Below are 109448 nucleotides of genomic sequence, written 5' to 3'. Positions count from 1 at the left end.
TCCCAGATTCAATCCTGGACACTACGTGCTCCCCATAGAGTACCCTGAGCACACTGGGTAAGGTCCCCAAACTAAAATACATATATGTAGATGTTTAGGAAATAACTCGCACTTCAGGGTTATTCCTTTGGCTTTGGAGCAACAGGTGTTCTAGTTAAGAATGGGAACTCGTGTGGTTGGCGAGGGGTGGGGAGGGATTGGTTGTGGTTGAGGACTAAAGTTGTTCTTGTATGAAGAGACCCAGCAATGCAAGGAGGGTGCTGATGATGATGCAGCTGTTTCAGCACTGGAGAGTGAGTCCTTCACTTGCATGTGACTGACCCAGGTTTGATCATCAGATTGCATGTGGTCCTCTGAGCACTGCTGGTTATAACCTGAAAAACAAAAGCCTTCCTCCAGAGCATTATGAACTAATAAGTAATTGAACAGTGAAAGCATCTTTTTTCTGCACTGTGATGTGCAATGCTGTGAATGATAAGAATTCATATAGCATTCTAACACCACCCACTATCAGAGTGGAAAGCATCTTTTAAACCATTTGTAGGGCCAAAGAGACAAAGCAGCTGAGTGTGTTTTATGTGCAAGAGGCCAGGGTTTGATCTTTTGTGCTTCTGGAATTAACTTCCATGCATAAACAAACTAGAAATTACTAGAGAACCAGAAGAGGTGACATGAATTTGTCTGTCTTAAAAATTGGGGGCAGGTTGGGGGTGGCCTGGACATGTGTTCTGCTCAGATCACTCCTGGCAGTGCTTGGATGGGTCTCTGTGGTGCTGGGGGGTCTAACGAGGGGTGACCATAAGAAAGGCAAGTGCCTTAATCCTAAACTATTTCTCTGGCCCCTGCCTTAAAAAAAGATCATGAGAAGCACAAAGTGAATCAGAAAGCCTGATACTCCATTACAAAATGCTTTCGTGTACCAGGGGGTGCCACCCAGTGTTCAGGGTGCAGGGGCCTACTGAGGGCTATTCCAACCAATGAGTCATAATTTCAGAGGCCAGAGCAATAGGACAGCAGGTAGGGTACCTGCCTTGCATGTGGCAACTCTAGTTTGCTCACTAGGACCCCATACGGTCCCCCAAGCCCACCTCTGAGCTCAGAACCAGGAATAAACCCTGAGCACCACTGGCTGTGGCTCCCCCTTGGGGGGAAAAAAAAACAGTCATAATTCAAAGCTTAGGCCTGTTAAACTTACTACTCAGGCTCAGCCCTGCTGGAATCACCAGTCAGTGCCCAGAACCATACAGGGTTATCACTGGACTGCTGACTTCTTCCCAATGGCAGGCCCATTTATAAATAATTCATCTATTCAGGCATCTTGACATGGCTTTCACAAATAATTTCCACCTTTATAGATGACAAGATAGAAGCTGGGCTTTTGTGATCTATGTAGTGACCAAAGTGCATTTTACACACAAAACACAATGGGACAGTGTACACATGGATTAGGCTAGAGTTACCTCTTCTTTCCCATGATTTCCAATTACAGTGCCTTCCTAGGAATCTCGGGTATTGGATAATTGTTAAGTAGTTTAGAAAGATAAATGTGCTACAATAATACTTTTGTTTTCTTGTAGCTAATTTTCATTCTGAGACTTTGTGGGCCTTTCCTTGGAAGTTATTTATTCCTTCAATTTGAAGCAAATCTCAAGGTATATTCTAGATCATTTTCGACTTCTATTATAACATGTAGGTCTTTGGGTACAAAGATCACAATCACAAACCACAAATCATCCTGTTATTCGTCGATTGCCTCGAGCAGGCCCCAGTAACGTCTCCTTCATCCTAGCCCTGAGATTATATTCAAGACTCTTTACGAGAATGAGACCCATCATTGTTACTGGTATTTGGCATATTGGGTACGCCAAGGGGAGTTTGCCAGACTCTGCCCTGTGGGCAGGCTACATTCGGTAACCTGCCAGTTTGTCCAAAGTAGGAATGAAATAATAAGATGTCATAATAAGATGTCGCGCGGCCGCAAATGCAGCTGCGCAGTTCCGGGATCTGGTTTTTATAGTCTCTGAGTCGGCCGCTGATGGGATTACACGGCGCCAGGGGGCCAGTTGGTGGGTGTGACCCCCGCCTACTGGAATTTGGAGGATCTGGGTGGAGGATGCTCGGCCCAAATCCGAGTAGGCTTGGAGATCTCGGCCCCGGAACCCGCGTGACTTTGTCCCTCTGCCAGTACCTTCATGTGTGCGGAGAGTGGTCTCAGCATGGTGGTGGCTGGTCCTGGAGGTCTTTGGCTGCCGGAGCCCTGGTCGGGGCGGGGAGGAAAGCTCAACCCGCTCCCCTCCAAGGGGTCCCGGCGAGCGAGGACAGTCAGGCGCAGGGGCAGAAGACTGACGGGTACAAAGATAGTATCTAATATACATGTATGTCTTTGTATTCAAAGTCTTACATGTTATATTAAAAAGAAGTAGAATCAGTGGTTTAAAAACAACGGTGTGATGAGATTGCGTTATAATAAGTCAATACTGGAATCAACATTAAGGATAACTCCTCGGTATTTGGTGGGGGTGGGTGCTGTACCTCGGGCCTCATTTGAGTGAAGCATGCAGTCTACCAGAATCTGTTCTGGGAGGGATTGCTGTTTCCCTTTAAGTAACTGCTGGTAGTTTATCATTAAAAGTATCACTGTTGCACTGTCGCACTGCCTCCTGTTGTTCATCGATTTGCTCAAGCGGGCACCAGTAACGTCTCCATTCTGAGATGTTACTGTTTTTGGCATTTTGAATATGCCACGAGGAGTTTTCCAGGCTCTGCCGTGTGGGCAGGATACTCTCAGTAGCTTGCCCAGCTCTCCAAGAGGGACAGATGAATCGTACGCGGGTCTGCCGCGTGCAAGGCAAACACCCTACCCACTGTGCTATCACTCCAGCCCATCATAAAAAGTAATTCCTTAATATTGTTGGTCTCATCTTCTGAAAAGTCTTAAAATGGTGGAATCTACCGCCTTAGCTGCATCTGCAGCAAAGAGCAGTTAGCAGTTTTGGCAGTTTTGATTCAGGGTAGGTTTGTGTCATGATACGATTCACATCAGGGTCTCAAAAATATTTGCTCAAACTAGATCTGTAGCACTGTCCTGTTGTTCATCACTCGAGTGGGCCCTGTAATGTATCCATTGTGAGACTTGTTGTTACTGTGTTTGGCGTATCGAATACATCACTGATAGCCAGGCTTTGCCATGTGGGTGAGATACTCTCAGTAGCTTGCCGGGCTCTCCGAGAGGGGTGGAGGAATCGAACCCTGCTCAGCCAGGCCAGCTGCGTGCAAGGCAAATGCCTTACCACTGTGCTATCGATCAATTAGCTCAATGCAATGAAATGCAAGCTGGATAGAAATCTATCAGGTCTGTGGAAAGTTACTACCATTTCCTTATCAAAGTCTTTTACATGTGAACAGCCCTTCAAACCCAATTTTGAAATTTACTCTTTCATTGGCTCTTAAAGGACTGTAAATGAATTAAGGGCCCCCATAATATCCTGGCATGACATAGATCAGCATCAGGTTGCAGATAGTGTCGGAGGTTCTCTTTCCATTCTCATTTTACATAATTGTTTGTGGGTTTCTGTTGGCTTTTTGGAGGGGAGGAGAGAGAAGGGGAGGGGAGTGGAGGGGAGGGGAGTGGAGGGGAGGGGAGGGGAGGGGAAGAGGAGGTTAGGGAGTTTGGAGGAGGGTGTGGTTTGGGGCCATACCTGCTATGCTCAGGGCTTACTCCAGGCTCTCCAGCTAGGGATCATGTCATCTGTGATGCTGGGGATTGAACCCAGGTCAGATGTGTACAAGGCAAGCACCTTACCTGCTGTACTATCTCCCCAACTATGTTCTTTATTAAAGATATCTTGGAACAGAGCCATAGTACAGCAGATAGGACACTTGTACACAGCTGACCTGGGTTTGATCCCTGGCACCCTATATGATTCCCCCAAGCTCACCAGGAGTGATCCCTGAGCACAGGCCAGGAGTAAGCCCTGAGCACCTCCGGTGTGGCCCAACCCCTGTCTCGCCCCCAAAGCCAACAGGCATTATTTTAAGTGTTTTATTTTCTGTTTTATGCCAAGTCCTCAACAACAGCAGCCCTTACAGCACAACGTGTCCCTGGCTCTGCTCAGGCATCACTCCTGGGGCCAGCAAATGTGTAAGACACTTCTCCAGTTCCAGCTGTTGGCTTTTTTTTTTTTTAATTTTTCAGAGAGAGTTCACACACAAATCCCAAGTCCACCCACTCCTCCTACCACCATTATTTTACTTCGGTTTGGTTTGGGGGCCACACCCAGCACTCAGGGCTGACTCCCATATCTGTGCTCAGGGATCCCTTCTGGTGGGCTCCAGGGACCTTCTGGGGTGCCGGGATCGAACCCAGGTCAACTGTGTGCAAGACATACGCCCTACCCGCTGTGCTCTCTCTCCTAAAGCTTTCTTAAAACAGAGACACACAGGCAGAGAGATTTTAAAGTCCATAGGTGCACTTCTGAGAATTTATTCACAAAATTAAAGTTCATGAAAAGAAATAGAGTTAACGTTAAAAATATTAGTCAAGATTAGGAGTGATAGGACAGCGGAGAGAGCGTTTGCTTTGCACGCGGCTGACCCGGGTTCAATTTCCAGCATCCCATATGGTCCCCCAAGTACCGCCAGGAGTAATTCCTGAGTGCAGAGCCAGGAGTAACCCCTGTGCATCGCTGGGTGTGACCCAAAAGCATATATATATATATATATATATATATATATATATATATATATATATAATAAATCAAGATTAGCATGAAACCAGAGATAGAGAAAAACTAGTGGTTCCTTGCAATAGCTGTTTTTCCCTGCATTGGGTTTTTATTTTGTAGCTGTTTCTGCTAATGGACCCAGAAACAAAACGCACCAACTCTTGAAAGGTCAATATCCTGGGCTTTGGGCGTTTCCAGAGCGGGGCGCCACGTCTCTCCCTGCAGGCGGGTGGCTGTCGCGCGGGTGTCACCTGGGAAAGGCGGCAGAGGACGGCGGAGCGCGGATCCCGCGGGACGGCAAAGACGAAGGACCCGTGGCTGGGGTCGACCGCCACCTGGTGGCCATTTACCCTCACTGCTGCCTGCCCCGGACTGCGCCCCCCTCCCCACCCCAGGGGCTAGAGGCTGCAAGAGCCAGACGGGGCCTCTTCCGGTGTCCCCCACAAGCGGCCACCATCATTATGCCCTGGGGAAACGCCACATCATGCCCTATATATAGGCTCCAAAGTCGGAATGTTGAAGAGGCCTTCTTCCTTCGGTCACCCTCCAGTTCTGGAATGATTTGGGTCTCACTGTGGTTTGGGTGGTCAGCACCTGGCTTCAATGCAAGGACCCGGGGTCAGTCCCAGACACACTGTGTCCACCCACGACAACAGACTTCCATCCCTGGCCTCCAGCATCCCCTCTCTCTCTCTCTTTCTCTCTCCCCCTCTCCCTCCATCTCCCCCCTACTCTTCTCCTCTCTCTCTCTCTCTCTCTCTCTCTCTCTCTCTCTCTCTCTCTCTCTCTCTCTCTCTCTCTCTCTCCCCGACAATGGAATTTCTTAAAACACACTCTGGTGTGCTTAGCTAATGAGTTAAAAAAAAATTGATACGATAGAGAAGGACCAGTATGACAGTAATACAGTAATAGCTTGGAATGATCATGCTGAACCAAGATCTGGTATTAAAAGTAGGTCAAGGGATATTCTTGATAACCTTTCAGTATCCATATTGCAAAAGTGGGCGGGTCAGTTTTGTTCTTTACAAACCTGAAGAGGGGACTGGAGAGAGTGTACAGGGGTTAAGGTGTGTGCAAGCCTCCCATGCCCAACATTCCTTCCTTATGGTTCCCAGGGCACCGCCAGGAGTGTTCCTGAGCACAGAGCCAGGAGTAACTCTGAGCAAGCCAGGTACTAAAAACTTATAAGTAAAAGTTCTCAAGAGGCTGGGGGAGGTGGCTGAAAGGGCTGGAGTATATGCTCTGCACGGGAAGCCTCAAGTTCAGCCCCAGTACTCCATGGTCCCCCAAAGCATCATGCCAGGAATAGCCTCCAAGCACCACTGGCTGTAGCCCTCAAACTGTCACTGTCACTGTCCTGTCCTCCCGTTGTTCATCGATTTGCTCGAGCGGGCCCAGTAATGTCTCCATTGTGAGATTTCTTGTTACTGTGTTTGGCATATTGAATAATCTTGGTAGCTGGCCAGGCTCTCCGAGAGGGGCGGAGGAATCGAACCCAGCTCGGCCGGGCTGGCTGCGTGCAAGGCAAACGCCCTACCGCTGTGCTATCACTCCAGCCCTGTGCTATCACTGCAGCCCTCAAACAATAATTAAAATTCTTTGACGCTTCCAATTGACAGGTTCCATGTTAGAGATTATTAAAACAAAGAAATGAGAAGTAAGCTCTCCAAAAAATTCTCCCCAAAACTTACTCCAAGAGGTCGTGGGCTCTGCAATAGATACTTCCAGAAGACTGCAGCTGGATTCAGCTCAGGACCGGTTCTACTGGGTGGGCTGGAGCAGGAAGGTGGGTATGAGTGCCCTGGAGTCCTGCCCATGACTGCTGGTAAAGCTGAATGTGGGACCACTGCCCAATGCCCCAGAGAGCCAAACATTGCCACCTGTCGCCCAACTTTTGCGTGAAAGAAAAGGCCATACTGCAGTTTGGAGTGCTCGGAGACAGGAGCAAAGTTTAATCCCCTGCCCCTTAAATTTCAAGAGAATTGGGATGAGATAGTACAGCAGGTAGGGCAGTTGCCTTGACCAGGGTTCCTTCTCGGCATCCCATATGGTCCCTTGAGCACCACCAGGGGCGATTCCTGAGTGCAGAGCCAGAAGTAACCCCTGAGCATCTCCAGGTGTAGCCCATAAAACAAACAAAGTTACGATCTGTCATCAGGTTATCTTGCTTTGGGGATGATGATGGTTTTTTTCTGGGCATTTCTTTCCCGTAACAGATCTTCTGCTCACCTTGCTACCCTGAAGGCAAAAGGCAAGCAGGAACAAGTAGATGTGTGCATTGTGTGTCTGCGTAAGAGCGAATTTCTGCTGGTTCTTGCTCTGCAAGTTCAGTTTTGACATGTTTTGTTTCTGCAGAACAGCAGTGAGAGTTTTGTTGTTTTTTGTTTTATTTTATTTTTGTTTTGTTTTGTTTTTTGCTTTATCTAACGCAGATTTTCATCATCAGTCTTCTGCTAAGGTCATCAGAGCCCCGGGCCTTGGGGTCAGTGTCACTGGAAGAGACAGAGGCAGCTTTAAATGGTCGGTAAGTTAAGCGTGCGTGTGCGTGCATGCATGCGTGTGTGTTGGTGTGTGCATGTGCATTTGTGTGCCTGTGCGTGTGTGCATGTATGTGTGCATGTGTGTGTCTGTGTGTCTGTGTGTGCGTGTATGAGACAGAGAGAGAGTGTCAGAAGTGGCTGGGACTTATGTATTGCATAGACTACACTGACAGACCTGTCCAGTGGCAGTCTCAGGAAACCAGGGACTCGCCTCTGCCCACTTGCTCTTTCTAGAACCATGGATTTATCAAGGATCAAGTGAGCGGGTCATGCCACAGAAGTCTCATGGCCGTGGGCATCAGCCCACACTACCGGTGGGTCCTGAGAGTGTGGATCCCCTCTCTCCAGGCTTCTGCCGGAGAATTCACCACAGACACTGCTCCCTCGGGCTTTCTTGTCTCTGGGCTGGTCACTAAGAAGTGGGACAGTGGAGGAAGGGAGGAAAAGTAGGTCATGGGGCTTGTCCGCTGGGGCCCTCCCCACCCACTGCCATAGCTTCCCTGGCTCTTCTGTCACTCCTGCCAGGGCTGCCCAGGGAGCCTTCCTCTGGCACCTAGTGGAGCCGGGCCATGTCACAGCATCCCCCGACCCAGCACACACTCCCACCCCCCCACACACACACACCATTCTAAACAGTCTCGCAAGGAAATCCCCCCCCCCCAACACAGTGTTCTTTTATTTTTTTAAGTGAAACATCATGAGGTACAGTTGTAGACTTACAAACTTTCGTGCTCGGGTTTCAGTTACACAATGATCTGAGTACCCATCCCTCCACCAGTGCACATTCTCCACCACCAATGATCCCAGTAGCCCTTCCGCCCCCCCACTCCTTCCTCCCCCCCCCCTCCTCTGTGGTAGTGCATCCCCTTTTGCTCTCTCTTTAGGGTGTTGTAGTTTGCAATAGAGGTGTTGAGTAGCCCTCGTGTTCAGTCTATTGTCTACTTTCAGCATGCATCTCGCATCCCAAGCGAGTCTCCAAACATCCTTTACTTGGTGTTTCCTTCTCTATCTGAGCTGCCTTTCCCCCCAGCATGTGCTGCTGCCTTCCAAGCCCTGGAGCAGACCTCCTGGTACTTATCTCAACTATTCTTGGGTGTTCGACTTCCGTTCTATTACTTTATATTCCCCAGATGAGTGCAGTCTTTCTATGTCTGTCCCTCTCTTTCTGGCTCATTTCACTTACTTTCTATGTAGAACCACTTGTATGTAAATTTCATGACTTCATCTTTTCTAACAGCTGCATAGTAATATTCCATTGCCAACACAGTGTTCTTACCACGGGTGTTCACAACCTGTCACGCCTGAGGACGGGCACCCCTCCAAGGACAAGCAGCAGAAAGCCACTGCTTTCAGACAACTTATAAATTATACACAACCTTATTATGTACATGTCAAACACAATTTGTAATTAGAAGTACTGGATTGTCCTATTAAAGGAACCAAAATATCCTGACCTGAAAGAGATGTGCCCCAATAAAGCATGAATTCAAGGTCAATGTCTGGATGAACATGAAAGCAAGTGGACACTCCCTCGGAGGGTTTGGGAGTGTGAGTAGATGGGGAGGGGAATGGAGGAGGGGGACTGAGTCAGGTTCCCCCCAGCCCCACCCTGGAGAAGCAACTCTGCTTCCTGAATCGGGCTCAGCAACGTTTGCCTGGCCGGGACTTTCTCACACGGTTGAGCAACCCTGACCCTGAGTCCAGCTTTTCCCTTTCACTTTTCTCTTCTCAGGAGGCCATTCTGTGACTGCTCATGACAGAGCCTCGAGCCCGGCCTCCGTGGTGCGGGGAGCTGCGCTAGCCCCCACTTGGTGGCCACCCGTCGAACAATTCGTTTTCACAGAACATCCACTTGCCAGAAGCAACAGCCAAGGGGACTCTGTAATCATGAATGAAGAGAAAAACACGTGCATGGGCCAAGGTGACAGCATGCGGGAGTCGTTGCTGATGGCTGAGATTTTGCGTTTCTCTCTTAGGGACTGTATATGCCCCCCAAACCACAGCAGCACACAGTCCTGCCTGGGAGATCCCACGCCAATGCCCATGACCCCACGTGGACCTGCCCTCCTGCTAACCCCCACTCCATGAGATTCCCCAGCCCAGCACATGTTCTGCCTCATGGCAAAGAGCGGTAAGCCCAATTCCTTCAGCTCCCGGGGGCGGCTGGGGGAATGGAGGACAGAGAGGAAAAGGTGGATTCTCAGAAGCATTCGTGTCTCCATCCAGTCTTGTCCGCTCGGAAATGTCAGCATCTAAGACCCCCAACGATTCTCTGTAGGTGTGGCTCTACCTCTTGGGACCAGCTAGGAAGTATACAGGGTCACACCCCAGTGTCTGTGCTTGAAACGCCTCCGTGTGGTTTTGTCTCCTGAAATAAGAAGTTTGAAGGGGAAAAAAAAATCCTGTTTTTCTTATTTTGCGGGAGTGGGTGTCTGGGCTGCACCTAGTGACACTTGGTAACTTTATGTTGGGGGAGCCATGTGATGCTGGGATGGGCCACTACCCCAACCCTGAAGATATTTTGACTGGCCTGGTCAGGTTAGTACTTTTTTTTTTTTTTTGCTTTTTGTGTCACATCTGGCGATGCACAGGGGTTACTCCTGGCTCTGCATTCAGGAATTACTCCTGACTGTGCTTGGGGGACCATATGGGATGCTGGGAATCGAACCAGGGTCGGCCGCGTCCAAGGCAAAGGCCCTTCCCACTGTGCTATCGCTCCAGCCCTCAGATTAGTACTCTTTGGGGAAACTCTGCTCAGTCTTCAGTTCTCTGCTTATTTACCTGTACCAGGAGAGGGCCTGGCAGAGGAGGGGATGGCGGGTTGCAGGGCTGGTCTCAGTTCAGTGCATTTCCACTTGGGACAGAGGCTGCATCTAACTCTTGACTATGTCCTTGAGAACTAGCCCATTTTGTTTGACCTGCCTAAACCCACAAGGATTCAGGGGGCCGTTGACCAATTTTTGGATATCAGACATACTTTTGTATGAACGATCGGTTTGAGGCTCTTCATGTTCCTAGAACAAACAGACGCCATTGGGCTACACTTGCACGCGACAGGGACATATGGAAACGTTACTAGCGCCCGCTCGAGCAAATCGACGATTAATAGGAAGTCAAGTGATCAAGTGAATTTTTGGGGTTTTGGCCACACCCGGCAATGTCCAGGGATTTCCCCTGATTCTGCCATCAGGAATTATGTCTGGCAGTGTTCAGGAGACCATATGGGATGCTAGGGATCAAACCAAGGTCAGTCGCGTGCAAAGCAAGTACTATCTCTCCAGCCCCTGAAAGGATATATTTCTAAACCTCTAGATTCAAATCAGAAAAGCCACAACTGGTAGGGTGATGTGTGTTTATCTATTTCAATGGGTTCCTTAACTACTGCTCTATACCCCAAATCCAGCTTCACACACAGGTCATAATTACTCTTGAGTACCACTCGAGCTGGGAAAGTGCCTCCCACTTATCCCCCACCCCATCATGTCAGAGGATCGTCCAAACCCACTGACTCGGTGATAATGACCACTTGGGGGAGAAACTGAGGTTCAAGAGATTAACAGTTCTCAATCACCCAACGAGGAATCAGCAGAGCGTATCTGACGGGAAGTCTCGTTCCAGAGAGCTTGCATTTTCAAACAGGGCACATACATCCCCAACACTGGCAGGGACGGTGTTTGCCATTGGTTGGCCGGTCACCATCAATTATGGGGCCAAACTAAACTTTGGGATTCCAGGCCAGGCCAGACCAAACAGACCAGTTCTCAGACTCTCACATCACCAGACTAGGCCTGCTGCGGGGAAAAAAAAAAATTAAACCAATAAAGAAAAAGCAAATCGTGCTCAAGGCACACACAGCCATGCTGACGGGCTTATCTCTGGAGGAAAGAGCGTCTACAAATACAGCATTCAGGTCCCACCGGTTTCCATCCCAGTCTCCCACACGCTTAAAGAAACGGACAATCACAGGATAGCCGGAACTGCTGTTTATTGTGGCTCACAAGGTGAACGGGTTTTGCAAGAGGTCCACAGTTTAACTGCCAAGAAACCATCGAGGTTTAGGAAACCGTCACAGTCAGACCTGGTGAGGGACCAACAGAGCCAGGAGCAGGTGCGGCCGCCGGGGAGGGGGGCCCAGGCCAGGGAGGTAGAGCAGCTTCGGGGAGAATGAGACCCTGCCTGGCAGGCTCGTTATAATACACTGTTGGTTAACGCCTGTGAATTGGCAGAGGTTGAGGCTGAAGTGTTTTTTGTTTTCACATTTGAACTTTGGTGGCCCTGGTCTGTCTATTTCACCATTTTTGGCAAAAATCTTTCTGAAATCTCCAATACTGTACAAAATCAAGACATACATTCATCAACCAGCACTTATTCTCTCTCTATATATATACCACATCGCCCAAATGGTAACACTGAGAACTAACCCTAACAATTTAAAAACTGGCATTTAAAAACTGAACCAAAAGGAAACAAACAAAAATCCTGTAAGTGCTGGTTACCGACCTCTGAACTTTTCTAAAGGCCAGCCCACATCCCTGGAGGAGTGGCCGGTCCTGGTGTTCCAAGGAACAGTGCCCAATGCGAGTCATGTGACTAGCCTCGAGACATACTGGCTGGGTTTGGGTTTGAGGGTCACACCAGCAGTGCCAGGGATAAGGATGGGGGGACCTCCCATATGCTTAGCCTGCGCCCATTTTGCCAGCCCTGGGAACCATCCCTGATGACACAGTGACGATTTCATACAAGGAAGGATGGCAGCTGGGACCTGGCCAGGGACCTTTGGGCCTGGTTCTCCCTGGAACTCAGGGGCTGTCACCTGCTTCCTAATAGAAGCCTGCCCTTTGTACACCCAAAACTCCACCTGGGAAGTGATCCCAAAACATGCAGTGACACATGTAGAAGCCGTTGGTGGAAATCCTTTCACTGGCGTTGCTTGCTGTCCTGCTTGTGGTAGGAAAAGGAAAGGCAAACCCCTCCCGTGGGCCTCACTCCCAGCAGCCCTCAGCCGCTAAGGACAGGGAGGTAGGAATAAAGTGAGGCTAAGGATGAAGACACACTTTCCCCCCCTTTATCCCACGGTAAGAGTTCCAACTCTGCCTCACTGTCACTGTCCTCCCGTTGTTCATCGATTTGCTCGAGCGGGCCCAGTAACGTCTCCATTGGAGACTTTGTTGTTACTGTGTCTGGCATATCGAATACATCACAGGTAGCTTGCCAGGCTCTGCCGTGCGGGCGAAATACTCTTGGTAGCTTGCCGGGCTCTCTGAGAGGGGTGGAGGAATCGAACTCGGGTCGTCCATGTTGGCTGTGTGTAAGGCAAACGCCCTACCGCTGTGCTATCGCTCCAGCCCCAGAGGGGAAAAAAGATGAACCCAAAGATGTGAACTCTCCACTGGCGTGAGATCTCACAGCTTCAGGTTGCTCCTCCGTTCTGTTCCCTGAACAGAAGGAATGAATGAATGAATCTACTTTCTGGACGCAGGTGGACCAGGCTGCAAGGGCTCGCTGTGGGGGGGACTTCCATGTGGATTCCTGCTCTGGAATGTGCTCCCTTCTGCACTGAAACCACCTGCTTGCACTATGCGTCACAGGAGAGATCTTTAATCAACGCCCGCTGCCGAGCAGACAGCCACCGTGGGAATGAGGTCAGGACTCCAGGCCAACGGCTGGGACACAAGGGACTCCGAGCAGGTCTGTGATTGTCACCAAGCCAAATCAAAGCGAGGACATTTGTTCAAGCGCCGAGGAAGGAGAGACGACCTGTTCTGGAAGTCCCAAGCCTGGGAAACCTGAGAAAATAACTTTCAAAGCGAGTCCGCCTAAGTAACTCATGACTAAAGGCGCTGCATTATTATGCAACGGGAGTGTCAGGGGAACTAACTTCCAACCTCATGACTCATGCCTCTGTATTACCCGCCTAACTGGATATTTTCCTCCTCTTGGAAGAAATGTGAACAGAAGGATATAAAAATCCCCGCCAGCCGAAACATGAAAACAGGCTGAGTTTGAAAGAAAGAGAGAGAGAGAGAGAGAGAGAGAGAGAAAGAAAGAAAGAAAGAAAGAAAGAAAGAAAGAAAGAAAGAAAGAAAGAAAGAAAGACAGACCTGCTGACTGTCAGCAGAGTCATTCTCCCAAGCCTTAAAAAGTTCCTCCACCTTTTGGAAACGGGTGTCCGGAGAGCAGCCCGCCAGAACCGAGTCCAGACTCGCGGACCCTACCCTGCAGGGCAGACCCTGGGGAAGAAGAGGCCGTAAAAGGAATCGCTCGGTCTACACCGCACTTATTTTGGCTTCTCCTTTGCCTTAAGAACAGAGTGAGTGCGTGTGTGCGTGTGTGCGTGTGTGTGCTGGGGGGAGGGGCTCCCAACTCGGCCCCCCTCCAGGTCAGCGGGTCCCTCCTGGTCCTCGTCCCCCACCCCTCACCTGGACGGCCAGCAGACCCCCGAACGGCTGAAGTCGGCCCACCAGTACCTGCTCCTGCGGCCTCCCGGGCGTGCCCGCGACCACACAGCTCTCTCAACCACACGCTTTTCACCGACTTTATTGGCCCCGGGGCGGCCCCCTGGCTGCCCACCCCGGCGCCCAGCGCGCCCTCCGAGCCCTCGGGAGTCTGCAGGAGCGCGGCGGCGGCCGGCGGGGCGGGTAGAATCACTTGCTCTTGGTCTTCTGGCTCTCGGTCTTCTTGGGCAGCAGCACGGCCTGGATGTTGGGCAGGACGCCGCCCTGCGCGATGGTCACTTTGCCCAGCAGCTTGTTGAGCTCCTCGTCGTTGCGGATGGCCAGCTGCAGGTGGCGCGGGATGATGCGCGTCTTCTTGTTGTCGCGCGCCGCGTTGCCCGCCAGCTCCAGGATCTCGGCCGTCAGGTACTCGAGCACGGCCGCCAGGTACACGGGGGCGCCGGCGCCCACCCGCTCCGCGTAGTTGCCCTTGCGGAGCAGCCGGTGCACGCGGCCCACGGGGAACTGCAGCCCGGCGCGCGACGAGCGCGACTTGGCCTTGGCGCGCACTTTGCCGCCCTGCTTGCCGCGGCCGGACATGCTGCTTCTCGGTCGCCTCGAAGTCCCAACGCCGGCGGGGCGGGGAGCGCAGCCACCAGCCGGCTCCCGGGACGCGAATGCCGCGGCTCACCCCGGAACTGCCTCGGCCCCGGCCGGCACTCGGCCGGACGAGACGGCGCCTTCCCATTGGGCGCCGCAACTCCCACCCGCGCCCGGGGACCAGTGACGGACAGGCGCTTCCGCCAATGAGCGCGCGCTGAAGGGGGAGGGCGCCCTCGGCTTCTCCGACTTGGGCCAATCCAAAGGGCGAAGCCGTGCGCTTCATTTGCATAGCCGCCCAGAAGGCCGGTGCAGACCCCGCCCGCGCGGTTGGCAGGGGTTTGGAACGGTTTCAGCGTCCGAAACTGACTCCCGGGGAGGGTTCGGAGAACTCGGGAGCTGCCGGCACTGGGGAGCACAAAAGTTCCGGAAGAAGAGCTCTTAGCTCCACAAATGCGAAGTGCATAAGCAAGAAATGTCCCAAGCCACCGAGATCGTGCGGTGCCACCCCCTAGGGTCTCTCATCGCACGTAATTCAGAATTCTAGCCTAGTAGGTTTCTGGAGCCCAGCTCCGGAGGAACACTGCTGGGGTGAAATCAGCCCCTCGCTGCCCAGCTCTGTCGGCCCCGTGCGGGGTCCGTTGCCCGTTCCTTTTAAGCAAAGTGCCTTGCCTTCTGCACGCTTTAGTTAACTCCTGAATGTGGGGGCCGGCTCTGCAACAGGCTTAATATGATTCATATGAGCGCTCCCGGAACGTTCTAGGCTGGACTCCCCAGACCCCTTAGAACACTAAAGACTTTATATATATATATATATATATATATATATATATAAAGGTGTTGGGAATACGCATGTAAAATCTTGCCTGCATTGCTTACGCGCTCAAGTAATCCTGACTCCTCGATTTTACCCAAGAATCAGTTTGCAAGCTAAAATACCGGTTTCGTTTATCTTACAGCTGTTCTGTTCGCTGTTGGGGGGGTTGGGAGGGTTCCTGCAGACACCGAGAATTGCGGCCTTCGACTTTCAAACTGGTCAGCTACAAGAAATTCTGCACCCCATCTGCCCCGCGCGCAGTTTGCTTCTCTCTCCGAAAGGAGTTGACGTCTTTGACAGTCTGCGCGCGCTCACGGCGACGGGGGCTTGGGTAAACTAGGGGCCCCTAAGTGCCACGGGAAGGCTTAAGAGAAAACATCCAGGGGGTTGCGAAGCCTGCAACTCCATGCATCTGGGCTCAGAGAGAGACCCGAGACGTGTTCGGGGTGTCCCTGGAGAACGTCGCCTGCGACGCGGTGGCATACAGGAGCGCGCCACCAGGCGCCAGGACCACCGAGCGCTCCTGCGGCTGGTCTCCTCTCCCTTTTTTAGGGACCTCCCTCCCGCCAAAAAATCAAGAAAAGACTTGTCAGTACTTGGCTAACTGGATGGGCTTTCGCGCTAAGCCCTCTGGCAGGAGCGTTTGCAAGAACGGGAGGTGCTGGGTGCTGGGCGTGGGGCGCGGGTCCCAGCGCCTCTTGCTGCGGACGGAACTGTTAAGCCTGGACGGGTCGCGCAGGGTCGCAGTGGCCTCACTTCTGTGTACATCTCGTACCGGCGGTAGACGACATGACTTCAGGTTTCGCTGGGACTAGGAGACATCATTCCCTTAAAGTTAATTTCTTGTGTTTTGGGTAACATGGCTACATACATGTGGAGTTAAAAGTCTTGATGTCCAAGACGTTGCGCCCCGTCACTTAAGGTTCCTAATTCACCTCTTCGTTCTGTGCCCCAACCCGCCCCCACCTTTGCTGATCTTTGTTATTCAAGGTCAAGAATTTGTCCTCGTTCCATACGATTTATTCTCTTGTATTTTCTTTCCCTGCCACAGATGGGTGAGATCATCCCCAGGATTTGTTCTACTCCTTCTGATATCACTGTGGTTTTTGGCCCCAACCAACTGTGTTCAAGGACTCACTCCTGGTTCTGTGCTCAGGGATCAAAGCCTGGTTAGAAGCAGGCAGGCAAGGCCAGATTCTTACCCATGGACTATTTCTCTGGTCCCTAACTTATTTGGCTTACCATGTTACCCCAGCCAGGGATCCAGCCAAGTTGCAAGGAGCTGGAAGATCAGCTTTCCTTATAATTGCATACAAAACTGCATATTTTTATTTATTTGTTTTTTTGGGCACACCAGGAGATGCTCAAGGGTTACTCCTGGCTCTGTACTCAGGAATTACTCCTGGCAATGCCACAGTTTCTGGCTCACCACTGCAAAAGTCTTGGAATTTCTTCAGAATGATAGAGGGGTTTCTTGTTGTGTAACTGAGTGGTTTGAGGAAAACCACTTGAGGGGAGGGAACTGTTTGTGGGGTGGAGGAGGACGAGGGCAGGGGGATATGACCTATTTCTAATCCCTCCCTGAAACTTCCTTGAGAGAGAGAGGATGGGGGTGGGGGGTCTCCGACAGAGGTTGAGTTCAAGGGTTAAAGTCCAATGAGTTTGTCATCTATGCCTCAGCGATGAGAAGGGGCTGGACACACCTGGTGCCTCCTTGCTGGTCCCCAAGAGCCACTGTGCTGGGACCTTCACCTCTGCGCCTCTTTATCAGTGCAGATTGGATCCTTTGTCCCATTTGTTCTGTCCATGACTGAAGGAGTGAGGACCCAGCTTATCTGAGTCCTGTGAGTTGTTCTAGCAGATGATGGGCGCCTGAGGGGGGGCACCTGGCACCCCTGACTTTGCTCCAGGAACCTGCCATCTGCAGCTGTTTGGTTAGAGCCCAGATGGCAGCTCCCCTAGAGGTGACTTCAGGAAGTTCCACTTGGCTGGAGGAAATGATGTCTGGGTGAGCATCAGAATCGCGGAATTCTTGTTGGTGTAATCATGGAATTCCATGGAATTCCTGTGCTTTATGTGCAGGAAAGCCATAGCATCCCCCTTCCCCTCAATACCTCTACCATGCACACACACACACACACACACACACACACACACACACACACAGTGGAACTGGTTTCAGGAAACCCAATGCAGGCCTGTTTATCTTTACTAAAAATCATGTCTTTTCCTGAAGCTACCTCCTTCGCACATTATGGATAGAGACCACCATGATTGATGTATCAGATATGAGATCAAATGGGCCAGTATTAAAGAACAGCTCAAGGTGATGAGTCAGAAAATAAAGTTTAACCCTCGATAGCCATAGACAGGAGAGAAAGAGAGAGAGAGAGAGAGAGAGAGAGAGAGAGAGAGAGAGAGAGAGAGAGAGAGAGAGAGAGAGAATTGGAGATTCTCCCGGCACTCAGAAAGGGAGGATCCTGGTTTATAGACCCACAGAGCTGTACATATTAGCTCCTACAGGACAAAGAAAAGCATTAAGATATATGAAAAGAAACCCAGTTTCCAGTGGCTGGTGTAAAGTGGAGACAGAAATTCTGAGACTGTCAAGTCTTGGAGCTATGAGTGCTGATGGGTAAGCTGTCTGTAACAGGGTCTGGACTGCTTTGTGCCCAAATGTCTCTGCAAGAGGCCTTTGCAGGGTGGTGGAGGGGGTGGATATCTAGCTCACAAAGCCTCTGTCTCATAGATCTGAACCCTTGTCTCCTGCCTGGATAGCTCCTCTCACACGCAGATGAATTCTAAGCCCTGTATGCAGAAGGAACACGTGTCAGTAAAGGTCTGTTTATTTTTCTCCTGTTAATCAGTCTTTTATTACAGTCTCTTGGCTAAGAACTCAGACAGCTAGAGGGACAATGACCCACCCCATTACAGCTGGGGGATCGTCCGTTTTTCTCACTTCTTCTCCTAGAAGCTTGTTAAACAAGCTGCCTTGTGCGCTGTGCAACCGTGTCTGTATAAATAAGCACCGTTGTGTGATAAGCTTTTTCTCTTCATCCTTTATACATGCCCTTTCCTATTTCTCTCCACATTTCCCCATTCTCCAAGTGGCTTTATTGGTTAAGGTGGTCGAATTTCTTTCCTTTGGTCGGGAAGAGGGACTCCCAAGTAGTGTCGAGATGGGCCCAGAGTCCATCCCCAGTGATTCCTGGCCTGTGAGGCCAATGTTAGGGGCTCGGGCCTGAGGAGGCAACGATATAATACACCAGCCCTGCAATGCTACCCAGGGGCAAAATGAAGATGCTCAGGGGGCTCCACCCAGCAGTGCTCGGGGGCCATGTGGTGCCAGGAGTGAGCGAAGGTTGGAGATGTAACCCCATACTATCTTCCTGCTTCTCATGTAGTCGATTTTTTTCTTTCCCTCTTTGGTTTTGGGGCCACCCCTGGTGGTGCTCAGGGACTATTCCTTGCCATGGGTTCTTCAGGATGCTTAGGGGGCCATATGTAGTGCTGGGGATTGAACTCAGGTTGGCTGCATGCCAGGCAAGCACCTTAGCTTGGACACTATCTCCTTGGCCCGAGGTGGTTGAATTTCTTGTCCTCCAGAGAACTTGGCCTCGTACCCACCTCCTTAATCCACAGCCCCTTTCTCAGTGAATACTCAGAATAGCATGAACTCTGCTTCTGAAATGTTCAAAGCCCATTCCAGTTGTAACCAGACCAAATAGCTCTCGTGGCATTTGGGACTTGGGCCCAGAGTTCTAGCCCTTTGTAAGATGGACATATTCAAGCTCTAAAAATAGGGTTGGAAAGAGTGCGCAAAATAGCAGAGGTTAAGACGACGGAGGAGGGGGAGGGGGAGGGGGAGGGGATGGCAGTCACCCGAGATGCCCAGTAGAGGGGGCTCGCTAATATCCTCCCCTATCTTCCAAGTCCCACCAAGATTCCCCGGCTCTTCTCTCAAGCCATCGCCCCTGTTTTTAATCTGTGTGTCGTCTGCCTCACTCATGTCTCATACGGGAATCACTCGGCAGCAGCAAGGCCAGTGCTGGCTGGGCAAAGTTGCGCTCTCTCCTCTGCTCACACCTCCATGCTTCCATCCTTGTTTAGGGATCACTCCTGGCGGTGCTCTCGTGGGGGACTATTTCTCACTGTGGGCTGTTATTTATTTATTGTTTCCTTCCTTTTCATTGTTGTGGTGGTGGTTGTTGTGATGGGGTGGGGTAGGGTGGGGTGGGGTGGGGGACTAAGGACGCCTGGTGGTGTGCCCACAGGGGCCACACTTGTCATTGGTACAGAGTGCCCCTGGGACCCCGCTCTGTGCATGCAGGTGGTCTCGGGATAGAATTCACAGCCTCGGGTATGCCAGGCAGGTCCTTCACCACAGAGCTATTCCCAGGCCCCAGTTGGGATATTTAGTTTGATTCCTTTCGAGATGGGGACCAGAAATTGAACCCAGGCCCTTATCATCTGAAGCCTGCACTTGACCACTGAGCTACTTCTCTGGCCCTTGCAGTGATTTTGAAAGTGTGTGTTGGAATAACTTTGCACTATAATGTTAAGCTCCAGGCATGCGTTGTTGAAAAACAGCATGTGTCTATACTGTACTCAAAGTCCTTTTGTACTCTCGGGGAGCAGGGAGGGAACCTTTTCAGATTTTCTTGTGCTTTTTCCCCTAGCCTTTCAAGAGCAGTTTTCTTGGTAATGTGCCTTCATTTAGGATTTCCAAAGTTGTTGGGCCACACACAGCCAGAATTACTCCTGACTCTGACTCTGTGCTCCTGGAATCATGCAGTGCCCAGAATCCAACTGGGGTCACAGCAAATAAGTGCCTCAGTGCTATCACTCAGCCTCCCAATGCCTCCCTCTCCCCTTTCCAAATGTATTGTAATAAAATCAGGTAACATCTAACTCTGGCCTAATCAATTCATTTTGGACACAAACAAGTGACCTTAGTGAGCCTACTCGGTTTTCCTACATAGCATCAGAATCTCTTGTGTTTGGGGTAGATTAAATGCTTCTGTGTTTTAGTTGCAGTCTCTCTGGGTTAAAGAACTTTCGGGAGGGATCACACCTGGTGATGCTCAGGGGATACTCCTGGCTCTGAGCTCAGAGGACTAGATGAAATGCTGGGGATTGAACCCACGTCCATCGAGTGCCAGGAGAATGCCCTACCCGCTGTACTATAGCCAGGCAAATTAAAAGGTCTTTGAAGAACCGGTATTTTGCATTTTCCCGGGGTTCAAGCAGACAAGAAACCGTGGATGCCGCAGGGCCGAGGGCGCCCCCCCGTGGTCAGACCCGGAGTAACAGCACCAGCGGCCCCTGGGCACCCCAGCTGGGTCTGGGGGAGCCTTTTACCTTCCTTTCTCCTATCTTGAGAGGTCTGTGTTCCCGGGAAGTGGGTGTCATAAATCTTCCAAGTCCAGTCTGCTATTATTTACTTTCCTCCCTGAACCTCCCTCCCCCTAATTATGCCTCTCTGCTAGTTGTTTTATGACATCGAAAGCCATCGTTTTTTGTTTGCAAGGTTCTGGGAAAGGCTGTTATCTGGAATGCTGCTTATCCTGGCGACTATTCTAATCAGCATTCCCAGAACTCCCCTTCCTCCCCCCTGCGTATCTGAAAGCAAAGCACCTGGCGGTTCCCCACTAACACCCACCCTCACCCTAACCACATGATTTTCTTTCATATTTGCAATTTCCAGAGCACACCAAAAACCTCGCTGTACTTCTGCCGTCAGGAGACATGGGAACTGAGTAAATGAACTGAATGTGAGGCTTGAGGCCAGCGGTGATTCGCTGTAGCAAATGTCACACCCCATGTCAGGGCCGTAAGCCCCGTTCTGAGACCTGGTGTTCCCATCCCCCTGACAGTCCTAAAAAGCACCGGAGAACGCCTCCTTCCTACTGCCATTACTCATGTGCCACCACCTTCCACCCTCCCCATCACCCCAGGGCCCTGCTTCTGTCAGAGCTGAACCCAGAGAAGCAGGAGAGACCAGAATCCAATCAACTCCCAAACACCAACCCTCATGCCCTCTTCGTCCTCCTTCTTCATTCATCCCAGACACTGGCCTGTAACCCCTGGAATCCCACTGGCCATGCTCAACAAAATGCTTCAGTATTGCTTAATGCATCATAAACAGGTCCCTCCACTGTCTTGCGATGATAGGAGTAAGAGGGGCTAACGTCTTTGAAATGGGATAATATCAGCTGGAGCGAAAGTACAGCAGGTAGGGTTCTTGCCTTACACATTGCTGACCCTCGTTTGATCCCTGACATCACATATGGCCCCCCTGAGTGCCGGAGTGATCCCTACACACAGAGCCAGGAAGGAGTAAGCCCTGAGCATTGCCGAGTGAGGCCCAAAAACTAAAGAGAAAAGAAAAGGGGGGGAAAAGAAATTGGGGGCCAGAGCAATAGTACAGGGAGTAAGGCGTTTGCCTTGCACGTGGCAGACCTGGGTTCGATATGTGGTATCCCATATGGTCTCCCAAGCACCACCAGGAGTAATTCCTGAGTGCAGAGCCAGGAGTAACCCCAGAGCATTACTGGGTGTGACCCAAAAAGAAAACAAGAATTCGGTAACGTCTTAGAAATTTGGCCATGTTTCCAAAACCCCATACTATGGTCTCTGTCTTAGACAATACATGTGAGTATTCTTTTTGTCTGTCTATATTCATATGTACAAACTCCCTATGCATGAACGACTTTGTAAGTTTAATTTTTTTTTTAACGTGGCTTCTGTTCCTTTTAGGCATGCCCCATCTGAACATGACTGGATCCATTTCTGTCAGCAGGACTGATAATTGCTAAACTCCTGCTTGTTCTTCCTCATGAGTGGAGGGACAACAGAAGCTGGTTTCCTTTTTAGCACGAGCCTAAAGTCTGTTCACTCTTAACAGCCAGTTGGTGACCTGGCCCACAGACACTCCTGAGATCCTTAGCTCTTTGGTCCAAAGACACTTTGTCCCTTCCCTCATATCTCTGAAGGGACAGCAGTGGAGAAGATCCGCCCTCTAATTCAGACACTCCCTTTCTGGATGCTTGTTAAAATCCCCTTCTCTCTCCCCCCGTATGTACACCTGACTGTGTCTTCCATTCCTTCAACGTGCTTCTTTAAACCTTTATGTCTTTGGTTCACTTTTTGTTGATGAGAGTATGTGGCACCAGGGGCAGTTTGTGGGCATGACTGCCAAGCTACTGATAAACTTGGGAGCTGGGGGGTTCATGTAACTTTTCTCGAGAAGCTGAACATTACTGGAGAAAATCTTAAAATAAGGTCATTCAGGGTCACAGCCAATTCTGTCACCAAAGTACATTATGTCACACTCACATAGAGCATAGCCTAGGCACATGTTTCTCATCATCATTGTCTCATGTCCCTGCCCTCCCCTCCCTCTCAGCCCTGGGATCTTATTTTATGTAGAAAATGCTCTTATTTTGTGGGGTCACGCCTGGCTGTGCTCAAGATTTACTCTTGGCTCTGTATCCAGGGATCACTCCTAGAGGGGCTTGGGGGACCATATATGGTACTAACCCATGTTAACTGCATATAAGACAAGTGCCCTACCCATTGTACCATCCCTGGCTCCCCCCAAAATACATGAACTCTATGCATTAAGTATCTTTAGCTCCAGTCCACACATCTAGAAATACACAACTGGCCTTTGAACAACATGAATTTTAATTGTGTAGGTTCACGTGTAGCCAGATATTCTTATAAACAGTCTCTAGAAATAGGGTATTCATACATACAGGGCACTATTCTAGATGTGTTTTCCTTATTATTTTGTAGAAATTGATGGATTCATTTTCATTTCTATACCATTTTATCTCTCTCTCCTCTGGTTTACTTAGTTGTAAGAGTGTAATGGATCATACAATGCAGAAAAAGTATGTTCATAGTTAATCTGATGGGTAAGACGCTCAGCACAAGCAGTCGTTGGATTTACCTCTACCCTCCACATTGCTTAAGCATCGCATCTATTATATACATAACCACATAAAGCACTTTGTTATTTTTATTTATTGGTGAAGGGGAAAAGGTAGGTCTCACCTGGCAGTATCCACAAGGGATATTCTTGGCTCAATCCAGAAGTGAGCCTCACAGTGCTTGGAGGACCATATACAGTGTTGCTGGTTGAACCTCATGCCAGACTAGTGCCTTAACCCCTGTACTCTCTCTCCAACCTGTAATTTTACTTTTGGGGGGGGGGCATACCTGACAGTGCTAAGGGGCTGCTCTTGGCTTGGTGTTCAGGGGGTTTCCTCAATGCAAAGCTGTGCTCTGGCCCTCTGAGCCATCTCCCTGCCTGCCCCTCAGCTGGTTACTTTTTATTTATTTATTTATTTATTTATTTATTTATTTTTGCTTTCTGGGTCACACCTGGTGATGCTCAGGGGTTATTCCTGGCTCTGCACACAAGAATCACTCCTGGCGGTGCTTGGGGGACCATATGGGATACTGGGGATTGAACCAAGGTTGGATGCATGCAAGGCACACGCTCTACCCGCTGTGCTATCACTCTGGCCCCTCAGCTGGTTACTTTCATTAAAAAAATTGTTCCTTTCCAAGTTTGCAATCCCTTTTTTTCTAAGAACCTTTCTTGGTTGTCCCCTCTTTCCTCTTTACAACTCATAACTAACTCCTTACTAATTTCTATCCTTAGGAGACTAACACCCAAGAATGGCCAAGATTAGTACCAGGAATTTTGCTCCATGGCTTGGAGGCCAGCCACACATGCTAGGGAAAAAGGCAGCTCAGACAGAGAAGGGAGCACCAAATAAAGCATGTTGGGAGGATCATCTTAGGATAGGAGAAGCATGCTGAAAGTAGACTATAGACCAAACATGATTGCCACTCAATGCCTCTTTTGCTATCCACAACACCCAAAAGGAGAGAGAGAACAAAGGGGAATTTCCTGCCACAGAGACAGGGTGGAATGGGGGGAATGGGAGGAATACTGGGATCCGTGGTGGTGGGAAATGGGCACTGGTGGAGGGATGGGTATTTGATCATTGTATAATTGAAACCCAAACACAAAATTTGTAAGTCTACAACTGTACCTCATGGTGTCTCACTACTAAAAATTAAAAAATAAATAAATAAAGCTCCTAGAAGAGAAAAGAGAAAGAAAGCGAGGGAAGACAGATACCTATTATAGAGGCAGAGGCAGGCTGGGGTGGGAGTGGAGGTGGGGTGACTTGGAAGGGTGGGAGAGAAACTCGGGACACCGGTGCTGGGAAATTACACTGGTGGAGGAGTAAGTGATGGAACACTGAAACACAATCATGAACAATTTTGTATTGCTCTATCTCATGGTGATTCAATTAAAAAAAACCCTCCTAGATGGGACTGAAAAGACAGTACAGTGGATTGGGTGCTTGATTTCTATGCAGCCAGCCTGATTTGATCCCCTGCATCACATACGGTCCCCTAAGCACACCAGGAGTGATCCCTGAGCACTGTCCAGGTTCTAGGTGTGGTCCACAAACACAATTTCTTCTAGAGGGACCAGAGAGATATTTATCAGGGTGGACCACACGCTTTGCATATAAGAGGCCTGGGTCGGTCCCTGGCATCACACAGTCCTTTGAGCACCAAGCTGGGAATAACCCCTGAGCATTGCTATGTGTGTCCACCCCTGCCCAGTTTTCCTCTATTTATCCCTTCCTTCCAATTCTGCTAACAGCATCGTCCAAAGAAAGACACCTTACCTTTTTATTGGGATGAGTGTGTTCCTTGGGTTCACACTGACGCTCAGAGGCTGCTTTTGCATTGCTTATGCAACCATGCATCATGCGAGGCAAGCACGTCACCTGCTGCTGCATCCCTCCAACCCCATGCCTCTAAGTTAAAAGCATGCATTTTGCCCCTCGTGATCATCAGGACACTGGTGGAAACATTGGCATGACTTGGTCACTCATATTGCTCCTCTGACTCAATTTCCAGGAGACCCCCCCATTTGGATCCAGGTTCTTTTGCCCAAATTGCATGGGCCTATTCTCTGCACAGTCTCCAAACCAGAATGTCAGGGCTGGAGAGATAGCACCGCGGGAAAAGCGTTTGCCTTGCACACAGCCGACCCGGGTTTGATTTCCAGCATCCCATATGGTCTCCCAAGTACCACCAGGAGCAATTCCTGAGTCCAAAGCCAGGAGTCCCTGTGCATTCACCAGGTGTAACCCAAAAAGAAAAAACAAACAAACAACCAAGAGTATCCCAAAATGGAAGTGACAGTCTTCTTCAAAGAACTCAAAGAACTCTAGAATGTATTGGCAAACGCATTTCCAGTTGAGTTATATAAATCAGGATTCTTATTGCTTCCGTTCCTTGGGCCCCAAATCCAATCAAGCATCAAGCCTTAACCATTTGACCTTTCGGTGCCTCTGGAGGCGTCCCCCCTGCCCTCATCCAGGTCTTCCTTGGACCACCTAACCTGTGCTTCACGCCCCCACTCTGCCCCTCTCCAGGTCAGCTCTAGGGATCCTTACAAAAATCATCTCACCGTGTCCCTTCCTGGCCTCTTACGGGGACATTCCAATTGCCGGTGACTTTGAGGAAAGTCCGTGTCCTACTCCTACTCCTTTAGCACCTTCTCATGCACTTGCCATGCTAGGCAGGCTCCCTCTATGTCCCACTTGCATCCCCCTGCCCCCTCCTGCCCACTCTTCATCCCCCAGGGCTCAGTGAAGACACATTCTCAAGCACGTGCCTCCATTTGCTGAAGCCAATGGTGGTTCACTGGCTGTGGGTGCCCCCAGGCCTTTGCAGTGTTCCTCATTATTGACTTCCGTGGGTCCTTATCATCGTTTCCTGCTCATCCGCCCCCTGGGAAGGTGCGCTCCGTGAGAAACTGAGTGTATGCAGATTAATTGTGGCTGTGTGCCAGAGCCTTGCCAATGCCCCACACGTGTCCAGCGCCCGTCAATAGCCACAGAACCTTGGTGGCAAGCTTCCTCATTCAAGACCAGGTCTCCATGGGCTGCAGCGGGCGAATCCATCCCCCCCACCCCTCACCCCCCGGCCTTCATCTTGCTCTTTGGCCTTTCCTTCCATTCGACAGAGCGTTCCATGTCTGCCCCATTCCCATCCTCTTCCCTTTTTCCTCCCCCTTTTTCCAGCCGTGTCACAAATTGACGTCGATTTGTGTTGGGTGAGGCCCAGGCAATCTCCCCGGTTTATAACTCTGACCTTTCTGCGAGCAAACACAGCAAATGAACTTTGCCTGGTCTCCTGCCATAAGGCAGGTGCTAATTGCTGCCGGGCAGGTTGTACTCTCTGCCCACATGACCGGGGCGGCATGAGCAGAGAGGAGTGTGGGGAACCCAGGACCTGGCAAGAGGGTGGCCAGTGCCTGCCTCCCCGGAAGCCCCGCAGAGAGCAGCAGAGCCCCAGAAGTATGGTGCGGAGGGCCGCGAGGCCATGAAGACACCACTGCTGGCCTGCGCTTTGTGGTCGCTGCTTCTGCGTCCAGGGCTGACGTTCTCCACGTCCAAGGTGACCCAGAACTGCGGCAATGGCAGCTACGAGATCACCGTCCTGATGATGAACAACTTGGCCTTCCCTACTTCTCTGGAATTCCTGAAAGAGAGAGTGGATGAGGGAGTGGAGCTGGTGCAGCAGCGTCTGCAGGAAGCTGGTAAGAGGCGAGGGCTGCCGCCTCCCTGCTCCCCTCAACGGAGCCTAGTAGGTCAGGAGGACCTTGGTCTCCTCACCCAGCCTTCACCGCGGGCCCATTTCACAGCCCCTTTCTCTGCCCAGGCCTCAGATCCTGGGGAGCCTTGGGATGTCGAGTGAACCCACGGCCCTGAGCTAACTCTGCATCTGCCTCAGTACTCCGGGCTGGGTCCACATCTCGGCCACGTGGCCCAGGTCCACATGAGGTCCCTTTGACCACCACATGAGGTGCAAACGAAAACACCCAAAGGCATGACTTGCTCTCAATCTGAGATTTCGTGGCATTTCCCAGGGAAAAGATGTGTGAAGAGGGACTGGAGAGATAGGACATAGGGGAGAGTAAGTACAGCGCTTGCCTTGCTCTCAGTGGACCTGGGTTCTACTCCCAGCATCCCATATGGGCCCCAAGTCTGCCCAGAGAGATTCCTGAGTACTGGACCAGGACTAAGCCCTGAGCACAGTCAGATGCATAAAGCGAGAATTATTCCAAGAAATCTTCCGCTGGGGTCTTTGTTTCCATCTCTAGTGATTGGTATAATGTAAAGTCACTAGAAATTCACAATCAAGTTCAGTGATGTAGCTCCTGGGTTTCTTCTGCTCAAGACTCTTGCTAGGGTCACTATAACGTAGCACAAGTATGTGCCCTTCAGTCTCACTTGCCAGTATCCTCAGTGACTTTCCAAAAACTGTCAGCTCTCCAGGACGATGCGGGAATGACTGTCCATGTCCTTTGATAATCTCCTATTGTCAACTCTCCCATTGATTTTAATTTCTCATGATTATTTAAAACAATAGTTCAGTAAATGTTTCCTTGTATCTAGGGCTTCTTCTTTTCTTTCAGTTCTTTGAGTCTAAGTTGCCAGAAGTGTAATTACTCCATCCATGACAATTTCATACATGTTAATGGTTATTTATGAGTCTCAGTAGGACTTGTCTTGATTTTCTATGTTTAAAATTCTATGGTAATAATTGCAGCAGGTATCCACCAGCACACATGAGTAACCACTTGTTCCTTCTGCCTCATACACTGCTTCTCCCCTGTGTGAACCAGGAGCTGGACGAAAGTAGGTGGGTTGATCTGTAGTTATGATGGAATAGGACATTGAATAAAACCCACTAATCCTCCAGGCTGTGGAGTAAAAAGCTCTTGGTTGGAGCTGGGATTTATTTATTTATTTTTTAAAAATTATTTAATGAATCACTGTGAGGTACAGTTACAGACTTAAACTTTCGTGGTTATGTTTCAGTCATACAATGATTGAGTACCCATCCCTCCATTCGTGTCCATTCTCCACCACAAATGTTCCCAGTATCCCTCCCGCCACCCCCATCCCATCCCCCCCTGCCTCTGTGGTAGGGACATTCCTTTTACTCTCTCTCTCCTTTTATCTAGGTTTTGGGTGTTAAGGCTTGCAATACAGGTACTAAGTGGTCATCGTGTTTGGTCCATAGTCTACTTTTAGCACACATTTTGCATCCTGAGCGAGCTCTCCAAGCATCATTTACTTGGTGGTCCCTTCTCCATCTGACCTGCCTTTCTCCCCAGCATGTGAGGCTGACTTCCAAGCTGTGGAGCGATCCTCTGGCCCTTATCTCTACTATCCTTGGGTGTTAGTCTCTCATTATGTTACTTTATATTCCACAAATTAGTGCAGTCATTCTATGTCTGTCCCTCTCGGACTCATTTCATTTAGCATGATACTCTCCATGTTGATCGACTTATATGCAAATTTCACGACGTCATCTTTTCTAACAGCTGCATAGTATTCCATTGTATAGATGTACCAGAGTTTTTTGACCAGTCATCTGTTCTCGGGCACTTGGGTTTTTTCCAGATTCTGGCTATTGTAAATAGTGCTGCAATAAACATACAAGCATGCACTCACTTTAGATTTGAAATCACACAGATCAATTTTCAACCTTTTATCCAACCACCTCTCACTAAGGACTTTGAGAAAATGAAGTTTTCCAAGTCTCAGTCCCCTCAATTCCCTACCCATAGAAGGTAGAACTTCAGAGATGGTGCGGATTAAGTGAAGGACTTGTAGAAGGACACACATACTGACTGAACCATGTCAAGAACTCAGTAAGTGACCATGGTTGTTGCTGCTGTCCTTGGGAAGAATATGACTGTTGTGATTTTTGCTGTGCAGTTGTTGCTGTTCAGAGATCAAGACATGAGGCATAAAAATGAGCCCTGTGGAAGGGAGAGAGCTCCAAGGGCTGGAGTGCATGCTTTGCATCCTGGAGTCCAGGACTGCCTGGCCCCCTGGGCACCACCAAGAGTGACACTCCGCTGGGAGTAGCCTCTGAGAATCACTGAGTGTGCCCCCCCAAAAAACAAAAATACAAAATATAGTCACGGTCATGGTCCTCCCATTGTTCATCGATTTGCTCGAGCGGGCCAAGTAACGTCTCCATCATGAGACTTATTGTTACTGTGTTTGGCACATTGAATACATCACGGGTAGCTTGCCAGGCTTTGCTGTGCGGGGGAGATACTCTCGGTAGCTTGTCGGGCTCTCCGAGAGGGGCAGAGGAATCGAACCTGGCTCGGCCAGGCCAGCTGCATGCAAGGCAAACACCCTACTGCTGTGCTATCACTCCAGTCCCACATAATATAGTATGTTGGTTAAAGTCTTGTCTTCTGAAAACATACAACCTCAATTTGATTCCTGCACCATCATTTACTTGTGGCTCTGAATGAGTCTTTTATTCAAAGTTTCACTCACCTCATTTATGAAATAGACATTAATGGGAGGGTGGATGATGAAGTAGTGAGTGGACAGTTTTGGAGGCATGAAAGAAAAAAAGAAGAGATGATACCCAGAGTTTTTCATTTGGGGATGCATTTTGTTAAATGGATGTTGATGTAAGTAAACACTAGAAAATAGACATATTGAGCATTATTATTTAGGGTAAAAAATCTAAGGCAATATACCTAAAAGTTAGTTGAAGAAAATTAATACAAATGGAAGAAGTCAGGGCCTTATAAAATGAGATTGTGTGGAAAATGAAGGGGAAAAAATGATTCCTTCAATCTTAGGATGTAAATTCCTTAATTACATGGTCAAGTTCCACACTTAGCCCTCCCCCCCCCAACACTCTTATATGCTATGGAGTTGTGGAGTTCTTCCCCTGGATTCCAACCCCTGCGTGTGAATTCACTGTGGTTCAGCTTTCATCCTTAGAGTCCAAAGAGGATTCTTGGATCACTATATATTCTAAGCATTTTCCCAGAACTGAGATCTTATATGGTTGTTAAATGGGGTTCTTGGAAGACTGAGAAATAGCATCGAGGTAACTGCTAATTTAAAATGTCAAACTTTGGGGGCCAGAGAGGTAGTACAAGGGTTAAGGTACTTCATTTGCATGTGGCCAATTCTGGTTCAATTCCTACCATCGCATTTGGTCCCATAAGCACAAACCCAGGAGTATCTCCTGAGCACCACCAAATGTGGTCCACCTCAGCCCCCAGTAAATAAAACCAAATACAAGGCCAGCTTTGGTTGGAATGCATCCCATTGTCTGAGAGGTGCTCAGTGTTTACTTGAGCAACTGCTTAGCATGTAAGATTTTGAAAGACAAAGGGAAGATGTCTCTTTTCACCAAATTAAGAAACAGAACAGTTCATATAGTCATGCAATTTGAGAGACAGGATTCCACAGTATGTTCTATAGACATGGTTTGGTTTTAAAACCTGTTGGTCGTCTGTTTTTTTTATTTTTTTGTATTTTTCTGCCGGGGGATTAAACCCATGGTCTCACATATAGGAGTCATGTGCTGACACTCACTCCTGGCCAGAAACCTGTTGCTCTTCTTAAGTGATTATGACTGTTTAAGAATTTGCAACGAATAGAATAGTTGGCCTTGCTTCTTGGTCCTGTTGTACAAGAAGAAGGCAAATTCAATTAAAAAAAAAAAAAGGTCCACAAGGGTATGGTGCCACCAGCAGGTCAATCTGTACCTGTGAGGCGAGTATATCAGCAGCATGATGGTGCCTTCAGACTTCCAGATACCCCAAAATTGCTGCTGTGCCTTTGGCCAGACCCCAAAAACTTGGGGCAAAGTTTACCAAGAAAGAAAACGGCCAAAAGTTAGGTATGTGGGAAACACACCCACAAACCACCTCTGGCTCAGCTACATACTTGGAGGCATGGCCTCTCTGGTTCTTGATTAAACTGCTTAATGGCCACGATCCCAGAGACTCAGAAACAAATCTCGAAACCCAGTGGCTTTTGGCAGAAATGCATCCGGTCCCTGTAGTAGGTTACCGGTGCGGGGCCAAACCAGGTGGGAATAGGTTTCTTGCCCTTGGCCTGTTCCCCCTGACGGCCTGGTGGCCGCCATCCTCCAGAGGCCACTGGACAGTCAGGTTTGGGCCCCTAGTGATGAGACTCGCAGGGCCTCACGGGATGGGGGTGGAGCCGGTCCTGTCCTCCCCACCCCAACGAGACCCCAAGTCATCGCCCACGAACAGCCTCACTGGCTCCTGATCAAGCTGCTTAACGGCCATGATCCCAGAGACTTAGAAACAAATCTCAAAACCCCATGGCTTTGTGTCCGGACCCCGCAGTAGGTTACTGTTGCTGGGCCACCCCAGGGGGGAAAGGGTGCTGTCCCTCTGCCTGCTCCCCCTTGGTGGCTCGATGGTCACCATCCTCCAGAGGCCATTGGACAGTCAGGCTTGGACCCGCAGTGATGAAACTTGTGCCTCACGGGATGGGGGTGGAGCTGGTCCTGTCCTCTCCGTCCCAATGAAAACCCAAGTCGTCGCCCACGAACAGCCTCTCTGGCTCCAAGCTGCTTAACAGCCATGATACTAGAGACTCAGAAACAAATCTCCAACCAGCGGCTTTTGGCAGAAATGGTTCCGGACCATGCAGTTGGTTACTGTCGCTGGGCCACCCCAGGGGAGAAAGGGTGTTGTCCCACCACCTGCTTCCCCCTGGTGGCTTGGTGGCTATCATCCTCCAGATGCCACTGGACAGTCAGGTTGGGCCTGCAATGACAAGACATATAGGGCCTCACGGGATGGGGGTGGAGCCAGTCCTGTCCTCCCCACTCCAACAAGACCCCAAGTCATCGCCCACGAATGGCCTTTCTGGCTCCTGATCAAGCTGCTTAACAGCCATGATCCCAGAGACTCAGGAACAAATCTCCGAACCCAGCAGGTTTTGGCAGAAATCCTTCCAGATTTAAGTGTTAAAATTTCAAAATTTCAAAATCGCACAGCCACTACTGCAGCCACGCAACATCATATGTTATTCATAACCAGCAATAGAAAACAAACAACAAAAAAGTCCATACTTTTAGTTTTCTATTTTAATTATTAAAGTGATTCCTGCATTTTAATGCATAGTTTTAAAAATAGTTGCTTGCAAATGTATTAATAAATATTCACTATTAGCATATTACATCTTCACATAATAATATATTCACATACTTACACCACTCACTATTTGGAAAATGCTTTACTGACTGCTTCAGCTGACTTATTTTGGGAAAACATATTGTTTTACAGTTGTGTTCCTTAGATCCTTAGTCATAAAAGGTTTCTAACATTGAGGACAAGGGTGTTTGCTCTTATTGTTGATAAAGAACGTGACTTGAGTTCTGAGTTCTGTATTCTTTTCCTTTTTTTTTTTTATTTTGCTCTTTGGGTCACACCTGGCTATGCACAGGGGTTACTCCTAGTTCTGCACTCAGGAATTACCCGTGGCAGTGCTCAGGGGACCATATGGGATGCTGGGAATCGAACCTGGCTCGACTGCGTGCAAGGCAAATTCCCTACATGCTGTGCTATTGCTCCAGCCCGGAGTTCTGTATTCTAGAATCAGCAGTCTTTGTTTCAAATCCCAGCGCCACCTCTTGCCATTTGTGTAACCTCAAGCAATTAACTTCCCTCTCTAACCCTCCATCTTCTCATTTTTGTTAGGAATATCTGACTGTATTTCACCTCTTAGATGTGTGGGGAGACTTAAGTAAAACAGTGCAGGCAAAAATCCACAGCTCTGAGCTAGACCTATAGCAGTGGAGACTCAGTTCCTCGGTAAGCAAGAGGCACCTCTGAGATGAAGGTGCTTGTCCAAGACCCTTGTCCCACAGTTGCTGAGTCCCATCTCCGAGACCTTTGCAGGGTTTAGCTGTGACTTTTGCTGTGCCCGCCACCCCACCCCATGGACTGCCTGGTACTAGGGTCTTTATGGGGGTCATCTTCAGTGTCTCTCATGGTGGCAGGAGTTAGCAGAACCCCTCAGAAGAGGTCTGGTGGGGGAAGCTGCCTTCTGCACTACTAGCGACAGCTGGGGTCAAGTCCCTGAGCTGTGTGTGTGTGCCTGTGTCCCTGTCTCCACATCCCCACTGCTGCTTTCCAATGCCTCGCCCAGTGCCCTTTTTCTCCGCCCGTGTACACTGTCCCCATTCTCTGGCCCAACAATATCTCACTTATCCCAATCTCCTGGCTTCCAAGGTTCTATATCCCATCATGGAGAATTAAATAAAATACATTGGCCTCTCCTACTTGTTGGGTTCTGCAAAAAGAAAAAAAAGAAAAAGAAAAAAGCCCTAAAAGCTACCTTTTTAGGCCAGAGAGACAGTTAGTAGGCTGAGCACATGCTTTGCATGTGGGGAGCCCGAATTTGATCCCCAGAACTACTTGTTCCCCCAAGCACCGCTTGAAGCATTTCCTGAGAATTGCCAACTATTGAGACAAAAGAGAGAGAGAGAGAGAGAGAGAGAGAGAGAGAGAGAGAGAGAGAGAGAGAGAGAGGAAATACGTGAGAGAGTAGGACAGGAAGTAGGAACTGGCATATTTCTCAGCCTAGAGATAAACACCCATTTTCCCAGAGGATTGGTCGGCAAATGGTAACTCTCATCTCTGTTATAAATTAACATTCCATTAATTGAGCATTAACATTTTGTTTTCTCTTTTCCTTCCTTGCTGAATAACAGACATAAACGTGACCCTGAAAGCTAATTATATCTACTCGGACAACTTGATTTCTAAGTCAAATGACTGTCGGAGCAGCAACTGTGAGGGTCTCGACCTGCTCCGGAAGATCTCGGTGAGTCTCTGCCCGTCAGCTGTGGCTCTCAGCCTGGCAGCACCTGTGGGAAATTTGGCCTTGAGATAGGCTCATGTCCTCCAGTTGCGAGTATGTTGGAGGCAGATCCTCTGACTTTGTGTTTCCCCTTCCTGTGTCATGGACCTACCAGGAGCGCAGGGAAGTGAGGAGATCCTTAGCCCTGGATGATCGCTATCTATGTTCAGTGGTGGGGAAAGTTTTACCTTCAACTGGTATTAAAACATCTTAAATGTTGGGACTGGAGTCATAGTACAGTGGGGAGGGTGTTTGCCTTGCACATGGCCAACCTGAGTTCAATCCCCAGCATCCCATCTAGTCCCCCAAGTACTGCCAGGAGTAATTCCTGAGTGTAGAGTCAGGAGAAACCCCTGAACATAGCCAGGTATGATCTAGAAAGCAAAACTAAATAAATAAATAAATAAATAACATACTAAAAAAAAAGTCTTAAATGTTAAACATTAGAATTAATGGGGATGCCTTTGTGTCTTTTGTGTCCTTGAGGAAAATGCCACAGGTATGTTGTTAGAAAAATGTATTCTGGAAATGAGTCAGAAAGAGAGGGACGGACATAGAAAGATTGCATTCATCTGAGGAATATAAAGTAACAAAATAGGAGACTAACAAACAAGAATAGCCAAGATAAGTACCAAAGGGTTCACTCTGTGGCTTGGAGGCCAGTTGTACATGCTAGGGGGAAAGGCAGCTCAGATAGGGAAGGGAGCACCAAGTAAAGAATGTTGGGAGGATCCTCCCAGGATGGAAGATGCATGCTGAAAGTAGACTATAGACCGAACATGATTGCCACTCAGTGCCTCTTTTGCAAATCACAGCACCCAAAAGGAAAGAGAGAACAAAAGGGAATGCCCTGCCACAGAGGCGAGGTGGGATGGGTGATGGGGGGTGGGAGGTATACTGGGTTCATTGGTGGTGGAGAATGGGCACTGGTGGAGGGATGGGTACTCGATCATTGTATAACTGAAACCCAAGCACAAAATTTGTAAGTCTACAACTGTACCTCATAGTGTTTCACTAATAAAAATTTTTAAAAAAAGAAAGAAAAGGAAAAAAAATGTATTCTGGGACCAGTGCACGCAGCTAACCTGGATTTGATCACCAGCACCCCATATGTTCTCCTGAGCATCACTAGGAATGATCCCTGAGCTCAGAGCCAGGAGTTAGACCTGAGGCTCTCCTATTCCAAGAGATCTCTGCTGGAATCTCTCACCAGTGATCTCTTTCATGGTTCATTGCTTTAAGACTAAATAAAACCAACTTCAATGTAGTGATGGTAAGATTAAGAAGGTGAAAGGTCAACAAAAGTAGAGGTGAAGGGAAGAGAGTGGTTCTTGCTTAATCCTTCCTCCCAACCCCCATCTAGAACTTTATGCAGTGAGACAGTTCCAAGTTCCCAGAGACATGGAGGTATGTGAGGTGCCCCCTTAACTGTGCCCTGAGAAGAGGCTCAATTCCCAGTATCCCATATAGTCCCCTGAGCACCACCAGAAGTAATTGCTGAGTGCAGAGCCAGGAGGAATCCCTGTGCATTGTCGGGTGTGACCCAAAAAGCCAATAATAATAACAATAATAATAATGATATAATAATAATGTAATAATAATAAAATCACTGCATCACTGTCATCCCCTTATTCATTGATTTGCTTGAGCGGGCACCAGTAACATCTGCATTCGTCCTAGCCCTGAGATTTTAGCAGCTTCTCCTTACTTGCCGTTCCCAACAGTGCTGCATTGGAGGTTCTTTCAGGGTCAGGGGAATGAGACACATCATTGTAACTGTTTTTGGCATATCAAATATGCCACGGGAGCTTGCCAGGCTCTGCCACGCGGGTGGGATACTCTCGGTAGCTTGCCAGGTTCTCCAAGAAGGAGAACTAGATTATAAGAGCTCTCATGGCCGCCAATGCTGTGATTCCAGAAACTTTGTTTTTGTCTCTGGATTATAAATAAATACCTGTAAATGTGAACCTTGACTGAATCAAATATATAAGGACAACCTACATAGAGACAACACACACACACACACACACCCTCTATTTGTTCTAAGATGAACCTAAAGTAAGAAATTGCCACCAAATTGTTTCTTTAGGTTCAGAAGCATGATCTTTAGAATAGGACCAATTTTTTAAAAGTATTAAAATATTAAAATTTTAATTAATATTAAATTAAATTGGACCAATTAAAAGTATTAAAATATTAATTTTTAAATTTAAATAATAAAATAATAAAGAAAAATAATAATAATAAACCCTGTCTGGTTTCCCCAAAGAAATAATGAAAACTGAGGTCTGTGGTTCCCCAGCTGCTTCATAGTCTTTGTTCTCCTGATCCTGTGTTAAGACTCTCCCTAAAACAGAAACTTACCCCCTTTCCTCCAAATCCAGTCTCTCTGCCTCTGGCCTAGAGATCCTGCCAGTTAGAGTCCACCAGCTCCTCTGGACAAATCATCCGCCCGGGAACTCTTTCCCTTCCACCAGCAGTGTATAAACTCCAAGGGCAGCCAGGGGGAGGCCCCCACGTCTCTTCCTCTAGCCACCCGCATTCAGGTTGGGTCCCGGGCCACTCCCACAGCCAGGGTGGCCCGGGTCATGGGGCTGATGGTGGACGAAACGAGAGCCAAGCTGGTAGATTGATCAGTTGCCATTTATTCTATTCTCCCCACGCGCCTGCCCCAGTCTTTCTGAGCTTCCCATTCCAGTCTCACACTGCTCCTCATCCTCGTCTCCTCCTGTCTCTCCCACTCATCTCTCCACGCTCCATCTCACAGCCTGGGCTCTCTCTCTCTCCACGCTCCGCACCTGCTCCTCTATTCTTCTACATTCTTTCTCTCTGTCCCCCTTGCTAGTCTCTCCAAGGTCCACCTTGCTGCCTTGCTCTCTCTCTCACTTTCCAACTCTCTCAGCTCTCTACCTCTCCAACTCCCCAGCCCTCTGGCTGACACTTCACCCAGTCAGGTAGCCAAATCAACGTAAGAAAGCCCTTCCTGAGGGCCCACCAGGTTCAAAGGAAACACCACCCTGGGTATTCCAAAGCCCTTCCTGACTGCCCAAGGGCAAAATACCTCCTAAGGTGTTCTTCTCCTTTCCTCAGTCCAATAACTCTCTCAACATCTTAATACTAGTTATTTTTGTATGGACACAGTAAGAGATACATTGAGGCTTGTAGGGAAGCTCTTCTGGGAACATCTTTCCACAGACTTAGACTATAGAGTTCAGGCCAGATCAATCATCCCTAACCCTAGCAAGATCCGTATCTAGTTATGACTTTTTGGATCATGACAGCATTTGTCCATGACCAAGCTCTTAACTTATAGTTAAGCATTATGGCACTTTGGCCAGGCCCATCTCCATGCCAGGGTAGCACATAGCTTACGACTTGCCCTGGTTCCATCCAGTCCCTCATTGGGACCCTGCTTTTGGGGTGCTAGGAAGTAAGGGCAGCTGAAGCTTAAGTGAGAGAACAGATGCCCAGGAGGAAAATATCACTGAGTCACATTACAAAAACATAGCATATACTATCTTCTTGTATCCATACAAAAAGGACATTGCTCTGAATAAACTATGCAAAGGAGTTAGGGAGAAGAGAAAAACAATATTTACAAATCAACAGAGCACAAAGAAAGAAGTTACAAATAAACACAGAGGAACTGTAGCACTGTGATGGGAGCAATCCAATAACCCTAAACTACCTGAGGCTATGCAGAAAGGACAAAACAGTGTTATCCTACACAGCAGCACTGCTCTACTCAGACTGTGAGTCCTTAACATCGCCTTCCCCTATCCAGTGCTTCCTAGAAGCATGAGACCATCTTCCCAGCCTTCTGAGCTACCCAGTCCCCTGTGTCCTGTACTTGAAACAGCCATGAAGTTTGGGGGATGACTTGTTTCTCTTTTCTCCTACAGAGGGAAGGACATATGGGCTGTGTCCTCCTGGGACCCTCGTGTACATACTCTACCTTCCAGATGTAGTAAGTTGTGTTTTTGGTTCTCTTACCTCCACTGTGAATGATGTCAAGCATGGTCTCATCCTTGCCAAGATTTCGCCAATAGAAGTTCAGTTGCTGCCACACCAAGGGTTACGGATCCCAGACTGGAACAGACCTTTCTGTCATTCTTCCTTTTGGGGGGGGGGGGGACAGCAGGGACAACAGTCATGTAAGGCTGGTTGCTAAGAACTTGGGAAGTCACATGGGATCAATGAAAAGTTTTACATCCTTGTAGGAAGTGGGGAGACAGTGAGCTGAATGGTGTAGCATAGTGTGGTGTATAAAGAGGTTTACCAGATGTCTGGGAAGGGCAGGAAGCTGGAGGATGCGGCAGTGTTAGGTGCTGAGTGCATTTTTTTTTCTGTCCCTCATAGAGAACACAGAGAAAAGGTGCTGAGTGCATTTTTTTTTCTGTCCCTCATAGAGAACACAGAGAAAATGCCCAGGGACTCATCTTCTGGGCAGTTCAAGATTACGGAGAGCACACAATAATTTCCCTGGCACAGCACCCTTGGAGCTTAGTTAAAATGTCCTGTGTATTTGAGAATGAAAACATTTATGTGAGAGTGGAAAAGTTATTCTCATCCCTCCCATTCATTTCCTGGTCATCACAAAGCCCTTTTGATGAATCAATCACACCTTCCCAAAAGCCTTTCTCACCGGCCTTTCTTTAACCAGTTTAGTTTTCCCCAGAGTCAGGGGTCATCCTTTGCCTACATAGGTGCAGGACCCCTTGCGGGTAGATTTTGCTTGACATATAGTAGATCTCCAAAGCTGTGTTGCAAAGTCAACTTCTGATCCCTCCCACCCAGCTGTACCAACAGACTCACATGCACAGGCCACTTTTGAAAAAAGCACACATTCACTGCACTGTTTTCATTTTTATTTCCCGCTTGCTTCCTTTTCCTTTGTTGTTGTTGGGATGACCAGGGCTCAGATACCTCTTTGTGGGGTGCTGGAGGTGGCACACTTTCTTATTGCTGTGGTTATCCCAACAGTTGCTGACACCACAGTCAGCTGGGGGGATGGTCCCGAGGATCAAGCTCACAACTTCCCGCCTGCACAGTAGGAGTCTGCCACTAAGCTCCATGGCCAGGTCCTAAATGGAAGCTCATTTTGAGTCCATCTTCTTCGTATTTTTTTTACAAAGAAAAACTATAAAAATATTTTATTTATTTATTTATGTATTGAATCACGGTGAAATAGTTATAAAACTTTCATGTTTGAATTTCAGTAATACAATTATCAAACACCCATCCCTCCACCAGTGCACATTCTCTACCACCAATGTACCCAATGTTCCTCCTTTGCCCTCCCACCCCTCCCCCTGCCTCCATGGCAGACAATTTCTCCCATAATCTCTCTCTACTTTTGGGCATTGTGGTTTGCAATACAGTTACTGAGAGGCTATCACATTTGGTCCTTTATTTACTTTCAGCACACATCTCCCATTCTGAATGATTCCTCCAACCATCATTGATTTAGTGATCTCTTCTCTATCCCAGCTGCCTTCTCCCCCAGCTAAGGAGGCAGACTTCCAACTATGGAGCAATCTTTCTGACCCTTGAGTCCACTATCCTTGGGTGTCAGTCTCATGCATCTTCTTTATCAAAATGCATACAAATGGAGCCCTCCATGCTTACTTTCCCCATGACTTTATTATCTGACCACTTATGGATACTGATCCTTAAACATCTTCCCCTCACAACCCCTATTCATCCTAGAAAGTTTGACAAGGCGCTGGGTGTATAAATAGTATACACATCCAATGTTTACTGACAATAAACCACACATTTATTTTAGAACAGGTTTTTCACAATCTGTATGTGCATTTAGTTATGCTACACAGGTTGGGGATATAACCAGTCACACAAGTTAGACTCTAGGGGTCAGAGAGTTCAAAGGTTAAGGTGCGTGCCCAGCACACAGTCCTGGTTTGAATTCTGGCACCACATATGGTCCCCCAAGCACCACTACTAATGATCCTGGATGGAGCATGGTGTAGCCTCTGAGCACCACAGCATGTGACGTTGAAACAAACATAAAATCTAATGAACAAATAATCAGAAAGTTAGTCTCTAAAGCAAGTCCCCCAAAAAAGGGTTAGGAAAATTGAATTACCATTTTGAGGTCCCTCGTTGTACAAGTAACCTTAAATATTTTTTTCTTTTTTTGGTCGCACCGGGTGATGCTCAGGGATTACTCCTAGTTCTGCACTCAGGAATCACTCCTGGCAGTGTTCAGGGGCCATATGGGATGCTGGGGATCAAACCCATTCCCTCCATGCTATACTAATGCTCCAGCTCCCTGAAGCTTTTAAATTTTGTCAGAGGAATGCATAAAAAAACACAGCCACTGCCCAGGAGACTGGTGATTTCCACATGGCAGAGTGACATGGTTTCAGTACAGTACCCACAAAGGGTTGTGTCTGCGCAGAATAAAATTCTGGCATCTGACCGGCAGAGTTATTTTTTTAAGAGGGAAGAGACATGGCGAAGGAGACAGTTTGAGGTGTGTGGAAGAGTGGGTGAAACTATGATGGGTAGAGATGGAGGAGGGGATAATTATCCCAGTCAGGCAGAGGGAGAAACAGATGTCACAATGAAGAGGACAGAGAGGGTAGAAAATTCTGGAAAACCTGAATTAACTGAAGCACAAGAGCTGTGTGAAGGAGTCAAAAACCATAAAGATAAAGGGCTGTTTGGGAGGGCATGAGTTTCAGGCCAGGGGAGGTGTACCTCACTAGGTTTGCTTCTGATGGAAGGCCTTGAGAAGCAGCCCAAATTTGGGGAAAATCCTTGACAGTGATAAGAATGTCTGGCAACAGGAGCTGGAGAGATAGCATAGTAGGTAGGGCATTTGCCTTGCACACAGCCGACTCAGGCTCGATTCCCAGCATCCCATACAGTCCCTTGAGCACCGCCAGGAGTAACTCCTGAGTGCAGAGCCAGGAGTAATCCCTGTGCATTGCCAGATGTGACCCAAAAAGCCAAAAAAAAAAAAAAAGGAATGCCTGACAACAATGCTTCAAAACTTACTATGGGAGCCCACAGGAGTCTGATACCTGGATGTGGGTGTGTATGGGTGTATGGAAAGGAGGAAGGCATGTGTATGGAGGGGGGGCAGGCACATTGGGGGTATCGGGGGAGAGAAGGAGAGAAGCTCTGAATGGGCATGTGTAGGATAACACTGTTTTGTCCTTCCTCAGGTAGCTTAGGTTTATTGGGTCACACCCATCCCAGTACTCCGAGTGACTCCCACTCTTTTATTCATTTGTACCTATGTCTCTATGCTCTCCTTTGCAGCCAGTTAAACACCTTTTCTCCCTAATCAGATTCTGTTAGCTTATAAGATCAGATCCTTCTAGGGACACTGAACTTGTATTGTAAGCAATGTCCTTTCTGTATGGACACAGGAAGACAGTTAATATTGTGCTTTGTAACTTGTGAGTTGATTGACTCCAAATAATATTTACTCCTGGGTATCTGTTTTCTTGACTCAGTTGCCCTTAGTTCCTAGTACCCCCAAATCAGGGACCCAACGAGGGACTGAATGAACCCAGGGCAAGCTGTGAGCTACCCTGGCATCGAAATGGGCCAGGCCAAAGCACCACGATACTCAACTATAAGTTGAGGGCATGATCATGGACAAATGCTGTCATGATCCAAAAATAAGTAACAATGAGCCCATTCCTGCTGGGGCTAGGAAGACTAACCTGGACTGAGGACTGCGGAATGTATAGTGAGATGTTCTTAGAAAGAACCAAACTGTAGTTTATATCTCTTACTGTGCTCACACAGAATTACATTGTAGAAATATTAGAAGTAGATCTACTACAACTATTTAAGTAGATTACTAGCTGAGGAAAAAACACACCCTTGTTAGGATCCCACCCTTGAGCGGATCTCCTAGTAATCTGGAGTAATCTCTTTACATGAGATTTTATCCTTGAGTTAATCTCCTGAAGGAGTGGTCTTACCTCTCTTTGTTGATTTGTTAATGTTCAACCCATCTTTGTGTCACCACCCTATGTGATTGCTATATAAACTAAGAATGTAAGGAGAGGGAAAGTCAGAAGTGAGAGAGCTAGGGCTCCAGAGATACAGAATCAGAGCCAGAAGGAGAAAGGTTCCAGACTGGGGCCCAGGAGAGAAGGAGGCAGAGGAGAAACAGGAATGAAGAGGATTGGAATAATCTACAATTGATATCGACCAGCCTGGCCCTCTTTTCTTCCTTCGTCTGCCCTTGGCCAACAGCCATCCCAATCCAGGCCACACACAGCGGTTCAAGAGCACCGAATCCGGGTGGTGAGATAGAGTTGTCCAGAGAGCCCGCGAACACACAACCTTCAATGTGCTAAGATTTTACAGGCATGCAAGGAGAATGGTTGTTTTGGAATTTTTTATTTTGTTTTTTATTTATTTATTTATTTATTTATTTTTGCTTTTTGGGTCACACACAGTGATGCTCAGGGGTTATTCCTGGCTCAGCACTCAGGAATCACTCCTGATGGTGCTCAGGGGACCAAATGGGATGCCAGAAATTGAACCCTGGTTAGCTGCATGCAGAGCAAACACCTTACCTGCTGTACTATTGCTCTGGTCCCTAGAGAATGGGTTTTAAAGGTAATAAAGGTGGACTCAATGGTGTCTGAGAACCAATTAAAGTAAGGGGTAGAAAGTAGTCCAAAGGCTTTCAGATCTCAAAACTAAACAAAATGGAGGAGGGGAGGGGAGTAATGGAGATAAGGAGCACTATTGAGAGGGAAAATGTCCAAGAGAACTGTGAGTGTAAACATGGGAGCTTGAGGTGCGGGGAGGGCATCAGGGATGCCTTTCAGTGGAGCCCTGGAGATGGAAATGATGCTTCCTTCCTTTATCAAGTCCCTCCAGAGGAGCCAAGGAGAGTGGAGGTGAGGGCTCAGAAACCAGACAGGATTCCAGTCTCCACCGACTTGTAATATAATAGAGACAGATTAAGGAGATACTCCCCCCAGTACTCAATCCTGGGCTTGGGCAGCAAGGGAAGTTTTCTGGATGGATATATAGGTATTTAATCCTATATAATAAAATTATGAACAGAAGATTTAAGTCAATTCTTCTCCAGAAAAGACATACAGAGGGTTGAGAGTCACAGGAAAGAAAGAATTTAGAGCCACTCCCTCATCAGGGAAATGGAAATTCAGAGAACAGAAAGATGATACATCTCCCCTGTGAGAAAGTTTCCCATCAGAAGCAGCAATATCAAGATCTGTGGAAAAGAAGAAACCTTTGTGCACTGTTGGTGGGAATGTTGGTGCCGCCCTTATAGGAAGCACAATGTTTGCTCAAGTATGTAAACACAGAGGACCCAGCGGAGGACCCAGTAGTCAGCTCACTGCTGATATCTTATCTGAGTACAAAACAGGGGTTAATGCACTTGTCTCTCATGTGGCCGATACTAGATCTATTCCTGAACCGTACATTGTCCCCTGAGAACTTCTAGGGATCAGTTGTGAGTGCAGAGCAAATAATAAGCCGTGAACATGGACAAGTATGCTTCCCACTGCCCAGAGGTGTGATATCCACCCCTACACTTACCACAATGCTATTCACAGACACCACCACACGGAAGCAACTCAAGTGTCCATCCGTAGATAGGTAGATAGCTGAACAAGGAAAAGGGAGCATTTTATACAGTGGAATACTACTCAATCCATTTAAAAGATGAAGTTTTCAACTAAAAACTTAAGGAAGCTGAAGAGAAATATCACTTGATCACTTGACTTCCCGTTAATCGTCGATTTGCTCGAGTGGGCGCCAGTAACGTCTCCATATGTCCCTGTCGCGTGCTAGTGTAGCCCAATGGCGTCTGTTCGATTTAGGAACACGAAGAGCCTCAAACCGATCATTCATGATCTTGATGAAGAAGTCTGACCATCTGGTAGGTGGGTGGCCACGCCGTCTTTTGACATCCCATGGAATCCAGTCGGTAACAGCTCTAGTCCAGCGGTCGTCTTTAAATCTCATTACGTGACCAGCCCATCTGATTTTCGACACCTTGGCAAATGAGACAGCATCCCTGATTCTTGATCGTCGACGGATGTCAGAACTCCGGATTCTTTCTCTCATTTGAGTGAAACGTGATATTCCAAGCATAGCTCTTTCTATTCTTCTTTGGGAGACCTGAATGGCGTTCTCATCTTGTTTGCGTAGGGCCCAGGTCTCTGAGGCATATGTTAATGCAGGAAGAACAGTGGAATCAAAGAGATGTGCCCGGAGCCGGAGGTTCTTCATCCTCTTAGCTATTTCTTCGACCCTCTTGAAGGCATTCCAAGCCGCTCTCTTCCTCCTGCGCAGCTCGGGTGCCAGGTCATTTGTCATGTTGACTTCTCGACCTAGGTACACATAACTGTTGCATTTGGAGATTGTTGTTCCGTTGAGAGCAAATGGAGCGTCAGGGACAAGGCTGTTTCTCATAAACGTTGTCTTCATAAGATTCAGTTGTAGTCCGACCTTTCCACACTCACGGTCAAAGTCGGCCAGCATTTGTGCCGCTTGGCTAATGTTTGGTGTTATTAAAACAATGTCATCAGCAAAGTGGAAGAGAAATATGTGAAATAAAATAATTCAAGAGGAAGAAGATCATTATTGAATGAGCTCCCCTCTATATGCAGTAGAAGGATATGAAGTTGATGAAAAGACAAAACTAAAAAGCTAAACCAGAGAATATTGATAATATAACTAAGGTCACCTGACCTGAAGAGAAAGGATGGAAGGGAGGAGAACTTGGGGGCAGAAGGTAGTGAAAAGACTGGGGGTGGAGCTCAGTGGTAGAGCATTTACCTTTCATGTATGATGTCTTGGCTCAATCTCTGGCATTGCAAAGCAAACAAAAACAATCCAAGTCTCTCTCCCTGCCTCCCTCCTCCCTCCCTCCCCCCCACATACATTTAATCCAGAACCTGATGGATAGCTAAAAAACATCTAGACCGAGATAAAGAAAAAGAACATCAGCCCAGTATCTATTATGTCCCAGATGACAAAGCTTAATGAGGGTTTGGGGAATTTTTTTTTCTTTTTGGGTCACACCTAACAATGCCCAGAGGTTATTCCTGGCTTTGCACTCAGAAATCACTCCTGGCGGTGCTCAGGGGACCATATGAGACGCTGAGAATTGAACCCAGTTCAGCTGTGTGGAAGGCAAACGTACTATTGCTCTGGCCCAAAGCTTAATGTGCTTAAGATACTACAAGAATGTTCGTGTGCTTATCAGGGAGAGAAAAACTCTGAAATCCTCACCTGATGTTTATTTCAAAGGTAGCTGAGGAAAAGTGCACAGAGGGCTTTTTTCTAAGTCCTGAAATAAGGCCCAAAGGGATGCCAAAGGAGCTGGGCATAGAGCACTGTCCTTGTCCTCACTGCAGAAATTGGGTTATGAAAAGGAGAGAGGGGCTGGAGAAATAGCACAGTGGGTAGGGCATTTGCCATGCACATGGCCGACCCTGGTTTGAGTCCCAGCATCCCATATGGTCCTCTGAGCACCGCCAGGAGTAATTCCTGAGGGCAGAGCCAGGAGGAACCCCTGTGCATCGGCAGGTGTGACCAAAAAAAAAAAAAAAAAAAAGCAGAGAGAGAGAGAAGGGAATGTGTCTGCCACAGAGGGTGGGGGTGATGGGAGGGATACTGGGGAACATTGTTGGTAGAGAATGGGCACTGGTGGAGGGATGGGTGCTCGATCATTTTGGCTGAAACGTAATCACAGAAGTTTGTAAGTCTGTAACTGTATCTCACAGGGATTATTTAAAAATAAACAAATAAATAAATAATAAAGGCAGGCGAACCTGAATGGTAAGAAAGAAAGAAAGAAAGAAAGAAAGAAAGAAAGAAAGAAAGAAAGAAAGAAATTGGGTGGTGCATGGAGGGGCCATGGCCAGGGCGCCATTGTAGGGAATTGTGGGCCCCTTGCCTCTGTTTTCTTAGCCCTGCACCCCAAAGTGCCTGGGTTCCAGCCTAGAGATTGTGACCATCCATAGGACAAATTCACTGTAGGCCAAGTTGAACGAACAGCCATAGGGAGAAGATTCCCGATTGTTCTCAGAATCTGGCACGTGCTCCAGAAGTGCTTCAAAACGTGTCAGAGAGACACGTGTCTAAGGCAGACATTTGCTCAAATTTCCTCCTCATGCTAGACTTACTTTGTGATTTAAGTTAATCCTAATGACACTTTCTCGCTCCCCTTTTGGAATAGCCTTGACACCGAGATAATAAAGAACTATTCCATGATTTCGGCTGGAAGTTTTGGATTATCCTGTGACTACAAAGAGACATTAAGCAGGCTTATGACTCCAGCTAGGAAGCTGATGTACTTCTTGGTGAACTTCTGGAAGCACCAAGGCTTGCCGTTCAAAACCTCTGCGTGGAAAACTGCGTACCTTTACAAGAATACTGACAATACTGAATCTGAGGACTGCTTCTGGTAGGTGGGCTCGTTAATATTTTCTGTCTCTTGCCACGACAGAGAGAAGGCATAGGCTCGAGGCAGACCCCATAGCTCTTAGTAGATGCACCTCATTCTGTAAGATTGCTGGGAATAGACACAAGCCCACTTTTGGGGAGGGTGTTCAGAGCTTTGAGTGTCCATTCCTGGCTCTGTAGACAGGGCACTGTAGCTGGTGCTGGGAACTGGACGAGGGATGGTGGTGTATAAAGCATGCAAGGCAGGTGCCTTAGCCCTGAATTATCTCTCTGGCCCTATGAGCCTCACTTTCAGCCAAGGAAATGGGGGAGGGGGGGAGGGCAAAGGAAACAGCGTCACAAATATAATCAGTCTACATGGTATCTGCCACAGTTCCTCCTTTGCCAAGTACTTTCACTTTAGTTTTATTGGTTCCTCTCAGTCAACCCTCTGGGAAAAAGAGAACAAGGATTCTCTGATAAGAAAAGATAAGAAATTTTTGTGCACCATCCGCAGTCTGTTCCATCTCTGCCTACAGTCAGTTAGAAATCATTCCTCTGGGTGCCCAACACAGGTGTGAGAGAGGAGGATAGAATCCAGAGAACTCGGGCGGGGGGGGGGGGGGGGGGGGCAGGGGCCGGAACAGAGGACAGGCTGGAGGGTGCCAGTGCTAAAACAAAAGCGGCACAGTTTAGCCACCTAGAACAAGTGGCCCAGAGGATTTACTGGTTGCGTTATGTCCCCATCACCAGGCTCTGGCTCAGTTCTGTGCTCTTTCTCCCCCTGAGGATGTTTTTGTGCCAATTAAGTCAGAGCCCCCACCGGGGACACACCCCTAGGGAACTGCAAAAGTGAACCCTCAGGTCTTCTCCGAGAGACTTTGGGGGTAAACTCAGGCCACCTCGGGAGGAAAATTCATTCATCTCTGAATTTTGGCAACTGTTGACTCAATGGTTTCAACTTATCTGTACTCAAGAGCGGGTTTAATGCAGCAGAGTTGAAACTTCCTTTTGCAAGTAGCAGGATGCCCTTGGAAGGGTACCAGGCACATGTCAGTTTTTTGTATACGTGGGAATATCCCCCATAGGTTCTCCTGCACTTTAACTTAGATGGTCCACTAACAGGAAGGATGGAGTTGTGCTTTATCTGTTAGCAGAAAAGAGTTTCAGGGGGCTGGAGAGATAGTCCAGCTGGTAGAGCACTTGACTTGCACATGATGGAACTGGTTTCGACTCCTAGAACCCCAGAACCCCCTGAACCTGGGCCAGAGTGATCCCTGAACACAGAACCAGGAGTAATCTTTGAGCACCAGCTGATATGCCCTCTCAACTCCTCACCCCCTGCCCACAAAATAAAAAAGAAAGAAATGAAATGAATTTCAGATGAACAAGTCCCAGAACACATCTGTAAGGAAAGGACCAAATAGTGTGGAATCCCACACAGAAATTAAGCTGCTTTCTTAAGAATCTCTCTTTCCTTTTCGAGGTATCTCAATGCTCTAGAGGCTGGCGTTTCCTATTTTTCTCAGGAACTTGAATTCAAGGAACTGTTGAGACGACCTGAAAATTTTCAGAATATATTAAAAGATAAGACCAGGAAAAGCAATGGTAAGTAGATATGAAGATAATTTTTTTTGCCCACTTAAATATCACCTTTTAGTCATTTTAACAAAGACCAGCACTGAACTATCACCATCATTTCTACCAATTTTGTATATGGGGAGAGATTCTTACTTCTTTTTTTCCCACAAAATTATTCTATAGTGATATTGAAAATACTACATCACTATGTGTATTGCATACATGCATGTTAATTTTTTCCAATAAATGAAGACATTAACTATTTGAAGATAATACAGGTATCTCTGGCTTTCTTTCTTTCCTTTTTTTTTTTTTTTTTTTGCTTTTTGGGTCACACCCGGCAATGCACAGGAGTTACTCCTGGCTCTGCACTCAGGAATTACCCCTGGCGGTGCTCAGAGGACCATATGGGATGCTGGGAATCGAACCCAGGTCGGCCGCATGCAAGGCAAACGCCCTACCCACTGTGCTATCTTTCCGGCCCCATCTCTGACTTTCTTATTCTAAATTTATTTACTTGGTTAATACACCATGATTAACAAAGTTTTTCAAGATAGAATTGTTTCAGACACACAATGTTCCCACACCAATGCCACCACCAGTGTCTCCCCAGGTTCCCCCTACCCCCCAGTCTGCCCCTTTAGCAAGCATATAACAAATTTATTTCATATTGCTTGCTTGAAGAGAATGTAAAAGAATGGCAAATAGAATGAACATAAAACAAATCAGTAAAATTCAATTTGTCATGATTTTGATGCTATATGATTTTAGCCAGAGCGATAGCACAGCAGGTAGGGCATTTGCCTTGCACGTGGCCTGTTGGAGTACACGGAGCTTAGGTTTATCAAATTGTACCCATCACAGTGCTCCCGAGTCACTCCCATTACTTTGTAACCACTTCTATGCTCTCTTCCCCAACCAATTTGTAAGGTCTCATCCTTCTTAGACACTGAAGCTGTACTGTAAGTTAATATTGCCTTTCTCCTCTCCTTATGTCTTTTGAGCAGTTTACTTTAATGCAATGTCCTTTTGTATAGATACAGGAAGACAATTAAATTAATATGCTCCATAACTTAGGAATTGATTGGCTTTAAATATTATTCACTCCTGGGCATCTGCCTTCTCAACTTAAGCCTCAGTTGCCCTCACTTCCTAGCACTCCAAGGGCAGGGTCCCGACGTGGGACTGGATGGAACCAGGGCAAGCCTGTAAATTATGTGCTACCCTGGCATCGCGATGGGCCAGGCCAAGGTACCACGATTCTTACCTATAAGTTAAGAGGTTGATCATAGGCAAATGATGTCATGATCCAATAGTAACGATGAGACTAGGGCCCTGCTGCTAGGAATAAGAAAGATACCTGGCCTGAGCACTGCAGCCTGAGATCGAGATGGCCCTAGGAGAGCAATTCTATAAGCCCAAAGTATTTCTTACTGTGTCCATACAAAATGATTAATATTATGTATGCTTATATGTTGGTTGGACAAGGAGAGGAGAAACACGTCCTAGAAGCAGTTTTCCCGTGTGTCCTGACTAGCTTGGATGAGACTGCTTTCTCCCCTTCAAACTGTCTTCAGTGAATGATTTCAGTATATTGAGACAGTTTCCCCTTTCTCTCAGAACCCTGGCTGGTCTTAGATATGCAGATCTCAGGTGGTAGCCAGGCTGGTCTTTGGGATGCAAATCAAGGTGCTTGCAGTTTGTGAAAGTGCTTGTGAAAGGTTTCAGCTTGGCTTTGTATCTTCTTTCCAGAGGCCAGTATTACTGGCCTGCGATGTAAGGAAACAATGTGGATGTAAGGAAACAATGTATGTTTTGCCGCCTCAATGTTCTTTCTGTAACTCCTTTTGATGACATCACTATATTGCACCCTTTAGAGGTACTATGATCTATATAAGGGAGATTTCAGGGCTCTCTAGGGGGGACACGTGCATCAGAGAACCTGGGAAGATGGGGCTGAGGACCGAAGGGGAGAGAACAAAGGTGCAGGTGCTTGAGGATTTCTGAGGCCTCCATGACATACATTTCTTCCATGTAATAAACGGCGGCTAAGACCAACCAGCTTGGCCTCGTTTCCTTCCTTCGCCTGACCATCGCCATCGACCTCCGTGGAGTGGGGAAACGGCCTGACTGCCGGCCTTTTATTTTTTGTGTGTTTACACAGTGGCCCACTCAGGTTCAATTCCTCTGCCCCTCTTGGAGAGCCCGGCAAGCTACCGAGAGTATCCCGCCTGCACGGCAGAGCCTGGCAAGCTCCCTATAATGTATTCGATATGCCAAAAACAGTAACAAGTCTCATAATGGAGACGTTACTGGTGCCCTCTAGAGCAAATCAATAAACAACGGGAGGACAGTGCTACAGTGCTATGATTTTAGCCTATGTAAATATATTCAATCAATTAATACAACATATACAATGGTTATTTTTGTTTAGTAAGGTTTCAACTCTGCATTAAATTTTATTTTGTACTTAGATCTTATTGTGGTTATCAGCATAAGTTCCCTGCCATAAATAAAACTTTAAGAAACTTTTAAAAAATACTTTATTCTTTCTTTTTTTTTCTTTTTGGGTCACACCTGGCAATGCACAGGGTCTACTCCTGGTTCTGCACTCAGGAATTACCCCTGGCAGTACTCAGGGGACCATATGGGATGCTGGGAATCGAACCCAGGTCAGCCGCATGCAAGGCAAATGCCCTACCCGCTGTGCTATTGCTCCAGCCCCTAAAAAATACTTTAGAGTTTGCATGAAATAGGTAAAACCTCCAAATGTAAATTTCAGTAAGGGGCTCTTTACATCATTTTTTTCCCTCTTCTGATGATTAAATCCTTATCCATCCGAGCAAAGCCAGGAAAGTAGTGTTGAGTAATACAGTACTAATTAACAGTCGGAAGGATATGAAGCTGCTAAAGTCTAAAGTCTAGCCTGACTAAACAGAACAGATCCTTGAACCACTCTCATTAAACTGCTTTTTAAGCTAACTTCAACTCAATGTTATTGGATTTGTGAGCAACTCTCACCCCCTGAACACTGGTCCCTGCAGGGTATACTTATTGCTTTCAAGCCTCAGGCTAAATCACCAGGTAAGTGAAGATGGTCTCACTTTTCCTACATCTCAGTGATACCTGTGGTATGATGTCCTCTCCCATTACAGGCAGAATGTGAACAACTAACGCGATAAAATTATCCCCACTAAGTTCTTAGGTGATTTGTTTCACTTCCCACAGATCTCTCTCTACAAGTTAGACTATTTCAGGAGCCATGGAGTTGACTGTAGGGAATTTCTACAAGGGGAGATGATTGGCAGGATTTACCTGTTTCACTAGAAGCAGCATCACTTATCGTTATTAGCCATTCACTGTCACTGTCCTCCCGTTGTTCATCAATTTGCTCGAGCGGGCCCAGTAACGACTTCTTTGGAGACTTTGTTGTTACTGTGTTTGGCATATCGAATACATCACAGGTAGCTTGCCAGGCTCTGCCGTGCGGGCGAGATACTCTCGGTAGCTTGCTGGGCTCTCCGAGAGGGGCGGAGGAATCGAACTCGGGTCGGCCATGTTGGCTGCGTGCAAGGCAAACACCCTACCGCTGTGCTATCGCTCCAGCCCGTTAGTCATCAAGACCAATTAGCCATTAGTCATCAAGAAAACCTAGCACGTGCAAAAACCTGACCAAGATCTGGGGGGAAAAGATGCACAAAGTTATACATATTCCTAAAGAGTTTATAGTTCAACTGCACAAAACAGTATATGAAAAGATCTAATGAAGGACCCTCCCCTAACTTCTCTTACTCATAAAGTCACTGAGCTGATAAAAATATGGTTTCCATGAATCCTAGGGCTCAGAGATTCAGATCTACTCTATCACAGAATTGTTATAACTGAATCTCTAAGAAGCTGTAAGCAAAGTCGTAGGAAGTTGCCTAGGAGACCCCATAGATCTCCATGTTAACATTCACTAGGTGTTTTACAACCGCTGTGGGTGCACTTTGCCTATCTGTGGTAGTAATATTTATTACTACTGCATAGTGGGGGGCCAGAGCAATAGCATAGCTGGTAGGGCGTTTGCCTTGCACGAAGCCGACCTGAGTTCGATTTCCCCACCCCTCTCGGAGAGCCTGGCAAGCTACTGAGAGAGAGTTCCGCCCACACAGCAAACCTGGCAAGCTACCTGTGGCATATTCGATATGCCAAAAACAGTAACAACAAGTCTCACAATGGAGACGTTGCTGGTGCCTGCTCAAGAGAATTGATGAACAACAGGAAGACAGTGCTACAATGCAGTGCTACTGCATAGTGGTTTAGTGGAATAAGCACTGAACCAGGACTTTTCAACTTGAATGGTTAGTGCTATCTCTCCATCTACCATCATTGCTTAAGATCATGGGACTTCATCCTTTTAAACTCTATAATCTTACGGAAATTGGCTAGATGATTCTTTGTAAGGTTCTGTACCACTGTCTTCTGATTCTATGATACAAAATACAAATAAAGGTATTAACACCAATTCCTCAAATTACCACCAGCAGACCCTCCCAAAGTTCTGGGGGATTATGTTGGGTGACAATTTGAGGAGTTAGTGTTATTCTTACATAATGAATGTTGGATGGACACATTGGGGTTCAAATCAAGACCCTGTTTCTCTGTGTGTCTGCCTGTGGATAATCGTTTATTTTCCTCCTGTTTTGCTCTCTTCTCCAGTGGTTATTGTATGTGGTAAACCAGAAACCATTGGCTCCCTCCGAGGTAACGGTACAGTGGATGAAGACATTGTCATTATTCTGGTGGACCTATTCAAGTAGGTAAAATATTTGCAAGAATTTTCTCCTAGAAAAGAAAGACCCAAAGAAGTTTTAAAAACACACTCTTTTGGGGGCTGGAGCAAAAGTACAGCGGGTAGGGCATTCGCCTTGCACACGGCCAACCCGGGTTTGATTCCCAGAATCCCATTTGGTCCACCTAGCACTTCCAGAGCCAGTAATTCTGAGTGCAGAGCCAGGAGTAACCCCTGAACATCGCCGGGTGTGACCCCAAAAGCAAAAATACAAAAAACAAAACAAAAAAAAACTCACTCTTTTCTTGCTTTGTATGACCTTTATAGTATGTAGTGTGTTGATAATATTTTAACTGAACTTTCATTCCTTCTTTACATATTATTCTTATTCAATTAACTGTAGTCTTAGCAAAGATGTACACCTGTACACCATTCTCATGTCTAAATTTAAATGTTTTATGAAAATACCATAGAACTAATGTATTCATTCGCTTATAGGCCTGTTCTGTTAACAGAGTACTGGTCTCCAATTTGATTTTCTATTCCCAGACGGTGATTAATCAACTGCAAAAACTAATGCATCATTTATGAGAAAAAGGCTATCTGGGCTTTCTGCTGCTAATGACTTTGGTGCTAGATTTTTTTCCCCCGTTGGCCACTTTTTGTAAGCGGAAGTGTCACACTGCATGAAACCAACTTGAAACTTCCAAGTCTGATTCACACAATGAATTTTTGCTGGGTGTTGCTCTTTTCCGCTGCCCTTCCCTGGAATTAAAGAGAGAAACTTCTAGAAACTGTCCCCTCTTTTGACTTCTTACCATAGAAGGTGATCAGAGATCTTACTATCAAACTGAAAGAAGTTTTGAGACTGTCCTTCAAGGAGTCGTGAGTGCCATGCTTCTTCCTCTATCAGTCAAATGCTGCAGCTTTGCTCATCTGACCAGATCTTCCATCTTTACCCATCATTTCACTCACACTAAATGGACTTTTTACGATCCTACAGGAAGTAAAGTATAGGAAGCAGAGACCTTTTGGATGGTTATGAGGATAAGTCCATTCACAGCATTTTTGCTGCAGAAGTACAGGGAAAAGGGCAAAGTTTTCATACCTACCTCCACACTGATGGTCTTCCAGTAGATGCTCTGTGCCTGAAGGGTGTCCTCAGTACAACCCACCCGATGGAACTTCACTTTTAGCAAATTCTCAGCCAGCTGCCAAAGTCTTGGTTTCCCTTGGTCAACATTTCTGAAGAACAGAAATAGTTTGTGTTTGGGGTTGTTTGGAGGGAAGATCACACGGTTCATTGGAAACTAACTAGACATGAGTGCAAATGCTAATTATTGATAATTCTGGTTCTTTGACCTGGATGTTCCTTAGAATCCTGAGATTGAATATGATGTCAATAACCCCCCCTGCCCCGTGTCAACTGGAGGGCTTCATATAGCAGTGCTTTAGGATTCCCTGTGGTAGTCTAGGTGACATGTTCAACGTGCTCCTAAGGACATTGATGTATCTGCCTGCGACTTAATTTTTTAATGACGCTTATATTTACTATAGTGGTTCAAACTAATTTATTTTGTCTCTTAGAACTTTCAGATTAACAGGGAAGCTTAGAAACCACGTGCTCTGTCGCACTGTCCACAGTGTGTCAGCTATCATCTAGGAGCTGAGGATACAAGGACCAGTAAACTAATGTGTAGAAGCTTGTAGTAGTCGAGAAAGTGTTTATTTTTTCCGATGTTTTTGTCCTATCATCTGAAAGATAAATTTAACTCATAAAATTTCTAATGTCTCTAAATTGTTATGAGTGCTTAAGGAAAAGAAGCTTCCATTTGTAAACACAGGGTCATTAATAACAAAATAAAATCACATGTCCAGATACTTCCCCACCCCACCCCAAAACTCCCTCACAGAAGTATCTTATCCTGAACTGCTTACCATACATGAATATTTTGTTTTTGTTTTTGTGTCATGCCTGGCAATGCTCAGGGTTTTCTCCTGACTCTGCACTGAGGAATCATTCCTAGTGGTGCTCAGGGAACCATATGGGATGCTGGGGATTGAACCTGGGTTGGCCACATGCAAGGCAGGTGCCTTACCTGCTGTACTATCTCTCTGGTCCAACCAAGTATGAATACTAACCTCTATGGCCTCCCTTCTCTTATTCCACTTTGCAAGTGCAGACGAAAACAATATTATCTGGGGGAAATGGGAAGGATTTTAGGTTATTGGGAAAAATATTAATATCTATCTTTGAGACTGATGTTTTTGTAAATGGTAGTAGAACATCTTGTGCTTTGGAGGAGCCCAATCTTACATGAACTTGAACTTTTTCTTACAGTGACCATTACTTCCAGAAAAACGTCACAGCCCCTAGCTATATGAATCACGTTCTTGTCCTGACTCTACCTCCTGAAACTTACACCTCAAAGGACTCTACAGCTAAGAACTCATCATCAGTAAGATATGATATACATATTTATAAATAACGTATACATAAATGATGTATATATATGTGTGTGTTTACATATACAGAGAGAGACTGTGGGTAGATACTCTATGTGTATACATATAGAGAGACTACATATAGAGAGACTATATATAGATAATAAATATATACTAAAGGATGAGAGAATAATTCTCTCCCCATGACTTCTACACACAAGTTTTTGGAGACTTTAATTCTAGGCTGGAGCGATAGCACAGCAGTAGGGCGTTCGCCTTAAAAGCGGCCAACATGGCCGACCTGAGTTCAATTCCTCTGCCCCTCTCGGAGAGCCCGGCAAGCTACCGAGAGCATTCGATATGCCAAACACAGTAACAACAAAGTCTCCAATGGAGACGTTACTGGGCCCACTCGAGCAAATCGACGATCAACAGGAGGGCCTTTTTAATTCTAGGCAGTGTGTGTATGTGTAGAAGTCATCGGGAGAGAATTATTCTCTCTTTCTCTTTAGCAAGAACATGATATTGAAAATCAGCAATATTTTCACATAAAACCTGTCAAGAATAAAAATGCTGCCTGCTCTCTTTCCTGGTTGAATTGATATGTTTTTGTCATCATGGAAAGAAAGCTCCATCACCTTAAAGTAGGCCCCAAATTCCGTGTACTCTGTTGATGCCAAGAGAAGGCTTAATTGTGAGGACAGACATGCTGGCCTCAGGAAGCACTTCCCCCAAGTCTCCTTTGGCACCATCTCTACTATAGTACTGCTTTACTTTCCTAGTTACCTTGCTGCCCCTCTAAAATGTTTGACTCCAGGCTAAATAATAACCTTGAATCTCCATTGTGGGACCCCCTTTAAGAATGTTCTTTCTCTTTCAGGACACAGATGCTTTTACTCTGGCCTACCTAAATGGGGTCTTGCTCTTCGGACACCTTCTCAAGACATTTATTGAGAGCGGAAAAAGTCTTACCACCCTTGAGTTTGCTCATGCTTTCAAAAACCTCACTTTTCAAGGTACTGGTCTCTTCGCAGCAAACAAGATTTAACACATTTTAGAGAAAACTTTAGAAATAGGACCATTATTTAGAAATAGGACTTTGGGAAACAAAGAGTATGTGTGGATGGGTGTGTGTGTGTGTGTGTGTGTGAAAGAACTGTCTTCAGAGATTTCAGAGCCCAGAAACAGACCAGATGCCCTCCGGTAGATCATTAAAGTCAACAGTTTTCTCAATAGAAATAGAGCAATTAGAACTTATGCATACTTGTGCCAACAGATCTTTCACTCAGGTGGAAGGTGACTGTCTTTCTGACTCTGCCATAGGGTATGTGGGCAATGTGACCTTGGACGACTGTGGAGACATTGACAACACTATGGAGCTGCTGTACATCTCTCCGGATACCAAAGAAGTATGTCTGAGTCCTTGGAAACTCGGGGTCAAGTGACTGGGTGACAGGGGCTAAGGTTGAAGGCAAGTACAGTGAAGAAACGGGGTGTTAGGTTCAGAGCCTGGGAGTCAGTTTTATCTCCAACTCACAGAGATGCGCCACGGTGGAGCAATATTCCTTGTAAAGATCAGACTATTGAAGGGTGGTACCACGAGAAGTTAGTTCCTATTCTCTATCACGGTGAAAGTTGTCAGTGAAACACTGGCTGTTCTCACTAGTTACCCAAAAAAACAGCTGGACCAGGTTAGGTGGTGTCTCATACTGCTTGTCTTTTCTTCTTATCACACATAGTGGAAAACAGTGAGTCTCTCTCTGTCTCTCTCTGTCTCTCTTTCTCTGTGTCTGTCTGTCTGTCTGTCTCTCTCTCTTTCTCTCTCTCTCTCTGCGTGTGCAGAGTTTAGCTTCTCTGGCATGTGGCGGGTGACTGATCAGCATTAAAATTTAAAAATAAGACATCTATCTTTGTGTCACCAAAGTTGTGCCCATCACAAATGCCAAAACCACTATTCTGTCCAACTTGACAGTCAGTAGGAAGCTTTAAAAAAAAAAACTGAGGTTGAGTCCTAACATAACCACTAGTCTAAGAAAACTGTATCCATTGTTTTATGTAAGTTCCCATTGCAAACACCACAATATTCTCAAGTTAGGTACCTGAGTGACTACACTGATCTAATTTTGTAGAGGGGAACTGCACTGAGAAATACGGAGATCTGCACTTACAGAAATCTAAAGCTCTGGGAGAGTCAGGGGTGGAGACGGAGACACAACACAGGGGCTCAAGTGCTCACCTGACCTGCAGTGCAGCTGGTCCTGGGTTGATTGTATATCCACTATTCTCAAACCTTGGACTGAACTACCTGCCTGGTTCACTGAGAATTGCTGGGAGTGTTCCCTGGGCCTCCTTGGCTCTTCTTGAGAGACTGACACATTCCCCCACCCCCATTCCAAAAAGAAAGGGCCTCAGATGGGGAAAGCTGTTCCCAGAAATTCTGGGGTAGCATTTCAGAAAAGTTTCAGTTACTGTATTGATCCTTTCATGTGAAGCTTTGTTGAACTGACACTGGCTGGGAATATTTCAGAACCACCTCCCCTCTGTGCTCCAGTTACCAGCAGTAACTGCAGAGATAACCATGGGATCTTTGCTGTACTTGTACTTCTGATGGCGAGAGGGAGATAACACCTGTGTGAGCCGCCATATCAGCCTCACAACTGCACCTCAGCATTAAGCATGAGATCATACAGCAAGGAGGGCATTTGCCTTGCATGTGGCCAACCTGAGTTCAATCCCTGGCACTCCTTATGATCTCCTGAGCTTGCCAGGAGTGACCCCTGATCGTAGAGCCAGGAGCGAGCCCTGAGCACTGCTGGCTGTAGCCCAAAAACCAAACAAATAAAAATTAAAATGCTATTTCAGGTATTACCTTTCCTCACTCAGAAGGGAAATCTAATGACATTTTTCAAAAATGCCACTGATCCTATTCTATAACATCTACATATAGGAAAACAGGTAATAAGCTTCCAAACACAGGGCTTGTGGTAAAATGCCTCTCCCTGGGGCCCATCTCAGTAGAGATTCAATATCCTAAATCCTAATACATCAGGTCCTCTCAATATATGCATCTCACAGATTCAGCTCCCAAGTTGAGAGTAAATTTTGGAGAATATAAAACTTCTGTCTAGAATATTTGGAGGAAACAGTGAATTTAGAAGGATGTTGGGCCAAAGAGGTAGAATAGGTTTTAAGGTATTTGCCTTGCATATGGTCAGACAGTTCAATACCTGGCACGACATATGATCCCCAACCACTGCTAGGGAAGTGACTTTCTGAGCATAGAGTCAGGAATAGTCCCTGAGCACCACCAGTTTTGACCCAGGAATCAAAAAATTTAAAAAAAAAAAAAAACCTCAGAAGGATGTTCATTTTTCAGATGTCTCTTTTTCGTGTATCTTAAAACTTATTCAATAGATCAGAGTCTTTTAAGTATCTATTAATAAACCCATTGGCAGAGTACTTGAAAAAAAATTTATTACCTTAGAAACATTTCTGACATGTACATAAAAGCAAACTAGAGCAGAGGCATGGATAGGATTGAAAAAGTATGTAATTGGTAAAATTTAAGAAATGTACAATTATTTCAGAATCCCCCAACGTGTTTAAAATTAGACCAAAAGGGCTGAAGAGATAGTAAAGCAGGCAGGGCACTTGCCTTGCCTATGGCAGGCCCAACTTTGATCTCTGGCACCTTCTATGGTTCCTCGAACCCCACCAGGAGTGATCACTGAGCATAGAGCTTGGAGTAAGGCCTGAACACTCAGATGTGGTACTAAAACAAACTAAACCAGGAATTTTCTCAAAACATCATTTCTTATAGTAATTTAAGAGTATTCGGGGCTGGAGCGATAGCACAGCAGGTAGGGTGTTTGCCTTGCACACAGCTGACCCGGGGTTCGGTTCCTAGCATCCCATTTGGTCCCCTGAGCACCGCCAGGGGTAATCCCTGAGTGCAGAGCCAGGAGTAACCCCTGTGCATCGCCAGGTGTGACCCAAAAAAAAGAAAAAATAAGAGTATATGAGGGCTGGGGTGATAGCACAGCGAGTAGGGCATTTGCCTTGCACGCGGCCGACCCAGGTTCGATTCCCAGCATCCCCTATGGTCCCCTGAGCACCTCCAGGGGTAATCCCTGAGTGCAGAGCCAGGAGTAACCCCTGTGCATCGCCAGGTGTGCCCCCCCCCCAAAAAAAAGAGTATATGAAAAACATTGGAACTTGTCATGTGACTAGAAGTGGCTTTCTTTTTGGCCGGGGGAGGGAGAGGAAATTTGTAAAAGGAAAGAATGAACTAATTCTGTAAACACCCATGTTGGGTGGGGATGATTGGTTTTGTACTTGGTAGTAGAGAAAACAGAAAACAAATGTGCCTATTTAGAGCTCAAAAAGCAGGCTCCGACTGTGCATCTAGCATGTTTGCCATCGTCTACAAGGACTGTGTTACTGAGAAGTGCTCTTACCGCATCACTGAGCAGGCTCGCCTCACCCAAAGTTGACTCTGTTTACCTTTCTTCTTTTTCATGCACAGTATAAGCGTCTGTTGAAATTTAAGGAAAATAATACTGAACCAATAGATTCAAACCCCACATTCACTTGGAAGAACAGTAAACTTCCAGATGATATTCCAGGCCGGGGTAAGGTATCCTAATGTTTGTTCCCTGAAACTGTTTTTCTGATATGGAGAGTAATTTCTATGGTTAAATCAATTAGCCTGTGTTTTTTGTTTTGTTTATTGTCTAGATTGGATTTCCTAGGTGTTTTTGATTCAGGAAAAAATATGGATTTTTCCCTGTAAAACGCTGCATTCTGGGGCCAGAGTGATATTACATGCCTTGCATGTAGCCAACCCAGGTTCAATTCCCATACGGTTCCCTGAGTACTACCAGGAGTGATCCCTGAGCACTGAGCCAGGAGTAAGCCCTGAGCACTGCCAGGTGTGGTCTAAAAACCAAACAAACAAAAATGCTGCATTTTGTTTAACCATTGAAAACACTCCCTTTCAGATTTAACTATCTATATCTTTATTATATATCCAAATATCCTTTGCCATAAATTAATCTACAGAAAATTAGATTTGATGCTTGGCAAAATGAGCACAGGGGCATCTTATTACTTCATTTACACCTTACGACAATAAAATCAAGGCTACATTTTTGCCAGAATTGCAATCACCGTGAGATATCACGTAATGCCTATTGGAAGGGTCACCACCACAAAGACAAATAATAACAAATGCTGGTGTGGGGGAAGGCGGAGAAGGGGCTGCCTAGAGCGCAGTTAGTGGGAATGTAGCCTGATACGGACAATAAGGAGAGCCTTCAAAAACACAGAAATAGAACCGTCCTAGAGTTCAGGAATTTCAGTGCTGGGGGATCTATCAGCAGGAAACAAACCAACAGAAACACCATATCAAAATGATTTCTGTGACTAAGATCCACGGTCAAAGAAAACAGAGGGTAGAAGGATGGATCAATGGTTGGAATCAACCACAAGTGTGTGGGGGGCAGAGAGAAGGTAAGATAGAGAAGGGACCAGTATGACAATAATAGCTGAAAATGATCACACTGGACAAGAACTAAAAGTAGGTAAAGGGATATTGCTGATAACCTTTCCATATCTGTATTGCAAACCACAATCCTCAAAAGGGGGGGGGAAGAGAGAGAGAGAGAGAGAGAGAGAGAGAATAAATGTGCTTGCCATAGAGGTACGCAGAGGGGTGCGGGGGTGAGGATCATAAGAGAGAACCTGGGACACTGGTGCTAGAAATGTACACTGGTAGAGGGATGGTTGTTGGAACACTGTATGACTAAAACTTAATTATGAATAGCTTTGTAAGGGTCTATTTCACAGTGATTCCAAAAAAAAATTATTTAGAAAAAGAAAAAAAATTTCTGTCTCCATATACACAACATCCCAGCATACAGCAGCCGAGATATGGAGACAAGCGAAATTTCCATCCATGGATGAATGGATATAGAAGCTATGAGAGGGGTGGATACATCCTGGAAATTCCGACATTTCTGATGATGCATATAGATCCTGAGGGCATTGTACCAAGTGAAAAGGCAGAGAAAGACAAATATTGTACAATCTGGCATATGTGAACTCTAAAACACAACTCATGTCAGATTTATAGTTGCCCATTATGAGAAATTGGACAAAGGTGATCGAAACACACAAACCTCCAGTCATAAGATAAGTCCTAGGGTGTAAAGCAGAGAACAAGGACTAGCGCTAAGATGGCTGCATAGTGAGTAATTCCTAAGTGTGCTCATCGTTTTAAAAAATTACATATATATTTTTATATCTGCCTGAGAAAATGGCTGTTAGCCAAATTTAGTGAGGTCATTGTTTCACAGTCACATAAATTCATAGACTCACATAAATTCGTAGAGGCCTATTATGTGAATAATATCCTAATAAAACTCAGGGAGAAACTGGGGTTGGAGAAATACAATAGCCGACAAGGTATATTTGCCTTGCATGCAGCCAACCTGAGTTTGATACCTACACTGCATATGATTCCCTGAGCACCACCATGAGTGATCCCTGAGCACAGTCAGTAATAAGTCCTGAGCATTAGCAGGTGTGGCCCCCAAAATAAAAACAAAATAAACAGGAACAACAAGAACAAAAAACCTGGGGGAAAAAATAGCTGTCTTTTTCCTCCTCTTTTAATCCTTTTTATATACATTGGTTTTACACAATTGGATTCCATCAGCCATAATATTTGTGTGCTAGGAATTGTTCTGAAACCGTGATTAATACCCAAAAGAAGCAAGATATCCACACTAGGAAAGTTGAAATTAAGTCATTCCTTGGGTCCTTTCCACACAGTTTTCCTCCCACTCCCCAGGGCCCATGTTACCAATGAAGAGATTAATGAAAGATTTCCCCTTTTCTCACCCTCCAATTATATCGGAATCTTTGAAATTCCTTTAGTCTCTTTCCCCAAATTCTCACTGTTGCTCTTCTCGCTGTTGTGTGTACCACAGGCCCTCAAGTCCTGTTGATCGCCGTCATCACCCTCACGGGAACCGTGGTCTTGCTCCTGCTCATCGCTCTCCTGGTGCTGGGGTACCACCGCATTCAGGGAGGGGTGGAGGGCAGGGAAGAGGGGTCTGCTCCCTGTAAATGCTGCTACCGCATGGAAGGAGACATCCATACAGAGCTAAGATTGTGATGTTTTGATGCTGCCTCAAAAGCTTGGGCTGCATATTGCTGAGTATGTATATTAGAGCGGTGGGGTGGAGCTCTCAGTCTCGAAGCTCTCTCATTTTATGTTCCCAATTTTATCATTTTAAAACCTATTATTCAGTGACTTCGCTTTAGCATTCTCATCGGAACTGCTTTATGGCGTCAAATAAGGAGGGCAGAAGGGTGCAACCCTTTGGTAGGGGTTTTCTAAGGAAAACAACCACCTGTGCTGTTTGATGGGTGCATTTTGAAAAATCTCTCTCTCTTTCTCTCTCTCTCTCTCTCTGTTAGTGTTTGGTCCACATTTAGTGATGCCCAGGGTTTCTTCCTTACTCTGCACTTAGGAATCACTCCTGGTGGTGCTTGGGGAACCCTGTGGGGTGCCAGGGATTGAACCCAGGTCAGACGCAAGCAAGGCCGACACCATACCTGCTGTATTATTGCTCTAGCCCCAGATTGTGAAAAATTTTGAAGTCCTGAATCAAGTAATATTCTAGCCAGAGGTGGTGGTGGTGATGGTGGTGATGGGAGCTCAGCTATCATCACTCCAAGCCTGATGGTTGAACTGGTGTCAACAGCAGCAGGTCGGGACAATTGTAGCACTCAAGTATCCTGACCATCATCTCTGTGTCTGTCCCACCGATTTGGGTGCCTTGAATAGTGCCAGACACACGGCACAGTACAGAGATGGTTGAACAGGCAGCAAATGGCCAATACCACAATCTTAACCTGCATGGTGAAACACACACCACTTTCTGTCCCGGTGATCAGAATCTCCCCTGTTTCTTCCCCAAGTCAGACAGCAGGGTTCTCTGTGTCCCCCTCTGGGGTCCTGGCTGTACCTGGGCTTTGGCATCATGAGAAATCCTGGCTCTTTGTCCATCGGGGTTTCTCCAGGAAAGCAAGTGCTCTTAACCTGAAGGTGGGATTGGTTCCTAAAACTGCCATCCAGAGCCAACTGTTTTACAGTGTGTGGTGTTTACTTATTTACTATGGGGAGAGGAGAGCCAACAAATCACAAGATGTGGCTGTTAACCCTCAGGACCCACTTTCAAACAGTTCAGCTCTCCATCAGGGTAAATCATCAGTCACAGATGGAAGCAGGCATTTTTTTTCCCCTAAGCATGAAAGGAACAGATAGGGCTTCATGTAGGTCAGAGTGATGCTATGTCACAGCGGGGTATGGCAGGACTGTGATTCTTAATATTCCATTTCAACAGACTATGCAAAAACGGTACCCTCCAATCAGTAAGGATGATGCTTGGTTTTGTTGTCAAGAACTAGAGTCAGAAGACTCCTGGGGTACAAAGATGAGAGCCTGGAAACTTCCACAGCTACACAACAAATTGCTTCTGGGCCTTAGGGTCATAGGCACCAGTCACTATTTTATATCTTTCTCTAGAAGGAAAGAAAGATCATGATCATTTTTTGCTTAGGGGACATGAAGAAAGGCATCCTGAATAACCTCGAGGAGGTAAAAAGGAGTTTGTCAAATAACAAAATGAAAGTAAACTGAGGCATAAACAGATGCTCTGTGGAAAGAAGTTTCTGAAATCAGATACACAAAAGCCTAAGGCGGCATTACAAGGCAGCCAGGGAATGTGGTTGGGACAAGAAAAAAATTAAACTGAAATTCTTCCTGAATCTGACCAAAGGTAGATTCGTTTCATGTGGAATGGACTTCAATGTGAAAAATCAGTCTTTGAAATTTAATAAAAAATTTCAGTGGTAGAAATTTGAAATTTAGAAGAAATTAAAAGAAATTGGTGTTTTGAAAAGTATTTGTTAAGAGGGGAAAAAAATCAGAATACAGGAAAATTGTGAAAATAAAACCGAACTTTCTATACAACAGAGTTAAAATAAGCAACAGCCTAGAAGGTATTTGCAGTGCAAAAATGACTTATTTTTCAGAAACATATAAGGAATTTATATAAGTTAAGGAACACACAAATGATGTGATAGAAATCTGGGCAAAACTAGGGAACATACTATTCTATATAATTCTAATTTTTTTCTAAATAGCTAGAAAATATTGCAAGAAATGTATTTAGCTCCCCAGTAATCAGTAGCAAAGCTCAGAATGACGGTAAAACAGTTCAGCAATCACCAACATGTTGAGGAATATGGAGAAAAGAAGAATTCTCATCCTAAAGGGTGGATTGGGGCCACCACTTTGGGGAGCGATTTGACAATATTTGCACTCCTGTGACAATCCCACATTCCAGGAATTCCAGAGGAATTATATATTTGGGGAAAACCAGTTACAAAACTTTGCCATTAAGATTTTGTTTGTTGGTTTTTCGGCCACACCCAGGGATACCTAGGGGTTACTCCTGGTTCTGTACCCAGAAATTACTTCTGGTGGTACTCAGGGGACTATATGGGATGCAGAGGTGGGGCCCAGGTTGGCCACATGAGAGGTAAACACCTTATTCGCTGTACTATCACTCTGATCCAGCTTAGCCATTTTAAATCCTAAGGGCTGTGAAGTCACTTATCTGTGCTTCTCATTTTCATTGTTGGTTTTTTGTTTTGTTTTGTTTTGTTTTATGGAGTTTTTGTTGTTGTTGTTGTTTTTGGCCACACCTGGCAGTACTCAGGGCTTACTCCTGACTCCACATTCAGGGATGACTTGCGGCAGGCTCAGGGCACCACATGATACTCGGGGGGATCAAACAACAGGGTGTAAGGGAAGAGCCCTACCTGCTGTAGCTCTCTCCAGTCCACTTGGTCTTTTTTTTTTTTCTTTTTGGGTCACACCCGGCAATGCACGGGGGTTACTCCTGGCTCTGCACTCAGGAATTTCTCCTGGCGGTGATCAGGGGGTCATATGGGATGCTGGGAATCAAACCCCGGGTCAGCTGCGTGTAAGGCAAACACCCTACCCACTATGCTATTGCTCCAGCCCCCCACCCCCCGCCCCCGCCCCTGCATCCCGCTCCGGTCTAGTTTTGAACACATTGTTTTGTTTTGTTTTGTTCTGTTCTGTTTTGTTTTTAAAGGCCCAGTTGGAATCTGTGTCTGTCCCCTCAGGTAGTGTAGGACCAACTGCTCTTTCTCTGCAGGGCTCTCTTTCTCTGCTTTTTCCATGTTCTCTCTTCCTCATCACCACTTGGGTTTCTCTGGGACAGTGAATGAAGGCCCTAGGCAATGAATCAGACTCTCAGGAGCCCCTGATGGGCCCTGAGTGGGCAGCCCTCACCATTCTGGGGAGCAGGGAGCCCCACCCTGAGGAACGACCCCGAGCTCTGGGCTAGTGGCTCCTGTGTTCCCAAGCTGGACAATGCAAGGACTCATCAGAGCCGTGGGCTGCTTCCTTTCCCTTTTCCAGAAAGTACAGAAGAGAGAATGAACGCAGGCAGAAAAAGTGGTCCCACATTCCTCCTGAGCATATCTTGCCACTGGAGACCAATGAGACCAACCCTGTCAGCCTCAAGGTAAGGCGGGACCTGCTGATATTCTTCCTGGAAGACAAGTTTTCTTCTGACCAGCAGATGGTCTTCCGAGGCAGTCGACATTTTTACAGGATGTTGTGGAACGGAAGTTGCCGTGTTTGTGCTGCCTCAGAGCTGGGGAAGAGGGGAGGAGGGAGGATGTATCTGCATTGTGTGAGCACCTGCTGTCCCCCACAGTCCCAGTTTTCCCTGTGAGGCTGTTTAATAAATATAAAACAGCCCAGATTTTCATGAGAATCAAAGTGAAAGTTGTAGTACTTCTCAACTTTTTGTCTATCTTTATATCAAGTCAAGATACCTGAGAGCTGTATTTTTTTTAATTTTTAATAGTGAGACATCATGAGGTACAGTTGCAGACTTACACACTTTTGTGCTTGGGTTTCAATTATACAATGATCAAAAAAGGGCTTCTGTCGTGAGTAGCACACGTAGGGCAAATCGCTTGCTCTACGTGCAGAATCGACATCGAGAGCTGCTTTTTTAACTGCAGGAATAGGGATGTTTTATGCGCATGTATGTGAGATACATTCAATAGTAAAATCTTAAAATTAATCAAGATTTTTTTATCAACAAACCTCAGTGGCAGAGATAAATCCACCAATAAGTATTCTTGGACAAGCCAGATAATCCAGCCACTCTGGACTCACCCCAAAATTGATGGGGCTGCTCCGTCCCCCACCTAAAATCCCTGGACTGGGTCCTCACCTGCCCAGTTACCGTTTGCTCTTTGGGATTTGAGTTTGAGACTCAAAGACACAACATGTCCTCATAAGGGCTAGTGTCTACAGATTTCCCACAGGAAGATTTCTGACAGGAAGAGGGCAGGGAGAAGGATGGTAAATCGATTGCTGCCTGTCTGTTGGGCTTCATTCATGAGAGGAAACCCAGAGCTAAGCTCCTAGTAAGAAGGTGGTGATGATGCAGAGCCTCATGGGATGAGGGCGGAGCCGGCCCTTTCCTCCTCTCCACTCCCCTCCAGCACCAAGGGCCCTAGTCATTGCCCATGACCGGACCCTCACGCTACTCAACAAGCTGCTTAATCCATGATCCCAGAGATTCAGAAACAAATCTTGGAACCCAGCGGCTTTTGGCAGAAATCCCTCCAGGTTTAATTATTAAGATTTCAGAATTCCAAAATCGACATCATATGCTATTCATTATCAGCTACAGAAAGCAAATTGTCTAATGTTGCCTTTTCGGCAGATATGAGTGTTGGGGTAAAATCCCAAATGGAATAATGGTGGGTCTGGTGTCGAAATATTGAATGTAATCAAAGTAGAGAGAGAGAGTAATGTGGAAATCATCTGCCACACAGGTGTGTGTGGGGGGATGGGGGGTATACTGGGGTTTTTGGTGGTTGAAAATGTGCACTGGTGAAGGGACGGGAGTTTCATCGTTGTGTGACCGAGACTTAAACCCAAATGCTTTGTAACTGCTCTCATGGTGATTCAATAAATAAATTTTTTTTAAAAGGTGGTGATTGAGGGCCAGGGAGAGTACAGGGGCTGGGCGGGGTTGCCCTGCAAGTCACTCTCTTGGAGCCCCCAACAGAGCCAGTAACCCCTAGGAAGGTGGTGGGAGAGGTATGGTACCAGACTAGAAACTTCTGGAATAATTTGCCTTTTCTTGTGGCAGATTGATGATGACAAAAGACGAGACACAATCCAGAGACTTCAGCAGTGCAAATATGACAAGAAGGTGACTGGTTCCCCACAGCTCCGGGCGTTCCCTCTGCATCTTCTCGGCCTCTTCCTGCTCACTGCCCCAGCTCCCAGTGGCCAGTATGATGGCCGGGCCACACTGAGCTTAGGGTTGTTCCAGAACTTTTGCAGGGTGCTGTGGGCCAAGCAGAGGACAAACAGGAGTTTACAGTTGTTTGGGTTGTGGGAAGGAAAAGGAAACAAGTGATTTAGAACAGTCCAGGCAGCCAGAATGCATGATTGGCGTAGTGCATGGGGGTGTGACTGCTTCCTTGAGGAGCTCCTTCCTGCCTCTCGCCTTGCTCCCTACTTCTACTTCCCTCCCTCCCACCCTCCCACCCTTCCTTCCTTCCTTCCTTCCTTCCTTCCTTCCTTCCTTCCTTTCTTCCTTCTTTCCTTCCTTCCTTCCCCCTTTCTTCCTTCCTTCCTTCCTTCTTTCCTTCCTTACCTTCTTTCTTTCCCTTCTTTACCTCCTTCCCTCCCTTTTCCCTTTTTTCTTCCTTTTTTCCTTCCTTCCCTCATTTTCTCCTTCCCTTCTTCCTTCCCTCCTTTCTTCCTTTCCTCCTTCCTCTTTCCTTCCCTCATTCTGTCCCTCCTTCCTTCCCTCCTTCCTTCCCTTTCTACTCTCCTTCCTTCCCTTCCTACTCTCCTTCCTTCCCTTCCTTCCCTCCTTCCTTTCTTCTCTCCTTCCCTTCTTCCCTCCTTCCCTTCTTCCCTCCTTCCCTTCTCCTTCCTTCCTTCCTTCCTTCCTTCCTTCCTTCCTTCCTTTCCTCCCTCCTTCTTTCCTTCCCTCCCTCCCTCCTTCCTTCCCTCCCTCCCTCCTTCCTTCCTTCCTTTCTTCCCTCCTTCCTTTCCTCTTTCCTTCCTTCCCTTCTTCCTTCCTTCTTTCTTCCTTTCAAAACCAAACCCAAGTGTACCTTTTCCAGTTACTAGGCACAGGGAAATAGATCAATCACGCCACCACGCTCTCGGTGGCTCACAAGCCAGAGGGAAGACAGGCACACAAAGGAGTCCTTTGAAACACACTTGAGTGCTCATGCCCCCACCCTGTCTCCTTTACTGATCTCTGCAGAGAGTGATCCTGAAGGACCTCAAGCACAAAGACGGCAATTTCACGGAAAAGCAGAAGATCGAGTTGAACAAGGTATGTCACCCCTACCCCCCACCCCCTCTTTCTTCTTCTCTAAACACAGGGGCCCATGGGGGAGTGGATATTGTGAGTGCCCATAGAGAAGTCCCCAGGCCAAGAAATGACTAGATGTGCTTGTAACTTATTCCAGAGGTTTGATGGTGAAAAGTATGCTGGAAGTCTATTAGCCTGTCCTAGAAAATGGTTCTGATCGTATTGAGATTAAATCTGATTAGTTCTGATTATCCTGTCTGAGTGAATTTGATTGATTCTGATGGTTTCACTTGATACATAAACACCTTCTCTCAGCTCTTGCAGATGGACTACTACAACCTAACCAAGTTCTATGGCACCGTGAAGCTGGAATCCATGATATTTGGGGTGATCGAATATTGTGAGAGAGGATCCCTCCGGGTGAGGACTCACATTTCCAAATTTCTGGCCCACTTTATGGGAAAATATACATAGCCCGAATTCCAAAGTATGAATGCATAAAAATAGTATTATCAGGAGAAGTTGGCAGTTATCTGTGTTTTCCAAGCTAGATTACTCCAGCCTTGTCCATTATTTTGATTACGTTTTTTAAAAGTAATAAACTTCAGGAACAGATGAGTGAATTAAGAAATTATGGTGTGTGTGCACAATGGAATACTGCTCAGCTCTAAGAAAAAAGAGGAAATCATGCAATGTGCTGTCATGTGAATAGAACTAAAAGGTGTGGTGCTGGGTGGAATAGTCAGGAGAGGGATAAATACAGATGATTGATCTCTTATGTGGGATACAAAGAAATGAAATTCAGCAAGGCAATAACAAATGGCTAAAGGCAATAGACCAGGACTGGAGTGATAGTACAGCGGGTAGGGCGTTTGCCTTGCATGCAGCCGACCTGGGTTCAATTCCCAGCATCCCATATGGTCCCCGGAGCACCACCAGGAGTAATTCCTGAGTGCATCGGAACCAGAAGTAACCCCTGTGCATCGCCGAGTGTGACCCAAAAATCAAAATAATAATAATAATAATAATAATAATAAGGTAAAGGTAAAGGTAAAGGCCCTCCCGTTGATCATCGATTTGCTTGAGCGGGCCCAGTAACGTCTCCATTGGAGACTTTGTTGTTACTGTGTCTGGCATATCGAATACTCTCGGTAGCTTGCCGGGCTCTCTGAGAGGGGCGGAGGAATCGAACTCTGGTCGGCCATGTTGGCCACTTGTAACGCTTGTAAGGCGAACGCCATACCGCTGTGCTATCGCTCCAGCCCAATAATAATAATACTAAAATAAAATAAAGGCAATAGACCCTGGGAATTGACCTACAGGACTGAGTTTGCCACAACAAGGGTGACAGGAAATGGGCAGGAGGGTCCATGGATTATTGGAGATAAAACCTGACACTGATGGAAATGTGGACTCAGAACATTGTATGCACAAACCTCTATCATTAACACTGTTGTAAGTCACAGTGCCTCGATAAAAATAGGAAAATACCAAAAATAAACCGAAATTATTTAGCAGTATAGACTTGAGTAAAAAAAAAAAGAATAAATGTGGAGAGTGAGTGCTTTGGGATGAAAGGAAATACAGTCTTACTAGCGAGTTTGACGCAGTATGTATAAACATTGGTTTATGATGGTTCTCATGCGAAGCACACAGTGTGTTGCTGTAGTGGTTTAGTACTTAGAAAACATGACAGCTGCAAAAGTCTGCCCGGAGCACCTGTGCAGTGCAGACCTCACCAGCCCCACACAGCTCCACCAACTGCATCTGAATCACACGTGTTCTGCCCAGCCTGGGAATGTATCCCATTGTCACCTTTTCTCAGGGAATGGTGGAACTCAGCGAGGAAATAAAGATTTGCTCTTTGCAGGAAAGGTTATTCAGCCCTCAAATCTGGAAAAACCTGGGTTTTCTAGGTATATCACCTTCCTTACAAAAAAAGAAGTAAAACAGTTATATATAGAGATTACAAGGTGAAGGAGGGAGGGATAAGAGAGAGAGAAAGAGAGAGAGAGGAGAGAGAGGGAGGAAGGGAAGGGGAGGGAGAGAGAGTAAGAATGAATGAATGAATGAACGAATGTGTCCCAGAGCGAATGTGGGCTTCTCCAGAGCAGAGAACCTGAAATGGCTTTGGGAAAGAGTTCTGTAAGGATTTATTCAAATTTTCCTGGCCCCGAGTTTTCTGTATACGCGAGTTAATTAGAGTACTGCAGTAGAGGAAGAGCTTTAGAATGCTGGTGGGTTTCCTTATGGTCCTTAGCCCGGCCTTTTGTTTCGGCTGAAGTTTCTCTTCTCCTGTGGGTTCCAGCCTTCTCTAGGCTGGCACAGGCACCAGCTGGAATCTATACCTGGCCTCTGTTCCCATGTCCACAAAGCGGGTCTGGCTTTAATGCTTTGGGACTATTTTAGGGGCTAGTGACAGAGTAACTAAATCAAATCCTGCTTTGATTGCTGCTCAAATACTCACCGTCAGTCCCACCCCCATCTGTTTGTTCATGCCATGCTATAAAGCAAAGTTAAATCCACATTAAAAATAAGGGGCTGGAGCGATAGCACAGCGGGTAGGGCATTTGCCTCGCACGCGGCCAACCCGGGTTTGATTCCCAGCATTCCATATGGTCCCCCGAGCACTGCCAGGAGTGATTCCTGAGTGCAGAACCAGGAGTAACTCCTGAGCATCACTGGGTGTAACCCAAAAAAGCAAAAGGGAAAAAAAAGTGGCAAGATGAAAAATATTAAACAAGCATTAAAAAATAAAGAAAAGAAAAATGGATTCTCCAAAGCTAGGACTCCCAGAGCACCATGCCGTGCAGAAAGGCAGACATTCACAAGCCACACTCCGCTAGAGGAGAAAACAAGGCAGGTTGGAGCATGTCCAGGCCTGGAAACAGTCCCAGGGAGAGGCCTGAGGGTCTTGGAATGGGCTGCGGAAAGGAAGGAACAGGCCAAGAGGTGTATCGGGCTGAAAGGGGCCTTATGGACAGGAACACACTCCGGGTGAATCTCACATCCTCTTGAGAGGCCAGTGAAATCGCATGACCTGCGTTTTAGAGTGATTTATAGAGATGTCGAGGAGGTCTGGGGTCAGCTGAGGAAAGCATGGTTAGCTCAGAACCAGATCCTGTGTCTGCCTGGTGGGTTCGGTTGGCTGTCACCAAGTTGAGGCAGGCAGTCTTGTGTTGTGGGTTCCAGGAATCCAGGAATGAGAAATCCACAAAGTGTTGGTTTTCCAAACTGTACATGCAGGTTTCTGTCTCCTCCTCCTCCCCCTCCCCCTCCTCCTCCTCCTCCTCCTCCTTCTCCTCCTCCTCTTCCTCCTGCTCATACTCCTCCTTCCTGCTCCTGCTCCTCCTCCTCCTCCTCCTCCTCCTTCTTTGTCTGCTGCAGTTGGAGACACTTCTTTGTCCACTGCTGTGAGAGACACTTCTTCATTCACTGCAGTGGGAAATTCTTCTCCTCCTTCTCCTTCTCCTCCTTCTCCTCCTCCTCCTCCTCCTCTTCCTCCTCCTCCTCCTCCTCCTCCTCCTTCTCCTCCTCCTCCTCCTTCTCCTCCTCTTCCTCATTCTCCTCCTCCTTCTTCTTCTTTCCTTCTCCTTCTCCTCCCTCTTCTTCTAATTCTTATTATTAAATTCCTTTTGAATAACCATGAGATACACCATTACAAAACTGTTAATGAATGAGTTTCAATTATACAATATTCCCTCTACTCATATGTATTTACCACCACCAATGTCCCCGGTTTCCTTTCACACCACCCCCCAGCTCACCCTCAGCCTGCCTCTATGGCAGACACTTTTCTTCTTTTTTCTCTCTCCTTTTGAGCATTATAGTTTGCAATACAGGTACTGAGAAGTTATTATGTTTTTTCCTTTACCTACTGAAAGTAGTTCTTATCCAGAGTGGTCATTTCCAATTATCATTGTCATAGTGGTCCCTTCTCTATCCCAATTGCCTTCTCCCCCAGCACTTGAGGCAGGCTTCCAAGCATGGACCAACAAATTGTTATAGCTCATTAAATTCTTGTAGAGAGATCACTATGATGTTGTTAGAGATTAAGCCTCTGTGTTTATGTTTTGTTAAATGAGATTGGTTGCCTTCTCCTATTTGGTGTGCTACTACTTCTTTGTAGAGTTTGCGGTGTCAGAAGGTTCAAAATGTTTGTCTGAAGGAACATCTGGAGTTGATATTTTAACTTGATGGCAGCTTTGGGGTGTGGACGTGACTGCTGGGTCTTTAGAAGTACAAAGAGGTGGGAGGAGGTAGCCCATTCCGACTCTGAAAAAAACTGAAGATTTCAGTCACAAATAACTAATACCTGAATTTTCAGCAGGTTAATTTCTTGGTGAGATCCTTACCAAGATGATGAAGTCTGGCGGGGGCATGGTGGCGATATTGGTTTCAAGGTGTTCTTCTACCCGATGCAGCAAAGCCCCCAACAGTTGCCTCAAAGGGCATTGAAATGCACCTCGCCCAGGATCACTGTCCCTGTAAAAGTCCCCACTGTGCCTCACCTTGTAGCAACTCATCTTCCGTTCCTCCCCCCCTGTGCAGGAGGTATTAAATGACACGATTTCCTACCCTGATGGCACATTCATGGACTGGGAGTTTAAGATCTCCGTCTTGTATGACATCGCAAAGGTAAGAGACTGTCAGATACAGAAGCCCCACATGAACTCACGTGAGAACATCTGGCAAGCTGTCCAGCCTCTGGTGTCACTGTCCCCACCTGTCTGCGAGCTGGTGAGAAGGACAGCACTGGTGACCGAGGGATCCTGAGGGAGTGGTATGAAATCCTGTGTGTGCTGAAGGTGAGGCCACTCCAGTCAAATATTGCACTGGCTTTTTAAAAAGATTATTCATTTCTAGATGTTGAAAAAACAGAGTATAGAAAGCATGTCCTTTCGATACTATCTTTGTGCTTAGGACTTACATTTTCTTAAATTCGCTTAAAATAAAAATCAGATAAAATTGCAGGAAGATGACTGGATCCTTAGCTTTAAAATAGAAAATGGGGGGAAGGGGGTGGGAGGGAAGCTGGGGACATTGGTGGTGGGAAATGTACACTGGTGAAGGGACAGGTGTTGGAACATTATACGACTGAAACCCAATCATGAACAACTTTGTAACTGTATCTCAATGTGATTCAACTAAAAATAACATATATATATTTTGCTTTGGGGGTCACACCTGGCAATGTATACGGGTTACTCCTGGCTCATGCACTCAGGAATTACTCCTGGCGGTACTCAGAGGACCATATGGGATACTGGGAATCAAACCCAGGTCGGCCGCATGCAAGGCAAATGCCCTATCCGCTATACTATCGCTCCAGCCCCTGAAAATAATATTTTTTTAAAAAAGAATAGAAAATACTCATGACAGGTACCTTTTTACCAGGGACAATAATGCATTTGGACAGTTCTAGTCCAGGCACGAGAGGAAGAGTAACAGCCCCTCTTTCAAGAATGAAGGTCAGCCCCAAGAACCAGATAGTCTTTGGGGGCTAGGGGAATGGAAAGTTAGATCCCATCCAATCATTCTCTGGGGCTAATTCTGGCTCTGTGCTCAAAGGTCGCTCCCAGTTTTGTTCCAGGGACATGGTACTTGGGGATTGAACCTGGAATTATTGTATTCCACGAAAGCTCCTTAACCCTGTCCTGTCTCTCCTACCCTCTTTGATGCAGTTCTACACCAGCTCAAAGTCACAGTGGCTTAGAGTCTATCTGGAAACTGGTACATGATAGAGAAACATACCCTTGGCCACCTTTCATGCTGGTGATCCTGCTAAAAGCTAGTTTCTGCAGTAACGGTTCTGGCCACCAGAGGGAAGCACACCAAGCGGGCGGGGGAGGCGGGTGGAAAGAACCAACCCCCAAAGGCACTTTCCCTTTCAAACCAGCTTGCAACATTCCACTTGAACTGGATGACCACTGGTTACATTTTAGGAAACAATCTACCATAGCCATCCTTCAAAAAAGGCAAAAGCTCATTATTCATATTTTTGAATTGAGGTGGCGAAGAGCCAGAGACCAAGGTCAATGATCAATGAAGGGGTAAGCAGGAAAACATCGAAATAGATCAACCTTGTCCTTTCTATTTTATATAACTACTAAACAAAACAGTTTAGAAAATTGTCTTTCACTGTGTCACTAAAAGCAGACTTCAAAACTAGATGAAGTGCTTACAGGCTTTCCCAGTCAACCTCTATTTTTAGTTTTTATTTTATTTGCTGTGGGGCCAGGAAGCAAGATCAGGACGTTATACATAGAGAGAGGAATTAATGAAACTGGGTTTAAAATGTGATGGTGTCGCTTTGTATGCGTCCATGGTGCAGAAAGTCACTTTTTTTTTAAATATTTTTTTAACTTCATAAAGTAGTTCACAACATAGGGCTGGAGCAATCGCACAGCAAATAGGGCATTTGTCTTGCACGCAAAGGTTGACCCAGGTTCGATTCCTCCGCCCCTCTCAGAGAGCCCGGCAAGCTATCGAGAGTATCCCGCCTGCACAGCAGAGCCTGGCAAGCTCCCCGTGGCATATTTGATATGTCAAAAACGGTAACAACAAGTCTCACAATGGAGACATTACTGGTGCCCGCTTGAGCAAATCGATGAACAATGGGAGGACAGTGCTATAGTGCTACAGTTCACAATATTTGATTACATTTAATATTCAAACACCAACCCCACCACCACTGCACCTTCCCACTACCATATTTCAGGTGTTTCCATCCGGAACCACAATCCCTGGCCCCAAGCAGAACCGAAATAATATACTTTGCATTGTTTGTTACAAAAAAAAAAATGCTGGAAATGCTACAAAACAGTGTCCTTAGAGGAAAGAGGATGGGATTGTTACATTTCACCCAGGGGCCATTAAGCCCTTCTATACGAGATCACTGACTTGTTGTTAGAAGCTGAACCTTGTGTGCTTTTATATATATTTCCCTCTAAGATTGGTTGCCTTCTACTTTAAACCCCATCAAATGTGATGCAGTACTCTTGGAGTGTGGGTAGGGTGTATCCAGCAATAGGTTCACTCGTGTGTGAGGCTCGGCCTGAGCATCTGGAGAGCGGCTGTGAGCATGGCTGTGGTTGAGTTCTGGAGGTTTTCAGCTGCTGAGGCTGGGTCCCTGGGGGCTGGGAGGGCTCTCACCCGACCCCTCCAGGGCACCTCGAGTGAAACAGCTGGCTTGGGGGCTGGAGGTGTCATGTTGCTCCCTTCCAGGAGAGAAGGGCATGCAATCTGGATGGTGGGTGATGCCGAGATTATCTGGCAGCAGCCAGAGGTAGCTACCGTACGGGTACAGGAGATAGGGTGTAGAGGGGGAGGGGGAGGGATAGGGGCAGAGGATTTCCGTTCCCAGTTCTGTTGAACCCAGACTTCTCAGTCACAAAGTCCCGCATACCTGGGTTTTCTGGGGGTTCCCTCATGGGTGAGGTTCACTATCACGATCACGACCATCCTGTTATTCGTTGATTGCCTCGAGCAGGCCCCAGTAACGTCTCCTTTGTCCTAGCCCTGAGATTTTTTAGAAAGTGCCATATTCAAGGCTCTTTCAGAGTTAGGACAGTGAGACCCATCATTGTTACTGGTATTTGGCATATTGGGTATGCCACGGGGAGTTTGCCAGACTCTGCCGTGTGGGCAGGTTACGTTCGGTAGCCAGCCAGTTTGTCCAAAGTAGGAATGAGATAATAAGATGTCACATGGCCGCTAATGCGGCCGCATGTTTCCGGGAGCTGGGTTTTATAGTCTCTGGGTCTTGGCCGTTGATGGGATTACACGGTGCCAGGGGGCCAGTTGGTGGGTGTGACCCCTGCCTACTGGAATTTGGAGGATCTGGGTGGAGGATGCTCAGCCCCGATCCAAGCAGGCTTGGAGATCTCAGCCCTGTGCCCGCATGCCTTTGTTCCTCTGCCAGTACCTTCATGCGTGTGGAGAGTGGTCTCAGCATGGTGGTGGCTGGTCCTGGAGGTCTTTGGCTGCCAGAGCCCTGGTCGGGACGGGGAAGGAAATTCAACCCGCTCCCCTCCAAGGGGCCCTGGCGAGGACAGCCAGGCGCGGGGGCAGGTGACTCTGCCGGGTGAGGCTCAAAGAAGGTCAATTCCTTCTTAAACATTAGCAGCTGCTGAATGTCCTAAGTCTCTGTTTTTCTGTCCCTTCAGGGGATGTCCTATCTGCACTCCAGTAAGACAGAAGTCCACGGCCGCCTGAAGTCCACCAACTGCGTAGTAGACAGCAGGATGGTTGTGAAGATCACGGATTTCGGCTGCAATTCCATTTTACCTCCCAAGAAAGGTCGGTAGTGAGTGCAGGCCTGCCTGGCTGCCCGCTTGGTTTGTTGCCTGTTTGTTCGGTCCACTGGGAGGGACTCAGGAAACGGTGATGCCGCTAGAAGTCAGACTTGGTCTGCAGAGACATTGGCTGCTACCTCTTGGCTCCCAGCCTGACTGTGCTCAGGGCCTGTTTCCTCTGCAAATCTCCCACATCTCTGCCCATCACCACAGGGGAAATGGTGAGGGATCTACTGGCGTGTGCCAGGGAAAATGGGCGGGAACATAGACAAGGCTACAGATGTAAGAAATTCTAGAAATAGTCTCGTCTAAACCTCTTCCTTCAGAGAAATCGCCCACAGGGCTAGGCTTGCCTGCATGCTCAAGGCCCTGGGTTCCATCCCCAGCACTGCCTGGCCCGCTTGGCACCACCAGATGTCTGGAATACCCACGATGGGACCCAGGACCGTCAGTTTCCTAGAGCTGGGCCACAACGACAGAACTGGGGCTTCGAGAGTGCCCCCAGAATAGAGGCCCTTCCAAATTCTAGACAAAGAGCTAAATTCAGGGGTAAGGTCACACCCCACAGTGCTCAGGGGCTATTCCCCACTTCCAGACGTCGCTACTGGCAGTGCTCAGGAAACCCAGTGGTAGCCAGGATGGAACCCGGGCTGCCAGCAACTTAACTTGTTGAGCTGTCACTCTAGTTCCCCAAGCATCATTTTGTTTGTTTTGTTTGTTTGTTATGTTTGGGGGTCGCACCCTGCAGTGCTGAGGACTTACTCCTGGATCTGCACTCAGGGGTCACTCGTGGAAGGGCTCCATTCCTCTGGGGTGCTGGGGATCAAGCCTGGGCTGAACACATGCAAGGATAGTGCCCTATCCATAGAACTATCTTTCCGGCCCCTCAGGCATAATTTTTTAAAAGAAAACTGGGAACCAAAACAATCATATCTATGGACACAAGAGGACTTGGAGGTAGCGGCATGCTCCTCGTGACAGCAGCAGTGAGGGCTCTTGGCTTCCATGTGGGTTAAAAGGAAAAAAGTATATAGGGCCAGAGCAATAGTACAGTGGGTAGGGCTTTGCATACGACCAACCCAGGTTTGATGCATGACTTCCCATATAATCCCCTGAGCCCACGAGGAGTGATCCCTCAGTGCAGAGCCAGGAGTAAGCCCTGAGCACTGCTGGGTGTGGCCCCCAAACAAAAGCAAAAGTAAATATTTATAGTCTCACGATGGAGATGTTACTGGGCCCGCTCAAGCAAATCGATGAACAACAGGAAGACCGTGACAGTGACAGTGACTTATGCATACATACTATTTATAGAAATGTTTACATTAATATGTAATTATATATAAGCTTCTCATAGACTTATATAAAATCTACCTAAATGAAGCCTCACGTGATTGCACAATAATTCATAGAACATAATTATTGTTATGTACTTATAAAGGCTTTCATCGGCCTATGTCACATGAATTCTGCCATCTCATATATTCCATCATGCTTGTCCCAACAAATATTTACTTACCCTGTCCTACAAATACTGACTGTGTAATCTCCAGGTGGCTGGGAAGCCCCACAACTCTTTCTCGCTGCCTGTGTTCGGTGGTCTTGGACCACTTCCCTGACCCCAGATGGCTGATGCCATTGGTGGGCGGACAAAGAAAGAAACAAGGGCCAGGCTGGTTGGTGATCAGCTTCCATTTATTCCATGTTCTCTGGCCAGATTAATCTTTCCTAACCCTAGCAGGGCCCTAACCAAGCTGTTACTTTTTGGATTATGACAGAATGTGTCTGTGACCATGCTCTTAACTTATAGTTAAGTATTAGGGCACTTTTGCCTGGCCCATTTCGATGCCAGGGTAGCTCACAGCTTGCCCTGTGTCCATCCAGTCCCTCATTAGGGCCCTGCTTTTGGGGCTAGGAACTAAGGGCAACTGAGTCAAGTAAGTATGGATGGCCAGGAGTAAATATTATTTTGGAGTCAATTAACTCCCTTGTTGCAGAGCATAGCATGAATTGTCTTCTTGTGTCTATGCAAAAGGACATTGCTCTAAATTAACTATGCAAAGGACTTAAGGAGAAGAGAAAAGCAATATTTACAAGTTCACAGAGTCTGAGTAAGAGATAAAGGTGGTTGACTGGTTGAGGAAGCAGAGCACAAAGAAAGAGGTTACAAGTAAATACAGAGAAATGGGAGCACTGTGATGGGAATAACCCAATAAACCTAAGCTCTCTGTGGCAAGGCAGAAAGGACAAACCAATGTTATCCTACAACTGACCCTACAGCAGCCCAGCACTGCTCCAGTAGCTGGAGGGACACTATTGCCCCCAAACCTCCCCCAATGCTGACCTCACTCTGTCCCACCTCAAAGGGACATGTGCATTCTGCCCCTCGTCCAATACCCGAGCACAAACACCCCCCACCCCAAGCCTGGGCTTGCATCAACCCAGGACCTTACCCCAAGGGCAGGTGTGGGGAGGGGTCTGTGGCTGCTTCTCAGCTCCGCCTGGCCCCTGTCCCCACACAGACCTGTGGACAGCCCCCGAGCACCTCCGCCAAGCCGGCACCTCCCAGAAAGGTGACGTGTACAGCTACGGGGTCATCGCCCAGGAGATCATCCTGCGCAACGAGACCTTCTACACCGTCAGCTGCCGGGACCCAAGCGGTAGGAGGCCGGCAAGGGAGGGGCAAGGATTCAGGGGCAGCCCGAATGTGGGGGCGCTCTGAGGTCTGGATTGCTCAGGCATCTTCCCTGCGTCTCCCCCTTCCTTTCCAATACCAGGAAGAATCGGGATGGGTCACTCTCAACTAGTTCTAGGAGACTCCCCACACGAGACGTTTCATTCCACCCACGCAGCTCACTCAGGAGGGTCAGCTTTGAATGGGGGTGAAGTGGGGGCGTTGAGATGAGGAAGGTGGGGCTCAAGTCTGGGTCAGAGGAAGCTCCCTCAGCCACGGGTTCTCACTTAGGGTGACCTTCTGGGCCATCGCTTCACAGCTCAGTCACCCATCCATCTTTGGGGTGCAGGCCTAGGCTTGTCCACTCCCCCTGGGTAAAGACCCCAGCTGCTGCTCACTTAACCTTCTTTCTTGGAATTTGAATTATGCTCCTGCCATCAGAGAAGATCTTCAGAGTAGAACATTCCAACGGAGGGAAGCCCTTCCGCCCAGATCTGATCCTGGAGACGGCAGAGGAGAAGGAGCTGGAGGTGAGCCCTCACCCCTGGGCTTTCTTGGGGGGCTGCTAGCAAAGACCTCCCACGTGGGAGACGCAGTCACAGAAATTCACTCCCCCTTCTGGAGAACCACACGTTGGAGACAAGTTGTCCGCAAGGTCATGCTCTTGACAGAGATCCTCAAGGAGAAGCCACTCTTTGCTTCTTCCAGAAGCTTCTGGTGGCAACAGCTATGTCCCATGGGGCATGGGACAGCTGTCCGTTCTGTGCCACCATGGTCACAGTCCTGTCTCTTGGTCCTCTACCTCTGTGCTGTTGAAGAATGCATGTGGTGTCCCTCAGACCCACTCAGAGGTCTTTCCAGCCTTTCTGCCCTCACGAGTCCTGTCAGGGAGAGAACAAGATGGTCACTTAGTCCTTCTGTCTTCCAGGTGTATCTGCTGGTCAAAAACTGCTGGGAGGAAGATCCGGAGAAGAGACCTGATTTCAAGAAAATCGAGACGACTCTGGCTAAGATCTTTGGGTATTGCTGAAATTTTACTTTTCCTCACTAATTTCAGATGTGGTGAATGATCATTGACATTTGTGGTACCAAGAGTGAGAATGTCTCGTTTAATGAGAAATCCCTAGTTCTAGCAAAAATGATTGCCATTGACAACACCCACCTCAAAAACATTTCAATGCTGTGGAAGTTAATACACTATTTCCTCAAGGAAATGATCACTTGACAGATATTTTGGGACAAAGATGCCTGACTAAAGACCATTAATTCTGGTCCTTCTCCCTGCAAGTTAATACTAAGAATATCCATGTTTTGGACTCAAAAGACTTTTTTTTAAAATACTTTATTTGGGGGGGTCTTGTTGTTACTGTGTTTGGCATATCAAATACAAACAAATCTCACAATGAAGACATTACTGGGCCCGCTCGAGCAAATCAATGAACAATGGGAGGACAGTCCAACTGTGCAACAGTGCTTTTTGGGTCACACCCAGGGGATACTCCTGGTTATGCACTCAGGAATTAGGTCTAGTGGTGCTCGGGGGACCATATGGGATGCTGGGAATCAAACCCAGGTTGACTGTGTGCAAGGCAAATGCCCTACCCACTGTGATATCACTCCAGCCCCCTTTTTAAGTACTAAAAGTGTTTTTAACAAAAAAAATTCTACTCCTAAATATGTCTGTGAAAAATATGGCCATCTCAGTGATAAGGATTTAAAACTCTAGCAGGGCTCCTGGGAATCTCTTTGTGGTTTTTGGATTTGGGTTTGGGACCACACCCAGCTGTGTTCAGGACTTACTCGTGGCTCTGTGCTCAGGGATCACTCATGGTGGTGCTCGGGGGGCTGTGTGTGGTGCCAGGTTGATGGGAATGTGAAAAATCTGGATGATATTTAAGATAAGTATATTTCAGGTGGGAGAAATAGTATATGGTTTAAGTTACTTGCCTTGTATGTGGCTGACCCTGATTTAATATCCAACTGTATCTACGTACAGTTCTTCAAGCACTGCAGGAGTGATTCCTGACCACAAAGCCAGGAATAAACCCTGAGAACATAGGGTCAGGGTCTATCCCCTCCAACCTGACCCCCCCCCCCAAACACACAGAAAAAGAGCTGAACTGTGTAATCACAAAACAAATGAGAGAGCGACGTGGTGCGGTCTCTCTCACTCCAAGAGTGTTCCGTGGCCACAAGCCTCTTCCCCACCCTGGCCTGCCATAGCCACCAACAGACACCAACAGCATGAAAGAAGGAATAGGGTCGTCAGACTGGTGGGTGATCAGGTGCCATTTATTCCATTCTCCCCATGCGCCCGTTCCAGTCTCACTAAGCTCCTCATTTCATTCTCCTCCCATGCTGGTCTCCATGGAGACCCTTGGGGTAACGGGCGCCCAGTCTCACAGTCTCAGTCTAGTGTCCAACCATCAAGCATTGGGGTTAGCAACTACACCCAGGTGAGGTAGCACAATCCACATACGAAAGCCCTTCCTTCCAGGGAAGCTCTTCTAAGAGAAGTCAAAGATCTCCCGCAGTCAGGAGACCCACTCAAGGGCGAAATACCACCTAGGGGTGTGTTTCTCCTTTCCTCAATCCAACAACAATTTAAACATTCAGCTACTTCTACTCCTTAATAATACTAGCCATTTTGTATGGACACAGTAAGAGATATATTAAGCTTGTAGGGTGGCTTTCCTGGGGACATCTCGCTATTGATCCCAGACTACAGTGCTAAGGCCAGATGAGCCCTTCCTAACCCTAAGCAGGGTCCTTGTCCAGTTGTTTCTCTTTGGATCATGACAGAATTTGTCCATATCTGTGCTCTTATAGTTAAGTACTATGGCACTTGGCCTGGCCCATTTCGATGCCAGGGTAGCTCACAGCTTGTCCTGGGTCCATCCAGGGTGCTAGGAGCTAAGGGCAACTGCTTGCAGGACAAATGCCCTACCTGCTGTGCTATTGCTCCATATATTATAATATATCATTATATTGTTATATAATAATCACGGTCCTCCCATTGTTCATCGATTTGCTCGAGCGGGCCCAGTAACGTCTCCATTGGAGACTTTGTTGTTACTGTGTTTGGCATATCGAATACATCACGGCAGAGCCTGGCAAGCTCATCACAGAGAGCTTGCCAGGCTCTGCCGTGCGGGCGAGATACTCTCGGGAGCTTGCCGGGCTCTCCGAGAGGGGCGGAGGAATCGAACTCGAGTCGGCCATGTTGGCTGTGTGCAAGGCAAACACCCTACCACTGTGCTATCACTCCAGCCCTAATTAATTATATTATATTAAGCCCCTTGAGTTTTTATGTAAGACCAGATATGTGGTTACTTAAGGTTTAATTGGGTAAAAGTGGCCATTTGGTTGGACTTCCAGTGGTGAGCTTAACGTCAATTATTCACGTGTTGATTTATGATGACATCCAGTGGCAACTTCTGCGGTGTCACAAAGTAACCTCAATAATTGATCACTAAACATAAAGGCTTCTTTTATGAATAGACCCAACTTTCCTCTATATTTCCCAGCTTTTCGTTTCGATGCAGTGACCAGTGAGAATTAAAATGATCTAGGGGATCTAGACTAGGGACACCAGCTGAATGTTTATGGCGCCCCATGTCCGTTCATTAGTGGGGTCAAAACAGATGCAGCAGCACCTTCAGCCCTTGCCCCGCCTTGAGACGAGGAAGCTGAGGCACCCGGGCTGACCCCTAGCTGGGTGGGAGCCACTCTCTGCTGCTGCAGCTACATCACTAGAGCAGATGGGCAGCGTGTGGCAGCTACCGAGGGGGCTCGGGAAGGCAGCTCGCTCTGACTTGGATCTCAGATGTGGCCGCACATGGAGACCCTTGGGCTAATGGGAGCCACATCCCAGCCTGGCGAGCCTGATGCCACTAAGCTGGCGAGCTGGGGGACATCTGGCATGCTACTGGCTCGGGGAAGCTCACCAGGCAACTAAGGGGGACAGAACAGCCTCCAGTGGGTCCAAGCATGTGAAGTGGGGGGACCTACCTTCCTCCCTCCCCATCATGTCCACCAAGTCCAGTGTAGTGAGGTCCCCCAGAATCCCCGGAGAGGAGGGGAAGAATCTCTGCCTCTCAGTCCCAGAGCTACGGTGTTCAGACCTGTGGGTGGGGGTGGACTTCAGAGATGGGGGAGTGAGGCATCAGGTGCGGAACGTGGGCATCGGTCACCAGAATCCTGACGGCAGTGATGACCTGGCTGTGCCCCATGCCTGGAACCCTCTCTCCATGCTCACCACAGCTCGAGGGGATGCACCAGGGCCCCCCAACCGAACCCTGCACAGAGGCTGCCTTGCTGCTCCCACCCATCTCGTGGGCTAACTGAATCATCCTGGCCGGAGGGTGTGAGATCTGAGAGGGACAAAGCAGAAAGCAGAAGGCTCAGCTTTGCCTTATTAGTTCGATACTCTTGGCTTGTTCCCTTAAGAGGTACTTTGGGGGGTGGGAGGAAGATTTTTTCTTTATTTCAGAAAATATGAATAAGAAAATAAGCAACACACAAACAAGAGAACAGGGTGGGAGAGAGTTTGGTGGGCTAAGCGTGGGCTCTGCACGCCGGAGGCCCAGGTTCGATCCCACCACCCCCTGGAGTGTTCCAGAACATCAAACTGGGAAGAGCCTCTCCCCTCAAAATACCTGCTTTTCAATAAATAACCACCAGGTTTTGTAATTTTTGCTTTTTGATTTTCTTCTTCAGAGAACAGGGGAACTTTTCCTTTCTTTCTTTCTTTCTTTCTTCCTTTCTTTCTTTCTCTCTTTCTTCCCCTCCCTCTCTCTTTCTCTCTTTTATTGAATCATTATGAACTACAAGGTTACCAAGTTATTCTGGATTGAGTTTCAGGTACCCAGTGTTCTGATCCCCATCCTTTCAACAGTGTCTGCTTCATCCACTAATGTCCGCAGATACCCTACTGCCCCCCAGCCTGCCTGGAAGAAAGCATTTTTTCTATGTACTTAGCTACCTTGATAATTAATGACATCGGGATATGCCATTGCATTCTAATATGTTAATTATTTTTTTACCTTTTTTCTTTGGATAATTCTTTTTTTTTTTTTTTTGGACTACACTCAACAGAGTTCAGGGCTTACTCCTGGCTCTGCACTCCAGGATCAATTCTGGCAGGGACTCAGGGACCCATACGGGGTGCCTGGGAGCAAATCTTGGTCAGCTCCATGCAAAGCAAGTGCCCTATGCACTGCACTATCTCTTTGCCCTGCGTAGGAGTAATTCTTGCAAATACAGTAATTCTTGCAAATATATTTTTATAATATAAAAAAATATAGCTCCTTGGCCACTCCTCTGCTGTGTCCACAGCTCCATGGCCACGCCCCTGTTGACCAGGAATTCAGTGAGTTTGGGGCCCATTTGGCCGTCCAGGAATATTGTATCTGTCCTCCTTCTAATTCCATTGATTATTCTTGTTCCTCACATTTGTTTTTCTCTTTAAATCATGTCTGTGTTGATTTTTCCAGCATCAGAAGTTCTTACCGTGTATGTAGGTTGTTTTCACTCTTTTTTTGGCTGAGTTCCCCTTGTGTGCCATTACTCATACTCTGGACTGTTGTCATGTTTTCCGAATGATGTGCCCAGCTTTGTGTCTCTGGTTATTTGCAGCCTTTTTCATGACCAAAAAAATGAAAGCTATATGGACACCTTGATCCGCCGCCTGCAGCTGTACTCGCGGAACCTGGAGCACCTGGTGGAGGAAAGGACGCAGCTGTACAAGGCGGAGAGGGACAGAGCGGACAGGCTCAACTTCATGCTGCTGCCCAGGTAAGGAGGCTGCTGCCGGGGCCGGGGGCCACAGCACCACGCCGCTGTGTCCTGTAGTTCCAGGACCATGTGTCTCCTTCCGTGTCCATAGCTCCTTGGCCACGCCCCAACCGTGTCCATAGCTCCTTGGCCACGCCCCCACCGTGTCCATAGCTCCTTGGCCACGCCCCCACCGTGTCCATAGCTCCTTGGCCACGCCCCCACCGTGTCCATAGCTCCTTGGCCACGCCCCCACCGTGTCCATAGCTCCTTGGCCACGCCCCCACCGTGTCCATAGCTCCTTGGCCACATCCCACCTTGTCCTGTAGCTCCTGGCCACACCCTCCACAGCCACAGCCACCCTCCACAGTGTCCAGGGTGCCAGCAGCTTCATGCCTCCTTCCCTCGCCTTTCCTCCGAGTTCGGGGCCACATCCAGGGCCCCTGGGCAAAGAAGATATTTTCCAGGCCTCTATTTCCTTTGCCTTGACCTGGCACTGGTTACTTTGGCATGCTTTTTTCACTGGTGGGTTTCAGTGGAGGAGACAGAGTCTGGAGTATTAAATGTGCCAAAAACCATAACAATGATGGGTCTCATTCTCCTGACCCTGAAATAGCCTCGAATGTGACACTCTAAAATCTCAGGGCTAGGACGAAGGAGACATTACTGGTGCCTGCTCGAGGAAATCGATGAACAACAGGATGACAGTGATACAGTGATACAGTGGGTTTCAAATAGACACACCTAGACCCTGGGAGACAGGCAGAGGGGAGCAACGAGGCCTGAGTTTGATCCCTGGAACGGCCCAGTCTGCACCTTGACCTGTCAGGGGGGGACCACCCCGGGGGGCTGAGTGTTGGGGCTCCACTGCTGCTGTGTATTATCCTGCTCCCTGCTGAGGCTCCTGCTGGGTCCTTCTGTCATCCCCTGGAATGGAGCTGTGGAGCAGAGCTGTGCCTTATGGTGACCTGGGGCTCTGCTTCCCTTTGTCACTGAGCTGAGTGAGTTACTCTGTTTCTCCGTGGTCTGGGAGGGAAATAAAAGCTTTTCTCAGCGCTCTGGAGCTGCTGGACACTGCTAGGCACTGCTCCTTGGTGGTTTTTTTTTTCCAAATTAGAAGAGGTTGGCTCCGCCTTGATGGAGCTGGGGGTCAGCGTCAAGAATCTCCTCCTAGGGCTGGGGAGATGACACGGGCTCTAGCCTGCATTGCTACGTGCTCTCCCAAGCACCCAGAGTGGCTCCTGAGCACCACCAGGTGTGGCCCACCCTGCTCCCCCCACAAAGAGGTGCCATCCATGGTGCCCTGTGACACGACACACCACAGAAGGGGAAGGGAGGGAGGAGGGGGCAATCTCTATTATTTGATCCAAGACCAGGAGCTTGTCACCCTCTGGAACTGAGACCACAGATGAGGGAGGTCACCCACCAAACCCAGGTCCTTTACAGGGTGAGTGTCCCCGGGGGTGGGGGCGCCCGTGTCAGCCGGACCCATCTGCTCAGTGGAAAGGCAACGTAGCCCCTGTGGGCACTGTGGGGACTCTCCCCTCCCTCCACCCCGAGTCTGCGCTGCTCCTCACGGCTCTGCAACACTTCCTCTGAGACTGACACTGAGACTGAGATATTCACAATCGAGTTTCAGGCATCCAGGGTTCCCACATCTGTCCCTTTGCCCGCGTCTGCTTCCCTATGACTTACATTTCTCTGCATCTTCGGCTTGACAGCTATGCTCGTAGCATGATTTGACCTTGGGTACGTGGCAGTTGTTTTACCTTCTGAGGGCCCAAATCTGTGGTCAACGGCCCCACAATTCATTTTTGAAGCATCATTTTTCTTCCATCGTGCTAATAAACAAGGCCATGGTAAAGATGCCAGGGAGTAACCGCTGGCTGTGGTGGAAAAGTCGAATCCTCTGGCTTACAGGGATTCAGTCGTCTGTGCAAGAGGTTCTCCTCCCTAGCTTCTGAATGGAGAGCGAAATCTGGGAGAAACTGACAGTCAGTAGAGAAGGAGAAAGTGAACAAGTGTGTAGACGTTGTGTGTACTTCTCTGTAAGCACTGTAGCACTGTCCTCCCGTTGTTCATCGATTTGCTCGAGCAGGCCCAGTCACGTATCCATTGTGAGACTTGTTGTTACTGTGTTTGGCATATTGAATACATCACAGGTAGCTTGCCAGGCTTGGCCGCGCGGGCGAGATATTCTCAGTAGCTTTCCGGGCTCTCTGAGAGGGGCGGAGGAATCGAACCCGGCTCGACCAGGCTGGCTGCGCCAAGGCAGACACCCTATCGCTGTGCTGTCGCTCCAGCCCAAGGTGTGACCCCAAAAGCAAAAATAAATAAATTAAATTAAAAATGGGTCCTTAAGCATTGGTCTACAGAACGGAGATTACCAGGGCAATGAAATGTGGAAAGTGGGGTAGGGATGGTGAGGCAGAAAAGATGGGGGACATGGTGAGGGGGACAATGGTGGAGGGGGATGGACACTGGTGGGGGAGGGGTGTTGGAATGTTGTTTGCATGACACAGTGCCACTGACAATCTTGTAAAACTGAACCATGGTGGCTAAAATAAAGTAAAATATATATTTTTTAAAATAAAAATAAAATGCGTCTTGCATGTATATTATGTGTGTTCATCTATATGTTCCATCTTTCTATTTGCCCGTTCACTGAAAACCCCCAAATTCTAGAATTCCTAGTGGATAATTGCTACTGTTTCCAAGATTTATTGTCAAAGAGTTTACTGAAGTTCAAGGTGTTTTTTCCCCCCCTTCCTTCTCTAGGCTAGTGGTGAAATCTCTGAAGGAGAAAGGCATCGTGGAGCCTGAACTCTATGAGGAAGTCACCATCTATTTCAGTGACATTGTGGGGTTCACCACCATCTGCAAGCACAGCACCCCCATGGAAGTGGTGGACATGCTCAACGACATCTACAAGAGCTTTGACCACATTCTCGACCACCATGATGTGTACAAGGTACCCCATTCACCTCCCAGGCCGAAGGGATAGGAGGGTCCCGAGCACAGAGCAGGAATGACTCCCTTCCAGTCCGACCTCCCAAATGCTGATAAACTACAGGATGAATCTGAGTGAAACAAGAAGTGGAAGACTAAGGAGGGTCAGAGGTCAAACAACCCCGTGACACACAGAAGCAGTAAGAAAGAAACAATAGGAAGTTCAATAAGGAGTGTATTCTCAGGTCTCAACTGAGAGAAAATGCATCTGCCCACTCACCTTTAAATGAGGAGTGATGCTTAACCTAAACACAATGAGGTTATCATCAAAGAGTTAGGGATTGTCTTGCCCATTCTCTTTCGTCATTGTGCATCCCTAAGAACAGACCCCAGGACGAAACCCTGTGAGTTCAGAACCAGCTGTATCACCTAACTCCGGTGCACACCAGTGCCAGGCAAAAAGACAACTGAACTCTCAGTTTTTTTGTTGGAAAAACAGCTGAGCATGTAGAACAAGTATTTCTAGAACTGGAGCTCTTTGTGCTAATCCTCATTTGCTCTCTCTACTGCTACCTCATGAAAAGATAGCTTGGTCAGGTGTTTGCTTTACAATGTGATGGCAATAATATCTAACGTGATGGTAATAAAATCTAATGTAGTGAAACAAAAGGTCCTCCTGAAACACTGTTCCTTAGACACCGTTTAGAAGTTATGCATATGTCTGTTGTAATGTCCAGTATTCCCCTATAGCTTTCTTTTTTCAAGGGTGTCTCACTCAAGCCTCACCCTGGATAGGTCAGAAAACCATGCTAACAGTTTCTGCTAGCTATAAAATGCTTATGTATTCTAGAGACAATCAGCAAATCCAAACAAATCAGCAAATATGAATAACAAATATGGTAAACAAAAATGAACTCTGGATTTGATCTTGCAAGTAGACTAAAAGGGAGGTCCTTCATTGAATGACATGTATAGTATACCCTTAATATAAATCAACTTCTTATTACAGAATAAAAAATGTTTAGACTCACAAACAGTACGAATGTGTGCTATGTCTTAAAGAAACTGACACTTTTTTGTCTAGTAATACTGAGAGGCCATCATGCTTGGTCCTTTATCTACTTTCAGCATACATCTCCCATCCCGAGTGATCCCTCTAACCATCATTGACTTAGTGATCCCTTCTCTATCCCAGCTGCCTTTTCCCCAACTCACAAGACAGGCTTTTAACCATGGAGCAATCTTCTTGGCCCTTGTGTTCTACTGTCCTTGGGTGTTAGTCTCATATTATGTTATTTTATATACCACAAATGCACGGCAGAGCCTGGCAAGCTACCCGTGGCATATTCGATATGCCAAAAACAGTAACAATAATGAGTTTCATTCCCCTGACCCTGAAGGAGCTTCCAATACGGCAGCACTGGGAAAGATGAGTAAGGAGAGGCTGCTGAACTCTCAGGGCTGGGACAAATAGAGACATTACTGGCGCCTGCTTGAGTAAATCAATGAACAACGGGAGGATAGTGATACAGTGAATACAAAAAAATACTAAAAAAATATGTGCCTGGAGCCATAGAGATAGTGTGGCTAGTAGGGTGTTTGCCTTGCACGTGGTCAACTGCATACAGTTCCCCAAGCCCTGCCAGGTGTTATTCCTGAGCACAGGGTACCAGTAGTAACCTCTGAGCACTGCCAAGTGTGGCCAAATTAAATTATGATTTTTCTGGTAATAAACAGTGTTCCTAAATTTGCACAGCCCCATCAGTTACTTAGAGAACGGTCCCCACCTCTAGATGATTGTCATGGAGAGCTTTGCTGTATAATTGTTTTATCATCAATTATGGCAGAGCCTGGCAAGCTCCCCATGGCGTATTTGATATGCTAAACACAGTAACAACAAGTCTCACAATGTTAGTGGGCCCACTCAAGCAAATCGATGAACAACGGGAGGACAGTGACAGTGACCTTTGCAAATCCTGGAGCTAGAGTTAGTCTGGTCCTGGGCCCAGAAAGTGTCCAGGACACTGCTTAGATTAAGTTCTCAGGAGCTCTAAAACATGATGAAGGGCTTCTGCTTAATTTCTTGCATCTTTCGGAGGGGCTGGTTTGCTAATGAGAAACCGTGTCTTTCCCAGGTGGAGACCATTGGCGATGCCTACATGGTGGCGAGTGGTTTGCCCAAGAGGAACGGCAACCGGCATGCGATAGACATCGCCAAGATGGCCTTGGACATTCTCAGCTTCATGGGCACCTTCCAGCTCGAGCATCTTCCTGGCCTCCCGGTGTGGATTCGCATTGGCGTTCACTCAGGTAAGGAGTGGAGCGGTACAGGTTAGGGTTAGGGTCAGGGTTAGGGTTAGGGTTAGGGTTGGGGAAGGGTTAGAGTTAGGGTCAGGATTAGGGTTAGGGTCAGGGTCAGAGTCATGGTTAGGGTAAGGGTCAGGGTTAGGGTTAGGGTCAGGGTCAAGGTTACGGTTAGGGACAAGGTTATGGTTAGGGTTAGGGTTAGGGTTAGGGTTAGTGAAGGATTAGGGTTAGAGTCAGAATTAGGGTCAGGGTCAGGGTCAGGGTCATGGTTAGGGTCAGGGTCAAAGTTATAGTTAGGGTTAGAGTTAGGGTCAAGATTATGGTTAGGGTTAGGGTTTGGGAAGGATGAGGCTTAGGGAAGGGTTAGGGTTAGTGTCAGTATCAGGGTTAGGGTTAGGGTTAAAGTTAGTGTTAGGGTTGGGTCAAGGTTACAGTTAGGTCAGGGTCAAGGTTATATTTAGGGTTAGGGTGAGGGTCAGGGTTATTATTAGGGTTAGGATCATGGCTAGGTTAGGATTAGGGTTAGAATCAGGGTCAAGGTTACAGTGAGGGTTAGGGTGAGGGTCTGGGTTAGGGTTAGGGTTAGGGTTAGGGTCAGGGTCAAGGTTATGGTTCGTGTTAGGCAAGATGGAGGCAAGACGCGTGGGATAAATTCACAAAGGAACATAGTGAAGTCAGTGAAATAAATGAGGCGAGACACCTGCCTTGCTCATAGGCTGTCCCAGTTTGAGCCTGGCAGCTCATGTCTCCCCAGACATCAATGATTGATCCTCGAGACTTCAGAGTGCTAGGTTGGCCTGCCAGGTTAGTTTGGAATCACTGGGTGGGTGGGGCCAAGTCTCCAAGCCCCACATGGGAAGCTCCCCCCCCCCACACACACACACAAAATGAAGGACAGAGATGAAAATCCAGCATGCCAACTAGAAAATCAGTAATGCATCTCTATAAAACTCAATTTTGCTACTTTGGAGTTAATCTTGTGTGTGTGAGTGTGTGTGTGTGTATGTGTGTGTGGGGGGGGGTGTGGGCATGACACTGGTGATGTTCCTGGCTCTGTGCTCAGGAATTGCTCCTGGAAGTGCTTGAGGAACCATATGGGATGCCAGGAATCAACATGGGTTGACTGTGTGCCTGGTAAGTGCCCTCCCTGCTGTATTATCTCTCTGGCCCATCGAGTTAATCTTTAACTTTTCAATACCTTAACCCTTGGGGCTAGAGAGATAGTCCAGAGGTTAAGGCACTCACCTTGTGTGTGGCTAACCCCAGTTCCATCCCTGGCACCACATGGTCTCCAGAGCACTGCCAGAGAGCCCCTCCTGAGCACCAAACTGGGAATAGCCCCCGAGCACTGCATCTGGGGTGACTTTACCCCTCCAGCCCCCAAATAAAATAAACTCTTTAGCCCCTTGCCTGCAGCTGCTCCTGACAAATTCTTCGGTGGAGCAGCCCTCCTTCCCGCCTAGCCTGCCTGGCTGTTGATTGTTGGGGAATGTCCTGTGTTTCACAAGGCACGGGGGATACGCAGGGGAGGATGGGCTGGCCCTGGCTCCGGAAATGTTCTCTGATTTAAGTGAAAGAATCACGTGGGTCTGCTATTCAGTCTTGGAGTACATGGTAGCTACAGCCGTGTAACGCTCAGTCACGGTTCTTTTTATTCATTTTCATAAAGTTGTTCACAATAATTGATTCACTTGATCGCTTGACAGCCCATTACTCATCTATTTGCTCGAGCAGGCGCCAGTAACATCTCCATTTGTCCTTGTCGGGTGCTAGTGCAGCCCAATGGCTTCTGTTTGCTACAGATCATTACAACATGCCAGTCGACCAAACACTTGCAATAATTGATTACGTTCAATATTTCAGCACCAATCCCACCACCATTACACCTTCCCACCACCATTATTTCAAAATTTCTCACTCACACCCAAGCCTGCCCCACAGGCAGATTCAGCCACAGTCTTTATCCTTCCACGACCCTTTCCTTCCTTCCCAATTTTCCCGGGGAAGACCCTAGCTCCTACAGCTGGGTCTCTGCGCAATTCCATGCTGGGGCCAATGTGCCAGCACCCAGGTCTCTTCCCATCCAGCCAACCTCCGGGTCCACATTCCACACACTCTGCAGCTCCGCCCTAGAGGGCAGTTCCGCAGTGTGACCACCACCACCACCACCACCACCACCACCACCACCGCCACCACCCCTAGAAGTGGCTGCCCACCACCCCAACCCGCCTCCTTTCATGCTGTCCACCCCCAGGTCCCTGCGCTGCTGGAGTCGTCGGCATTAAGATGCCTCGCTATTGTCTGTTTGGAGATACGGTCAACACGGCCTCCAGGATGGAGTCCACCGGCCTGCGTAAGAAGGGGCACTGGTCCCCCGGAAGACAGAGAACCTTCCAGGAGAGGATCGGGGGACCGGGCGGTGTGGGATGAGGAAGGATCTCTCGGGTTGGCTGGGACCCTGGATCAGTGCGGTGCCTCCTCCCGTGGGCCGTTTGCTGACGTTTATCTTCTTCGTGCTTCCTGTTGCGCTTCCGGTTAGCGTTGGACTCTGAGCCGGTTTCTGCAGATAGAACCGGACCATGCCTATTTGCAGGGATCCAGGCACGCTTAGCCAGAGCTCTGTGGAGTTTAGCAAAGATCGGTTTTTAGCTTTGTTTTCTTTTTAAACTGTGGTCAAATCAGTTTGTTAGGGAGTTACGGTGTATTTTTTTTCTTTTTTTCTCTTTCTTTCTTTCTTTCTTTCTTTCTTTCTTTCTTTCTTTCTTTCTTTCTTTTTTGTGCTACACTCACTCAGTGATGCTCAGGGGTTCTGCATTCCTGGTTCTGCACTCAGGAATTACCCTCGGTGGTGCTCAGGGACCATATGGGATGCTGGGGATTTAACCCCCGGTGGGATGCATGCAAGGAAAACGCCTTACCCGTTGCGCAATCGCTCTGACCCTGGTTTTTTGGTTTTGGTTTTAAATAGTTATACCCTGATTCACGGATATAAATATTTAAGGGTGGGGTGAGTTTTGGGGCCACACCCAGGCTTACTCCTGGCTCTGAGCTCAGGCATCACTCCTAGTGGGCTGGACCGTATGAGGGCCCAGGCATTGAACCCGGCTTGGCCAGGTGCAAGGCATACACCCTACCCACCACCGTACTGTTGACTCCCGCCCTGGATATAAAGCTTTTGTTTGCTTTTCCTGGGAACTTGTTTTAGAAAGAGTACTGTATTTTTCTTTCTATGCACCTGCCTATACTGCATTCTCGCCACTAGGTGGAGGCACTGAGCTGGGGGGTGGGGGACAGAAGATGCCAGTAACTATCCATGACAACGGTGGGGAACTATTTGACAGATGATTTGGTAGCAGGGAGTACGGCCCACAAAAATATCACGGTTCTGTGTATTTTGTCCTTGAGCCAACACTAGATACTACTTTTTACTAGAGAAACACAATGACAGGCAAGAATAAGGTGGAGACTGAAACCCTAACTCGGAACTCAGGTCAGAGTAAGAGCTGTGTAGTCACTGTGAAAACTGGAAGCAGCTTCCGTCTCTGGGTACCAGAAGTCTGGAGAGGTGAATGGAGGACGGAGGCCAGTCCTGTTCAGAGGGTTTCTGGAAGGATCTGAGATGACACAATTGATCATTCAACCCTCTGCTCCATGAATGGTGCCTGTGGGATGCTGTTACTCTCATTCTTACTTTCCTCTGTGGCCCCAGGGCAGGTATTCGGGGAGGGATACAGAGAATGGAAATGGAAATATCTTGGCCATGCTTTCGTGATGTACAACATCTGAGCAAAGCCAGGCCTCAAAACTCTCCCAAACCTTCTCTTTGCTGCCAATACCTCAGCTCCTTCCAGGGATGTTCATACCTGCAACCAAGTTCAGTGCTGGGCGAGGACTTGGCTGCTCTGAGCTGGAGAGAGACTGGGGGGGGGGGGCAGTGCACTTAGCACCCCCCAACAGCACCAGCCCCCCCCCCCCCATCCTTTCTAGGAAAAGCAGGGCTTGTGTCATTGAGTGGCGCCCCAAGGGTCCTTTCTAAGCTGTGGAGAACACTGGAACGCCACAGTCAGGAGAAGCAGGTGATTCCTTAGAACCCGGAAGAGTTTCCCCGTGAATGTCTCCTACTGTAGTAGGGAGGATAGTGAAAGTCACACCCAGGCCCACAGGAGGAGCGAAAAGCGAGGAGACGTTGGTAAGGGGTGTGTCCTTGTGTCCTTGTTGGGGCATCTACTAAGTGTTCTAGACACCTTTAGTGGACTCAATCACGTGGCCTCCACACCCCACGCTCCTCAAACAGCACCCTCCAGAGCACCCAGCCTGGGCATAGTCAGGGTCAAGGAGCCCCCGCAGGCCCCCCGCCGCCTTCGCTCGGTCACCTCCTTCCCTGACCTCCCCCACGGATTCCATTGTCCTGTTGTCCATCTCCAGCCTTAAGGATCCACGTGAGCGGCTCCACCATTGCCATCCTGAAGAGGACCGAGTGCCAGTTCCTGTACGAAGTCAGGGGGGAGACATACCTAAAGGTAAGCAGTGAGCAGAGGTGGATCCGGGCAAGCACCCCTGCAGTGCGGGGCCACCTTGAGCTCTGGAGCCGAAGCCTGAAGCATCCCTTGAGGGACTCCCGGGACATCTCCCTGGCCGCTGGCTCAGGCTGGCAGCTCAATAAAGCTGCTCATGGCCCTGCATTTATTTTCCGTGGGACAGATTCCAGGCCTGCAGCGTGCAGGGCATGTGCTCTGCAACTAAGGCACATCCCTGACTCTGCCCCAGACAACCCTTCCTCCCTCCCCCCTCCCCCCCGAGTCTTTTTGTGATATTTTGTTTTTGCACTCAGGTGTTGGATAACACTTTGCTGCTCCCGCAGGGAGCTTAAGATTTATTGAGCCACTCCTACAACAGAGCAATTGAGACACAACTGATAATCCAATATTGCTTTTCTCTTTCCTTTATGTCATCTGTGCCATCATTTCCTTTATGTCATCATTCCTACTTTGGACAAACTGGCAGGCTACCGAATGTAGCCTGCCCACAGGGCAGAGTCTGGCAAACTCCCCGTGGCCTACCAAATATGCCAAATACCAGTAACAATGATGGGTCTCATTCTCCTAAAGAGCCTTGAATATAATCTCAGGGCTAGGATGAAGGAGACGTTACTGGGGCCTGTTCGAGACAATCGACGAATAACAGGATGATTTGTGATTGTGATTGTGATTATGTCATCTGTATGGTTTATTGGGCTAGAGTGATAACGCAGTGGTAGGGCATTTGCCTTGCGCGTAGCCAGCCCAGCCAAGCCAGGTTTGATTCCTCTGCCCCTCTCGGAGAGCCCGGCAAGCTACTGAGAGTATCTCGCCCAAGGGCAGAGCCTGGCAAGCTACCCGTGATGTATTCCATATGCCAAACACAGTAACAACAAGTCTCAAAATGGAGACCTTACTGGGCCCGCTCAAGCAAATCGATGAACAATAGGAGGACAGTGGACAGTGGACAGTAGATGATTTATTGGGTAATGTCCTTTTTGTATAGACATAGGAAGACAATTGATGCTATGCTATGTAACATGGGAGTTGACTCCAAAATAATATTTACTCCTGGGCATCTGTATTTACTTGACTTGAGCCTCAGTTACCCTCACTTCCTAGCACTCCAAGAGCAATGTTCCAACGAGGGACTGATGGACCCAGGGCAAGCTGTCAGCTACCCTGGCATCGAAATGGGCCAGGCCAAAGTGCTATAAGTGAAGAGCACAGTCATGGACAAATTCTGTCATGACCCAAAAGAGGTAACTGAAGAAGGACCCTGCTGGGGTTAGGAAGACTAACCTGGCCTGAGAACTATGATCTGGAATATATAGTGAGATGTCCTCAGGAAGAACCAAACTTTTATTGGGGGGGGGGCGGGGGTCACACCTGGCGATGCACAGGGGTTACTCCTGGCTCTGCACTCAGTAGTTACTCCTGGCGGTGCTCAGGGAACCATATGGGATGCTGGGAATCAAACCCGGGTCAGTTGCGTGCAAACTCCCTACCCGCTGTGCTATCTCTCCAGCCCCAAGAACCAAACTTTTTTTTTTTTTTATTAGTGAAACACCATGAGGTACAGTTGTAGATTTACAAATTTTTGTGCTTGGATCTCGGTCATACCACGATCAAATACCCATCCCTCCACCAGTGTCCACTTTCCACCACCAGGACAACATCCCTCCCCCCCCATCCCCCCATCCCCCCCTGCCACTGTGGCAGGGCACTCCCCCTTGTTCTCTCTCTCCTTTTGGGTGTTGTGATCAGCAAAAGAGGCATTGAGTGGTGAACATGTTCAGTCCAGTCTACTTTCAACCTGCATCTCCCCTCCTGGGAGGATCCTACAAACACCCTCCACTTGGTGTTGCCCTTTCTATCTGAATTGTCCTTTCCCCTAGAATACCCGGCTGGCCTCTAAGTTATGGAGTAATTCTCCTGGTGCTGATCTCAGCTATTCTTGGGTATTAATCTCATATTTTGTTACTTTATATCCCCCAGATGAATGCAATCTTTCTATGTCTATCCCTCTCTTTCTGACTCATTTCACTTAGCATGATACTTTCCATATTGTACCACTTGTATGTAAAGTTCATGACTTCATCTTTTCTAAGAGCTACATAGTACTCCATTGTGTAGATGTACCAAAGTTTCTTTAACCAGTCATCTGAAGAACCAAACTTTAAGCTTGATAATATCTCTTACTCTTACTGTGTTCATACAAAAAGGACATTGCTAAATAAACCATACAAATGACATAAAGGAAAGAGAAAAGCAACATAGACTTATTAGTTGTGCCTCAGTTGCTCGATTATAGGAGTGGCTCAGTAAACCTTAAGCTCCCTGCTGGAGGAGCAAAGTGTTATCCAACACTCAGGGTCTACTCATGGCTCTGTACGTGGGGTTAGTCGTTGCAGTACTGGGGGGGACCATGTGGTAGTGGGGATGGAGCCCAGACTTCCCTCACGCAGAGCCTGCCCTCAGCCGGCCACTGAGCTCTCCAGCCCTCACTCCTCACAGCTTAAATCAGGTTGTTCCCTCCTCCTGAGGCACCGCCCTGAGTACCCAGGCTCCCCAAACATTTAGCATCAGTGAAAGATTTCTGAGGATGCAGTGGACAAACATGAACTCAGAACCAACCAGAGCACGCACCTCAGAGGTTCCCAGACACTCGCCCCTGTGCTGCCTGGCCAGGGCGCGAACACGGTGCAGGTGGAGAAGTGTCCCAGGGCCCTGCCCGAGGCGTCTGGGAGACCCCAGCTTCATGGGCTTCCTGTGTGCGTCTCGGACCCGCACCTGAGGAGTATTAGTAGCAGAGGCTGACCGGATGCTTCAGTGCAACCAAGTCCTCACGCCTCCTTTGTCCTCTCCTCTGTGCATGTGTTTTAATAGTCATGGGGGTGACGGGGAGGAGGGGGGTACCTGAAATGAGAGGCCTGGCTATATATGCTTCCTGTGCTGACCCCCCGGTGGTCACCACAGCCCCTCCTCTCCCATCTCTCCCCGAGCCTCTTGCAGGCCCACGGCTACCCACAAGGGGACTGTCACCTCAGCGTGGTTCTTTAAATCCTGGGGAGTCTGGACTTGCCAGAGGAAGCCCCTGGTACGGTACTTTCCACTCAGTTTTTGAGGTCTTCATAGGAGCATTTTCTTTATTGAAAGAAAATGAGCTGCAGTTACAAAGCTGTCATGTTTGAGTTTCAGTCATACAATGATCGAACACCCACCCCTCCACCAGTGCACATTTTCCACCACCAGTGTCCCCAGTATTCCCCGCCCTCCTTCCCAAACCTTCCCCCCACCTCTGTGGCAGACAATATCCCCTATAGGAACGTTTTCTGCACAGAACGTCACCCTCCCCGCACACACAAAACTAGAAGCGGTCGGAGCTTCCCACAGTCTGAGCAGTGACCTGATGTAGCAGCAAGTGATTTATTTTTTATTTTTTATTTATTTTTTTATTAGTGAAACACCATGAGGTACAGTTGTAGATTTACAATTTTTTGTGCTTGGGTTTCGATTATACAACGATCAAATACCCATCCCTCCACCAGTGCCCATTTTCCACCACCATGGATAATATCCCTCCCACTCTGATCCCCCCCATGCCACCCTGCCTCTGTGGCAGGGCACTCCCCCTTGTTCTCTCTCTCCCCCTGGGTGTTGTGGTCTGCAAAAGAGGCATTGAGTGGCAAACATGTTCAGTCCATAGTCTACTTTCAACATGCATCTCCCCTCCTGGGAGGATCCTCCAAACACCCTCAGCAAGTGATTTTTAAATTAATAATTCTCCTCCAATTTTTTTTTCTTTTAAATATCTGTTCTAGCCATGCGCAATGTCTGCAGTGAGATTCCACTCACTGGCACCAGGTGGGCCTGGCCCACCACACAATATTTGTCATGTGCGCGCTTGTCCAAGTATGCCCTCTTAAGACGGGAGACTGAAAAATGTTTTATAGCAAAACCTGTTCAAAAGGTGCAGAGTCTGGCTTCGATGGCCTCCTCCCCCCCCCCCTTTTTTTTAAATAATTTTAAAAAATTTTTTTATTAGTGAAACACCATGAGGTACAGTTATAGACTTACAAATGTTTGTGCTTGGGTTTCAGTTATACAATGATCGAGTACCCATCCCTCCACCAGCGCCCATCCTCCATCACCACGGGTCCCAGCATCCCTCCCACCTCCCATCCCCCCATCTCACCCTGCCTCTGTGGCACGGCATTCCCTTTTGTTCTCTCTCTCTCCTTTTGGGTCCTGTGGTTTGCAAGAGAAGCATTGAGTGGCAATCGTATTTGGTCTATAGTCTACTTTCAGCATGCTTCTTCCATCCTGGGAGGATCCTCCCAACACCCTTTATTTAGTGCTCCCTTCTCTATCTGAGCTCCCTTTTCCCCTAGCATGTGTGGCTGGCCTCCAAGCCATGGAGTAAAATTCCTGGTACTAATCTCGGCCATTCTTAGGTGTTAGTCTCCTATTTTGTTACTTTATGTTCCCCAGATGAATGCAATCTTCTATGTCTATCCCTTTCTTTCTGACTCATTTCACTTAACACAATACTTTCCATGTACCACTTGTATGTAAATTTCATGACTTCGTCTTTTCTAACAGCTACATAGTACTCCATTGTGTAAATGTACCAGAGTTTCTTTAACCAGTCATCTGTTCTTGGGCCTCCTTCCCTTTTTATTTTTTTATAATTTATTTATTTTATTGAATCACTGTGGGAAAAGTTACAAAGCTTTCAGGTTTAGGTCTCAGTCATGCAAATATCAAACACATTTCCCTTTACCAATACTTATTTTTCACCACGAAAAACCTCAATAAACCCCCACCCCCCACCCCTCCCAATGCCTGTGAGGCAGATGAATTCTAGTTAACACTCTATCTACTTTGACTAGATTCATTGTTTTGATAAAAGATGCACCATTATTATTTAGAGTTTACCCCCCCCCATCAGACATGCTGAAAAAGCATTGTGAAATGATTTGCTTTCTACAGCTGGGTTCAAGAATTAAATGATGTCGCATGGCTGCGATAGTGGCCGCATGGTTTTGGCTTTCTGCTGTTTTACTTATTAACCCTGGAAGTATTTCTACTGAAAGTCAGATAATTAAGAGATTGGTTTCTGTGCTCTGGAGTCGTGGCCGTGCTGGAGAGCCGCTCGTGGGGGGCAACTGGTGACCTCAGTAGGGCGTGAAGGACGGGCCGGAACACCTCCCTTCCCATGAGATTTTAGTCGCCCCAACACCCCCGGCTCATACCTGGCTCTCCACAAGGCTCCCACGCGGCTGCCATCTTTCCTCCTTCCCTTTTAAGGTAGAATTCTTGCAATGTAATCGGGAAGTTTTGGAAAGTCTCTTAGGAAAAAAGAAAACTGTTTTGGGGGAAGAAAAAAAGTCCTGTCTTATGATTAGGAGAATTATTTATTGTTCCTTAGTTTTTTGGAACTAAAAACTTTTGTTTTGTTTTGTTTTGTTTTGTTTTGTTTTGGCCCACTCCTGGTGATGCTCAGGGATTACTCCTGGCTCTGTGCTCAGGAATCACTCCTGGTGACCATGTTACTCAGGGGACCATATGGGATGCCAGGGATCGAACACAGGTCAGCTGCATACAAGGCTAATGCCCTACCTGCTGTGCTATCACTCCGGCCCGTTATTTTTTTATGGGGCTGTACCCATTTAAAAAAGCCCATTTTTTATGGTGTTCAAGGGCTACTCCCAGCTCTGTGCTCAGACCAGGATCAGACCAGCAAAGCAGATGCCCAGCCTATGGAACATCTCTCCAGCCCTAAAGCCTTAATTTCTAAGGCACTTGGAAGTGAGGATCTGTCTGTCTGTCTGCCATGAACGCAGAGCCTGTCAGGAAGGGGTGTTGTGGGTGAGAGAGCCGGGGGTAGTGGGCTGCTGGGTCTCCGGGTCAGCTCTGTCGGGACCCTGGGAAGTGACTCGCCTTCTTGTCTCCCCAGGGAAGAGGCACGGAGACCACCTACTGGCTGACGGGCATCAAGGACAAGGAGTGCAACCTGCCCACCCCTCCCTCCGTGTAAGTTGCTGGGGGTGGGGGTCACCGTCTGCTGACCAGGTGGTGCTGCTGGGCTCTGCCAGGCACTGATGTGGTGAAGGGATGACACAGAGGTTTAGAAACCTCCCTAGACTGGGCACCTGAGCTGTAGTACAGGGGGGACAGCGCTGGCCTTACTGCAGCTGGTTCAAGACCAATCCCCAGCATCCCATCTGGTTCCCTGAGGGCCACCAGGAGAAATTCCTGAGCACAGAGCCAGGAGTAACCCCTGAACATTACCGGGTATAGCCCAAAAACAGAAAGAAAAAAAGGAAGGAAGGAAGGAAGGAAGGAAGGAAGGAAGGAAGGAAGAAGCCAAAGTTGAAAGGAAGAAGCCAAAGTTGAAAGGAAGAAGCCAAAGTTCCCAGCATTTTCAGGAGGACAACAGACCATTTAGAGATCACCCTCTTGCATGTCAGGATCAGACAACAGGGCCCTCTGCACCCCAGCCCCACCTTCCTACCACCCTCCACACCTCACCCCTGCCTATCACCCTCCAAACCCCACCCCTGCCTACCGCCCTCAACACCCCAGCACTGCCCACCACCCTCCCGCCTCACCCCTGCCTACTGCCCTCAACACCCCAGCACTGCCCACCACCCTCCACACTCCACCCCTTCCTCCCTCCCTCCACAATTCAGTCCTGCCTACCACCCCCTGCATTCCACCCCTGCCTACCACCACACTCCAGCCCTGCCTACCACCCTCTGCACCTCACCCCTACCTACCACCCTCCACACTCCACCTCTGTCTACCACCCTCTACACCCCATTCCTGCCTCTATGTCTCACCCGTGCTGATCGCCCTCTGCACCTCACCCCTACCCGCCAGAGCCTGCAGTGCTCTGCTGAATCTCAGGTGACACAGAGTTCCCCCCGCCCCACATTGGCACTTTGCTCCTTCCTTGAACTCTGCCTCCTGAGAAGAGGAAGACACAGTTTCGGGTCTAACACTCATGTTTCAGTTCCTGCAACAGGGACCCAAACTGTTATTCAGTCACATTCCAGAGAATTCACTCACGAGGCTTTCACTGTGACAGAGAAGCCCCTTGATGCAGCTGGGTACAGGCTAGTGAAGAAGGGATAAGATTGCACCCCCTTATCCCGGGGTGTAGGAGTCCTGACCTCACACGTGAAGTGCCCCTGTTCATTTCAAAACCTAAAAAAGTCACCATCCAGCTGAGCTTTCCCTAAAAAGCTCCCTCCTAACAAGGTGTGGAGCCCGCAAGACTTAGGGTCCCACCAGGGCCAGGCCTCCTGGGCAACCTCTCCACTTCTGACCTCAGCTTTGCCCCAGGAAAGGGCTTTCGTGGTCCAAACAGGACCCTGGGGAACGGGACTGCCCATGCCTCAGGTCCTTGGACTCCCCGGGCCCCTGAGTTCAGCACTGGGCGCGCAGTTGGCACCTGTCGGGCGTGGACCAGACAGTCCGGCAGGAAACTTGCAGGGAAACTCCCGTGATGTGACTTTCTCCCCCTCTCTCTCCCAGGGAGAATCAGCAGCGCTTGCAAGCGGAATTCTCAGACATGCTGGCCAACTCCTTACGGAAGAGACAGGCCGAAGGGGTCCGAAACCGCAAAGTGCCCCGCGTGGCCAGCTACAAGAAAGGCGCGCTGGAGTACCTGCAGCTGACCACCGACAAGGAGACAACCCACCTGTGAGCCCAACACGCCTGTGGGCCTGAGCTGGGTCCTGCAAGCCCCCATTTCCCTGGAGACATGGATGTACCTGCTTGACCTGGGCCAGGCTCTGTGGCGCCTGAACTGGCTTCTGCCAATGCACCAGGTTCCAGAACCTTCCTCTCGAGGAGCAGCCCAAGAGAAGCACTCTCTGGAGACAGATTCTGGGGGTTCACTTTGATTGTGCTCATTGGCTCTTTTTCCTTGGATATGCACCAGGGGATTTCCCATCCCCCACCTCTGCCCTGCCCATTGATGCCTTATTTCCATTAAATTATATTTAACTCTGATTTTTTTTTAATTGGGGCTGGAGCGATAGCACAGCGGATGCAGTGTTTGCCTTGCATGTGGCCGACCTGATTCAATTCCTTCACCCCTTTCGGAGAGCCCAGCAATCTACCAAGAGTATCTCGCCCACATGGCAAAGCCTGGCAAACTACCTGTGATGTATTTGATATGCCAAAAACAGTAACAAGTCTCACAATTTGCTGTGAGACGTTACTGGTGCCCGCTCAAGCAAATCAATGAACAATGAAAGGACAGTGCTTTTTTTTCATTTGATTATTTGATATTCAGGGCTTCTTCTTGTCTTGCTCTCAGGGATCACTCCTTGTGGTGTTTGGGGGACTTCATGTGTTACTAGGGATACAATAGTTTGGCTGCATGCAAACTCCTTTATTTATTTATTTATTTAGGGGGGTGTTTGGGGCCACACCCAGCAACTGTCAGGCGTTACTCCCGTTTTTGAACTCAGTGCTCCTGGCAGTGCTCGGAAAACCATATGGATGCTGGGGATCAAACCTAGGTCAGCTTTGTGCAAGACAAACACCCTACCTGCTGTACTATCACTCCAGACCCTAGCTCTGATTTTTTAAGAACATTTGTTAGATGAAGGGTTTATTGAGTCTGTGTAAAGTGCTGGGAAGCTGTGTCCCCACACTGGAATGGACCAAGCCCACACCTTACACAGGCAGGTGCGGTGCCTGTTAGGGTCTGAGTATCTGATCTGGGAGCGAGTGGGGCAGGAGCAGAGATTCTCCTGTGGCTATGAGGGCCCCGGCCTTTGGACTCCAGCCATCTCGCAGCATTTCCATATGACTGATGAGAGAATCTAGGTACTGGGGACCCAGGGCTTCTCAGCTGTTACTAAAATCCATCAAGTTATGCAAAGAAGTCACAACAATTACAGTATCACTTTATTACTGTCATCCCGTTGTTTGCCAATTTACTCGAGCGGGCACCAGTAACATCTCTATTCGTCCCAGCCCTGAGATTTTAGCAGCCTCTACTTACTCATTTTTTCCCAACGATTGGAGGCTCTTTCAGGATCAGGGGAAATGAGACATGTTATAGTTACTGGTTTGGGCATATCAAATATGCCACAGGGAGCTTGCCAGGCTCTGCCTATGCAGGCGGGATACTCTCGGTAGCTTGCCAGGCTCTCTGAGAGGCATATATATATATATATATATATATATATATATATATATATATATATTTCTCTCTATGATTTGTTGCCTACTGTCTGAACTCCATCAAACATGGTGTGGTAATCATGGAAAATGGATAGAGAAGTGTCTTATGATGTGTCAAATTACAATTACAGTATGCTAGTTAATCAAAACAAAAACTATTCAACAAAATAGTTTCCATCAGCTTTGGAACCGTATTACATTCGTTGTCTTGGAGATCTTCGTTGGAATGCCAGGAGTTAGAACAATGCAAGAACACATAGCTAATGAAACAGCAGGTGCCAAACCATACATTGCATCATCTCGGAGGACACCAATCAGGACCAACACCGCAGACCACAACTAGGTAATGGTGCTCTCAGAGGAAGGAAGGTGAAGCGTGATAGGAAACCCTTCCTGCAAAGTGCCACTGATCCATTGATCATCGAGGGAGGCTACCAAGAGAACTGGGTCTTCTACCCCAAAAGGAAGTCGGAGCATGTTTGGGTTAGCAAAGCCAGCAGCATGTCTGGGGAAGTGCCTCAAGACCAGGTCACTTGCTTTGCATATGTGAGGGCCTGGGGTTGATTCTCGGGACCTTAAGGTACCCCCAGAATCACTGGGTATGGCCCTAAACAAAAAGAAGTGATGGTGTAGCAGGTTTTATTTTCAGTTCAAACCAACAACCTTCAGAAGACCTGCAAGGAGAAACAGTAAGAAGGAATAACCCCAGAGGCACAGCCTGGGGGAGAAAAGGTTTCATTCTCCTACTTCTCATTACCAACACTGATTGCATTTGCATTCGAATCCATGTGTATTAATTACAAGGTTACTTTGAAGAAAAATATTTTTCCATAAAGAAGTGAAAAACTGGGGCTGGAGAGATAGCACAGTGGGTAGGGCATTTGCCTTGCACACGGCCAACCCAGCTTCAATTCCCAGCATCCCATATGGTTCCTTGAGCACCGTCAGGAGTAATTCCTGAGTGCAGAGCTAGGAGTAACCCCTGTGCATCGCTGGATGTGACCCCCCAAAAAAATTTTTAAAAAAGAAAATGAAAAACTATGTATGTCTTTAAGGAACCAGAATAAAAAATCCTCTTTTCTTTAAAAATTAGCATCTATGTTTTTAAAGGAATCAGAATGGAATTCTTTTAAAAACTAAATGTTCCTTCTGGTAACAAATGAGATTCAATTATACAAGAGGAAAAAGAAACAAACGCGGATTTTCCCAGAACCCTACCTACTGCACAAAGGAAAATGCTTCTGTCTGTCTGTGAGCAACTGTTTTCAATGATCACAGTCCTTTGTTTTTATTACAGAAAAAAGAATAATTATCAGAATGACGTGGCAAATTGTTTCTTTTGTATCTGAATCCCATTAATTTTTATTCAGCCAACAGATGGCAAACCAGCTGCTAGAGGCTGTGTTCTGACAATGACCTTGTTCCATTAATTGGCAATAAATCCACTAGCCTAGGAAAATAAGAATTCCAAGCCTAGAACTCTCAAAGGATAAAGGTTTCCTATTTGGAGTAACAATACATCGTTTCTCAAATTGGAAAAAATGTCATTCTCTCTATGCTGTATTTTTTTAAACATAAAACTTGATGTGGCTCCTCTCTGGAAAGAAAGATGGCGGCCGCACGGGAGCCTTGTGGAAAGCGGGTTTGAGCCGGGCTCGGGGGAGCGGCGGGGACCTCATGGGAAGGGGGGCTTTGTGGGCCGTCCCCCACGCCCCACCAAGGTCGCCAGCTGCCCCCCACGAGCGGCTCTCCGGCACGGCCACGGCCCCGGAGGCACAAGGACTTAGCACAGAGAACCAGCCGCTTGGAGCAGAAAAGCAAATGGACTTGTGTTGATCCGCGCCACCAAGCCTGCCCGGAGGGGGAAGGGCGTTGACCAGCCCGCCTGCTCCTCTCTGGAAAGAAAGATGGCGGCCGCACGGGAGCCTTGTGGAAAGCGGGTTTGAGCCGGGCTCGGGGGAGCGGCGGGGACCTCATGGGAAGGGGGGCTTTGTGGGCCGTCCCCCACGCCCCACCAAGGTCGCCAGCTGCCCCCCACGAGCGGCTCTCCGGCACGGCCACGGCCCCGGAGGCACAAGGACTTAGCACAGAGAACCAGCCGCTTGGAGCAGAAAAGCAAATGGACTTGTGTTGATCCGCGCCACCAAGCCTGCCCGGAGGGGGAAGGGCGTTGACCAGCCCGCCTGCTCCTCTCTGGAAAGAAAGATGGCGGCCGCACGGGAGCCTTGTGGAAAGCGGGTTTGAGCCGGGCTCGGGGGAGCGGCGGGGACCTCATGGGAAGGGGGGGCTTTGTGGGCCGTCCCCCACGCCCCACCAAGGTCGCCAGCTGCCCCCCACGCGCGGCTCTCCGGCACGGCCACGACTCCAGGGCACAGAAACCAATCTCTTAACTAGCTAACTTTTAATAGAAATTCTTCCAGGGTCAATAAGTAAAATAGCAGAAATTCAAAACCGCGCGGCCGCGATAGCGGCCGCGCGACCTCATTTTATTCTTAAACCAAGTTGTAGAAAGCAAATCATTTCACAACGCTGTTTCAGCATGTCTGATTGGGGTGGGGGGGGTGGGTCGTAAGCTCTAAACAATAGTTGTGCATCTTCTATCGAAATAATCTATATAGTCAAAGTAGATAGAGTATTAACTAGAACTCATCTGCCTCACAAGAATTGGGAGGGGTGGGAGGTGGGGGTCTATTGGGGTTCGGGGTTAAAAATGAGTATTGGTAAAGGGAAATGTGTTCGGTATCTACATGACTGAGACCTAAACCCGAAAGCTCTGTAACTTTTCCCACAGTGATTCAATAAATAAATAAATTATATAAAAAAAAAATAAATAAATAAAAAAAAAAACTTGATGCACTTATACCTACTCATATACCGCCCAGATGAAACCCAGTTAAAATTCACCTTATTTTGAAGCTTTCAATAAGCACCTAGTTGGTTTGCGATAGCACAGTGGGTAGAGTATTTGCCTTGCACGCGGCCAATCCAGGTTCAATTCCCAGCATCCCATATGGTCCCCTGAGCACCGCGAGGAGTAATTCCTGAGCGCAGAGCCAAGAGTTACCCCTGAGCATTGCCGAGTATGACCCAAAAAGAAAAAAAATGCAATTTATCACTTTAGGTCTTTAGTTCTTTGAGAATAAATCAAACACGATGGACAGACCAGTGCTAAGACAACAGATGCTTTGTGAATAATTGAAAGTGAGTGGACGCAATTGGCGCTTACTCACCTGAGTAACACTAAGGGTGAAGAAGTTTAAAACTGGGAGCAACCAACAAAGGTGAAGAGTTGCCTTGAGAATGACAGGGAAAGGTCAAATCACAGAAGCTTTGTTCATGGATTTGGCCTCTCTCTTCCCCAACCCCTTCTTTCCACTGTAGGATGTGCCCAGTCAGAGTTAAAGCCTTTAGACCTTGATCTAAGACCAGGAGAACTAGCCTGAGGCAGAGGACTAAAGACTAGAAAAAGGTTTCTTAGAGTTTATTAAGACTCAATACTGCATTTTTTTCTTGTTTATAAATAATACAAACAGTAGCAGGGCAAACTCAGGGAGTAAAAATGCAGGAATATTCCAGAATTTCTAGGTTATTCAGGTCTAGAAATGAGGTGAATTCACACAATTCATGAAAATTCAGATAAAAGGGAAGGTTTGAGGTGGTGCTCTCCCAGATTTTAGATGCTTCCTGTAATTTAACCATATTTGGTGGTTTCCTGGGGGTGATCATGGAAACTCTCATGGCATAAATGGATATAATTTTTACTATGCGAACTTATCATCATGAGCATACACTTACCTATAAGTCAGCCTGGGGTAGCTTGGTCATCTATTTAGGATTTTCTTGGCTACAACCAATCTTAGTCTCCACCAAGTCTTATCCTCGGCGGTCTCACCTTATGCTGCGTCTAACACCTGTAACACAGGAACTCCTTTAGCAAAAGCATAGTCAGCTTCCCAGCATTCTATATGGCTATGGAAGAGGGATGAAATCAAAGACAGGAACTGATCAAAGATGGGAGGGAGTATGGTACTGACAAAGGAGCAGGCACAATAATTACTAAACATCCTTGCATGGGTGCAAAGATGATTCCAGGGGCTGGAGCGATAGCACAGCAGGTAGAGTGTTTGTCTTGCACACAGCTGACCCAGGTTCTGTTCTCAGCATCCCATATATATTTTTCAAAGTACTTAAACATTTGAAGGAGTTTTTTTCATTACTTTTTAAAAAATAGTTCTGTTGTAATTTTATTCTGATATAATTACAATAATTCTGACACAAATACAGAATTATTAATATGCTATTAATATAATTAATATGCTGTTAATTCCTCCATGCTTATGAATACTTGTTCTTTGATCAAGAGCGTGCTCAATTTTTATAAATGATTCTAGTGTGCTTGAAATAGTGTATTTATTAGGCGAGATATGTAATTCTGTTTCTGGCATGTGTCAATGGGAGGGGGTTTTGCAAATGGTTTCTTCCTGTTTTCAGCCCAAATGTGTTTTCTATGTGGCTTATGTGGTTCACTCCCAATACTCTTCAACCTGCGTTACTAGTGGCTGTTCCAGTCAATGTTGGAGACAGTCCATCTTTTTAAATTTTACGTCAATGTTTTCTAATTTTACATTTCTTTATTGCAGAAACATCATTTATGATAAAAAAAAGTTTTGAAATCAGGGATAAGTCAAAAATAAAATAAGGAACACTCACGTTTCCATATTTCCTATAAAAACCACTCAGTTCTTATTTCCGCTGCACAGATACTAAAATTGGAGCAAAACAGAGAAGATGGGCACAGCCTTGGCACAAGGCTGGCATGCAAATTTGTGAAGCATCCCATATCTTAGTTGGTGGGGGGGGGAGCTTCAAAAGGAAAAGACACCGAGTACTTAATATATTCTTCACATGTTTTTCTAATGCATAATGATTTTTTATAAATGGGTAATCTGCATAAACACTCTGCATAAACAATCTGCCTAAAAACGTGTGTTCAAGTAATTTATCTCATTCTCTGAGGTATGACCCATTCATTGCCTACCATACTTTATCTGACAGATGTCATTGGTTCTAATTTCTTTGTCCTGACGTCTGATGATCTCAGCTCCTCATGTGGCCTCTTCAGGCACT

General features: G+C 47.4%; 2 protein-coding genes and 1 non-coding gene across 3 annotated transcripts; 2 read left to right on the top strand and 1 right to left on the bottom strand.

The window, feature by feature from the left end:
• Positions 1–13755: 13755 nt before the first annotated feature.
• On the bottom strand, positions 13756–14427 carry LOC130042440 (histone H2A.J). Its single transcript, XM_056134613.1, has one exon. It carries the CDS (start codon positions 14296–14298, stop codon positions 13909–13911), a length of 390 nt encoding a protein of 129 aa, XP_055990588.1. The 5' UTR covers positions 14299–14427; the 3' UTR covers positions 13756–13908.
• A 12118-nt stretch (positions 14428–26545) lies between these two features.
• GUCY2C (guanylate cyclase 2C) lies at positions 26546–102828 on the top strand. Its single transcript, XM_056134592.1, has 27 exons — positions 26546–26762; positions 33755–33867; positions 37806–37870; positions 46118–46345; positions 47810–47931; positions 52606–52702; positions 55020–55137; positions 56004–56139; positions 56447–56532; positions 59649–59754; positions 62116–62197; positions 65649–65754; positions 67408–67470; positions 68545–68616; positions 68911–69015; positions 73147–73233; positions 76764–76896; positions 79412–79549; positions 80005–80093; positions 80492–80583; positions 85201–85359; positions 88117–88309; positions 90423–90597; positions 92849–92947; positions 95020–95114; positions 101074–101150; positions 102657–102828. Exons 1-27 carry the CDS (start codon positions 26546–26548, stop codon positions 102826–102828), a joined length of 3225 nt encoding a protein of 1074 aa, XP_055990567.1.
• Positions 102829–109060: 6232 nt separating this feature from the next.
• LOC130042493 (U6 spliceosomal RNA) lies at positions 109061–109167 on the top strand. The gene has a single exon (XR_008795241.1). It is a non-coding gene; the product is annotated as a U6 spliceosomal RNA (small nuclear RNA).
• The last annotated feature ends 281 nt before the right edge of the window (positions 109168–109448 follow it).

The sequence above is a fragment of the Sorex fumeus genome, unplaced genomic scaffold (assembly GCF_029834395.1).
Source record: "Sorex fumeus unplaced genomic scaffold, SorFum_2.1 ptg000100l, whole genome shotgun sequence".
In the NCBI taxonomy this organism is placed as follows: domain Eukaryota; kingdom Metazoa; phylum Chordata; class Mammalia; order Eulipotyphla; family Soricidae; genus Sorex; species Sorex fumeus.
This window is presented reverse-complemented; position numbering and strand designations above follow the sequence as displayed.

Coding starts and splice junctions, on each gene's coding strand:
- LOC130042440 (XM_056134613.1), bottom strand. CDS start 14,298: ATGTCCGGCCGCGGCAAGCAGGGCGGCAAAGTGCGCGCCAAGGCCAAG.
- GUCY2C (XM_056134592.1), top strand. CDS start 26,546: ATGAAGACACCACTGCTGGCCTGCGCTTTGTGGTCGCTGCTTCTGCGT. Junction 76,897..79,411: donor CATTTTACCTCCCAAGAAAG/GTCGGTAGTGAG, acceptor GTCCCCACACAG/ACCTGTGGACAGCCCCCGAG. Junction 90,598..92,848: donor TCGCATTGGCGTTCACTCAG/GTAAGGAGTGGA, acceptor GTCCACCCCCAG/GTCCCTGCGCTGCTGGAGTC.